The sequence below is a fragment of the Microtus oregoni genome, unplaced genomic scaffold, assembly GCF_018167655.1.
Source record: "Microtus oregoni isolate MIOR12 unplaced genomic scaffold, Mior012 000069F_ref0000032, whole genome shotgun sequence".
NCBI classification, from domain to species: domain Eukaryota; kingdom Metazoa; phylum Chordata; class Mammalia; order Rodentia; family Cricetidae; genus Microtus; species Microtus oregoni.
Window position 1 is genome coordinate 4,870,418 of NW_024543976.1, and position 117,250 is coordinate 4,987,667.

The 117,250-nt window shown below is 39.5% G+C and overlaps 7 protein-coding genes across 8 annotated transcripts; 1 reads left to right on the top strand and 6 right to left on the bottom strand.

Annotated features, from left to right (window-relative positions):
- Positions 1-2,627: 2,627 nt before the first annotated feature.
- On the top strand, positions 2,628-3,857 carry LOC121440597 (interferon-inducible GTPase 1-like). The gene has a single exon (XM_041641358.1). It carries the CDS (start codon positions 2,628-2,630, stop codon positions 3,855-3,857), a length of 1,230 nt encoding a protein of 409 aa, XP_041497292.1.
- Positions 3,858-11,705: 7,848 nt separating this feature from the next.
- Positions 11,706-13,055, bottom strand: LOC121440598 (interferon-inducible GTPase 1-like). Its single transcript, XM_041641359.1, has one exon. It carries the CDS (start codon positions 13,053-13,055, stop codon positions 11,706-11,708), a length of 1,350 nt encoding a protein of 449 aa, XP_041497293.1.
- Positions 13,056-32,996: 19,941 nt separating this feature from the next.
- LOC121440654 (interferon-inducible GTPase 1-like) lies at positions 32,997-38,564 on the bottom strand. The gene is made up of 2 exons (XM_041641446.1): positions 38,453-38,564; positions 32,997-34,590 (listed from the first exon to the last, which is right to left on the bottom strand). Exon 2 carries the CDS (start codon positions 34,564-34,566, stop codon positions 33,295-33,297), a length of 1,272 nt encoding a protein of 423 aa, XP_041497380.1. The 5' UTR covers positions 34,567-34,590; positions 38,453-38,564; the 3' UTR covers positions 32,997-33,294.
- A 20,495-nt stretch (positions 38,565-59,059) lies between these two features.
- On the bottom strand, positions 59,060-63,642 carry LOC121440671 (interferon-inducible GTPase 1-like). Of its 2 annotated transcripts, none has more exons than XM_041641469.1 (2): positions 63,595-63,642; positions 59,060-60,428 (listed from the first exon to the last, which is right to left on the bottom strand). In XM_041641469.1, exon 2 carries the CDS (start codon positions 60,404-60,406, stop codon positions 59,165-59,167), a length of 1,242 nt encoding a protein of 413 aa, XP_041497403.1. In that variant the 5' UTR covers positions 60,407-60,428; positions 63,595-63,642; the 3' UTR covers positions 59,060-59,164. The 2 variants fall into 2 exon arrangements, with proteins under 2 accessions (XP_041497403.1, XP_041497402.1); XM_041641468.1 differs by lacking the exon at positions 63,595-63,642 and adding an exon at positions 61,508-61,584.
- A 13,116-nt stretch (positions 63,643-76,758) lies between these two features.
- Positions 76,759-83,604, bottom strand: LOC121440683 (interferon-inducible GTPase 1-like). Its single transcript, XM_041641485.1, has 2 exons — positions 83,527-83,604; positions 76,759-78,021 (listed from the first exon to the last, which is right to left on the bottom strand). Exon 2 carries the CDS (start codon positions 77,998-78,000, stop codon positions 76,759-76,761), a length of 1,242 nt encoding a protein of 413 aa, XP_041497419.1. The 5' UTR covers positions 78,001-78,021; positions 83,527-83,604.
- A 4,997-nt stretch (positions 83,605-88,601) lies between these two features.
- Positions 88,602-89,894, bottom strand: LOC121440599 (interferon-inducible GTPase 1-like). The gene has a single exon (XM_041641360.1). It carries the CDS (start codon positions 89,892-89,894, stop codon positions 88,602-88,604), a length of 1,293 nt encoding a protein of 430 aa, XP_041497294.1.
- A 12,504-nt stretch (positions 89,895-102,398) lies between these two features.
- LOC121440600 (interferon-inducible GTPase 1-like) lies at positions 102,399-103,640 on the bottom strand. The gene has a single exon (XM_041641361.1). The coding sequence runs from the start codon at positions 103,638-103,640 to the stop codon at positions 102,399-102,401; it is 1,242 nt and encodes a 413-aa protein (XP_041497295.1).
- Positions 103,641-117,250: the final 13,610 nt, after the last annotated feature.

Sequence of the window (117,250 nt, forward strand, 5' to 3'; positions counted from 1 at the left end):
CTGAGCAGTTGAGGGCTGTTTATCAGGTAAAACTACAGTATAGAATCTGACTGGAGAGCTGGGTCTGAGCTTGACTGCACTGGCTCTCAACTTAACAGGTAAGATTTACACTTGTAAAAAAGACAGAAAGAAGAAAAAACTGCTTGCAATAGAAGATTAATGGCAGAACTGACAATAGTAGAGAACAGCTTAATATATTTTAAATGAGTATTGGATTAAATATAAATTATTTTTGCAAAAAACTTAAAAGTATATACCAGTTTAAAACATGAGACATTGTTTTTGTAGTCTGAAATGAGATGTAATGAACAATTATAACAAATGTAAAAAAATATATCTGGGAGATCCAACCCCCAGAGAGGAACTGGGGTGGGAGAGCCTCTCAAGTCTCAGCACCAATGTAATGGATTTTTAAAGATTGCTGCCAATCCCCAAGCAGCTTGCTTGCTGGATCTGTCTCATGCCCAACTGCTATCAACATGGCTCCCCACTTCTCCCTTTCCCCCATCTTTGTCTCTCTCCTTCCCCTCTTCTCCCCTTTTCCCTTCCTCTCCATAACCCACCTAATATATGTCCAACTTCACTCTGTATGGTGTGCCTATCTGTCTGTCTCTTGCCCACCCGTGGCCCACAGGGCTAGCCACCGGGGACCAGCCACCTTTGGAGACCTTCTGCATAGTCTCACACCCCAGCCCTGTCTGGGACCAGCTGCTCTTGGGACCTGCTGCCCCCTGCCTGCCGGGGATTCCACAAAAAGCTACTTGGGGATCCTCAGCAATCTTTAAATATCCATTATACATATGAGATCTGAACCGGTTAAATAATCAACAATTAAATTCGAGTCAATAGACCTGACAGTAAGTGTATTTACCTGCCAAGCCTTAATATACTTGATACTTTTTTTTGAGACAAGGTCTCAAGTAGCCCAGGTTAGCCCCTAACTCACTACCAAAGATGACCCTCTTAACCTTCTCCCTGAGTTCCAGAATTACAAGGATCCACAAGCACCTGCTTTTGATGAGGTGCTGGAGAATGAACCCAAGGCCTTACTCATGCTAGCAAAGTTCTCTACCAATTGACCTACATCTCCAGTACACTGTTAGACTGCTTTCATAAACTAAAAGGTTTAGAAGAAATAGTGAATCTAAATAATGGCTTGAGGATACGGAAATATTGTTTTGGATTATATAATTATATCACAGAGTTTAAAGGTAAAGAAGTTTTGTATTATTGTAAGTTTATATTCTTCATGGAGATGAGTTCCTTGTCAAGAAAAGACAAAAGGAAGTAAATCTAGACAAAATAAAAATTATTTCAGCAAAACACAGTAGCTGAACTTACTGAAATGTTTTGAAAACAAAGTAACACAGACAAAAAAACTGATCTGTGTGATCAGTAGAGAGATTTGGCATTGATTAAACACTGATATAAATTGTCATTTCTTATTATTTATTTTTCAGTGTTTAAAACTAGATGTATTTAAATTTCTATTCATTTGAAAGCACACACTTGTGCACAGATGGACAAGATCTGACATCTCAGATTTTACATAAAATGTTCCAGTTCTAGTTAGATGCGACACAGTTACTCATGATTTTGTACTTGATAAATTGATGATGCTGGCAAAAACATGTGCAGATTTTATATTATTTTTCTTTATTTAAGTAATATTTTTCTATAATGAAGGGTTTAATTGAGAGTTAGTACAAATTTGATTGAGTTTCCTATCTATTTATGATATAAACACTGTGACCAAAAGAATTTCTAAAAGAAAATGGTTTTTTGGACTTACACACTCAGCACAGTCCATCACTGGGGGAAGTCTGGGCAGAAGCTCTGCAGGAGTAGAGGCAGGCTCAATAGGAGATTATGTGGCATTTCATTTGTAGTTTAATAAATAAAGTTTACCCAAAGATCAGAGAGTGTAACAGCCTCAATGTTCAGCCTTACAGACCAGGCAGTGGTAACACACACCTTAAATCCCAGTCCCCACACTAGCTGCCATAGAAACCAGGTGGTACATGCCTTTAATTGCAGTGGTATATGCCTTTAATCCCAACCCGAGAGAGGATTAGAAAATGGGAGGATATCTCTCCGACACAGTCTCATTCTGAGATTCCTGGAGGCAGGATCGCCATTTCAAACTGAGGTAGAGGTAAGAGCCAGTGCATGGCTGCTTTGCTCTTCTGGCCTTCATGTTGAAACCCAAGTTCTCTCTCTGAGGTTTTATTAATCGTGCTTCAAGAAGAATATTGTTTACTGTCTTGCTCCCCATAGTTTGATAATGCTTTCTTAACGTACCCAGGACCACCAGCCCAGCAGTGGTACAATCAGCAGTGGGCTGGAAGCTCCCACATCATCAATATTCAACCAAGAAAATACCACATAAAGGTGCTCCCAGGCCAGTCTGATGGAGGCACTTCCTCAAATGAGATTTTCTCCTCCAAAAGGACTACAGCTTATATCCTGTTGGCTGAAAATAATCAGCATAATATATATGGGAACTAGTCAACATCAGAACATAACTTAAACCACACATTGAAAACTCAGTGCTAAGCATAAATGTTTCTTGAATCTCTTGCAACTTACTCTCCCTTCTTTCTTTCAGGGCCTTTTTATCAACAATCATGGGTCAGTATTTCTCTGATACATCTAAGAATGAAGACCGTGGAGATTTGGAATCCAGCTTTACTATATGTTTTAAGACGACTAACACAGAAAGCAAAAACATTACTCAGGAAACCATTGATTCAATTGAGTTACACCTGACAAAAGGAAACATTCAGGGGGCAAACTCTGTAATCAGGGATGCATTAAAAAATATTGATAATGCCCCAATAAACATTGCTGTCACTGGAGAGTTTGGAGCAGGGAAGTCCAGCTTGATCAATGCCCTGATGGGGGTGGGACCTGAAGATGAAGGTGCAGCTCAAGTTGGGGTGGTAGCAACAACTATGATGAGAACTCCATACAAACACCCCAAAATTCAAACTTTGACTTTATGGGACCTGCCTGGCATTGGGACTGTGAACTTTCCACCAAAAGATTATCTGGAGAAAATGAAATTCCAAGAGTATGATTTCTTCATTATTGTTTCTGCCACACGTTTTACAAAACTTGAACTAGACCTTGCCAAAGCAATCAAATTTATGAAAAAGAATTATTACTTTGTGAGAACCAAGGTGGACCTGGATTTAGACAATGAGAAGAAACGCAATTCACATACCTTTGACAGAGAAAAGACCCTGCAGCAGATCAGAAGCATGTGTGTGAACACCTTCAGTCAGAATAACATGGATGCTCCACAGATTTTCTTGATTTCTAACAGCAATTTATCTGACTATGATTTTCCAGTCCTGATGGACACCCTGGTAAAGGATCTTCCTGCTCAAAAGCGCCACAATTTTATGCTTTCCTTGGCTAATATTACAGAACCAGCCATTGACAGAAAGCACAACTCTATGCAGCAGGCTATCTGGTGGGAAGCCTGCAAGGATGGACTTTTCGCTACTGTTCCTGTAGTGGGAATCCTCATGGATGATGTGGAGAAGCTGAAGGAGAAGTTAAACCACTATCGAGTCCTCTTTGGAGTGGATGATGAATCCCTGCAAGTCATGGCTAAGGATTCCCAAGTGCCTGTTGAACAACTGAAAAAAATGATTAAATCCCCTTATTTGTTGGAAACTGAGAAAGAAACAACATTAGGAGAAATGTTTTTGAAATATTTGGAGAAATTTGCCTCAGCTACTGGTGGGCCCTTGGCTACAGGTCTCTACTTTAGGAAAACCTTTTACTTGCAATTTCTGTTCCTTGACACAGTGACTGAAGACGCCAAAATTCTCCTTAGACAAATTTAGGAAAGTAGTTTAAACTCACCTCATCCACAGCTACTGACCATGACAAGAGCAAATGATTACTATCAAGAAGTCATTAGATGAATTCCCCCCTCTGACATATTTTTTTTTTTACTCTATCGAAACGAGTATCACCATGGAAACACCTAAAGATATGGACCCTGCTTCTGACTATGTCATATGACATAGTAAGCACACACAAAAGATATGAATAAGTGCTTTGTGGCTAATTCCTCCTAATAAGCTAATCAGACATTCTAATGGCATCTCGGGAAGCTGGAGGCACTTGCCATGCATGCATGAGGACCAGAGCTCAATTGCTAGAACCTATATAGAAGTTCATATATGTTCATATGACAACCCCAGTCCCTCTTCACCTCTCTACCCTCCTTTCTGTCTTCAACTCCACCTTTTGAGGAAAATTGTTTTATCTGGACAAAGATGTGTTACATTTGTTTATGTTGCAGAATATGACCTTAACTGTGTAAAAATCATGGTACATTTGCCATTCCAATGTGGGGCCTGTATTTTCAAGTAAGGCCTAAAAAAAGCTGAGAAAAAAGAAATAAGAAAAAGAAAGAAGCCACTTTAAAAAAAAAAAAAACAGCTAAAGTGAGGCCCAGCATTCAATGCTAATAACTCTCTGTGTCATAATTTGGGAGCTGATTGGTGGCCCAAAAAATCAGATACATTCACCTGTACACTTGAATACACACACACAAACATGCACACATTCATGAATAGACATGTACAACACCCAAAATATTCCAGCACACACAAAAGATATGAATAAGTGCTTTGTAGCTAATTCCTCCTAATCAGATAATCAGACATTCTAATGGCATCTCAGGAAGCTGGAGGCACTTGCCATGCATGTATGAGGACCAGAGCTCAATTGCTAGAACAGATATAGAAGTTCAGTGTGTGTGGCAGCCGCCTTGTACTTCCACACTCAGAATGCAGAAACAGTGCAGTCATGGAGCAGGTTGGCTTGCTAGGCTGTGTAGATCTACAAGCTCTTGATTCAATTGAGAGAAACTGCATTGATGAAAAGGGTAGAAAGTAATGGAGCAGGAGACCCAACATAAGCCTGACATGTCCGCACACATGTAAACATGTACACAGGGATACATTTTAAATATAAAATAAAATAAGATTCAGGAAGGAAATAAAATCTCAAGTCTTAAAGTATGGAAACATAAAAGTTTCATGAAGCTCTCCTCAAGGTTAACAAGTAGTCTGTACATTGTCATAGTTTGTAATTCTGTTGATGGGATTAAACACTAGCTCTTGATACACAGTCAGTGAAGGAAGCTGTTTGAGGAGATTCCTGAGAGCTTGTGAGAAAACTCCAGGACAAAGACAAAAAGACAAAACCACCTGGCTAAAGCAATCGTAAAATTTACATATTTACATATAAGTTTTTTGTAATTCTGTTCTTCCATAGCATGGATTTTTTTTTTTTTTTGTGGAATGCGCTGCCGTGCCCCTCTGAGGTGGAATAAACAGGAGTGGGTTTTACTGTAGATTACCTGTCATCTTACCACTAGTATTCAGGATGATGTTTCCAAACAGAAGTTGTCCTCCTGACTCTATACTCCCTAAACCCAGGTGAGCTTGCCTTTGTGATTGATCATAGCTTGAACTCAAGTGATCTTTGCTCACACGATCATGCTTAATCCACAAAATGCACTCAGAATATAAATTGTCTGATTCCCTGAATAAAGTTGGTTATTGCATGAGACTTTAGACCACCTCATTTTTAGGTTCCACTCTCCCAATTTCACGCCGCCAAATACAGCAGAAACACTAACTAAGTCACCCTTAGGGAGGAAAGTATTTAATTGGCTGGCAGGTTACAGTCATCATCAAAAGAAGCCAAGGAACTGAAGGAGAGACTGGGAGGGAACACTGCTTACTGACTTACTCTCCATGGCTTGTTCACCCTATTTTCTCACACATCCCAGGACCACATTCCTAGGGATGGCACTCACCACAGTGGGCTATATCCTCCTACATTATTTATCAATCAAGTAAATCCCCCAGAGATATTCCCACAAGCCAATCTGATTAAAGGAATTCCTCAATTGAGAATCCCTCTTGCAAGTGAGGCAATGGGGTTCATTCCTCTAAGACCAGGACTTTGGTAATTCTTATTTCTTATTTAAATAAATTCTTATTTACCTATGATTGTTCACGTCGAAGTCTCCCTGGTCAAAGCCACCATCATATCTGGTAGATTAATACAGGTTCCCATATATCTGCCACATTTCTTTTCTTCCCATTGTCAATCATTCTTCTAGCAATGAAGGCCTCAGTACAGCTGGGGAGGAACCTGCACTAGACAGGCTTTGCCCTTCATTTGGGATTGTTTGCATTTGCTTGTAACAAAGAACATGGACAATACATTTTAGGAGAAACGAAAAACTAAATTCTTAAAAAAACTTTTCTGGGTGTGGGGTTAGTATGAATTTTATGTGCAATACAACTGAGCTTTTGAAGACTCAGTGTAAGGAAGGGCTGTTTTGAAAAGGTTCAGGTCCACTGTGACACAGAGTATAAAACACAGCATCATTTTAGGCTGTTTGAAGGCAGTTCTGTTTGGAGCGGCAGTGAAATGATGGCCCTCAGGGTCTGTGGTACCTAGGACATAAGCCTACATTCCCTCTTAAGGCTCAGGAGAAAACAGATCACATATCCACGGTCTGTGACTCAGACATATGGCTCAGTAGCTCATTTCCATGGGAATAGATGTGGCAATAACTCTGTCCCTATGGAACAGAGCACAGCACGGCCGTGGCTCTAACAGGAAACAGATGCTCCAGAGACTCACACTCGATAGAACAGGACTCTATTCCAACATGAGTCATACTTGTCCAAAGGACAGCATTTCATACCCACAGTGATGAGCCCTGCTGCAGTAGTGACTCTTGGATAAAGGGACATGGCAGTCACTAGACTCTTTAAAGCCAGTGGATAAAATAAGAAAATGGCAGGGCATAGCTGGGCCTTGGGTCTTGAGGTCATGCGGAAGTGATCAAGGTTTAGACAACAATATTTCTGCAGAAGAGCAGGGCAGGTGTTCTTCTCATTGGGATTGTTCTTTGATCAAATCCTCAGTCACATAAGATTTCCTCAGCAGCTTGAGTAGCACTCACCAATACTGTGAATGTTAGCCACAAAACAGGAAGTTTTCTGGTTGGTGCCAACATATTTCTATGTCCTATGACCAAAGTATATGGTGTCTTTATCAATAGATTCTTGCCATCAGATTCTGGTGGGAATTGAAGAATGAAAGCAGTATCCTGTATTGTTTTGAGGTCTTGGGACCTTCCTGATCAACAACGGAGGGACAGGTATCACACAGCTGACACTGAGTTCTGTTTGACACCTTCAATAGCTCTTCTTGTTGCGAACTTCATTCTAGAAATAATCAAGTTCTTGACTCTATCTGGAATGAAGTATAATCCAGAAATTGAGGGCACATCTGTGAGAGATTTTATGCTGGGGTTAAAATGGGTGAATTCCCTTCTAGTCTGGACCTTTGAGGTAGGAAGGCAAGACATTTTAATCTATCCATGCTTCCTGCTGACAGCATATATAAGGACATAGAAGGAGGCAGCTTTTGCTGTTTCCCTGGTTGCCCTCACCTTGCCAGCCCATTCATTCCCTCACTGGCATTGGAGTCTGTTTTGTTGGAATTCCGGAGTATTCAGAAGACAAGCTGAGACCTCAGCCTTGTGGGACTGATGAACTTCTAGATTCTTGGGTTTCCTTTCACATCTAGTCATTGTTGGATTAGCTGGACTGCAGCCTGTATGCCATTCCAATATCCCCCTTTTAGATATAAAGAGGGATTAATTCTAAGTTCTGTGACTCTATAGAACCCTAACTAATACAATAAGCTCTATCTTCTTGGACAAGCATCACCCCCTCATTGCGGCAAACAGTAACTCCAGTTAAACTCCTTAAGCACACATAAAAGGTAGAATCCAGTACAGTGTTGTCAGACATGCTCAGTTAGTGATTCCTTCTCTCTCTCCCTCCTCCTCTGCACTGCCCTCTGACCTCTTCCCTATTATTTACCTTTCCCTCTTCATACCCCTTGTGTTCTACTAATCTCCTCTGTATTATTCAGAATTCTATAGAAGAAGAGAATTGTAGAAGTCAGCTCAATTCTGGAAATAACCATGCTAGCTAAAGGATAAAACAATTATATTTTTGTTTATTATAAGGGGAAAACTCACAAAACAGGAATGGGAAGTCCAAGCTTAGCTGTGCCACGGGGGAACCACACACAGAGAGATCACCTGGTCCCTGTCCATTTTTTCTCTGGTTCTCTGAAAGCCATACCCTAACTTGGCTCCACCTCTTAAAGATGATTGGTTAGCAAAGTTTCCCCCATCAGAGAATCAAAGGAATGACTAGATGTCTAATTCATGCATAATATATAGAATAATATATGAAGATAGCTTACATTGTAATAGCATCAACACATGATCACAGCTGAGAGGCTGAGAAATTGCTAGTTGTTCCACACTTGGGTCATGCCTCAAGCAGTTAGGGTCGTCCCACATTGACTGTCTCTCACAAGGCAGGACAACAACCCCATAGTTGCTCAAGGTACAGGCTGGGTAGCTCCACAATCCCAATCTGGAGCTGAAATTCTGAAAGTTTCCTGATGATGAGGCCAGGGTGGAAGCCTGGAAACACTTGTTCTGGTATCAGTAAGGGAGCCAGCAGCAGAGACAGGGTAAATCAACCAGCAGCAATAAGGAAGGCCAAGCCAGTACAAGGCAAGTGATTGCCCCCTGCCTTTCCCTTTGCATCTGGGTGGGTCTTCTACCATCAACTAAGGCAATTAGGACACTTTTTCAGGTGAGGGTTTGTGCCACGTTGACTTTAGAATAAACCACAATACCCTCCATTAATATCTTTCTTTCCTTTGTGCAGTGACTCCTTTCCAGTTTCCTGGAGTCTACGGTTATTCCAAGTGAATGCCTCAAATCTAAAATTCCAAAACTAGGATCTATATATGACTTAAAAAAAATTAGGTACTTGCTTTTCTAAGTGTGGGTTACTTCGCTCAACATGCAATAAAGATACATCCATTTGCTTGAGAATTTCACAATTGCATTGTTGTTGTTTACCACTGAATAATATTCATTAACTGATGGGCTTCAAAACTCTTTCTATTACTTGACTATGGTAAATATGGTCAGAATGAACATGAATGAGTACATATACCTAAGATAGGATACAGAGTTCTTCTTGTTGACAAAACATAACCAGTACGATCTTGTGGAACTGGTCAGCATCAGAAGATAACCGAGTCTGCAGCACAGAGAATACAGCACTAAGCACACAGACACCTCTGTTCTCTTGGAACTCACTCTCCATTCTTCCTTTCAGTGCCCTGATTTACTAACAGTCATGAGGCCATTCTTCTCTGATGCATCTAAGGATGAAGACCATGAAGATTTCGACTCCAGCTTCACTGCATATTTTAAGAAATTTAAGGCAGAGAATAAAATTATTTCTCAGGAAACCATCGGGTGTATTGAGTTTTAGCTGACAAAAGGAGACATTTGGGGTGCTAAATCTGTAATGAGTGATGCATTAAGAAAATATTGATAATATTTTTTTTTTGCCTCTTCTCTGGTGCTCCCTGAGCCACGTGAATGGAAGTATGTGGGGGTTTGAAAGTAATTTGTCCCCATAAGCTCATAGGGAGTGGCACTATCAGGAGCTGTGGCCTTGTTGGAGAAAGTGTGTCACTGGAGTGGGGTCAAGCTTTGAGATATCTTATGCTCAAGCTACACACAGACAGCTTCTTGTTGTCTGTAGAACGAGATGTAGAACTCTCAACTCCTTCTCCAGCACCATGTCCGCCTGCACACCTTTATGTCCCACCATGGTGATAATGGACTAAACCTCTGAAACTATAAGCCACCCCAATTAAATGTTTTCCTTTATAAGAGTTGCCAGGGTCATGGTGTCTCTTCACGGCAAGAGAAACCCTAAGACCGGGGGATATGGTAGAGATGTTCCACTTAGGGCTGGACACCCCACTGTTCCCTTCTCTCAGAGCCTCTGCATTCTATTCAGGGCTTTTGGTTGTGCTCAGTGTGGGGTGGTGTGAATATTCATATCTCATATTAGTTGAGAGAACACGGACCCTTAAATGTTTCAAGTTTTATGTTTGTTTTTAATCCAGTCAGTGCTTCTTCATTCTTTTACCTTTGATGTCATTTACATTGAAGATAACCATTGAGAGAGGTTTGCTAAATTTTGTAATCTTGGTTATTCTGGTTGATTAGATGTCCTCTCCCACATCCCATTGTTTGCAGGTTCACTGTGCTGGACAAGATGCAGTCTTTCTGATTCCTCCCCTGTTCATTATTCTCTCATGGATTGCTTTCTTTCCTGTGATGTCATGACTGAAAAGGATGAGACTGTCCTTTTCTTCTTCTGCATATCATATTCATTTAGGTATGTTCTGGAGTACTAGATTAGTAGTCATAATTGTCAGAATTTGTGCTTGTCTTAAAATGTTCTTATTTTTCTGTCAATTTTAAAAGATAGCTTTGTGTATATAGTGATATTAACTGCAATGATTTACATTTAGGGCTTTAGATTCACCACCCCACACTTCCCTGTCACTTAGGGTTGCTGGTTAGAGATTGGATGTTAATTTGATGTGTTTCTCTTTTGAGTTGATGCTTCTCTTTACAGCTTTTAATGCAGTTGATTTGCATTTATTTCTACTTTCTTCTGTTTGTGTGGCTTCATTACAAAAATTTCCCCCTGGGGCTGGAGAGATGGCTCAGTGGTTAAGAGCATTGCCTGCTCTTCCAAAGGTCCTGAGTTCAATTCCCAGCAACCACATGGTGGCTCACAACCATCTGTAAAGAGGTCTGGTGCCCTCTTCTGGCCTTCAGGCATACAGACAGAATATTGTATATATAATAAATAAATAAATAAATAAATAAATAAATAAATAAATATTAAAAGAATCCCCCCTTTTGGAACAGACCAAGCCATGCCCCTACAATGTGAACCACACTGGGTGAGAATGAGACCATTATCACCATTCTGAGCCAAATTTGAGGTTTTTATTGTGATGTACCTGAGACCTGGCAAGAGACTGCCTCTCTGGGCCGGTTAAAGAGAGCAACGCTGAGTTCATTTCTTAGGGCTCTCTTAAGGGTAAAATCAGGAGTACTTGCAAAGCAGGTTTATAGAAATCAATGGGGTCTTAAGGAAGTACAGAAAAATCTTATAAAAACAAACAAGAGCAACAACAAAACCCAGCCTTCACATGTTTTTGCCACATTATTAGGGAGGGTTAGGGTAATCAGGAAGGGAAACGAATGTTCTGAGTGTTCCCCAGTACAAGTTGATGTCGTAGGGATTCAAATTAATTATGACTTACTATTAACATATTAAAATGTGTGACAATTGGTTTATTACATATGATTATGTTGAACATTGAAGAACCTATTTCATTTACATTATTTGCCAGAACAATAACAATATGTAATCTACATCCTATCATTTTTTGTTAGATGAGCAGATATGGCAATTAAATTATATAAGTTCAGAATTTCAGAATAGTCAGACAATTGTCTTACTTAAATCTAAAAGCTTTCACAATGTGAGATGCATAGTTTATTGATAAAATGCTTGCCTAGCATCTACAAGGCCTGGGTTGGAGCCTTAGCCTTAAAAGTAATTGAATAAACAGGCTATTGCAGAATTAACTCATGTTAATATGTTTAAAAATTACATATTTGTGTTATTATATAGTAAGATTAAAATAATCTGAATATTAAAAAAATTATTTGGATATTACACCTCATTCCATGTCCAAAGTCTAAGATAAGACAAAGCAAAACATACAAGCACAAATCCTGTCAAGGACACGAGGAAAGAGTAACACCTATCCATGGTCAGTAGCTGTGGGTGATGTGAGTTTGAACTAATTTTTGAGTATGTCTCTCTAAGGACAACTTTGGCATCTTCAGCCACTGTGTCAAGGAACAGAAGTTGTAAGTAAAAGGTTTTCCTAAAGTAGAGACCTGTAGCCAAGAGCCCACCATTGGCTGAGGCAAATCTCTCCAAATATTTCAAAAGTTTTCCTTCTAATGTTTCTCTTTTCTTAGTTTCCAACAAATAAGGAGATTTAATGACTTTTTTCAGTTTTTCAACAGGCACTTGGGAATCCTTTGCCATGAGTTTCAAGGTTCCATCATCAACTCCAAAGAGCTTTCGATAGTGGTTTAAAATCACCTTCAACTTCTCCATATCACTGTCCTTGAGGATGCCCTTTACAGAAAGACTTGTCCAAGCTTCATTCTTTATGGTTTCTAGCCAGATAAACCGGTGCATCGACTCACGCTTTCTTTCAATGACTGCCTCAGCCTTACTCAGTGAAGAATACATAAAGTTTGGAAGTGTGGGAGTAGAAAGTTTGTTTTTTAGCATGTCCTTCAGGATTGGGAAATCATAGTCAGATGAATTTTTGTTAGAGATCAAGAAGATCGGTGGTACATGCAGGTTGTTTTTCTTAAAGGTATCGACACAATGGCGTTGTATCTGCTGCAGTAAGTTTTCTCTGCCAAAGGCATGTTTGCATCCTTTCTCAGTTTCTAAATCTATATCCACCTTGGTTCTCACGAAGTAGAAATCCTTCTTCATCATGCTGACTGCTTTGGCGAGGTCTATATCATTTTTCTTAAAGCGTGTGGCAGAAACAATGATGAAGAAATCATACTCGTTGCATTTCATTTTCTCCAGATAATCTTTGGGTGGGAATTTTGTGGTTCCAACCCCAGGCAGGTCCCAAATAACCACATTGGGAATATTGGGGTGCTTGTATGGAGTTCTCCTCATGGTTGTCTCCACCACACCAATTGGAGCTGAATTTTCCTCTTCATGTCCAATCCCCCTAAAGGCATTGATGAAACTGGACTTCCCAGTTCCAGACTCTCCTATTACAGCAATATTGAGTGAGGTACTGCTACTTTCTCTTAATGAATCAGTAATTACATTATTTGTCTTCTGAATGTTTCTTTGTGCCAGGTGTAACTCAATTGAAGTGATGGTTTTCTGAGAAATGATTCTGTTTTCTTCCTTAATCATCTTAAAGTATTTGCACACGTCTTCATCCTTAGATGCGTCAGAGAGCAGCTGACTCATGACAGTAAGCAAATAAAGGCCCTGAAAGGAAGAAGGGAGAGTAAGTTGGGATAGGCTGATGCCAGATGGATGACTTTGTGCTTTGCCCTCTTCAAGCACTGTGTCCTCCAGACAGATGCCTATCACCTTCTGATATGGACTAGTTCTTATGTATTTCTACTTGCTCTCCGTTGAGTCTTTTATGATGGAAAATTTAAAACTCTATGAAAGTAAGAATATTCATATAATCATCTGTGTTAAGGCATTTCATTTGTATTTTTTTTATTTTTATTTTTTTTGGTTTTTCGAGACAGGGTTTCTCTGTGGTTTTGGAGCCTGTCCTGGAACTAGCTCTTGTAGACCAGGCTGGTCTCGAACTCACGGAGATCCGCCTGCCTCTGCCTCCCAAGTGCTGGGATTAAAGGCGTGCGCCACCACCGCCCGGCTATTCATTTGTATTTTAATAAATAAAGCTTGCCTGAAGATCAGAGAGTAAATAGCCTTAGTGGTCAGGTTACAGGCCAGGCAGTGGTAACACACACCTTAAATCCCAGTAGCCACAGGAGTTGCTATAGAAACAAGGCGGTACATGCCTTTAATCCCAGTGGTGCACACCTTTAATCTTAGCCCTGAAGAGGATTATAAAATGGACGAGACAGCTATCAGGCTCAGTCTCATTCTGAGATTCCTGGAGGCAGGACCACCATTTCAGACTGAGGTAGAGGTAAAAGCCAGTGGCTGACTGTTCTACTCTTATAGATATGATTTTGTTTTTGAAAGGAAAAAAGGGGAAGTGCTGTGGGATAATGGTCTGGTACCCTGTAAAGATTTGCCACTTGTATTGATTTAAAAAACATTGATTGGCCAGTAGCCAGGAAGGAAGTTTAGGCAAGGCAACCAGACTAGGAGGATTCTGGGAAGAGGGAGGGGTCAGTGTGCAGTTACCAGTCAGACAGGGAAGAAGCAAGATGAGAATGTTGCTCTGAGTAATGTGCCAAGCCAGGTGGCTAAACATAGGTAAGAATTAAGGGTTAATTTAATTTATAATAAACCTGAGCTAATAGGACAACCAGTTTATAATTAATATAAGCTGCTGTGTGTTTTTTGGGGACTGAACAGCTGAGGGACCAAACAGGACAGAAACATCTCTCTACACATCTGCACATGCCCATTTACTAGCTTCAACTACTTTAGAAATGAGAGTAACTATGTTGCATCTAATTTGACTAGAGTCTTCCAGGCCAGTCCAAGGTGTTCTTTCATCCTTCAATATGTGCCTTCAAAATGTGGGGAATTTTAACTAACATAAGTATAATCTTTCAAACTGAGAAGCAAATAGTAATCATCATCAATGTTTAGTCAATGTCAAATTGTATCAACAGTCACATAAACCTTCAGTTTATACTTTTACTTTCATCCATTTATTTGATTTAGTTGAAGTAAATATTAATTTTTTTTCTTTTTTTTGTAAATATTAATTTTCATTGATTTTCTCTCTTTGTGTCTTTTCACCTCTGTGAGTAATGAAAACTTTCAATAATAATACAAACCTTCTTCATTATTAAAGTCCATGTTAAAAAACATTTACTCAATGTAATATTTCAGTGTGCTCAAACTATTATTTAGCTCTGTTTTATTTTCATACTTTACTTCATAAAAATCATCTACCTGTGCACTGGAGAGTAGCTCAGTTGTTGGAATGTTCCTAGCATGAAAAAGGCCCTGGGTTTGATCCCCAATATTGCATAAGCCTGGCTGGATGTGGACACATATAGCTATAGACTTACAAACTTACCTACATGTTGGTTCATATCCAGTCAATTTTTCATGCTGAGGTCTTTGATCCCTTTGAATAGATTTTTATGGAAGATGAGAAAAATGGGTTTGGTGCATGGTGGTGGTGGTAGTGGTGGGAGCAACCCAGTAAGCAGCTCCTCTAACGGCCTCTGCTTCAGTTCCTGCTTCTAGGTTCCTTTCTCCAGGCTTCTGCCTCAGATTTGACTTCTCTCAATGGACTGTGACCTAGATATGTTAGCCAAATAAACCTTTTCCTCCCCAAGTTGCTTTTAGCCAGTGTTGTAGTACGTCAGAAAAAAAAAAAAAACAAACTTAAATAGAAAATAGCGGTGAACACTTTCAACAAAGTAGCAGAATACTAAATCAACACAAAAATCAGTAGCTATTCTATATGCCAGTAACAAGCTTCCAAAGAAATAAATTAGAGAGGAGGAGAAATCCCACCAAAGTAACTAAAATATAAATACCAGGGCATAAGCATAATTTACAATAAAAACTTGGAACATTGAAGAAAAGAATTGAAGAAGACATTAGAATATGGAAAGTCCTGTGCTCATAAAGTGGGAGAATTAGTATGGTGGAAACTGCTGTATCACTAAAACTGATCTTTGGATACATGGCAATGCATAACAATTACAGTTCCATTCTTCACGGGGTAGAAAAACCAACCCTAAAGTCCACACAGATGGACAGAAGCCCCACAGCAATCACGAATCAAGAGTGATTGTGGATGCATCATAACACCTGTGGACAGCCCAGAATACAGCCACACTGACAAGTAGCAGCCTGATATTGGTAAAGCAAGCAATCAAGCAACCCACCCACCCACAGAAATTCAGGTCAGGAAACTGGATAGAGAAATCAGAAACAAACCCAACCATGGAATGTTTGATAGAGGCATCAAAAATATACACAAGAGAAAAGGTAGTATTTTCAGCAAATGATCTGGGAATGCTAGATATTCGCATGTAAAAGTGTGTGAGCATTTCTCTTTTTACTTTGTTGGGAAACCACTATTATAATTGTTCATTGTAAAGGAACTAACATTTACATTCCTGTACTCCCATCAATCAACAATATTTAGGTGTTCCTTCCCCTCTCACCTCCCTCCTCTCCAACATTTGTGTTATTTTACCCTTATTGATTAATAGCTATTTTTCTTGGGGGTGAAACAGAATTTCAATGGAGTTTGTGTTTTAAGAGTTATCTGTATTGATTTATGATTTGAGGGGGAATAGCGTGTGTGTTGCTGGGGGGCTATGTGTGCAGAAGTTAGAAGAAATTTCTTCTCTGCCACCACTTGGTGCCTATTCCTCTGAAACAGGGCTTCACTGAATCTGGGGCTTACTTCTCTCCTAGTGAGGAAGTAGTCAAGCCAGAGAAATCCTCTTGTCTCGGGATCCTCTCAGTGCTGATCTGCCCAGCTCTTTCCATGCTTGCTGGGATGTCATCATAATTATGTCATCATACTTATGGAGCAAGCTCTCTTAGCCACTGCACCATCTCTCCAGTTCCTCACTGTTGTTTTTATTTGCATTTTCTTGGATTAAAGATTTTGAAGATTATTATCATGCATTCATTGGGCATTTTGTTCTTCTTTTGAGGATTGTCTGTTTTGTTCATCCTCTCATTATGGATGGGATTTGACATATTTGTATTGAAAACAGTATGTCCTGTATACATTCTAGGAACTTATCCCTCATTGGATGAATCCAATTCCAAGAGGTCACCCTTGAATACATACAAACAACATTAAAAGGACCCAGTCAGTTGTCTATGTATATATACTTATGTCTGTATATACAACAACAATAATAAAAGAAGTCATGAATTGGGGAGGACACAGGGTGAAAGGGAAAAAGGGAGAAATAGAATTGATATAAATGCTCATCTATAAATTACTCATGTATGAAATTCGAAATAGATTTATATGTGAAAGAAGTTTCTTTGATGAGGAGTGAGAGCTACATTTATCCGTGGTTATGAAGACAAGAATTTCCAATACAATCAAAGCTACAATGATTTAGAAAGATGCAGTAACAGGTGCTTCTCTAGTGTCTATGACCTCTCCAATTATGGATAATTGTCTAGGTTTAAAGTAGGCATACATTTCTTTCTATAGAATGGGACTTAGTTCAATTAGACGCTATTAAATACCCACAATATGAAGTGTTACCATTGCCCCATAAGAGACATCTTTCTGGGCTGGTCATTGTGGTTCATGGCTTTAGAGCTGTGTGGGAATGGTTTTTCTGGGAAATGCTGTTTGAAGCTTGTCTTTACAGATCAAACTTTCACCCAACCTTTAACCAAGTTAATAATGTGCTTTGAAATCATTTAGACTATGCACTCATTCTTTTTACATACTGAGTCAGAAACAGCTGCCCTTTAAGAAAAACAATGTAATCAATGGCCCTGATGGACCATGTTCCTTGTTTTTCCTTTGTTACCATTCACATCCCTAATTCAGGACAATGGATGTATACATAAGGTGCAGTGGCTGGACCTAAGCACATTTGCTGAAAACAGTGAGGTCCTGAAAAGTGTTCCCCTTCAAGTAAAATGTTGAAAGCGACATATGGGTACAGACCGATAGCATCTGATTGTGAGATTGTGTGCTCTTATGAGTTAATAGGGCCAAAGAACAATCTCTCCCCTTGCGAGGCTCTGTAAAAGATTGATTGTCCCTCGTTCTCCCTTGGTACCATATTTGCTGTGCTGATGAACAAAGTTGATAGCCCTTGTTCAAGGGACCAGGTCAGAGGAGAACGCAGATCTCTCCTGACAAACCAGCTCTCCCTTGGCCACCAAAGGTCAGTTTTCATCATGCCGCAGTGGAGTTAGGCCTGTTGTTTGCTTTTCTCCTTTGGCAGCTTGCACAGAGGCTGCTACTGGGAGAGCTAGTTTCATTGAGGAGGCTTCCAGACCAATTCCAGGTGGATTCCTCCAAGTCCTGTGTCCAAGGTGCATTCAGTAATAGGGCCTTATTTTCAAGTTCTGGGAGGCCTCCAAGGGCAATGGAAATGGCCTTTGTTGTGTTGGTGGATTGCTGGACCCTCTGATTTATAAGTCAAAGAAAGGTTTCCCATGCCTAAGACTGGGATTTTCATTACATGGTCTTTAGTTCTTGTGGGAGAGCCTTATCACTCATTGCTGCAAGATTCCATTAAAACATATGCATTTTTATTTGTATGTATATATCATATATGTATTCTAAAGTAGGTTTATAAAATAATATATTTCCCCATGGCTTTCAACAGCCTTAGTGTTTTTTCTCTTTCAGTCTTTCCTCTCTTCCATATCATCTTGCCCGCAGCTACAGCTCCTCCTACTTCCCCTTTTCCATCTTCATAGCATAAGGGAATTCTGCTTTCCTCTTCTACAGAGTTTCTTTTCTCTCCTTCCCCATGGCCCTTGCCTTCTTTCATTGCTTCTGTAATTATCTCTGATTATATCCTCAAATCTACAGGTTCTCAGTTAGAATCCACAAATAAGAGAATAAATAAATGGTGTCTCCTCAGTAGGGCATAAAGTCCTTTGACTGTATGTCAAGGAGTGGTACAGAGGCCCGTGCCTGGTTTCCACACAGAGAAGGGGTCACTCTGGGTACTGAACCCCAATTGACACATCTACAATGTAACCATTACACCCAGGGCTCAGGAAAATCACAGAAGTAGAGGTGGAAAGATTGTAAGAGTCAGAACATCAGGACATCAGCTGCAAATATTCTCCTTTAGACATGGAAAGGATGCTGTAGCCAGGAAACCTTGAGTATATGACTGCCTAACCATAGCTGCATAGTGACATCAGTTGACATATCAATGTGGATGGGAGAAACTTCTCAAAATCTCATCTCTAGAAGAATAGCTACAAGTAAAACCAATGGCTATTGAAAAGGGGAGAATCAATTTTCTCTAGCAATAAACCCACTAATAGATTGTCCAATCCAAAGTGGCCAGTCCTAACCACATGGACACATGAGCAGCACTAAATGAATTCAGTAAGGTGTGTGTGTGTCTGCACATGCATGTGTGTTAATAACAGAAGAAGATATTGTGAATTTGAGAGGAAGTATTGGATGATGTAGGGTGATTTGGAAGGGAAAGAATGAGAGGTAGAAACCACATAAGAACAAGACTCATGTATAAAATTCTGAAAAAATTAAATAAAAACCCCACCTATCTAGAGGTCGATGTAGCACCTGTTGCAAGCATGAGTACTAACAGGAAAATATAGAACACTGGAATTGTTGAGTGTGCACAGCGAGTTTAGGGTATGTGTGTAAAGTATAGAATGGAGCACAGCGAGCTTAGGGTATGTGTGTAAAGTATAGAATGGAGCACAGCGAGCTTAGGGTATGTGTGTAAAGTATAGAATGGAGCACAGCGAGCTTAGGGTATGTGTGTAAAGTATAGAATGGAGCACAGCGAGCTTAGGGTATGTGTGTAAAGTATAGAATGGAGCACAGCGAGTTTAGGGTATGTGTGTAAAGTGTAGACTGGAGCACAGTGCGCTTAGGGTATGAGGACAAGGAGATAATCTGCTGAAGAAGGAAGAGACAGTCTTTGTTAGAAACCAACAATCAAAAATGTGACTCAGAAAATTTTCTATGAGTGTAACTGAAGGCTCAAAAAGCAAAAAGTGAAAAAAAACAAATACAGTAAGAAATGTAACTTGAATCTACATTATAAAAGGGAACAGGAATAAGCCCAAAGTAGCAGGAATAAAGAAACTAGCAAAAATAAATAAATAAATAAAATAAAAGAAACTAACAAAAAAACCACAATTGAAATCCCAGTAACTGCTGAACCTTAAAAGAATACAAATAATTACCCAAATTAGAGGCTTTGGGATAAAGGCTGGAGGAATTTAGCTTAGCAGAGAAGCCTGCTTGCTGTGCAAGCATAAGGACTTGGGTTAAAATCCCAAGCATCCAGTGTAAGAAAATGAAGTCAGTCATGGCCAAGTGCACCTGTGACCGCAGGGAGGAGAAGCCAAGTCTCAAAAACCAACCAACCAACCAACCAACCAACCAAACAAGCAACCAAGCAACCAATAACAAGGAAATAGGAAGTAACAGTACAAGCATGTTAGAAAGTTAGAATCAAAAGGGAAAGACAGAACTACTTTCCAGCTCATCCACATTAAATATAGAACCAAATAAAGGGAAGAGAAAACCAAACAATAGAAACAGATGGTGATAAAATTATAGATGAATGTTAATCATCATCATAGTTGGCCAATTATAATAGTGCTAATGAATTGAATGTGTCAGACAAAGATAAACTCATGTGAGCAAGTCAACATGTATGTGGGTGTTCATGAGCATAGAGATATATAATAAGGTGAATAAAATAAAAATAAAAAAATAAACCAAAAAAATCTGTTGCTGTAGCTCACCAGCCTTTACTTAAACCCCAAATATGCACCCTGCACCACGCAGTGACAGACCATACCAAGTATGTGTGAGCAAGCAAGCACGTGCGCGCGCGCGCACACACACACACACACACATACAGACACAGACAGACACACAGACACATACACAGACAGACAGACAAACAGACACATATTCAGGCACAGGCACACACATGCATATATAGACAGACACACACAAAGACAAACATATAGATACAGACACACACTCATACACAGATTAACAGACAGACACACAAAGGCACACATACATAGACTAACTGATGGACACACACATACAGATATACAGGCAGACACAGACACACACAGACACACAGATGCACACATACACAGAGAGATACACACACACACACTTTCCACTGAATATGCACACAGGGAATGTGTCACAGCAAGCATTACAACAGGACACCTGCCTAAATGACAGCTGTCACCACACCTTGACAGATAATGTCCCTCACAGACGGAGAGAAGATCTTAACACTCCTGCTTTACAATAAGGAAAACCACAAAGAACAAGATTCTTCAGGCATAGATTTCCACAGCCAGGTTCAGCAGAAGCAGTGTGCAGAGAGACCTCTTCTCCACAGGCCGGAGACCTCAGGGTATGAGGAATTAAATGTTGACTCTTTTCTAGGATGTAAGATGACAGTGAGATACAATGAACCTCCTGCACACTGTAGATATTTTCCATTACCTGAAACATCCATTTACAACCATTTTAAAGAAAGTAATAACAAGCCAAAACAGCTGCATACATTTACTGAAACAACATCCAGATCATTACCTTAAGGTCCCTCAACTTGTATGATTAGCAAAGAGTATCCACAAGGCAGTTCTGCCAATTTCCCACCAAAACACCCCAGCTTCCAAACTGGGGATCTCCACTCTCAGGGCATGTTCCAAAATGTCTTATTACCTGTCAGCTCTTTAGAGAAGAGAGATGGTGAGGGTTACAAGTTAGATCTGAATGCCCCTTTCCACTTACCAGAGAACCCTGAGTCCAGTGTATGCCCTCACTGTAGTTCAGCTGCAGGAACCACTGTCCACTGTGCTGCAGTCTCTTCCCATGAACCAACCCCCCCTTCCTCTGTGGAAAGCAGCAGGTTTCTGACAGTTTGGCAGGACTCACACTCTCTCCAGGGTCCTGCCCCTCCCTCTCAATGTGTGCTGGCCAATTACAGAGCAGCACAGGTCAGTAGCTTTCAGACCTGCTGCATTTCCAAGAAAAGGAAAATGAAACTAAAGTGACCAGCTGTGTTTCATTCTATTAAACCTTTGTTTCTTGGCAGACAAGTCTGGACAGTCCTAAAACAGTACAGGTGTGAAATGTGGGGCTTGGAAATGGAGGGAGAGCACGGAGAAGCAGCTGACTAACCAGGCTGGAACACAACCCTTGAAAGATAACTTTTGGGATCCCTGACTCCACAAATACAGCCTGAACTGAAGTCACACAGCACACTTGTCTGGTGTTGTGTGCAGATGCCAAGTTAAGGATCACCCATGACATAACCTATTTCCTCACAATTGTGGATTCATGTTCCTTAAGTCTTGTCATTCTCAACTCTCCTGTCAGTGCACACATTTGATCTGGTTTGGGCGTGACAGGTTTTACACATGTTGTCACAACCATTGTGAGCTTATACATCCAGCTGCCTTGTTGTGTCCAGAAGACACAGTTTCACTGTAGCTGTCTACCCTACTGACTCTGGCTCTTATAGTCTTTTTATCTCCCCTTCAACAACCATTCCTGTGCCTTTGGAACTAGAATTATAAATATTCCATTCAGGGCTGGATATTGTTCAGTGTCTTATTCTCTGAATGTTAGCCAGTTGTGGATCTCTGTATAGATTATCATCTACTACAAATATGAACAACCATAATAAAGGTTGGGAGATGCCTTAATCTATGGATATAATGACGATTCAAGAAGAGTTGACTTAATATTATACCCATTTAACAGGATAACAATAGTAATGTTTACCTAGAGTCAATAATATGTCTAGCCTTAAGTTCTTGCCGAGGTGTGGGTTTCATTTAGTAGAGAAACTATTAAATCTAATTTTGGGGGGTGTTCATGGTGACCTTCAGGGGGTCTTGGTTACAAAAATCATCGAGTCAGTATCATAATTTTCAGTATTATTGGTTAATAACATCTTTTCTCAACACCTTATATGCAGTTACAAATATCAGGCCAATACCTGTAAGAGTACAATGACACTGCTGTTATCAAATACCAATTCCAGTCTCTGAGCAGCTGTTAAACCCTTAGGCTGACTCCTTTCTTAAGTGAAGAGGGGTTTCAGTCATTTATTATTTTGAGTCTTTCTTTCCCTAAGGGAAAAGCTTAGGTCTTAGTTTTTAGGTTCAATATTTTAATGGAAATGAGTTCTGGGTCTCAAGGATTAAAACAGTCAGATATTCAGTCTGCATCTCAGCTCCAAAGCAAACAAGATTCAAGGTGCAGAAAATTGTAGTCATTGTGGTTGTCATGTCAGCAGGGTCTCTGTGTCTTTGTGTGTCCCAAGTGTCTGGAAGCAGCTCAGCATCTGCCGCTCAGTCCAGCATGGCACCCTGCAGTGTAGAGTGTTGGCAGCAGGTCCTGGGATCAGAGACTCCTCTCTGTGGGGACAGGGAAGACTGAACCAAGGATTCCTTTCCATCTCCTTTCTTGAACTCATCAATGGGGGCGTTTAAGGCTACAATATCATCATGTCTGCCAGTCCTTCACTGTATATGCAGTCATCTCATCCAGCTTAATTTTAATTCTGTGAACAAAAGCACAAACCCATTCAACCCCAAATTTATATAGGTTGGGTCTTTTTATAATTCATTTCATGGGCTTTTTTCATTTTGCCTCAATAAAGGTCACCTTGGTGTCATCATGCCAGATCTGTCTGCAACTTTATCCTCTTACGTTGTTTTCAAGGAGCTATATCACGCTCCACAATTCCTTTCCATTATTAACCATATATGCAGTTCTTCCAGTGGAAGAGCAATGTGTAAAATTTTTGAATAATATTCTTTAAGGTGTCTTTAGCTATAACATTAGTTGTAAGAATTGCAGCAATGATCATCTGGGAAGGATTATTACTCTGGCCTTTGAATTGAGCCAACACAATTGTCCAAGAATCACTATCTTAAAATTATTAATTAATCTATTGCTTAGTATAAGAAACATTGATCATAGTCAATTCTCTGCTAAAATAGCTCCTAGATTTCGTCCTGCTCTTTTGTATTAGACAAGCTACCGCTTTAAATTAAGAGCTTAATATATCAACTGGCAAAAATGGGAAGGTGCAGCCATAAAAAAAAATTCTGTTTTTTTCATAAAACTGCTGTAGAATACGTTTTGTACTTAGTACACACACTTGCTATAGCTAAGTTATAATTAATATATTGTACTTGCTGATATTGTATACTCTACCTGTTGATCTATACTCCACCTGCTTGAGTACTTGTTTGGCAGCTTCTATAAGTTCTCTACTGGAAATTGGCTCATTTCTCTTTTTAAGAATTTTATTTTGTAGCTCAATATCTCCCATAAGAATATTATAACTAAGGCTTTAATCATTGTATATCTCATTAAAAGTTTGTAGACTATCTTTCTCTTAAGTTGCAAGTCTGCCTAGCTGATAGGAAAATGGAAAAAGAAAGTATATTTAACTAATGATGTTGGCTTAATTAGAATCAACATGTAGAAGAATGAAAACAGATCCATATTTATTTCTTTGCACAAAACTTAAATCTAAATGAATCAAAGACCTCAACATAAAACCAACCACACTGAACCTCACACACGAAGGAAAAATTAGAAGTTCATTTGAATGCATTGGTACATCTCAAACACAGCCTCAGTGGCACAAACACTGAGAGAAACAATTAATGAGACCTCTTGAATTGAGAAGCTTCTGTATAGCAAAGAAGATAGCCAACAAGACACAATATCAGCCTATAGAATGGGAAAATATACTTACTTATCACTAATCCACTGCAAAAAACTTATGAAGAACTCAGGAAATTAGTCATCAAAAGAACAAATAAGGGCTGGAGAGATGGCTCAGAGGTTAAGAGCACTGACTGCTCTTCCAGAGGTCCTGAGTTCAGTTCCCAGCAACCACATGGTGGCTCACAACCATCTGTACTGACATCTGGCGCCCTCCTCTGGCGTGCAGGCATACATCGAGGCAGAATGTTGTATACATAATAAATAAATAAATCTTTTTTAAAAAAAGAACAAATAATCCAATAAAAAATATATGTTACAGACCTAAACTGAAAACTCTCAACAGATGAACTTTAAATGACTGAAATACACCTAAAAAATGCTCAAACATAACATCCTTAACCATTAGAGAAATGTAATTCAAAACTCTGAGATTCCATATTATTACTGGAAGAATGATCAAGATCAAAAACACTGCTAACAACTTATGCTTAAGAGAATGTGGGGTAAAGAAAAAACTCCTCCACTGCTGGTGGAAGTGCAAACTGGCACAGCCGCTTTGAATCCTAGTGTGGCAATAAGCAACCGTCTACCTCAAAACTCAGCAAGACCCCTTTTGGGCCTATATACAAAAGATGTTCAACCATACCATAAGGACATGTGCTCAACTATGTTCACAGCAGAATTACTTTGTCATAGACAGGATCTGAAAACAACCCAAAATACACCTCTTATACACATATAATAAATGAGAGACATTATCTTTTACAATAGCCATAAATACCATAAAATATCTTGAAGTAACTCTAACCACACACATGGAAAAACCTGCATAAGAATTTTAAATCTTTGAAGAAAGAAATTTAAGCCATCAGAAAATGGAAAGATCTCTTATTCTTATTCTCTTGGGAAAGGAGAACCAACATAGTAAAATGACAATCTTACTGAAATCAACCTACAAATTCAATACAAATGCCCATTAAAATTATAGCAAAATCCTTCATAGACTTTGAAAGAACAATCCTCAACCTTATAAGAAAAAATAAAAATTCAGGATAGCCTAAACAATCTTAAAATCCTGTACAATGAAAGAACTTTTGAATGCATCACAATCTCTGACTTTAAAACTTCACTGCAGAACCACAGTACTGAAATCAATCCACCTTGCATACAAATTCACATGCCTACAAACAGAAGATTTTTGACAAAGAAGCAAAATTGTGAAATCGAATAGAAGCATATTTAACCTGCTTGCTTATTCTGAATTGTCCTGAAGCTGTAGTTTTCTGAGGTTACTTTATTTCAAACCTGCCTTTCAGCTCCCTGCTGAATCTGCTTCACAGCAGGGGATCGCAGCCTTCTGTCCCAAGCTCTGGTGGGCATAGCTGCGCTGATTTTTAACTTTCTTTTTTATTTTAACTTGTAAGCATAAAATTAAGAGAATTCCTGAATATTCTCCTTTGTTCTACTGGCTGACTTTGGGATGACTGTGTGGGCTTAAATTTGTTCTCTAACCTATTCCTGCTTGCCTTTTACCTGCAGGTGGGTTAGATTTAGCTGGCTACTGCGCACACGTGATACGTTAATCTCAGGGGTAACCTAGGTGATTCTTGGGCCAAATATCCTTTTTCCTTCACTTTTCCTACCCGTTTAGCAAGCAATAAAAGTTGTATCTCCACGTCTATCATGTTTACAGATTCTAAATATCTCTGCCATTGTTTCTGCTACACTCTAACTCTCTTTAGCTACCAACATATATAACTAAATCCTTTTTCCTTCTCTCTCTCTCTCTCTCTCCCTCCCTCCCTCCCTCCCTCCCTCCCTCCCCCTCCCTCCCTCTCTCTCTCTCTCTCTCTCTCTCTCTCTCACACACACACACACACACACACACAAAAAACAACAACAACTTATTTACGCATTTTTACTCCCGATTTAAGTTTTGCCCCATTTCTCTACACTTCCTTAAAATTTATTCTCTATTTCTGAGCACTCAATACTTACATATCCACCCGTGTTGAAATTTTTTTCTCGTGGATTCCTCACGTCTGTACTTCCTCACTTCTTTCGTGTTTTGGGGGGTTCACAGATCAGCCTCAAGTCTGGGCACTATTATGTCAGGGTCTGGTGCTAGCCTGGACCATAATTATTTCTCTTGACCAGACCCCAACATAAACTATCTCTCTTGACAGGCGTGGAGGTGCGGGAATAAAGACACATCTCACACAGCTTTATCAGGAGGGAGATTCTCAGTGGTCCCTCATGAAGTGCTGAGTTCACATCCTGAAGAATATCATATATCATATATTTTTTCAAAACCCTTTTGGTCATGGTATTTATAAAAGCATTAGAAAAGAAATTAGAACAAATTTCTGCCAGCTCCCAGTTAAACTCTTAATTATGGATAAATTAAAACTTAGGTAACGTAAGGAAAAATAATATAAAAATCTGCATGAGACCTTTAGCTAACATCAACAACTATAAAAATCACGAAAAACTGTGTCGCATCTAACTTGAGTGCAGCAATGTATATCAAATCCAAGATGTCTCCTCTGTATGTGCACACTTTCTTCAGTGTGTCCTCCAGATGAATAGAAATTGAACATATCCATAGCTTTACACATTTAGAAATAAATAATAATGAATCACATTTGACATCAGTGTTTAATCAATGCCAAATCTCTAATGATCACATAAGTCTAATTTTCTGTTTTGTTTATGTTTTCAAAAGACGTCAGTAAGTGTAGCTATTGTATTTGGTGGAAGTAAATTTTAATTTTCCTAGATTTACTTTCCTTTTGTACTGTCCATGAGGAATACAAACTTGCAATTGATGTGAGAACTCCTTCAGCCAATAGCCTTTAAAATTCCAGCTCACTTGGGCGTGGTAACTTATACTACAAATGCAGCTGTAGAACTTGCATGCTCTCTCTGAGCTGCTGGATTCAGTTCCTGTCCCGAGTTTGTGCAGAGGACCATGATGTGTGAGTCTTCCCCTAAATTAAGAACCTTTTATTATACTCAATTCTGAGCTAGTGTGGGACTTCTTTATATAGTCTCTCTACATCTGACGCCCACATGAATCCCAACTCCACACCTACTGGGACTGGTCCAGAAGGTCTCCCACCCCCTGCTCACCTGGCTTGATTTCACCTACTAAGCAGTTTTTTTTTTTTTTTTTTTTTTTTTTTGCCAAAACCCCACCATAGCGGGGATACTCCTTTTGTGGGTCTACATGCAGTGTTGACTGACACAGCTTTTAGTTTGTGTTCCTAGCTCACAAGCTCTGGGTTCCTTGATAATCTGGCCACCCAAAAACTCTTGCCTAGTACAAAATTGCTTTAACTGCTCTTACTTTGTTAAGCAAAGCAGATTTGTCAGTATTTAAGCAGACACCAGTATGCAGAACCAGGTGGGACTGTTCATGCTCCACTAGTCTATCACATGGTTGCAACCACGACACCTGTTGGCCAATAAGGATTATTACACTTACAACAAATTACTGAAGACCCATGGCAAAGTACATTCTTTAACATAAACAAATCAGTATTGCAGACAATACCACCATCCAGGAATTTAATAACCTTTTAACTTATACTATGAAAGGTATTCTCAAGGCTTATATGTTTTTTCTGATACATCCATTTATTGGATATTGGTACTTAGCTTTCTTTAAGAAAATGGTTTGATAACAGAGCCAAGAATGAGGCACTTTTAGAAATGATATAGTCTTTACATACAATAATGAATGAACAGCTAGCTGACAGGATTAATACCATCAAAAATATAATATATAATAAGACATTTTGGATCAGCATACTTTAAAAGCATATTATTAATAAACACAGATATGAAGTACCCCAAACAATCATAAATACATACAAGGCCTTTGAAACTGAGGCTCTTTTATTTTAATTTTTTTGTTAATTTTACATAGCAACCACAGTTTCCCCTCCCTCCTCTCCTCCCAACTCCCACCCTAGCTCTCCCTGCACCCCCTCTCATCTCATCCACTCCTCAGAGAGGGTAAGGTCATCCATGGGAAAACAACAAGGCCTTGCACTTCAAGATGAGGCAAGATCAAGGCTCTCCCCCATTGCATCACGGCTGAGTAAGGCATCCCACCATGGGGAATGGGCTCTAAAAAGCCAACTCATGCACCAGGTATAGATTGAGGAGGGCTGATCACATGGACAGCCTCACTCCCATATGTCAGCACCCATTGTAAGGACAAGACAACCAGTCCTCCTTAACTCAGCTTTGTTTCTTCTGGCCCCTGAGAAGACATCAGCTGTGTTGTATGATCTTTCCTTGGGGAGACAAACAAATACCTATTCATCCCTTATAGGCACCCATAACAAACCAAAGAAACATTGTCTTTCAAGTCGAGTTAGGAACATTGATCACTCACAGGCAGCTGGGCCACTGCAAAGCCCACCTTAGAGTGGCAATGGTTCACCAGAGTCACAGCCCTGGAGGCCCCAGCATCATTTGCAGGTATCTTCGCTGGCCTGAAATCCCCACTCCTGGAGAACAATTTTTGCTTTTACAACCTGTAGGAGAGCTTCATGACTCTTTTAAGGTTTGCACTATCTAAGATATTATTTTTATTTACTTTCTGCGTCTTATTTTTTTTACATTTACAATGTGTCTCTCTGTTTAGTGTGCATGTTCACACATGTGTGGGCATGTCAGGCTTATGTTGGGCCTGATCCTCAATTTCTACTTTAACTCATCAAGGAAGGGTCTCTCGATTGAACATGGAGATTGCAGATGTACACACTCTAGGTAGGCAGTTTGCTCTATGATTCCATTCTCTCTCTGTTTTCTGAGCATGGGAGTTCAAGGTGGCTGGACACCCACTCAGCATTTATGTGGGTTTTGGAAATTGAGCTCTGGTCCTCATACATGCATGGCAAGTACTTTATGCACTTGACCATAGATTCCCTCAACTTCCTGAGTTTTTATTAGAATGATTAGGAGCAAAGAGTAATAATACAACTATTTAATCTTTTGTGTGTGCACCTGTGCATGTTTGGGTGTTGTATGCGTGCATGTGTGCATTCATGAGTGTGTGTATGTGTGTGTGTGTGTGTGTGTGTGTGTGTATGTGTGCATGTATGCTTTCAGCTGTGCGTGTGGAGTTAAAGATCAGGAAGAAAGGTAGAGAGCTGAGGTTGGGGATTGTCATGTTCTGACATAATAACACATATGAACCTTACCCTTAGGTTTTCCCATGTTGATAGTGGATGGGCTAGTGTTACAAGGGTGGAGGGCAGGCATGGAAGGACTGGAAAATGAGTAGGATTTGGGTACATGCTGTGAAATTTGAAAAAAATTCAATTAAAATATATGCTAAAAAACAAACAAAAAAGCAGAATGTGGAACTGTAAACAGTTATGGAGTCCAGTCATCTTACAGATGCACCCTCCATTTCTGGACTCTAGACTATTCCAGGTATAGTCAAGTTGACAACCAAGAATCAGCATCACACTTATCAAACAAACGCTCAGTGCCAGTTTGTGGTACCTGCCCCTGAGTTGTTGATTAGGAAGGTCCCAGGGACCTCAAAATAAAGCAGTCGGCTATTGGTATTATTTTTCATTCCTTATCAGACCCTGATGGTAAGATTCTGTTGCTGAAGACACCACATATTTTGGGCACAGGACATAGAGAAATATTGGTACTGAGCCGAAAGCTTCATGCTTTGTGACCAATGTTCACAATATTGGAGGGTACTATGCAGCCTGCTGAGGGAGAACAGTAATTAACAGTCTTGTGTGACTGGGGATTTGGTCAAAGACCAGTCTCCATGGGAAGAACGCTTGCCTTTCTTTTCTGCAAAAATCTTGACATCTAAACCTTGTCCACTATGACTCAAGACTCCAAGACTCAAGGTCCAGCTAAGGCCAGGCATTTCCAGCTTATTTTCTTCCCCTTTTAAAATGGCTTTAAAGAACCTAGTGATGGACCTGTCCCTTTATCCCAGGGACCAGAGTCACTACTGCAGCATGCCTTACCACTGTGGGTCTGAAATACTGTCTTATTGGCAACTACAACTCATTTTGGAATAGAGTTCTGTTCTACCAAGTGTGAGTCTCTGGAGCATCTCTTTTCTGTTAGATCCATGCCAGTGCTAGTCTCTGTTCCCCAGAGACAGAGATACTGCCACATCCCTTCTTAAATTAGCTACTGAGCCCTATATCTGAGTCACAGACCTGTGCGTGTTATGCATTCCGTGGTTTTTTTTTTGTGTGGGTTTATGTGTATTTGTTTTCTCTACTCCCCAGAGGCTTAAGAGTGAATATGAGACTAAGTCCTAGGTGCTACAGACCCTGGGGCCATAGCCATCACTTCACTGCAGCTCCAAACAGGCTCAAGTGATGCTGGTATTTCTTGTGGGTCACATTATACCTGAACCCTTTCCAAATAGCCCTGACTTACACTGAGTCTTCAAAAGCTCAATTATATTGCACATAAAGTTGATACTCACCCCACTCCCGGAAATACTATATAAGAATTTATTTCCCCTTTTTTTCTGAAATGGACTGTCCATGTTTTTTGTTACCAGCAGCAAACAAACAAACAAACAAACAAACCTCAAATGAAGGGCAAAGCCTTTCTAGTTGCAGGTTCCTCCCCAGCTGTACTGAGGTGTTCATTCCTAGAGGAATGATTGACAATGGGAAGAGAAGAATGTGGCAGATAGAAGGGGACCTGTATTAATCTAGCTGATATAATGGTGGCTTTGGCCAGGGAGGCTTTGTCTTGTGTACTTAGAGTTTCTCAAAGCTCTCAGCAATCTCCTCACACAGCTTCCTTCATGGATGGTGTTCTGACAGTTAGTGTTTCTTCTCATCATCAGAGAAAGAAACTAAGACAATGTACAGATTACTTCTTAGGGCCTGAGACACCAAACCTGTTGATCTATATTTTACCTGTCTGGCAGTTTCTATAAGCTTTCTATTGGAAATTGGCTCATTGCTTTAAGAAGTTTACCTAGTGGCTCAAGGTCTCCCATAAGAATATTATAACTAGGGCTTTAGCCATTAAATATCTAATTAAAAGTTTGTAAGCTGTGCTTCTCTTAAGGTGTAAGTCTGTCTAACTGATAGAAGAATGGAAAAAGAAAGCATTTTAACTCATGATGCTGGCCTCATTAGACATCAACATGTAGAAGACTGAAAGTAGATTCACATCCATCTCCAGCTCAGTCGGTTGAGCATGAGACTCTTAATCTCAGGGTCGTGGGTTTGAGCTCCACGTTGGGCGCAATCTATCCCATCCAGAGGGATACGAACTGGGGTTCCTGATAAACCTGGAGGAGAGGAATGGAAGGGCAAGAGATAGGAGAAACGGCGGCAAGACAGGTTTTCTGATCAAGTCGTGTTTTATCCTTTCTCAGAAGCTGTTGTACAGCAAAAAAAATAAAAAATGGGCAAGTGGGAGGGGAAGGTGTCAGAACCACTGGAATTCAGGTCCAGAGACATCCCTAGCTGATAAGGAAATCCTGAGTGTCTGTGATTGTTGACTAACAAAGGAAATGCTAATTGTTTCTAAAAGCCTGGGGCCAGCAGGTCTCATTAGGAGATAAGATACCAGGTTGATTTCCTAGGCCCAGAATTTACCCTGCAGAGGGGAATTACTTACTTGTGAACTTAAGATGACTGTAAACAAAATACAGACCTCAAAATACAGTCTTTGCTTCTGGTAGGGAGGGGCTTGCTTCTGACTCAACTGAATGTGTCAGGCTTTGGTGACTCACCATGGGAGGCCTTAGCATTTCTGAGGAGTGAATTGGGGTGTGCTTATGGGAGGCAGGGGAAGAGGGGATAGGAAGACTGTGGTTGGTATGTAAAATGAATAAAAATATTAAAAAATAAAATGTGTCTCTCTGTGTGGTATGCGTGTTCACGTGTGTGTGTGTGTGTGTGTGTGTGTGTGTGTGTGTGTGTGTGTGAGTATGTCAGGCTTATGTTAGGTCCTATCCTCAATTGCTCTCCAGTCTTTGTCACCAAGACAAGGTCCCTCAATTGAACCCAGAACTTGTAGTCATCTCACACTCTTGACAGCCAGCTTGCTCCATGGTTCCGCCTTCTCTGCCTTCTGAGTTTGGAGTCCAAGGTGCTTACTACACCCACTCAACTTTTATATGGGTTCTGGAAATTGAGCTCTGCTCATTATATGTGCACGACATGGCACTGTGTGTGTCTCTGTGTGAGTGTGTGCATGTGTGTTTTATTTATTTATTTTTTTTGTTCTGATTTTTATTATTTTTTTTAATTTATTTATTTATTAAGGATTTCTGCCTCCTCCCCGCAACCGCTTCCCATTTCCCTCCCCCTCCTCCGATCAAGTCCCCCTCCCTCATCTGCTTGAAGAGCAATCAGGGTTCCCTGACCTGTGGGAAGCCCAAGGACTGCCCACCTCTATCCAGGTCTCGTAAGGTGAGCATCCAAACTGCATGTGTGTTTTAAAGTGTACATGTGGAGCTGTGTAACATGAAGTCCTGCTTGTTGGTTCCTATCCTGCCCACTTCCCACAGCCGGAAAGCCCCAAAGAAAGTCACACAGAGGTCTCCATAAGTTATAAACTGATTGGCCCATTAGCTTAGGCTTCGTATTAGCTCTTATAACTGATGTTAACCCATTATTTTTATCTATGTTAGCCACATGGCTCAGTACCTTTTTCAGTGGGACAGGTCACATCTTGCTTCATCGGTGTCTGGACAGGACTCAGAAAGAACTTCCTTCTTCCCAGAATACTCCTGTTCTCATTGCCCTGCCTCTACTTCCTGTCTGGTTGTCTTGCCTATACTCTCTGCCTGGCTATTGGCCTATCAGCATTTATTTAAAACATGATTGACAGGATACAGACAATTCTCCCACACCAGAGTTTAAAGACAGAGAGGAAGGTAGAGAGTTGAAGCTGGGGATTGCCAGGTTCTGACATATTAACACACATGGCCCTTATCCTTAGGTTTCTCATGGTAATAGTGGATTGGTTAGTGGAAAGAAAAGATATAAGAGGGGGAATTTATCTAGTGATTCCATTGTATTCACCATTGATCTTGTGATCTTGTCATGGTCAGTCACTGTGGTTGAGCAGAGCTTGAACTAGTTTTTTAAAATATGTCTCTCTAAGGAGAACTTTGGCATCTTCAGTCACTGTGTCAAGGAAATAAAGTTGTAAGTAAAAGGTTTTACCAAAGTAATGCCCTGTAGCAAGAGGCCCACCATTAGCTGAGGCAAATTTCTCCACATATTTCAAAATCATTTCTCCCAATGTTTCTTCTTTCTTAGTTTCCAACAAATAAGGAGATTTAATTTTTTTTTTCAGTTGTTCAACAGGCACTTGAGAATTGTTAGCCATGGCTTCCAGGGATTCATCATCCAGTCCAAAGAGGACTCGGTAGTGGTTTAACTTCACTTTCAACTCTTCGACTTCATCCATGAGGGTGTCCACTGTAGGAACAGTAGCCAAAATTCCAGCCTGGCAGGCTTCCAACAAGATAAACTGCTGCATAAATTTGTGCTTTTTGTCAACGACAGCCTCAGTATTATTAGGCAAGGAAAGTATAAAGTTGTGGTGCTTTTGAGCAGGAAGATATTTTATCATTGTGTCCATCAGGACTGGAAAATTATAGTCTGATAAATTGTGGTTAGAAATCAAGAAAATTGGTGGAGCATCCATGTTATTCTGAATGAAGGTGTTCACACAGTATCTTCTGACCAGCTGCAGGGTCTTTACTCTGTCAAAGGTACATGGTTTGGATTCCTTTTCATTTTGTAAGTCAGCATCCACTTTGGTTCTTACAAAGTAGCAATTCTTTCTCTTCAATCTGATTGCTTGGGCAAGGTCTAGTTCAAGTAGTTTAAAGCGTGTGGCGGAAAGAATCACGAAGAAGTCGTACTCTTGGAATTTTACTTTCTCCAGATAATATTTTGGTGGAATGTTCATAGTTCCAATACCAGGCAGCTCCCAAAAAGTCAACGTTTCAATTTTGGGGTGCTTGTATGGAGTTCTCATCATAGCTTTCTCTGCTATCCCAACTTGAGTTGCATCTTCCTCTTCAGGTCCAACTCCCCTCAGGGCATTGATGAAGCTGGACTTCCCTACTCCAGAATCTCCTGTCACAGCAACGTTTATTGGGGCATAATAAATATATTCTAATTGAGCACTGATTCTATAATGTGCCTGCTGAACATCTCCTTTTCTCAGAGACCTTTTTATAGAACGGATGATTTCTGGAGGAATGATTTTGTTTTCTATTTCAATATTATTAAAATATTCAGTGAAACTGGATTCCAAATCTCCACGGTCTTCATTCTCTGATGTAGAAGAGAATGACTGACCCATGATCGTGATTAAAGAAATAAGTCACTGAAAGAAGGAAGGGAGAGTAAGTTACAAAAGATCAAAGATGCCTGTAGTGGCATTTTAATTGTACTTCAATAAATAAATACTTCCTGAAGATTTAAGAGTAAAACAGTCCCACTGGTTAGCCTTACAGACCTGGAAGTGGTAACACACACCTTTAATCTTAGCAGCCACACTAGTTGCCATAGAAACCAGGCGATGCATGCCTTTAATAATAATGGTACAAGCCTTTAATCCCAGCCCTAGAAAGGATTATAAAACAGGAGAAAACAGCTCTCAACACACAGTCTCATTCTGCGGTTCCAGGAAGCAGGATCGCCATTTCAGATTGAGATCAAGGTAAGAGCCAGTGGCTGACTGCTTTGCTTTTCAGATCTTTAGGTTGAACCCCAATTTCTGACCCTGAGCTTTTATTAATCTTGGTTCAGATGCCTTCATTCTTAGCACTGTTTTGCTTCACTGTGCTGCCAACTTAGTTACATTCTGTTATTGACTAGTTCCTGGATAGTTTGTGCTTTTTTTTTTTTTTTTTTTTGATCAAGTAGATACAAGCTATAGTCCTATTGGAGAAGAAAACCTCATTTGAGGGATTTTTCCCATCAGATTTGACTTGGGGCACTTTGTTGATTCAATATTGATGTGGGAAGTGCCAGTTCACTGTGGGTGGTATCATCTTTGGACTGGTAGTCCTGGGTAAATTAAGAAAACATTATCAAACTATGGAGAGCAAGTCAACAAACAACATTCTCCTATTGTTCCTGCCTCTGCTCCTCCAGAGTTTCTGCCCTGATTTCCCTGAGTGATGGACTGGGATCAGAATGTGTGAGCCCTCCCCAATCATATGCTTTTCAAAATGTTTTTGGTCCTGGTGCTTATAAAAGCAATAAAAGGAATCTAGATTAAATTTCTACTAGCTCCCAATTAAACCCTTAATTACAAAAATTTGATAACTGAAGTAAAGCAAGGCAAAATCGTATAAAAATCCATATGAGTCCTTTAGCCAGCGTCAACAAGTATAAAAGCACGAACAATTGTACTGTATCTAACCTGACTGCAGTATTGTATAACAAATCCAAAATATCTTATTCATTTGCGCACACTTCCTACAGTGTGTGCCTTCAAATGAATGGAAACTTAACAGACATCTGGTTTTGCACCCTGAGAAATAAATAATAATGAGTGATATTTGATATTATTGCTTAATCAATGCTATATCTCTAATGATCACATAAATCTTTCTGTTTTCTTGATTTTTTCCAGAAGATTTCATTAAGTCCAACTATTGTATTTGGTTGAAATAATTCTTAATTTTTCTAGATTTATTTTCCTTCTGTCTTTTTTTTTTAATTACTCGGAGCTCAACTCCATGAGGAATATAAACTTGTAATAATGTAAGATATCTTAATATTATTAAAGTCCAAGTTAGCATCTATTTCTTCAGTCCACTGTTTCAGGGTCCTCAAGTCATCTTTCTGATTCACTGCTTTCTTTTAAACCTTGCATGTTCTGAAAGCACTCCACCTGTGCCCTTCAGATATAGGCCAATTGCTTTCCTAGAATGAACAGGGCTTTGGGTTCAATCCCCAGCATCTCTTCAAATGCGGGTTCTTGTGGATCTCTGTCATTCTGGAGCATAGGAAGTAGAGGTAAGAGTATCAGTACTTCAAGGTCATCCCTGGTAAACTGTGAGTTAAGGGCTAGCCTGGGCTACTTGAGACCCTGACTCAATAAAATAAATATTATGTTATGAAAGATGACTCGGGGTAAATATCAGGACTAAAGAACTAAGTTTGATTGCTGGGTAATTTTTTTTTTAGTTCAGATATCATATTTCTGTCCTGTATTATCCACAAACCTGTCTACAAGACCTCCCATGGCAGCACAATGGATGTTACTATCAGTTAAGAAAGCAGCAAATCTCCACTGTCACCCTGGAGCCTTTTCCTGTCTCACCCACATCAAATTGGTTTGCAGACTTAAGCTGTATTTCCAATTCCACTCACACTGATCATTCCTCCTACGTTATCTTCTTCAAGACCTCCTCAATCTCAGCTTTGATAATGTCATTGACATTACTGTATTCCCTGTGGTTGTTCTTGCAACAGCATGGATGATCAGCCAGAGTTGTCCCATTGACACTGAAGTCATATCAGGTCATGTCAATTCTGAGATGTACCATTAGGATACTACTTTCCCTCAGGGAAAGTTAATTTGATAAAGAGCGCACATGCTACAAACAACATAAATTGAACTTTATTATTACACTTCTGGGGTTTTTTCATGTCTGAATAACAGCCACCCTGGTATCTTGGGCTATTTTTTCATCTCAGAACTTTGTACTGAATGACTGTTTCCTTTCCTTGTTGGTCTCCCCTTCAGAACCACAGGTCTATTAACTTAGTCACCCTCATCTAGGTTGTGCATCAATTAGGCATGCTTTAGCATTGCCATCCCCATTGAGATATAAAATCGCACCTGCCTCTATCACCCACCATCCTTTACCTTTCCAGCTCTACACAGCACTTCCTGGCAGATGATGTGCATTCGTCTGGGTTCACTTGCTCTCAGCCTCTCACAGTATAATGAGCCTCAGGTATCAGAATGTGCTTTTGTCTTGCTCACTTTTCTATGACCAACACACAGCAATGGTGATTTATCATTAGGCAATGAATGAGGGCTATGAGGGAAACACTAGATGTTTATTGTAAACATTTGTGCCTATTCTGTAGTTTTCCCTGGCCAGTAGGTTATTGAAGACCTAGTACGTTCATAGAGAGTGGGTACCGGAATCTCTGGGAGAGCTCAAAGACAGTCTATCACAAGAGAGGGCTGTCCTTAGAATCCTACTGTGTATAAGCACAGGCACATACAGACTCACTGCACAGGACACCCCATCCATCTACAGGACAGATGGGGGATAGCTGTGCAGGAAAGCAGAGCTGTAGAACTTTGTTCAGTCTGACTGCAGGCACAGGACAGGAAGAGGTGGGTAAAGAGAATGTCCTGAAAGGGATGCCAAATCTGATTAAATAAACAGCGTTGCCTGATTTCCTGTTGACGGGGACAGTCACCCACAGGGCACAGACAGCATGTGGCCTGAAGTGCACAAGCTGTTCTCATCTTCAGTTTTCCCCTCTCATTTTGTCAGCTCTAGCTCCTGGATCTGTGATGCAGACTCCCGTGTGACAGTTGTCTGCAAGGACTTTCCACTGAATATGAACACAGGGAACGAGAAGGCTGTGATACAGCGAACATTTCAAAGGGAAGCCTACCTAAATGTCATCTGTCACCATGCCCTGACATCCTCAACTTCTCATAGATGGAGGGAAGATCCTTAGCACTCCTGCTTGACAATAAAGGAAACCACAGTGAACAAGATTTGCCAGGCACAGATCTCCGCAGCCAGCTATGGCAGAAGCGGCAGAAGCAGCAGAAGCAGCGAACAGAGAGACCTCTTCTCCACAGGCCAGAGGCCTCAGGGGGTAAGGAATGAAGTATTATACCCTGAACTAGGAAGGAAGATGAGAATGACAAACAGCAATCTCGGGCCCACTGCAGATATTCCATCAGCTGCAGCAGCCAGTTACAGCCATGTTAGAGAAATAAGAAACAAGCCAAAACAATTTGAAACGTTTTACCAAAATCAATACCCAAATAATTTCCTTTGTGTCTTCCTCAACTTGAAGCATTGGCTAAGCCCATCCATGATGCAGTCCTGTCTGCCTTGCACCGGAGCACCCCAGCTTCCAAGCAGAGGATCCCCACTCTCAGAATATGTTCGTAAATGTCTGATTACCTATCTTCTCTTTAGAGAAGAGAGATGGTGTGGGTTACAAGTTAGATCTGAATGCCCCTTTCCACTTACCAGAGAATCCTGAGTCCAGTGTATGCGCTCAGTGTAGTTCAGCTGCAGGAACCACTGTCCACTGTGCTGCAGTCTCTTCCCATGAACCAACCCCCCCTTCCTCTGTGAAAAGCAGCAGGTTTCTGACAGTTTGGCAGGACTCACACTCTCTCCAGGGTCCTGCCCCTCCCTCTCAATGTGTGCTGGCCAATTACAGAGCAGCATGGGTCAGTAGCTTTCAGACCTGCTCCATTTCCAAGAAAAGGAAAATGAAACTAAAGTGACCAGCTGTGTTTCATTCTATTAAACCTTTGTTTCTTGGCAGACAAGTCTGGACAGTCCTAAAACAGTACAGGTGTGAAATGTGGGGCTTGGAAATGGAGGGAGAGCACGGAGAAGCAGCTGACTAACCAGGCTGGAACACAACCCTTGAAAGATAACTTTTGGGATCCCTGACTCCACAAATACAGCCTGAACTGAAGTCACACAGCACACTTGTCTGGTGTTGTGTGCAGATGCCAAGTTAAGGATCACCCACGACACAACCTATTTCCTCACAATTGTGGATTCATGTTCCTTAATTCTTGTCATTCTCAACTCTCCTGTCAGTGCACACATTTGATCTGGTTTGGGCGTGACAGGTTTTACACATGTTGTCACAACCATTGTGAGCTTATACATCCAGCTGCCTTGTTGTGTCCAGAAGACACAGTTTCACTGTAGCTAGAATTATATATATTCCATTCAGGACTGGATATTGTTCAGTGTCTTATTCTCTGCATTTTGGCCAGTTGTGGGTCTCTGTATAGATTATGATCTACTGCAAATATAAAAAACTATAAGAAAGGTTGGGAATTGCCTCAATCTATGGGTATAATGATAAATCAAGAGGAGCTGGCTTAATAACATATCCATTTAACAGCATAACAATAGAAATTTTTACCTTGAATCTATAATATATCTAGCCTTAAGTTCTTGCCCAGGTATGGGTTTCATTTAGTGGAGAAGCTATTAAATCTAATCAGGAAGCAATTAGTTACATGGATGAGTTTCTTGCCACTAATACACTGGAGAGCATGTCTCATCTGTCCAGTCATTATAGTTCATAGAGTTCAGAGACTGGTATGATTAATGATTACGTTTATTCTTTGTAGTATAATATGACTACAATTTGACTACATAGATGACTTTTAATTTGCATTTTTAATTATACTTCTATTTTAAATGAGTTACACAAACATAATGCCTCAAACAAGAATAGAAAGAAATATGCAGTATAAGAAATTACCTTAAATTTGTAGCAATAAATGGAAATACATATCAATGTAAAGTATTCATTTCCATATCATATCCTATTCATATTCCATATCATATCTTTCTTTAGAAAGAGATTGACTGTGACCATTAGCTGTTTATAAGCAACCCCTTTTAAATGAAAACAAACATTAATAGACAGTATTTAGGAATTTTGGTATAGATTTCCGTACTACTTCCTGCTGATTGTTGGTCTTGAGAAAGTTTAGAATTATGGTTAAATCTTGGCTGCAGTAGTCAGTGAGGTTGCATAATCTCAGCCAGTTGCCTTGAAGCTGTTTCAGGGGGTCTTTTTCTATCAAACCATATTAACATAAAAGTAATCCACATCTTCTTATCTTCCTTAGAAACAAAAGAAGAATCTCTTTTTCAAAGCAACATATCCTTAGACCTGAATTTTGAAGTTAAATACTTATATGTGGGTTTAGCTTAGCAGATCCCACAATTAAATATCTTTCTTCAGTTAGCTCATTAACAGTTGAAAAATTCAAAAAACCACAATAATTACATAATCTAGACTCTGTGTATTTTCCATCATTACGTGGCCCATTATAAATTTTTTACTCTCTTTGTCTTTTAAGTACCTCAGTTTACTACCCTTAAATTTCTTTTTTTAATCTGTGACTCTGTCTGTCTCATATTCTCTTCCTTCCAAGCTCATGCACATTTATCAAACACAGTGTGATCACTCACAGGCAGCTGGGTCACTGCAAAGCCCACCTTAGAGTGGCAATGATTCACCAGAGTCACAGCCTTGGAGGCCCCAGCATCATTTGCAGGTATCTTTGCTGGCCTGACATCCCCACTCCTGGAGAACAATTTTTGCTTTTACAACCTTTAGGAGAGCTTCATGACTCTTTTAAGGTTTGCACTATCTAAGATATTATTTTTATTTACTTCCTGCCTCTTATTTTATTTTATATTTAAAATGTGTCTCTCTGTTTAGTGTGCATGTTCACACATGTGTGGGCATGTCAGGCTTATGTTGGGCCTGATCCTCAATTTCTACTTTAATTCATCAAGGAAGGGTCTCTCGATTGAACATGGAGATTGCAGATGTACACACTCTACGTAGGCAGCTAGCTCTATGATTCCACTATCTCTGTTTTCTGAGCATGGGAGTTCAAGGTGGCTGGACACCCACTCAGCATTTATGTGGGTTCTGGAAATTGAGCTCTGGTCCTCATACTTGCATGGCAAGTACTTTATGCACTTGATCATAGATTCCCCCAACTTCCTGAGTTTTTATTAGAATGATTAGGAGGAAAGAGCAATAATACAACTATCTAATCATTTGTGTCTGCGCTTGTGCATGTTTGTGTGTTGTATGTGTGCATGTGTCCATTTGTGTGTGTGTGTGTGTGTGTGTGTGTATGTTTGTGTGTAAACGTGTGCATGTATTCCAGTGTGCATGTAGAGTTGAAGATCAGGAAGGAAGGTAGAGAGCTGAAGTTGGGGATTGTCATGTTCTGACATAATAACACACATGAACCCTACCCTTAGGTTTTCCCATGTTGATAGTGGATTGGCTAGTGTTACAAGGGTGGAGGGCAGGCATGGAAGGACTGGAAAATGAGTAGGATTTGGGTACATGCTGTGAAATTCTCAAAAAATAAATCAATTAAAATATATGCTAAAAAACAAACAAAAAAGCAGAATGTGGAACTGTAAACAGATATGGAGTCCAGTCAGTCCCACAGGGTGAAAGGTCCATCTCTCGGCCTTTACCCCACTATTCAAATAAACAGGGACTTATTTTCCTAAAATAAATAACAATGATAAATAAATCTTTTTAAAAAAAGAGTTTATTTTTATTTTTATTCTATTTATATTAACTGATTTGGTTATGAGTTTTTCTATGGTTAGAAAATTTTTAAATTTTCTTTTAATCTCTTGCTCTTCTCTCTTCCCCTCCATGACTTCTCCACTCTCTCCTTTGTTCTTTCATTTAATTAACTTTGTTTCTCAAATTTTTCTCTTTCCTTGCCCCTTTCCTTTGTCACAAGGGGAAGAGAAAGAATAAAAGCTTCTTGCTCTGTTTAAGGTAGAGACACTTCCTGCTTTTTGCAGCTGGCATTGTTCCAACAGAAGCCCTTTATTTTGTTCCAAAAAACAGCGCCAGGCACCTAAGCTGAGGGAGCAAGCAGCATTTCTCTCTGACCTGAGAACTGTATCCAAGTAGGAGCAAGTCTCCAGTTTTTCCCTCTCTGTGTCTTCAGTCCCCAGTAAGTCCAGATGCTTCAGCCTTTGTTTCTATTTCCAGAACCAGGAAAGGGGCACTGGACAAAAGAAGGTGTTTGGAAATCAGTCATGAAAAGGGGGTTGAAGGAAACAATTCCAGAAAATTGTCCCAGGCCAGTGGGGCTCAGCCCCAAGTTAAGATGATCTGGCTTTTTGCATAAACAGGATGTAGAAACCAAAAGCGTTGAAAATTGTGGCATGGACGGCCGGCCGCACTAGTATAAAGCTGTCCACTAGATGGAGCAAGTTCGAAACAGCTTCAACTAACACTGGGGAAGCTTGGGAAATTGCGGTTCTGTGGGTACCAAATAGCAGAAAATAAAAAATAAAAAAAACTTTGTCGAATGCGTTTTCAGCATCTAATGAAATGATCATATGGTTTTCTTCTTTCAGTTTATTTATATGGTGGATTACATTGATAGATTTGCGTATGTTGAACCAGCCCTGCATCTCTGGGATGAAGCCTACTTCATCATAATGTATAATTTTTCTTATGTGTTCTTGGATTCGGTTTGCCAGTATTTTATTGAGAATTTTTGCGTCGATGTTCATGAGTGAGATAGGTCTGTAATTCTCTTTTTTGTGATACCTGCTCTTGAATATCATGAATTTGAGGGAAGCCAGCCTGGGATACACAGCAAGTTCAGACCAGTTTGGGATTTTAAATGAGACCCTGCCTCAGGAAAGAGAGAGAGAGATACAGAGACAGAGATAGGGAGACAGATGACAGACAGGCAGAGACAGAGAGGCAGGCATTATCTGTCACAATCTCTTTGTATATTAATGGATTTCAACTCTTTGTTTTGGAGTAAAACTTCCTTTTCTCTTCCTTTTTCTGTGTCTTGGCTGTCCATATTGTGTGTTTATGTTAACAAATTATTTGTGTTTTTCAATCAATTAAAATCGTTTTGAAGTAAACAAAGAAAAAAGGAAAGTAAAAAAAAATAAAAAAAATAGCCGGCGGTGGTGGCACACATCTTTAATCCCGGCACTTGGGAGGCAGAGGCAGGCGGATCTCTATGAGTCTGACGTCTACCTGATCTACAGAGTGAGTTTCAGGACAGGCTCCAAAGCTACAGAGAAACCCTGTCTCGAAAAAACCCAAAACCCCAAGCAGAAAGAAAGAAAGAAAGAAAGAAAGAAAGGAACAAAGAAACAAAACACAACTAGGCCAAAACGATATTAGTGTTCTCCATAGAAGCATACTAATCAAAACTTCCAGAACACCATTCAAAGCGGTCATTCACACGAAGACATAGGAAAGGCAATCAGAATACCTTGCAGAAAAAGTAAGTTAATAGAAATATCAAATTTTTCTTTGAAAGAAAGTTGATAAAATGAAAAAGACATACTATTGATTTGGAGAAAAATTGCAAATGAAGAATCAGACCTTATGCACAACATATAAAGATTTCCTAAAACTCAATAGTAAGAAAACAAGCAACTTGATTTTCTAATCTAATAGACACATTAGCAAAAAGAAACACTGATGTCAAATAATCACTTGACTATACAGTCACCATTGGGGGAGTTCTAATGAAAACTTCACATACCCACTAGGTGGGGAAGGATTTCAAATGCAATTTAAGACGCTTAGCAAGTATAACCTTGTCTCATGCTGCTGGGAATGCTCCCATTGAGAAACAATTTGCTGGTTTTCAACAATATAAATTCCACTTTATCCAGCATTCCTGATGTTGAGGACCAGCCTCAATGAAAACACTTCTTACCAGGGTAGGGGAGTGGGAAAATAGAGAAAGGAACCATAAGACAGTATTGGGAGTGAGTTTCAGGGATTATTCAGATCCTGAAATCACCTGCATTTATTTTGCCACAGTTTTTATACTTAAGGTAAACTGGGGGAGAAGGTAACAAAGGCTTCGTTAACATAACAGCCTGAGACTTCCCATCATTAGCATTCTGTTGCCTAGGTAGCAGGAAGACACAAGTCAAGGTTGACTCACAGACACTGGTCATGCAGGCAGAAAACACCCCTTCCCCAGGTGATCTCATAAGTTACAGTGGAAGGAGCAGAAGTACATTGGCAATCCTGACCACCTGTAGGGATGGCGCTGAGCTATCTTAACATAAAATAGAGGCTAGGCAGCCACCCCCTGACTGATAATGATTAATGCTTATTATTCCCCAAATGCTCTGACCCTCAGATAATGTGGGAAAGGGACCTGCATTTCTTGGCCCCAACAGGTAGATACTTACTAAAGAAAAATAAAAAAATAAAATGAGATGACTCAATCTGTAAAGATACTTGCAGCCAAACCTAGACAAACCTAGTTCAACCTCGGAGAACCACATGGTAAGGAGAGAATTAACTAATTTTGGCAGGTTGTCCTCTCACCTCCACCTATGTGCATAATATGCATTCATATAAATAAATAAATATGTAAAAAAATTCATGGAAAAATGAAATGTTGCATTCATATAAAACATAATCCAAAGGGCTGGTTCAGTGGGCAAGAGCATCATGGTTTAAGGAACTAAATAGCATACCCTGAACTAGGAAGCAAGATGAGGGTGAGATACACCAACCTCATTCACACTACAGAGATATTCCATCACTTGAAACAGATATTTCCAAATTCATGTTAGAGAGAGAAATAAGAAATAAGCCAAAATAATTTAAAACATTTAACCAAAATCAATATCCAGGTCATTTCCCTAAGGAGTACCTCAACTTGAAGAACTGGCTAAGCCCATCCAAGATGCGGTCCTGTCCACCTCCCACCAAAGCATCCCAGTTTCCAAGCAGAGGATCCCTTCTCTCAGAGTATGCTCCTAAATGTCTTGTTCCCTGTCATCTCTTTAGAGAAGAGAGATGGTGAGGGTTAGAAGTTAGATCTGAGTGCCCCTGTCCACTTACCAGAGAACCCTGAGTCCAGTGTATGCGCTCACTGTAGTTCAGCTGCAGGAACCACTGTCCACTGTGCTGCAGTTTCTTGACATGAAACCCACCCCTGCTTTATCTGCAAGACATACAGACTCTTCTAGGTTCTGCCCCTCCCCTTTCAGTGTGTTTTGGACAATCACGGAGGACCACGGATCTATCTGCTTTTTAGGAATCACCTGCATTTCCAAGAAGAGGAAATGAAGTAAACAAAAAGTTGTTTTTCATTCTATTAACTCTTCCTTACTTGGCAGAAAAGGCCGGACACTCCTAAAATAATGTGGAACGAGGCTTGGAAAAGAACAGAAACACGGAGAAGTGTCTTACTGACTATGCTGGAAAACAGCCCTTGAAAGATAAATTTCCTGATCCCTGACTCCACAAATGCAGCCTGAACTAAAGTCACACAGCTCATTGTCTGAATTCTTGTGCACATGCCGGTTTCAGTCTCAACCAAGGCACAACCCATGTGACCCCCTCTCACTGTAACCTTATTCCTTCACTGTTGTAATAAGAGCGGCGGGGCTGCGTCCCCAGCACCCTGGCCACCTGGCTAGCTTATGCCCCGAAATAACAACACACAAATTGTATTCAGTTAAACACTGCTTGGCCCTATAGCTCTAGCCCTTACTGGCTAATTCTGATATCCGGATCAACCCATATCTAATAATCTGTGAGCACTGGTCTTACCGGGAAGATTCTAGCCTACGTCCATCCTGGGTCGGAGCTTCATTGTGTGTGTCTGCCCAGGAGCGGGGAGCATGGCGTCTCTCCTGAGGCCGTCTGCTCCCGAGAGGAGAGCTGTCGAGTTTGAGCTCACTTCCTCTTCCTCCCAGCATTCTGTTCTGTTTACTCCTCCCACCTATGTTTTAACCTATGAGGGCCAGCCAAGCAGTTTCTTTATTTTTTTAACCAATGACCTTCCTCCATCACTTCACAATTGTAGATTCACGGTCCTTAATTCTTGTCATTCTCAGCTTCCCTGTAAAGGCAGAGATTTGGTCATGTCTGGGCTTGACAGGTCTTACACATGCTGTCTCAACCATGGCCAGTTCACACGTGGAGCTACCCTGCAGTTTCCAGAAGATCCCGTTTTCTTGTAGACATCCACAACTCTGGCTCCCACACTCTTTTTTATCCTTTCCTCCACAACTATTCCTGTATCTTTGGAAATAAAACTAAGTATATTCCATCTAGTTCTGGACATTTATCAATGTCTTATTCTAAGCATGTTGTTATATCAGTTGTGGATATCTGCATTGATTATAATCTACTGGAAATAAGAACTTTCATGATAAGGGTTAATCAATGCCTTAACCTATGGAAAATCATTGGGAGCTGGTTTAATATTATGTTCTATAGCAGAATAATAGTAGTAGGTTCTCACTAAGATGTATGACCAGCATAGCCTTAGGTTATTGTCTAGATATGGTACCAAATACGGGTTTTGTCTTGTGGAGAAATATTGATCCCATCAGGAAGTACTTGGTTACTACCACCGCATTCTTGTACTACTAGTATATTGGTGGTTATTTCTTATCTGATCAGTCATTATTATTGCTCAAAGAGTTCATACCTGGATATGATTAATGTTTCATTTTCTTCTCTGTTACTCTCTCTAGAACCTTCCAGCACTGTGAAAGATAACTGGTAGGGGTGGAGCTTCTGGGTCAGTATCACCTTGGTTTCTCCATGTCCTATAACTCAGCAATGTGGTGTTTTCACTAACAGGATCTTACCATAGAGTTCTGGAAGGTGACCAAGAGCACTGACAATGGCTTGTAATGATTAGGATCATCACTGGCCAACAAGTTGAAAAAAAGCTAAGTAATTTTTGGGTCTGGGCTTTTTATTTATTACCCTGTGGTGTCTAGCAGGGACATTGCTACCCCATTAGAGGGTTTCTCCATTGTCTTTTTCATATGTGTATACATATATTCAGGAAGCCTTTACATTAGTAGGTTACATGTGACATTTTGAAAATCCTTTAGTGTTATTTAGCCCTCCAACTTTTACTCCACTCCCCTATTCTCAACTCCCAGCTCAATTTAACCCTTCTTTACCCATACTTCTCTTTTAAATCCCATCTTCCCTCTCCTGCATTTTTCCCTCCATGACACCATAGTAATTTTGAAACTCTGTGGGTATTCCAAATGAAACACACATCTGAAGAAGCTAAGAGCTACCCATGAGAGGGATTAAATGATGTTTGTATCTCTGGGCCTCTGATGCCTCACCCAGAATGGTTGTTTCCAGCACCATCCATTTCCCCAGGAATTTCATAGTTTCTATATTGTCAACAGATGAAAAGTCTTTCAATCTGTAAAGTTGCACGTATTCAGCATGCATCCATCAGTTGATGGACATCTAGACTGGTTCCATTTCTTGGTTCCTGTGAATAGAGTGTAGATGATGGATAAGCAAGTAGGTCAACAGAAGGAGATGAAGTCATTTGGGAATATTGGCAGGAGTAGCACAGCTGGATCATGTAGGGACGCTATTTTCTCTTTGTGTGGAGCTTCCACACATGGTACCCCAGAAACCTCCAGTTTGCCCTCCCACCAGCGGGGACTGAGTGTTCTCCTCCCCCACCCTCCACAATGGCATTAGTTGCCATTTGCACTTCTGTTTCTAGTCTCTCTGACTGGGCTGAGGTGAAATCTCAATGTAGTTTTTGGCTTGTATTTTCCTGACATAAAAAAAATGTTGAAAATTACAAAAAAAAATTTTCTCAGACATTTGCACTTCATCTTAGAGAACTCTGTTTAGCTTATGCTCCATTTTTAGGTTGGGTTCCTCCTTTTCTTGAAGTTCAATATTTCTCTACAGATTCTAGATACTTACCCCCTGTCTACTACATAGCTGATAAAGTTTTTTTTCAGTATTGTAAACTGCCTCTTCATTCAAATGATGGTGTCTTTTAAAAGTATTTTGTGTCAGTGTCTTCCTTTGTATACAGTGTAGATCTAGTGTCCCCATAGGTCTATGTAATCCAGACTGATCTTGATCTCCTGGTGATTTTCTCACCTTAGCGTCCTGACTGCTGAGATTTCAGCTGTGAAACCCTTGTTTCTTTGGCTCAGAACCTCCTTTTGATTTTGTGAGCCAGTCTACAGCTTATGGACATTGGGTGTACATTAAACAGCCCCTGTGCATGGAGATTGAGAGGGTGTAAAGTGCCCAGACAAAGCAATTTCTATTTCTCTGAGTCCTTTGAGAAATGATACACAGTTCGCCTATGGCAACTGCTTTCAGGAGCTCCAGTTCATCCTAAGCAATTCTGCTGGATGAATCCTGTTGATCTGTAGCATCTGCTCACACGTGCCAGAGATCAGTCAACAGGGATGAAGTCACCTGCTATGGTCAATTTCATCGTCTGAGCTATTGGAGCTCCTTTCCAGGGTTGTAATTTAGGTTGGTTTTGTTGATGTTGTTTTCCCTCAGGTTGGGTCAGGCCCTGGAGCACTGTCTGCTCACAGTTCTGAGAGAAAAGTGAGAGTTGTGTTAGTAATGCAGGACTCCCAGTGGACTCTTAGCCAAAATAACAAGGAGAGCTGCATTTCCAGTCATTGCCAGGAATGCGAAACTGAAACTGCTTCTCTATGCTGCCTGCTAGTCATAAATGCTGCACATTCAGAGTGTGGGAAGGGGTGCATGTAACAGAGGGGAAGCTTTGGTTGAGCCTTCCTGCTCCACGCAGATCCCTCATTGTTCTTCTCCCATCGTTCCCTTTCTCACCAACACACCAGTCTTTCATATTCACCACCATGTTTGCTATTTTTCAACATGCTATTATTCAGCCACACTGTTCTTGAATTGCAATGGAACAGTGGATGAGCATAAATTTTTGTTTGCTTCATCTCTAGCTCCCCAGTGCTGGGAAATAACAAACAGGTGATATTTGGTGATTCAGTGTTTTCTGAACTCTACCAACTGAACTACATCCACAATCTTTCTTATTAATTCATTTACTTGAGTCTGTGCCTCACTATGTCACCTTGGCTGTCCTGGAACTCAGTACATAGACCAGACTGACCTATAACTCACAGAGATCTGCCTGGTTTTGGTCTCTGAGGGGTGGGCTACAGGCAGATGCTATCACTGTAGGGCCATTACCTCTTAAAGTTAAATATTGAAGAATGGAGGGATGGTTCAGTGATAAAGCACTTGCTGTGCATGCATGAGGACCTCTCTTAGGTTTGCCACACCCACTAAAGCCAAGCATGGTGAGGTGGGATCACTGTGCAGTCTTCTACCTATCAATGGTTATTAGGATCAATGAGAGACCTTGTATTGAAAAATAAGGTGGAGAGTGATAGAGGAAGACACCATACCTTGACCACCTCCCTGAATCCTCCACATGCTCATATATGGTTGAGTGCATACATATGGATACACACACTCACACGAACATACACCACTCACACAAATGTCAAATTTGAATTTTTAAAAATGGTAAGAAGTTTTTTCAAAATATATTAAAAAGTAAAAAGTCATTTCTAGTCAATGACATGAGCAGAAAATGATTCCCATTTTCTGAGACTAACTTAAGCCTCACCAAACTGATGGAAAATAATGATGTATATACTCTTTATACAAATCTCATTTTATTGTTTGCTACAGACATCAGCTACTTGAGATCATCTTAAGGATGACGTCAGTGTTTCATATTTATCAGTAACAGCTGGAACAGAACCAGTGGCATCCTCTGTAGGACTGTAGTGTACTCAAAAGAGGACTAATTACCTTACTTAGGCTTAGGAATTACATTTCAGTAAAGTATACTTGTTTGGTTGCCTCATTAACTTTTGATGGATTTAAATGTCATCAGTTGATTATAAAAATAGGCATCTGATCTCAGGACACACAAAAGGTTTACTAACTGTTTGACAGTGTAATTCTAATCATTCATACAGAGAAATGCAATGACCATTGAGGTCTCCCAGCTAGCATCCCTTGGGATTGAAAGGCCTTAAAGAGTTTCAGAAGAGACACACTGCGCTGCACCTCACTGGCCAGCAGGAGGCAATGCTGATTCACCTGATTCTAGTCCTAAGTGATTGAGGTGTAAAGCAAAAAAAAAAAAAAAAAAAAACAAAACTATGGATCTCTAGGATCAAGACTTATTTATAAAAGGAAAAATGGGAACAATACACTGATGAATACAGAATGAAGTGCTGCTTGCCTTTTTGTCACTTGTACAAAGCAGCTGCTTACAGAATGGGAAAAGATGTTTACTAACTACACATGAGCTTTGTCTGGGTAGGTTCCAATTTGCAAGTCATTGCCTTAGAGGCCCAGGGCCTCACGTGATTTTTTTGATTTTTTTTGGGCTGTCCTGTTGAAGACATGGCTGTGCCAGGCTCCTGGCCTGACTGGGACAAAGGGTGGAAACTAAGAGCTATATATGAGAGGGATAAAATGATGCTTGTCTCTCTGGAACTCACTCAAAATGATTGTTTCCAGCTCCACCCATTTTCCCGTGAATTTCATAGTTTTTATTTTTTTTAGCATATAAGTAATATTCGATTCTGTAAAGCTGCACTTTTTCCTCATCCATCCATCAGTTGATGGGTACCTAGGTTGTTTCCATTTCTTGGGTATTGTGAATAGAGCATGGCTGATCAATTATCAAGTAGTTTAACAGTAGGAGATGAAGTCATTTGGGAATATTGCCATGAGTAGTCCACCTGGATTATGTAATAAATCTTGTTCCCTTCTTGTGTAGCTTCCACACATTACAGTAGTCACTTCCCCAGTGTGCCCCCCACTATTGGGGACTGAGTATTCTATTTTCTCACCTCCACAACACATTATGTTGTCATTTGTATTTTTGTATGATATGTTACTTTGGAGGAGAGATTTTGCTTTTGTATTCACAGAAAAAGAGAGGTTGTGGATTCATTCTAGGTTAAGAAAATAAGGTTTGATTGAGAAAGGTCTCCTGAAAATTCTTCAGTGGGAAAGGATGGCCAAGATGATCCAGTGTTTCTGAGTACCTCTGTTATAGTTTCCTCTGAGTTCTACATCCAGAATAGCTTCAAGATGGCTGGCTGAGATGATCAAGCCTCACAGAATACTCTAGTCAGGACTTGACCATAATTCTAAATTTTCTTTGTGTTCCCATAAGTTTATCAGTGCCCCCAATCAGCAGGAAGTAGCCAAGAAAACTAAGCCCACATTCCCAAAATATGGATTATGGATCTTTGTCCTTGTTTAGAGTGTTGGTTACAAGCTTTTATGGATAATGGTCAGAAGAAAAGCTAAACAACGGAGATGTAAAGGTTTGTCACTTGTTTTGGTTTAATAAAATGCTGATTGGGTAGTAGCTAGGCAGGGTGTATAGGCCAGCAACCAGACTAATAGAATTTTGGGAAGAAGAAAAGCAGAGTCTGTCACCAGCCAGATGCAGAGAAAGCAAGAGGAGAATGCCTCACTGATACAAGTTACCAAGCCACGTGACTAACATAAACAAGAATTCTGAGTTAATTTAAGTTGTAATAGCTAGTTAATAATAATCCTAAACCAATAGGCCAAGCAGTTTATACTTGTTATAAACTTCTGAGTATTTCTTTGGTACTGAATGACCGTGGGACTGGGCAGGAAGAAAACTCAGTTTATGATAAATTGTGTAGGACAAGCCAGCCTACTGTGGTGTGTGCCATCTCTAGGAAAGTGGTCCTGGGTTGTGTGAGAAAGTGGAGTGAGCAAGCCATGGAGAACAAGTCAGTAAGCAGTGCTCCTTCACAATCTACTTCAGTTCCTACCTTGTCCTCCCTTGATGATGAACTATAACCCACCAGGAAAATCAGGACATTCTGAGGGTTAAACAAGGTCTTCTGAGCAAAGCTTAGCTGAGTTCAAGTTTTATACAGTGAGGAGGGCAAGGTCATGTGAGATCAAGACTACATACAGTCATGATGACAACTTGTATTTAAAAATATCATTCTAAATAATAAGGGAAAAGATCATGCGTAATTGAAAAAGCAAAATCCACTGCTATTTATCCCACCTGAGAGGGGGCACAGAAGCATATTCCAAGAACAAATCCATGCTAATGAGTAACAGAGGTTAGAAGACTCTTGTATGTAAATATGTAAATGTGATGGGTGCTTTGTCTTGTTTACTTGGAGTTTCTCACAAGCTCTCAGAAATCTCCTCACACAGCTTCATTCAGGGATGGTGTCTGACAGTGAGTGTTTAATCTCATCAACAGAGAAACAAACTAAGGGAATGTATAAATTATCTTTTATGGCCACCAAATTCCATACTGTGACAATGTCTACTTATGCCAAAACATCTCTCTTATTACATGGCTTTTCCTGGGAAGAAAGAAAGAAATGTCTATTCATACTAGAAAGGGCACTGGTGACAAGCTAAAGAAGAGATTCCAGCCATGTCTGGTTTAATGAGTCAGTGAGTTTATTAGGTTTAATTAGAAATTTTATTGCTCTCTCTCATCTTCCTCAGGTGGGCAAACACATGAGGAGAGCTTTGTATCCTGGGACTTCACTCGGTTTTACTTAACTCCTCTTCTGACAATGTACTGGGCAGTCTAAGACCTTCACCTGCATGTATTATGCATGCAAATCTCGATAGTGACACTTCTATCATCCTAGGACATTACCCACTTCTACTCTGGGTGCATGTACACCTACTATAGACAATGGGTAGGATCTCTGTCTCAAGAACCCACTAGGATCTACCTCTGTGTCCAGTTTCTATTTAGATATGTCTGGGTACAGGGTTGAGAGGGCCAATCAAATGGGCATCATCACTTCCATATATCAGCATTCATTGTAAGAACAAGGCAATGAGTTCTCCTTAACTCAGCTTTGGTTCTTCTGGTCTCTCTTCAAGGCATCAGTTGTGTTCTGTGTTTTTCCTGGGTAGACACAAAAAAAATCTATTCATCCCATCTAGGTACCCACGACAGACCAAAGGGACATCTTTCTAGTCTAGTTTGTGAATGAGCGAGTTTATTAGAGTGAGAGTGACTTACAGGAAGATTGCCCAATCAGAGGAGGCTGCATCACTGAAAAGCCCACTCGAGAAGGGCAATGATCCACCACAATTGCTTCCTTGGGGCCCCCTGAATGATTTTCAGGAACTACAGCTGCTCTGAAATCTCCACTACCACAGAATTCTTTCTGCTTATATATCCTCTAGGGGAAGGAACTTCATGAATCTTTTACATCTCTGTATGTTGTTGTTTTTACTTTTTAACTCTTTGGGCGGGGGGGTGGGGCTACCCCTCAGCTCCCAAACAAATGCACACAGAGACTTACTAATTTTAAATGCCTGGCCTTAGCTTGACTTGTTTCTTGCCAGCTTTCCTTAAATTTTCCCATATACCTTTTGCCTGTGGGCTTTTATCATTCTCCATTTCTTTATCTCTTTTCTTTCCTCCTTCTTTCAATTCTGGCTGTGTGGTTGAGTGGCTGACCTCCTTTTTTTCTTGATCTTTTCTCCCAGATTTCTCCTCCTACTTATACTCTCTGCCTGCTCCTCATATCCTTACTCCTTCCTTGCTATTTGTCATTCAGCTCTTTATTAGACCAATCACGTGTTTGGACAGGCAAAGGCACACCGCTTCACAGAATTAAACAAATTCAACATAAAAGAATGCAACACATCTTTGCATCATTAATTTAATTGTTCCACAGATCCACAGCATAAAAATGTAACACTTCTTAAAGTAACATTCTACAACATTTCTCCCTTTGTCTAAATAAAAATGAAAGGTTTTAACATTAACAAAGCAAAACTACACACAACAAAACAGTCACCAAGTAAGAATTACATTTACAATATTTAGCCCATTTCTGTTTAGCATATTCAGAGAAAATAATTCATTACCTATCTTATCTTAATGAAATTAAAGTTTTACATCCAATTTACTTTCTATAATAACTTAGGAAAATAGCAACTCTAGCAATCTAGTCTTTAACTCCATCAAAGACCCTCAGAAGAACATAATATTATTAACAGCAGAGACTACTTGCTGCCTGGACAGTCACTCCAAGTTCATTTGCAACACTGGGGCATCTACTTTCAGCCTACAGGTGAAGAGTATCTCACAGACTTTTCAGTTTAGCAGGATATGTGAAGGACTGTTCTGCCTTGTTTCAGCTGTCATTTTCCTGTGAGTCCTGTGTGTCCAGTCTTCAAGGTACACAGTCAAGCAGTCGAAGAACAACCAGTTTCTTTCCCAAATGCCTAATCTTGTCACAATGAAAACAAACTTCTATGAAGTTTCTTTGATGCCCATCATCCTCTTATGATGTTCATGTATGCTGCCAGAGGCAGATGTGTCTCATTGTCATGAAAAGCCCTAAGTTAATAAAACATTTTAAATACTATATTCTATAGGTTTTTGAACTGTTTGCAGAGCATTTATCTATCTAAAATATACCTAATAACCTAGAAATCAATGTGACTATAACTTTGATTATTATAGACTATTAACCTCATTTCTTATTTATATATTTCATCCTTAAATGAACTACGTAGGTGCAATATTCCCGAGTAGAAACATATACAGTGTTACAAAATTTATTTATAAGCTTTAAATTTGTATCAATATACCAAAATTGATGCCAATGCAAAATATCTGAGTTTAATAGTTGTGTTTTTATCCTATATTTCTATATTCGCCTAAATGATAATAATCATCCATACCCCATCAAATATCCAAAAGCCCCCCCACATCCATCTTGGGAATATTGGCATTGTGTTCTCAAAACTATATCCTGTTGTTGTATGTGGGCATAGACATTTTTATGGGTCTCTGAGGAAAATTGGGATAATGGCCAAGTCCTGGGAAGATCAGCTATAACCTTTATAGATATTTATCAACTGTCAAGATTCAGGAGGTCTCATTGTTCAAAGCTGATCCTTATTATTCCCGAAGGAATCCAAAGTTTCTTGTCTCCTGTGGGAATAAAACCCCAAAGCATATTTGATTTCCATTTGACAAATATGTTTTTGACTTAATTTTTAAAGTAAAGATTGTCCTAAAGTATATAGGCTGGTTCATTTTTTCAGTCGTGTTCATAATCCCATATCTCCTAACAGTTGTCTTTGCCCATCAGCATTCAAAAACTTCAACACAATGCTATACTTGTATATTTCCAATCTAATGTGGCTTTTTTTCTTTTACTCCATTGTCTCTTTAAAGACTTCATTATTTTTAATCTATTTCTTCCTATGGCTATCTACAACAATTTTTTTTCTTTCTTAAACACACTGGAACATGTTTACAGTTTTTTTCTATCTGAACCTCTTTTACTATTTATCATTTAGCATTTTTTGAACTCATGAGCCTTTAAACTGCTAAGTGATGTGGATCCTTTCCCAGTTTTGGTGGCTGATTCTGTCTGCTTCTTGGGTTGCGAAAGCTAAGGCTAAAGCTTATGGCCTGGTTGGAGGTTCCTGATGAGGAAATTCACACCCCAAACTCTGGAATGCCAGTACCCTGTACTAGGACAAGTGTCACTTACTTAGATTTTTGTTTCTACTTTGAGGACAGAGGCTGCTTGTTCATTTTCCAGATGACCAGACTCAAAATAATCACACAGAAACTGTATTAATTACAACACTGCTTGGCCAATGACTTAGACATATTCCTGGCTAATTCTTATATCCTAATTAACCCATTTCTATTAATCTATGTATCATCACAAGGTTGTAGTCTACTGGTAGGCATCTTTCTTCTTCAAAGTTACATGGCATCTCTTTGATTCTGCCTACTTTCTTCTCTATTTCTGCTTGGAATTCTGTCTTATTCTGTTCTGATTTTCTGTAGGTCAAAGCAGTATTACTCATTAACCAATGGCAAAAGAACACATTCACAGCATACAGAGGGGAATCGCACATCACCTCTCCTTTTCTGTCTAAATAAAAAGGAAGGTTTCAACTTTAACATAGCAAAATTTAACATAAAAAACAGGTATCAAGTGAGAATTATAGTTACAATATTTATGTCTATTTTATTTTTTATCATAACTAAGTAAAACTATGATTATACCTATCTATTCTTCAACTACATCAAAGACCCCAGAAGCTTATAATATTACTTAAGTTAACAAAAAGTCCATTTTAAGCAACTTCCAAAATTCTTGAATTGACAGAGACATCTCATGGCCTGGACATTCACCCAAAGTTCTGTAACATTGGGGCATCCATATTCATCCTACATGCCTATAGTTTCTGCTAGACTTTTCCATGAAACAGAAAATTTCAAAGACTATTTCGCCTCTATTTATTGACAGTTTGTCATTCACTTTCTTTTATTTCCTGCAGAATGTCTGGCAGACTCTTTTTTTTTTTTTGGTATGTATCTTAGTTTATTTATTTATTTTTTTATATATATACAGCTTTAATGGCGAAATAGACTTACAGAACCACCGTTCCTGCGGAGACCAGGAAAGCAGAAGGGACGGCTGGGAGCACGCTTGCCAAATTTATAGGCAAACATTAGCCCGAGGCGAACATGCCCCCCAAGGGGCGGGACTTATCCCTACATCTCCCCTTTTTGTCTAAATAAGACAGAACCAAACCAAATACAACTATATACAATAACAACAAATAATAAATATAACAAACAATATTGAGAACAAAAGCTTTGCTAAACATTCTATCTCAAGGAGTCCAAATAATGTAGAGAGTAACTACAATTATATAATCTTCGACTCCGTCAAAGATCTGAGAAGGGAATAAAAACTACTCAACAAACGAGATATATCCAAAATGTGCAACAATTGACAGAGACAACTGACTACCTGGGCAATCACCCAAAGTCTCGTTTGCAATGTTGAATCAACCAATTTTGGCTAAGGCCTAACATAACTGACATACCATTATTAAAGGCAAGGAACTTTTCAAAACTATCTTACCCTGTCTTGGCAGGATATGACAGTCCTGTTTTATCCATTGCAGACTCTTTTATGAAGCAGGAACCCTGAAGGACTGTCTCACTTTTTGGCAAGTTTAGCAGTTATTTTTGTGGGTTCTGCATGTCCATTTCATATAGCATAACATCTAGCAGTCTAGGCAAGAAAAGTTACATTGAAGGCAAATTTCATAATGAGTTTCTTCAATGCCCATTGGGTTCTCTGAAGTAATTGGTGCTGCCAGAAGCAAACATGTCTTACTGTTGAGAAGAGTTTAAGTTCTTAAAACATTTTAAATGTCATATTCTGCATATCTTAGAAAGATTTCAAAAATACCTATAAGTCTGTACATCTAGACAACCCAACTAAAATGACTACAAGTTTGACTATTACAAATGACTTTTAATTTCTTTTTCTTAAGTATACATTATATTTTAAAATAAAATTTACAAATACAATACCTAAACAAGTGCAGAAATATACATATAACAAAATTGACCTAAAAATTTGTATCAATAAATAAAGATCTAAACAAATGCAAAGTATTCATCTTTATAGGATATCCCCCTTTAAATGCAAACAAACATTTATAAAGGATATTTGGGAATTTGGATATAGTTCTCTTCAGATTGCTTCTTACTTTCTGTTGTGGGAGGTAATCTTGGGGTCTGTTGGGACCTTTCAGAGGTTCTTGGTTCATTAAATCACAATACTTTGGAAGGAATCCACAGGTTCTCACCCTCTGTGGAAGAAAAGCAAAACCTCTTTTCCAAAGGAACATATCCTTAGACCAAATTTTGAAGTCAAGATACCTTTAAAATATATATATATATATATATATATATATATATATATATATATATATAAAATATACATGCTGGTTTTGCATTGCAGCCCCCAGAATCAAATATCTCTCTGTACTTAGCTCATTCACAGTCAAAAATTTAAATAAAATTTATACATAAATTAAAATTAATTCAATGTTATTCAAAATTCAATTAAAATACAATATTATACATAATATTGACATCTTTATGAGACTTATTTTTTACCCTATTACTTTTTCTTCAAGTTTAATATTTATTTTGTTATCTTTACATATTTAATATAAGACTGCCTGTACTCTTATATATTATAACTGTCTATACACTTTTTCCTCTCTCTCTCTCAAGCCTATGCACATTTGTGCAACACTACGACCCACTTAGAGGTCTTTTTTTAAAATCTGAATTTGTCTTTATTGAGTATGTATCTGTAATTATTTTTTTGACCAGAAGCACTTTAAAAAAATGCTAAACAGGCATGATTAGGACCAACTCTGTGGCCCTGCCTGTTGACTCGACCCATTTTAACATGGCAGAGGAATGTTCACTGCATATATATCACCGTTAAGCAATTTGTAACATGCTGCTCACATACCCTATTTAAGTGCTCCATCTCCTGAAAGAGCCAGAGTTGTTTGTGCTACTAGTATGAACAAGTAATCCCTCTCCTAAAGAAGCTGAACAGCCTTCACTGCCAATGCTAAGTCAGGAAGACCTCTCCTAAAGGAGCCGCTGTGCCCCCCGCTTGCCACCAGCAAACAGAGCCCACTGGAAAGAAAATGTGACTACCAAGAAGCTGTGCTCAACTCTGTTCTGTTTGGAATTTCTTATTAAACTCTCTCAAGTTTTGTGTGGATGTAGTTGCCCACATTGAGCACATCTTACAATTTATATTTCACAACAGTAGTTTGTAAGACTTTAGATTTTTTACTTCTCGAGTTTCATTTTATTTCATATTCAAAATGTGTCTCTCGTATGGTATGCGTGTTCACATGTGTCTAGGCAGTTCTGCCTTATGTTAGGCTTTATCTTCAAATGCTTTCTGTCATTTTCCAAGGCAGAGTCTGACAGCTGAACCAGAGCTTGCAGATTTACTTGCTCTAGCTAGCCAGCTTGCTCCATGGTTCCGCTGTTTCTGCATTCTTCGTTTGGAGTACAAGGTGGCTGTCCCACCCATTCAACATTTATACAGGTTGTGTAAATTGATCTCTGCTCCTTCTATCTGCTTGGCACGGCAAGTGCTTTATGCACTGTGTGTGTGTGCATGTATGCATGCATGCATTCATATATGTGTGTATGTGTGTGTGCCTGTGCATGTGTATTCAAGTATGCATGTGGAGCTGAAAGACAAGGGGGAAGGTAGAGTGCTGAAGTTGGGGTTGTCAGGTTCTGACATATTAACACACATGACTCTTACCCTTAGTTTGTCCCATAGTGATAGAGGACTGGCTAGTGTTAAAAAAAAAAAGCTATCATAGAGGGAATTTATCCAGTGACTTCCTGGCATTAACCATTTGATTTTGTCATTGTTAGTAGCTGTGAATGAGTTGAATTTGAACTATATTTTTGAATATGTCTCTCTAAGGAGAACTTTGGCATCTTCAGTCACTGTGTCAAGGAAAAGAAATTCTAAGTAAAAGGTTTTTCTAAAGTAAAGACCTGAAGCAAGGGGCCCACCACGAATTGAGGCAAATATCTCCAAATATTTTAACAACATTTCTCCTAATGTTTCTTCTTTCTTAGTTTCTAACAAAAAAGGTGATTTAATGATTTTTTTCAATTGTTCGACAGGCACTTGAGAGTCCTTAGCAATGACTTCCAGGGATACATCATCCACTCCAAAGAGGACTCGGTAGTGGTTTAACTTCACCTTTAGTTTCTCTACCTCATTTGTGAGGATGCCCACTACAGGAATAGCAGCCAAAAGTCCAGCCTTGAAGGCTTCCAACCAGATATGCTGCTGCATAGACTTGTGCTTTCTGTCAATGACTGCCTCGGTAATATTAGGCAAGGAAAGCATAAAATTGTGGCGCTTTTGATTAGAAAGATCCTTTATCAGAGTGTCCATCAGAACTGGAAAATCATAGTCAGATAAATGTTTGTTAGAAATCAAGAAAATCTGTGGTGCATTCATGTTATTCTGAGTAAAGGTGTTCACACAGTAGTTTCTGATCTGCTGCAGGGTCTTTTCTCTGTCAAAGGTGCGTGGTTTGGATTCCTTTTCATTTTGTAAATCTATGTCGACCTTGGTTCTTACAAAGTAGTAATTCTTTTTCATGAATCTGATTGCTTTGGCAAGGTCTAGTTCAAGTTTTGTAAAACGTGTGGCAGAAACAATAATGAAGAAATCATACTCTTGGAATTTCACTTTCTCCAGATAATCTTTTGGTGGAAAGTTCATAGTTCCAATGCCAGGCAGGTCCCAAAAAGTCAAAGTTTGAATTTTGGGGTGTTTGTATGGAGTTCTCATCATGGTTGTTTCGGTTACCCCTTCTTTAGCTGCACCTTGGTCTTCAGGTCCAACCCTCCTCAGGGCATTGATGAAGCTGGACTTCCCTCCTCCAGACTCTCCTGTCACAGCAATGTTTATTGGGATGTTATCAATATTTTTTAAAGCATCATTGATTACAGAGTTTGCCCCTTGAATGTTTCCCTTTTTCAGATGAAATTCTATTAAATGGATGGTCTCTTGAGAAAGGATTTTGTTTTCTGTCTTAATCTTCTTAAAATATTTAGTGAAGCTGGACTCCAAATCTCTGTTGTCCTCATTCTTAGATGTATCAGAGAATAACTGACCCATGTTTATGATTAAAAAGCAGTCACTGAAAGAAGAAAAGGAGAGAAAGTTGCAAAAGATCAAAGATGCTTTTGTCCTTAGCACTATGTTTCTTCTCCATGCTGAAGCCTTAGTTATGTTCTGATATTGACTAGTTCCCATACATTTTGCACTGATTATTTTTTATCAACAAGATAAAAGCTTAAGTCCTATTGGAGTAGAAAATCTCATCTGAAAAATTTCTCCCATCAGAATGTGCTTGGGGCATGCCCATGAAACGTTTTCTTGATTTAGGATTGATGTGGGAGATCCCAGCCTAATCTGAATGGTACCATCCTTGGGCTGGTGGTCCTTGGTAATGTAAGAAAGCAGTGTCTGACTATGGGGAGCCAGTCAGTAAACAGCATTCTCTCGTCGTTCTTGCTTCTATTCCTGTAGAGTTTCTACTGTGACTTCCCTCAGCAATGGACTGTGATCAGAATGGGTAAGCCATCCCAAATAATTTCTTTTTTCAAAATACTTTTGGTCATGGTGTGTATAAAAGCAATAGGAAGGAAATTAAAACATATTTCTTCTAGTTTTCAATTAAACCCTTTATTATGGAAAAATTAAAACGTAAGTAAAGTAAGGGAAAATTATATAAAATACAGCATGGGTCCTTTAGCCAGCCTCAGGAACAACAAATACAAATGCAACTGTATTGCATCAAACCTGACTGCAATTTTGTATATCAAATCCAAGATGTTTTCTCCATCTGTGCACACTTCTTTCAGTGTGTGCCTTCAGATGAATAGAAATTAAATCAACACACATCTAGTTTTTCACACTGAAAAATAAGCAATAATAATTGACATCGGTGTTTAATCATTGTGAAGACTGAAATGATCACATGAATCTAATTTGTCTGTTTGATTGATTTTTCAAAATATGTCAGTAAGCCCAACTACTGTATTTGGTTGAGATAATTTTTAATTTTTCTAGATTTACCTTCCTTCTGTCTTATCCGTGACTTGGAATTCACCTATATGAAGAATATAAACTTGGAATAATATAAAACTTCTTCCTGTTACTGTTAAAATCCTTTTCTTCAATACAATATTTCCAAGTCACCAACTCATCACTTACCTAACTGTGCACTGGAGATGTAGATCAGCTGGTAGTGAGCTTTCCCTGCATGACTAAGGCCTTGGGTTCAACCCCAGCACCTCATCAAATGCAGGCGCTTCTGGATCCCTGTAGTTCTGCTACACATGGAGTAGATGTAAAAGGTTCAGTACGTTCAGGCGATCCTTGATACACAGTGAGTTAGAGCCTAGCCTGGGCTACTTGAGACCCTGTCTCAAGAAAATGAATATCAAGTTCATCATGATGGCTCAGCAGGTAAATACACTTGCTGACAGATTCAAGGACATGAGTTTGATTGTTGGGTATTTAGGTAGCTCAGATCTCATATTTCTGCCCCTTGATTCTCCACAAGCCTGCCTTAAAGTCCTCAATAGCAGCACAAGGATCTCACCGTTAGTTAAGGAGACAACAATCCCCATTGTCACCCTGGAGCCTCCTCTGTCTGTCTCACCTCTACCAAATCAGTTCATAGACTTAATCTCTATTTCCAAATCCAAGCACAGTTGACAACTCTGCCTGCACTATCTTCTTCAAGACCTCCTCAGGACCAGCTTTGAGCATGTCATGGGCATTGCTATATTTCCTGTGATGGTTCTTGCAACAACATGGATGGTCAAACAGCCAGAGTTATGACACTGAAGTCATATCACGTCATGTCAATCCTGAAATGTACCATAAGAATCCCAATTTCTGGGACATCTGGTGTCTGAATTCCAGACACCCTGGTATCTCAAGTCTGTTTTCTCATTCCAGGACTTTGTACTTTGTCACTGCTTCCTTTCCTTATTTTATTGCTCTTCCCCAGTAGCCACATGGCTAGTAACTTAATGACCTTTCTCTAGGTTCTGCTTTGAATAGGCAGGCTTTAGCATTGACGTTGTCATTGAGATATAAAAGTGTACCTGCCTGCGTCTTTCACCACCCTCTCACTATGTTTCTGTCTCTCTACAGCACTTGCTGCCCATTAATGTCTATTCATCTGGGATCATTTGCTGTCATCCTCCCACTGTACAGTGCACCTGAGATAGCAGAGTGACTGCAGGCACAGGGCAGGAAGAGGTGAGTAAAGAGAATGCCCTAAAAGGGCAGCTAAACCTGATTACATAAACTCCATAGCCGGATTTACTGTTGAAGGGGACAGTCACCCACAGGACACAGACAGAATGTCCCTGAAGCACACAAGCTGTTCTCATCTTTTAGGTTTTCCCCTCTCATTCTCTCTGTTCTTGAATTTGTGTTCAGATACCAATGTGTCAGCCGGGCGGTGGTGGTGCACACCTTTAATCCCAGCACTCGGGAGGCAGAGGGAGGCGGATCTCTGGGAGTTCGAGGTCAGCCTGGTCTACAAAAGCTAGTTCCAGGACAGGCACCAAAGCTACAGAGAAACCCTGTCTCGAAAAAAAAAAAAAAACAAAAACAACATATACCAATGTGTCAGTTGTCTGCAAGGTCTTTCCACTGAGTATGATTTGAGGGAACGAGAAGGCTGTGACAGAGCAATCATTACAGCAGGATGCCCCACCTAAATGACAGCTGTCACCACATCCTGACATGTTCCTCAAAGATGGAGAGAAGATCCTTAGCACCCCTGCTTTACAATAAAGAAGACCAGAGTTGACAAGATTCTTCAGGCCCAGATTTCCACAGCCAGCTACATCAAAAGCAGTGTGCAGAGAGACCTCTTCTCCATAGACCAGGGGCCTTGGAATGTAAGGAATTTAATAGTTGACCCTGAACTGGGAAACAAGATGAATGTTACAGACAACAACCTCATGCACAAGGTAGAGATATTCTATCACCTGAAGCAGCTATATACAGCCATGTAGACAAGCCAAAACAATTGAAAATGTTTTTTTTTTATCGAAATCAATATCCAGATCATTTCCTTTAGGTTTACCTCAACCTGAGGAATTGGCTAAGACCATCCATGAGGCAGTCCTGTCCACCTTCTACCAAAGCACCCCAGCTTTAAACTGAGGATCCCCTCTTTCTGGGCATCTTCCTCAATATCTTGTTATCTCTCAGCTCTTTAGAGAAGAGAGAAGGTGAGGGTTAGAAGTTAGATCTGAATGCCCCTGTCCACTTACCAGAGAATCCCGAGTCCAGTGTGTGTGCGCTCACAGTAATTCAGCTGCAGGAACCACCCTCTATAGTAATCCAGTCTTGTCACAAGAAACCCACTCCTCCTTCCTCTGCAGGATTTAAGGACCTTCTAGGTTCTGCCCCTCCTCTCTCAGTGTGTTTTGGCCATTCACAGAGGAGCAAGGGTCAGTTGCTTTTAGGAATCACCAGCATTTCCAAGAAGGAGAAAGTGAAGTAAAACAAACAGTTGTTTTTCATTCTATCAAGACTTTGTTACTTGGCTGAAAAGGCCGGACATTCCTAAAAGGACAATGTGGAACAGTGGTTAAAAAAAGAACATAAACACCAAGAAGCAGATTGTTGACTATGTAGGAAAGCAGCTCTTGAAAGATAAATTTCCTGGTTCCTAACTCCACAAATGCAGCCTGAATTAGAGTCACACAACACAACACATTGTCTGAGTTCCTTTGCAGATGCCAATTTTAGTCTCACCCAAGACACAACCCATGTGACCCCCTCTGACTGTAACCTTATTCCTTCACAATTGTAGATTCATGTTCCTCAATTCTTGTCATTCTCAGCTTCCCTGTAAAGGCAGAGATTTGGTCATGCCTGGGCTTGACAGGTCTTGCACATGCTGTCTCAACCACGGCCAGTTCATATGTGAGCTGCCCTGCTGTGTCCAGAAGATACTGTATAGTTGGAGTTATCCATGACTCTGGCCCTGACACTCTTTTTATTCTTTTCTTCCACAGCCATTGGAAATACAGATATTACATTTTGTTCTGGACATTTGTCAGTGTCTTATTCTAAGAATCTTGGCCAGTTGTGAGTATCTGTATTGATTATAACCTACTGCAAATATGAGCTTCCATGATAAGGGTTAAGCAATGCCTTAATCTATGGGTATCATGAAAAATTGTCAGGAGGTGTTTTAATGTTATGTCCTTTAGCAGAATAATAGTAGCAGGTTCTCACCAGGGTGTAGACCAGCACAGCCTAAAGTTATTGTTCAGATATGGTGCTAAGCACTGGTATCACCTTGTGGAGCAATACTAAATCCAACCAGGAAGTAGTTGGTTACTACCATGATGTTCTTGTCACTATTCTACTTGTAGCTGTATCTTATCTGTCAAGTCAGTATTGTAGCTCACAGAGTTCATACCTGAATATGATTTATGTTTCATTTTCTCCTCTGCTACTGTGTCTAGAACATTCCAGCACTATGAAAGATAACTAATAGGGGTGGAATTTCTGTGTCAGCATCAGCTTGATTTCTCCATATTCTGTAACTCAGGAATGTGGTATATTCACTAACAGGATTTTACCATCATGTTCTGGAAAGTAACCAAAGCACTGGCAGTGGCCTTTAAGGATCAGGTTTATCACTGGCAAACAAGTCTATAAAAACTAAGTAATTCCTGGGTCTGGACTTTTACTTTTACCTTGTGGTGTCTAGCAGGGACATTGTTGCCCCAGAAGAAGGTATCCCCATCATCTTTTTTATCTTTTTTTTTGGTTTTTCGTAAGAAGCCTCTGCATTGTTAGGTTACATGTGACATTTTGAAATTTTTTAGTGTTATTTATCCCTCCTACTTTCACTTCTCTCCCCTATTCTCACCTCCTATTTTAATTTATTTTAACTTTTCTTTGTTCACAATTCTCTTTTAAATACCATCTTCTTTGTCTCATAATTACCACTCTATGGCACCATAGTAATTTCAAAGCCTGTGCTGGTATTTCCAATGGAATATGCATATCTGAAGGGTGAAAGCTAAAATCTATCTACACATGAGAGGGGCCTCTGTCACCTCACTCCAAATAATTTTTTCCAGCTCCATCAATTTCTCCATGAATTTCATAGTTTCTATTTTGTTAACAGATGAGTAATGTTCCATTCTGTAAATATGCACATTTTCCTTATCCATCCATCAGTTGATGGGCATCTAGGTTGTTCCCATTTCTTGGGTATTGTGAGTAGAGCATGAGTGATGGATAAGCAATAGCTCAACATTAGGAGATGAAGTCATTTGGGAATATCACCACGTGTAGTATAGCCTGATCATGTAGTAAATCTATGTTCCCTTTTTGTGTAGCTTCCACACATTACATTAGTCACTTCCCAGTGTGTCCTCCCACCAGGGGGACTGAGTGTTCTACTGAGTATTTGTTAACATTTGTATTTTGTTTCTAGGCACTCTGACTAGGGTGTGGTCAAATCTTAAAGTTGTTTTGAACTATGTTTTCCTGATAGATAACAATGTTGAAAAATTAAAAAAAATATTTCTTAGGCATTCTCAGGTCATCTTTTCAGAACTCCTTATTTATCTTATGCTCCATTTTTAGATTGGGTTGATTGTTTTCTTGATATTTAATCTTTTTAAACCAGATTTTAGATTCTAAACCCCTGCTCATTACATAACTAGTGAAGATTTTTCCCATTCTGTAAGCTGTCTCTTCACTCAAGTGATAATGTCTTAAAAATATTTTGAGACAGCATCTTCCTTTGTATACCACGTAGGTCTAGTATCCATGTAGGACTATGTAGTAAAGACTGATCTTGAGCTCCTGGTGATTTTCCTACAATAGCCTCCTGACTGCTGATTTACAGCAGGGAATCTCCATGTTTGCCTGGCTCAGAACCTCTTTCTTGATTTTATGAGCCAGTCAATAGCTTATAAAGATCGGGCATACATTAAATAGCACCTGTGGATGGATATCGGGAACGTGTAAAGTGCCCAGACCAAGCAATTTCAATGTTTTTGAGTTCCCATGAGAAATAACACACAGATCACTTATTACACTTTGGAGTTGGACAGTGGCTCTCCTCTAAATCCAAGTGTGCTGTTACAAGAAAAAGTCAGAGTTTGTGTTTCATATCAGGAAGCACCTGGTGTGTGTCAAAAGGAAGAGAAAAATCTAGGGACTAACGGTATCAAGACTCTGCTCTCAAAATTTTATTTCTCTTTCTACCATTTTCATCTCTATGGTACCTTTCTTTGAGTATGTGTCTATTGAAATTCAGACTTTCTGTTTTGCTATAAATAATATTTAAGTTTTTCACAGTTTATAATACATTTATCTACAGTAATCTTTGAAGTCTCCATGAAGGAGATGGGGCCCCACAACAATGATTCTACCTGGTTCATATGATGTTATTCAGTTGATAGCAAAATTTATACATCAGTTTGGATTGCAAACTGCTGAGAACAATTTCAAAGTTGCTCGCTGAGATGATCCAGACTCAGAGACTGCTCTAGCCAGGATTTGAGACAAGCCCTGTGCTTTCCCATTACACATAGACAGAACAAAACCAATACTGCTACCTCTTTCAGGACTTGATAATTAATTAAAATTTTTTCTTTTAGTATCCCCTAAAGGTACCATAGCCTCCTCAAAGCAGGAAGCAAATTTAATAATATGATGCCCAAATTCAACTAAAAGTCCTTAAATGTTTTACATTGTATTCAACTTTTGTATATTGTATACAAATTTTGTATATGTATACAAATTTGAGATTAATTTTATTAGGATAAACTGTCCATATCTTCTGTTTTTCAAGGTGTTGTAACTTTATAACTCATTTAACAATGTAACAGAGAATTTTATTCTTGAAAGTTATTATTGCCAACTGTTTAGGACAATAAGGAAATGGAGGTTATACTAGGTTGTCCTCTAGTATAACAAAACTTAGGTACGTTTTCAAGGTCAAACAAAGATAAACTTTAGATAATCAGTACATCTTCAAACACCTCAGAAATCTACAGAATATGGCATTTAAGATGTTTTAATACCATAGCATCTTTTTATGGCAATGACACATGTCTGCTCTTGGCAGCACCAATCTCCTCCAGAGAAGATGATCCACATGGAGATCACTTTCCTTGTGACAAAAATAAGTCACTGGGCAAGAAAATACCCCTGCCTTGACTGCTAGAGTATGCTGTCCTAATTAGACAAGCAGGACACAAAAGAAAGTGACTGTCAAACATTGCCAAAACAAGGAGGAAAAGCCCTTCAGAGTTTCCTGCTTCATTGAAAAGTCTGTTGAATATGCTAGACCTGTAGGCTACCCAAGTGTTGCACAGGAACTTGGATTACTGTCCAGGCAGCCAGTTGTTTCTGTCATTACTCACATTTTTTAGAAGTCACTTGCTTGCACTTCCTGCTTACTCAGGTAACATTTTTTTCTTGGATCTCTGAAGGAGCTGAAGACTAGATAGTTATAGTTTTCCTTGTTTAGCTATCACAGATTGCAAATTAAGATAGAAAGTAAATTAGTTGCTCTAGGTGCCAGGAGACCCAGCGTTGGGGTGAGTTTCTGACCCTGCGGCGCCAGCCTGGGAAGGGGAGTTCAGAGCTTCCTTGGCCCCCTATCCTTCTTGAGCTCTCGGCAGGGCCCCCACTCCCTGCATACCTCCTCTTTCTTCCTAGCCCACCCAGCTTCCATCCAGAACCCTCCCCAATTTGCCCCACCGCCCTCTTTCTGCACATAACATCACCCAGCCCAGCCTGTCTGGGCACTGGGTCCGAATCCTCAGGGCACCCAAGCAGGCGGGAGTTCCTTTGTTTCTTTGGCCTGCCTGCACCAAGCAGGGTAGGCGCTTTGTTTGCCACCTGCCCATCAGCACGGAGGCCTGATCTCTCGGTGCCAGGAGACCCAGCCTTGAGGAGACCCAGCATTGGGGAGAGACAACGTTGGGGAGATCCAGCATTGGGTAGGCAAGGAGACCTGATCCGGTAAAGAAGATCCATAAGGGAGCATTTGGAAGAAGAGATGGGTAGACGCCAAGGCAAGAATTCGCCCAACAAGCTGAAAAGCAACATGAAGCCACCAGAAACCAGCGACCTCACAACGGGAGGACATGAACACCTTAATCAAGAAGAAGTAGAAAAGGTTGACTTCATGAAAGTGATTGACGCCCTTAAACAGCATGTAAAAAATGCCCTTATAGAAATTGATGAGAAATATAACAGAAAGTTTGAAGAACTGAATAAATCAGTGAATGATACCCTAGAAAACCAAGGAAAAACAATCAAACAGATAATGGAAACGGTGCAAGACGTGAAAACTGAAATGGAGGCAAAGAAGAAAACACAAACAGAGGGCCGGCTGGACATGGAAAATTTAAGTAAACAAACGGAGTCTACAGAAACAAGCATAACCAACAGAATACAAGAGATAGAAGAAAGAATCTCAGATTCTGAAGATACCATAGAGAAAATAAACACTCTGATCAAAGAAAACAGCAAGTCCAACAAACTCTCATCACAAAATATTCAGGAAATATGGGACACAATAAAAAGACCAAACCTAAGAATAATAGGAGTAGAAGAAGGAGAAGAAGTGCAGCTCAATGGTCCAGAAAATATATTTAATAAAATTATAGAAGAAAACTTTCCCAACCTAAAGAAAGATATACCTATGAAGGTTCAAGAAGCATACAGAACACCGAATAGGCTGGATCAAAAAAGAACATCCCCTCGCCATATAATTATCAAAACACAAAGCATACAGAATAAGGAAAGAATATTAAGAGCTGCAAAGGAAAAAGGCCAAATTACTTATAAAGGTAAACCTATCAGACTTACACCTGACTTCTCCATGGAAACCATGAAAGCCAGAAGGTCCTGGATAGATGTACTTCAGAAACTAAGAGACCATGGATGCAAGCCCAGATTACTATACCCAGCCAAGCTTTCGTTCACTATAAATGGAGAAAATAAAATTTTCCAGGATAAAAACAAATTTAAACAATATGCAGCCACAAATCCAGCCTTACAGAAAGTAATAGAAGGAAAATCACTAACCAAGGAGTCCAACAATGACCACAATAACTCAGACATCTAGAGACCCTTCACCAACACAAATCAAAGAAGGGAAACACACAAACTCTACGACTAAAAAAATGACCGGAGTTAACATCCACTGGTCATTAATATCACTTAATGTCAATGGACTCAACTCACCTATTAAAAGGCACAGGCTAAGAGATTGGATACGAAAACAGGATCCAACATTCTGCTGTTTACAAGAAACCCACCTCAACCACAAAGACAGGCACCTACTCAGAGTAAAGGGCTGGGAAAAGGCTTATCAAGCAAATGGACCTAAGAAACAAGCAGGTGTGGCCATACTAATCTCTAACAAAGTTGACTTCAAACTTAAATCAATCAGAAGAGATGGATGGGGGAATTTTATACTCATAACAGGAACAGATCAACAGGATGAAGTCTCAATTCTGAACATCTATGCCCCTAATTTAAAAGCACCCACGTACATAAAAGAAACATTGCTAAAACTCAAGGCAGCCATCAAACCGCACACACTAATAGTAGGAGACTTCAACACTCCTCTCTCACCAATGGACAGGTCAAACAGACAGAAACCTAACAGAGAAATAAGAGAATTAATGGAGGTAATGAATCAAATGGACTTAACAGACATCTATAGAACATTCCACCCAAATAGGAAAGAATACACCTTCTTCTCTGCAGCTCATGGAACCTTCTCAAAAATCGACCACATAGTCGGTAACAAAGCAAACATCCACAGTTACAAAAAAATATTAGTAACCACCTGTGTCTTATCAGATCACCATGGATTAAAGTTAGAATTCAACAACAATGCTACCCCCAAAAAGCCTACAAACTCATGGAAACTGAACAGTCAACTACTGAACCATACCTGGATTAAGGAAGAAATTAAGAAAGAAATTAAAGTCTTCCTGGAATTCAATGAAAATAAAGAAACAACATACTTAAACTTATGGGACACTATGAAAGCAGTCCTAAGAGGAAAGTTCATAGCACTAAGTGCCCACTTAAAGAAAACAGAGAAAGCTCACACTGGAGACTTAACAGCCCAACTGAAAGCTCTAGAAAAAAAAGAAGCAGACTCACCTAGGAGGAGTAGAAGACTGGAAATAATCAAACTGAGGGCTGAAATCAACAAAATAGAAGCACAGAAAACAATCCAAAGAATCAATGAAACAAAAAGCTGGTTTCTGGAGAAAATCAACAAGATTGACAAACCCCTATCCAAACTAATCAAACGGCAGAGAGAGAATTTGCAAATTAATAAGATCAGAAATGAAAAGGGGGACATAACCACAGACACAGAGGAAATTCAGAGAATCATTAGATCTTACTACATAAGCCTATATGCCACAAAACTGGAAAATGTAAAGGAAATGGACACTTTTTTAGATAAATACCATATACCAAAGTTAAACCAGGACCAGGTGAACAATCTAAATAGACCTGTTAGTCGCGAAGAATTAGAAGAGGTTATCAAAAACCTCCCTACCAAAAAAAGCCCAGGACCAGATGGTTTCAATGCGGAATTCTACCAGAACTTCCAAGAAGAGCTAATACCTATACTCCTTAATGTATTTCACAATATAGAAACAGAAGAGTAATTGCCAAATTCCTTTTATGAAGCTACAGTTACTCTGATACCAAAACCGCACAAAGACTCAACCAAGAAAGAAAATTATAGACCAATCTCACTCATGAACATCGATGCAAAAATCCTCAACAAAATACTGGCAAACCGAATCCAAGAACACATTAGGAAAATTATCCATTATGATCAAGTAGGCTTCATCCCAGGGATGCAGGGCTGGTTCAACATACGAAAATCTATCAATGTAATCCAGCATATAAATAAACTGAAAGAAAAAAACCATATGATCATTTCATTAGATGCTGAAAAAGCATTTGACTAAATTCAACACCCCTTTATGATAAAAGTATTGGAGAGATTAGGGATACAAGTGTCATACCTAAATATAATAAAAGCTATATACAGCAAGCAGACAGCTAACATTAAATTAAATGGAGAGAAACTTAAAGCCATCCCACTAAACTCAGGAACACGACAAGGCTGTCCACTCTCGCCATACCTCTTCAATATAGTACTTGAAGTTCTAGCAATAGCAATAAGACAACATAAGGGGATCAAAGTGATTCGAATTGGAAAGGAAGAAGTTAAACTTTCGTTATTTGCAGATGATATGATAGTGTACATAAGCGACCCCAAAAACTCCACCAAAGAACTTTTACAGCTGATAAACACCTTTAGTAATGTGGCAGGATACAAGATAAACTCCAAAAAATCAGTCGCCCTCTTATACACAAAGGATATGGAAGCAGAGAGGGAAATCAGAGAAGCTTCACCTTTCACAATAGCCACAAACAGCATAAAATATCTTGGGGTAACTCTAACCAAGGAAGTGAAAGATCTATTTGACAAGAACTTTAAGGCATTGAAGAAAGAAATTGAGGAGTATACCAGAAAATGGAAGGACCTTCCTTGCTCTTGGATTGGGAGGATCAACATAGTAAAAATGGCAATTCTACCAAAGGCAATTTATAGATTCAATGCAATCCCCATCAGGGTCCCATCAAAATTCTTCACAGATCTTGAGAGGACAATAATCAACTTTATATGGAAAAACAAAAAACCCAGGATAGCCAAAACAATCCTATACAATAAAGGATTGTCTGGAGGCATTACCATCCCTGACTTCAAACTCTATTACAGAGCTACAGTGATGAAAACAGTGTGGTACTGGCATAAAAACAGAGAAGTTGACCAATGGAATCGTATAGAAGACCCGAATTTTAACCCACAAACCTATGAACACCTCATTTTTGATAAAGGAGCCAAAAGTATACAATGGAAGAAAGAAAGCATTTTTAACAAATGGTGCTGGCATAACTGGATGTCAACCTGTAGAAGAATGAAAATAGACCCATATCTATCACCATGCACAAAACTCAAGTCCAAATGGATTAAAGACCTCACTATCAGTCAGAACACAGTGAACCTGATAGAAGAGAAAGTGGGAAGTACCCTACAGGAGATGGGCACAGGAGATCGCTTCCTATGTGTAACCCCAACAGCACAGACTTTAAGGGCAACCTTGAATAAATGGGACCTACTAAAACTGAGAAGCTTCTGTAAAGCAAAGGACACTGTCACCAAGGCAAATAGGCAACCTACTGACTGGGAGAAGATCTTCACCAACCCCGCAACAGACAAAGGTCTGATCTCCAAAATATATAGAGAACTCAGGAAACTAGACTTTAAAATGCTAATTAACCCAATTAAAAAATGGGGCACTGAACTGAACAGAGAATTCTCAGCAGAGGAAGTTCAAATGGCCAAAAGACACTTAAGGTCATGCTCAACCTCCTTAGCAATCAGGGAAATGCAAATCAAAACAACTTTGAGATATCATCTTACACCTGTCAGAATGGCTAAAATAAAAAACTCCAATGATAGCCTTTGCTGGAGAGGCTGTGGAGGAAGGGGAACACTCATCCATTGCTGGTGGGAATGCAATCTTGTGCAACCACTTTGGAAATCGGTGTTTCGGTTTCTCAGGAAATTCGGGATCAACTTACCCCTGGACCCAGCAATACCACTCCTGGGAATATACCCAAGAGATGCCCTATCACATGACAAGAGCATTTGTTCAACTATGTTCATAGCAGTATTATTTGTAATAGCCAGAACCTGGAAACAACCTAGATGCCCTTCAATGGAAGAATGGATGAAGAAAGTGTGGAATATCTACACATTAGAGTACTATGCTGCGTTAAAAAACAATGACTTCTCGAATTTTGCATGCAAATGGATGGAAATAGAAGACACTATCCTGAGTGAGGTATCCCAGAGCCAAAAAGATGAACATGGGATGTACTCACTCATAATTGGTTTCTAGCCATAAACAAGGGTCACGGAGTCTACACTTGGTGATCCCAAAGAAGCTAAGTAAGAAGGTGAACCAAAGGAAAAGCATATAGTTGTCCTCTTGGCTATGGGAAGTAGACAAAATTGTCGGGGAGAAAATTGAGATCTTGGGGGTGGGGTGGGATGGGGGTAAGGGGAAATGGGGAGAGAGGGGGGAGAGGGGGAGAATGGGGGGGAGCTTGGGAAAGGGGGAGGATTGGGATGAAGGAAGGTTGGATGGGGGAGCACGGAAGCACGGTTCTTAGTTAAGAGAGCCACCTTAGGGTTGGCAAGAGACTTGAACCTAGAGTGGCTCCCAGATACCCAAGCCGAGGTCCCCAGTTAGTTCCTTGGGCAGCTGAGGATGGGGAACCTGAAATGACCCTATCCTAGAGCAATACTGACGAATATCTTGCATATCATCATAGAACCTTCATCTGGTGATGGATGGAGACAGAGACAGAGACCCACACTGGAGCACTGGACTGAGCTCCCAAGGTCCCGATGAGGAGCAGAAGGAGGGAGAACATGAGCAAAGAAGTCGGGACCACGAGGGGAGCACCCACCCACTGAGACAGTGGAGCTGATCTATTGGGAGCTCACCAAGGCCAGCTGGACTGTGACTGAAAAAGCATGGGATAAAACTGGACTCTCTGAGCATGGCGAACAATGAGGGCTGATGAGAACCCAAGGACAATGGCACGGGGTTTTGAACCTACGTAATGTGCTGGTTTTGTGGGAGCCTAGCCAGTTTGGATGTTCACCTTCCTAGAAATGCACGGAGGGGGGAGGACCTAGGACTTACCACAGGGCAGGGAAATCTGACTGCTCTTTGGGCTGGAGAGGGAGGGGGAGAGGAGTGGGGGGAGGGGGAGAAGGGTGGGAGGAGGGGGAGGGAAATGGGAGGCTGGGAGGAGGAGGAAATTTGTTTTTTTTTCTCTTTTCTCAATAAAAAAAAAGTTAAAAAAAAAGAAAAAAAAAGAAAGTAAATTAGTTAAAGACTTTGGACTCACCAAGATATAATAGATATGGAATATATTCTATGAATTTGTCAAATTCAAATGGACTAGATATTGTTGATATATATATATAGTCTGTATATCTATTTTTATATAGTTATTGTACTTATTGTATATAGTTTTTTGTATTAGCTATAGCATTATTTTTTTTTATTTTAGACACAAAGGGGAAATGTAGTGTTAGTTCATTTGTATTTTAATAAATGAAGCTTGTCTACAGATCAGAAAAGTAAAACAGCCACTCTGGCCAGCCTTACACACGAAACAACAATGATACACATATTTAATCCCAGCAGCCATACTAACTTGCTGTTGGAGGAGGGGCTGCTTGTTTGTCCCGGCTGCCCAGATAGCTTAGACCCAAAATAATCACACAAAATCTGTATTAAGTAGATTCACTGCTTGGCCCATTAGCTCTTATTGTCTAACTCTTACATCTTAATTGAACCCATTTCTATTTATCTGTGTATCGCCACTTGGCTCTGGCTTACTGGCTAAAGTTGTAGCACGTCTGTCTCTGCTGACACCAAGGCATCTCTCTGACCCTGCCGTTCTTTCTCCCAGCATTCAGTTCCATCTTCCCCACCTACCTCTGCCCTGCTATAGGTCCAAAGCAGTTTCTTTATTCAATTATGGTAATTTAGTATACAGAGGGAAATCCCACACCAACTTTCCATAGAAACCAGGTGGTAGTAATACACATCTTTATTCCCAGAACTAAAGAGGATTATAAGATGTCAGGAGACAGCCCTCAGTCTCAGTCTCATTTTGAGATTCCTGGAGGCAGGATCACCATTTTGGACTGAAGTCGAGGCAAGAGCCAGTCACTGGCTGTTTTGCTTTTCTGACTTGTAGGTTGAACCCCAAATTCTGTTTCTGAGTTTTTAATAATCGTGCTTCACTGTCACATCCCTTCTCCTGAAATGAGCTACTGAGCAATATGTCTGAGTCACAGACCTGTGTGTGTGTGTGTGTGTGTGTGTGTGTGTGTGTGTAGCAGAAGTGTGCTTGAATTCTGACCTTTGGTCAGGGTGGAGAGGATATAACTCTATGGGCCATCTTAATGTCTCAAACACCAAGTAACTACACTCTAGGTCAAAGTGTGTAGCCACAGTTGTTGTCAACAACATCGAGTAACCTCAAAATCTCTGATCTTCAGACAAGGTGGAATAGGCTCACATTTTTGGTTCTCCACAATTTTCAAGCCCCATGCTGATACACCAAAATGTTGTTTGATTTTAGACTTTGGCCCTTTGTGGGGCTCATCACACATCTTCAAAATAACTACACACAGAGACTTATTATTATAAATGCCTGGCCTAGGCATGGCTTGTTCTTTTCTTAACTTAAATTATCCCATATACCTTTTGCCCCTTGGCATTTTCTTTCCCCTTTTTCTGTATATCTTTTCTTTCCTTCTTATTCCATTTCTGGCTATGTGGCAGTTTGGCTGTGTGGCTGGCCACTACTTTTCTTGCTCCAAGTTCTTTCGTGCATTCCAATCCCTGTTTATCTCATTTTATTTCTTCTCTCTGCATGCTAGCATCTCCTATACTTTCTACTACCTTGCTATTGGCCCTTCAGCTCTTTATTAGACCAGTCAGGTGTTTTAGACGGGCAAAGTAACACAACTTCAGAGAATCAAACAAACACAACAAAGAAGCATGCAATACAACTTTGCATCATTAAAACAAATGTTCCATAGCATAAACAAATGTAACAAATCTTAAAATAATATTTCTCAACAGTACTTTCTAAGACTTTATTTTTACTCCCTGAGTCTTATTTTATTTCATATTTAAAATGTGTCTCTCTATATGGTATGTATGGATGTTCACATGTGTGTGGCAATGTCAGGCTTATGTTAGGCCTTATCTTCAATTGCTTTCTGTCGTTTTCCAAGGCAGGGTCTGTCAATTGAACCCTGAGCTTGCAGATTTACATGATCTAGCTTGCTCAATGGTTTCACTCTTTCTGACTTCTAAGTTTGGAGTACAAGGTGGCTGTCACACTCACTCAACATTTATACAGGTTGTGTAAATTGATCTCTGTTCCTTCTATCTGCATGGCATGGCAAGTGTTTTATGCACTGTGTGGGGGCATGTATGTATGTATATATATATATGTGTGTGTGTGTGTGTGTGTGTGTGTGTGTGTGTGTGCTGTGGGTGCATATTCAAGTGTGCATGTGGAGTTGAGAGACCAAGAGGAAGGTACAGAGTTCAAGCTGGGGATTGTCAGGTTCAAACAAATTAATGCACATGACTCTTACCCTTAGTTTGTCCCATAGTAGCAGAGGATTGGCTACTGTAAAAAAAGATATCATAGAGGGAATTTATCCAGTAACTTCCTGGCATTAACCATTTGATCTTGTCATGGTCAGTAGCTGTGGATAAGTTGAATTTAAACTATATTTTTGAATATGTCTCTCTAAGGAGAACTTTGGCATCTTCAGCCACTGTGTCAAGGAAAAGAAATTGTAAGTAAAAGGTTTTTCTAAAGTAAAGACCTGAAGCAAGGAGCCCACCATTAGCTGAGGCAAATTTCTCCAAATATTTTAAAAACAATTCTCCTAATGTTTCTTCTTTCTTAGTTTCTAACAAATAAGGTGATTTAATGATTTTTCTTAATTGTTCAACAGGCACTTGAGAATCCTTAGCCATGAATTCCACAGATTCATCATCCACTCCAAAGAGGACTCGATAGTGGTTTAACTTCTCCTTCAGCTTCTCTACATCATCCCTGATTATGCCCACTACAGGAACAGTAGCTAAAATTCCAGCCTTGAAGGCTTCCAACCAAATATACTGCTGCATAGACTTGTGCTTTCTGCCAATGGCTGCCTCTGTAATATTAGGTAAGGAAAGCATAAAATTGTGGCGCTTTTGATTAGGAAGATCCTTAATCAGAGTGTCCATCAGGACTGGAAAATCATAGTCAGATAAATGTCTGTTAGAAATCAGGAAAATCTGTGGTACACCCATGTTATTCTGAGTGAAGGTATTCTCACAGTAGCTTCTGATCTGCTGCAGGGTCTTTTCTCCGTCAAAGGTGCGTGGTTTGGATTTCTTTTCATTTTGTAAATCATTGTCCACCTTGGTTCGTACAAAGTAGTAATTCTTTTTCATGAATCTGATTGCTTTGGCAAGGTCTAGTTCAAGTTTTGTAAAACGTGTGGCAGAAACAATAATGAAGAAATCATACTCTTGGAATTTCACTTTCTCCAGATAATCTTTTGGTGGAAAGCTCATAGTTCCAATGCCAGGCAGGTCCCATAAAGTCAAAGTTTGAATTTTGTGGTGTTGGTATGAAGTTCTCATCATAGTTGTCTCAATTACCCCTTCTTCAGCTGCATCTTGGTCTTCAGGTCCCATCCCTCTCAGGGCATTGATGAAGCTGGACTTCCCTCCTCCAGACTCTCCTGTCACAGCAACGCTTATTGGGGCCTTATCAATATTTTTTAAAGCATCATTGATTACAGAGTTTGCCCCTTGAATGTTTCCCCTTTTCAGATGAAATTCTATTAAATGGATAGTCTCCTGAGAAATGATTTTGTTTTCTGTCTTAATCTCCATAAAATATTTAGTGGAACTTGACACCAAATCTCCATTGTCTTCATTGTTAGATGTATCAGAGAATAACTGACCCATGATTCTGATAAAAAATAATCACTGAAAAAAAAAGCAAGAGAGAGTTAGTTGCAAAAGATCAAAGATGACATTTTCCTTAGCACTGTGTTTCTTCTCTGTGCTGCAGCCTTAGCTATGTTCTGATATTGTCTAGTTCCCTTTACATTTTCTGCTGATTTTTTGTTTTTGTCAACAAGACACCTACTATATTCCTATTGGAGGAGAAAATCTCATTTGAGAAATTTCTTCCGTCGGAATGAACTTGGGGCATGTCTATGGAACATTTTCTTGACTGAGGATTTATGTGGGATGTCACAATTCAATCTTGGTGGTACCACCCTTGGGGTGGTGGTCCTGGGTAATTTAAGAAAACATTTTTGAACTACTGGGAGCAAGCTAGTAAACAACATTCTCCCATTGTTCCTGTTTCTATTCCTGTAGAGTTTCTGTGGTGACATCCTACAGCAATGGACTGTGATCAGAATGGGTAAACCCAAATGTAGGAAGCTTAGACTCAAAATTAATTAGTTAATAGAAACTGTATTAATTAAATCACTGTTTCACCCATTAGCTTTTTATTGGCTAACTCTTATATATTAATTTAACCCATTTTTATTAATCTGTGTATTGTCACGTTATAGTGGCTTACTGGTACAGTTTCCACACATCCGTTTCTGGTGGTGGCTCTATGGCTTCTGTCTGATGCTTCCTTCTTTCTCCCTGAACATAATTTAGTTTTCCCTGCCTACCTAAGTTCTACCCTATCACAAGGCCTAAGTAGTTTCTTTATTCATTAAGCAATAAAAGCAACACATGAAAAGTCCTAAGTTATTAAAACATTTAAAATCCCATATTCTGAAAGTCTCTAAGGATTTGAAGAATGTCTATCTATCTGAAATATGTCTCTATATATCTTGAAAACTATCTAACGTGACTACAAGCTTTACCTATATTTATTAATTATGCATTACCTTTTTAAATAAACTGCACAATCACAATACATTAATCAAGAACAGAAATATATATATATATATATATATATATACACATACATATACAGTATAACAAAATTGACCTTAAATTTGTATCAATAAACCAAAATCCGTACCAATGCAAATCTCTATTGCATATCCCCTTTAAATGTATAAAAAATTTATAAGCAATATTTGCGAGTATGGGCATAGTTTCTCCAAAATGCTTTCTGCTATTTATTGGGTAAAGTATTTTCTTTGTGGGGGTGTTTATGGCAACCTTTCAGGGAGTCTTGTTTCATCAAACCATATTGGTCTGGAAGCAATCCACAGTTTCTCATCTTCTGTGAAAACAAAATAAGAACCCCTTTTCCAAAGCAACATATCCTTAGATCCATATTTTGAAATCAAGATACCTTTAAGATATATATATATATATATATATATATATATGAATATATATATATATTTAGCTTAGCAGCCCATACAATGAAATGTCTCTCTGTATTCAGCTTCTTCACAGTCAAAAAAATTCAAAGATAATACAATAATATACATAATCCAAACTTTCTGTGTAGTTTCCATTTTTATGTGGCTTATTTTTTATTTACTCCCTTTAATCTATGACTGTCTATACTCTGCCTCTTTAAGGACTTTACCTTTTACTTCTTCTTTTTTTTATTTTATTATTATTTTTTTATTGAGAAAAGGAAAAAAAAATTCCCCCTCCTCCCAGCCTCCCATTTCCCTCCCCCTCCTCCCACCCTTCTCCCCCTCCCCCCACTCCTCTCCCCCTCCCTCTCCAGTCCAAAGAGCAGTTAGGGTTCCCTGCCCTGTGGAAAGTCCAAGGTCCTCCCCCCTCCGTCCATGTCTAGGAAGGTGAACATCCAAACCGGCTAGGCTCCCACAAAGCCAGAACATGAAGTAGGATCAAAACCCCGTGCCATTGTCCTTGGCTTCTCATCAGCCCTCATTGTTCACCATGTTCAGAGAGTCCGGTTTTATCCCATGCTTTTTCAGTCATAGTCCAGCTGGCCTTGGTGAGCTCCCAATAGATCAGCCCCACTGTCTCAGTGGGTGGGTGCACCCCTCGTGGTCCTGACTTCTTTGCTCATCTTCTCCCTCCTTCCGCTCCTCATTGGGACCTTGGGAGCTCAGTCCAGTGCTCCAGTGTGGGTCTTTGTCTCTATCTCCATCCATCAAGTCCAAATGGATTAAAGACCTCAATATCAGCCCGAACACACTGAACCTGATAGAAGAGAAAGTGGGAAGTACCCTACAACAGATGGGCACAGGAGATCACTTCCTAGGTATAACCCCAGCAGCACAGACATTAAGGGCAACATTGAATAAATGTGACCTACTTAAGCTGAGAAGCTTCTGTAAAGCAAAGGACACTGTCACTAAGACAAAAAGGCAACCTACTGACTGGGAGAAGATCTTCACCAACTCCGCAACAGACAAAGGTCTGATCTCCAAAATATATAGAGAACTCAAGAAACTAGACTTTAAAATGCTAATTAACCCAATTAATAAATGGGGCACTGAGCTGAACAGAGAATTCTCAACAGAAGAAGTTCAAATGGCCAAAAGACACTTAAGGTCATGTTCAACCTCCTTAGCAATCAGGGAAATGCAAATCAAAACAACTTTGAGATACCATCTTACACCTGTCAGAATGGCTAAAATCAAAAACACCAATGATAGCCTTTTACTTCTTTTTATAACTCTCTATAATTCTTTTTTCTTTCCCAAGCCTAAGTACATTTATCCAACACTATGATTCATCTGGATTGTCTTTACTGAATATCTGTAATTTTTTACTGTCCAGGAGCACTTCTTAAAATGCTAAGCGCTTTTTAAAAACTTAAATGTGCCATTGATAGGGGAAACAAGGCAGTGCCTGCTTGCCCCACCAAGTCCAGCATTGTTGAGCTGCTTGCTGCCTAGAAATCCATGCACACTGCCTCACTTCCAGGTACACAGCTGGTACAAGTTGCCATCAAGCAAGCTGCAGCATGTTGCTCACAAACCCCATTCAAATATTCGGTCTCCTGAAAGAGTCAGAGGTTGCACTGGTATCATGTCCCAGAAAGCCAGCATTTTAAAACAGCATGGCTTTTCTGCTATGGCCAAGTCAGGAAAACCTCCCTAAAGGAGCTGCAATATGCAGTCAGCTGAAAAAAAAAAGGCGGCTATTTTTTTTTTTTTTTTTTGTCTAGAGTTTGTTCCCTCTCAGGTTTTACATTGATTTAGTCTACCACATTGGCATGCTAATTGTAGGAAGGATGGCACTTGTTTGGTTCCCAGCTGTTTGTCTAGCTTAGACCTGAAATAATCACCAGAAACTGTATTAATTAAATCACTGCTTGGCCCATTAGCTCCAGCTTCTTATTGGCTAACTCTTACATATTAATTTAACCTATTTCTATTAGTCTGTGTATTGCCACATGACAGTGGCTTACTGGCAAAGTTTCAGCACGTCTGTCTCTGGTGGTGGCTCCATGGCTTCTCTCTGACTCTTTTCCCAGCATGCCATTTAGTTTTCCCCTCCTATCTAAGCTCTGCCATATCAAGAGGCCAAGGCAGTTTCTTTACTCATTAACCTATAAAAGCAACACATGTGCAGAAGAACCTCCCATACTACCAAAAGCTCATTTCTATTTTCAAAATCCATATATTCTTGATGTTTATAAAAGCAGTAGAAAGGAAACAAGAATAAATTTTGTCCAGGTCTCAATTAAATCCTTAATTACAGAAAATTATATAAAAAATAGTATGAATCCTTACGCCAGCATCAGGAACAATAGAACCAGAACAATTGTCTTGCATCTAATCTGACTGCAGTGTTGTCTATCAAGTCCAAGATATTTTCTTCATTTGTGCACACTTCTTTCAATGTGTGCCTTCAGATGAATGGAAATTTAATCAACACACATCTAATTTTTATAAATATAATGAATGATAATTTACATGAGTGTTTAATCAATATGATGTCTCTCAAATGTTCAAATAACTCTAATTTGTCTGTTTTATTGATGTTTTCAAAAGATGTCAGTAAGCCTAACTACTGTATTTGGTTGAAATATTTTTTAATTTTCTTAGATTTACTTTCCTCTTATCTTTTTCACGACGTGGAGCTACTCTCCATTAGGAATATAACCTTGCAATGACATAAAACTTCTTATTCTTATTGTTATAACCATTTTCTTCAATACCATATTACAGAGTCATCAAGCCATTACATTGCATCTTCCACCACCCTCTCACTGTTTCTTTCCAAATACTTGCTGCCACATAAGGTGTATTCATCTGGGATCATTTGCTGTCATCCTCTCATAGTACAATGCACCTCAGATAGCAGAGTGAGCTTTTGTCTTGCTCACTTCTTCCTCACCAACATACAGTAGATGGCACTTTATCATCACAATGAATGAGACTGTGATAAAAACATTTGAACTTTATTGTGAACAATTGTGCCTGTTCTGTAATTCTAATTGGTCATTGGGTTATTGAAGACCTAGTACATTTATAAAGTGTGGGTACCAAAAGTCTGGTGAAAGCAAAAGACAGTCTAATACAAAACAGAGACATCCTTAGAATCATGCTGTGTATGAGCATAAGCACATACAGACTCATTGTAAGGCAGCCTCTGCCCTATCTACAAGAATAATGCAGACAACCTTACGGGAAACCAGGGCTGCAGAACTTGGTTCAAACTGACTTTATATATATATTCCAGGAAAGGCTGAGTAAAGAAAATGTCCCCAAGGGGAAGCTAAGACAATTTAAATAAACACCTTTGCCTGATTTGCTGTTGAGGGTGACAGTCACCCACAGGGCACAGACAGAATGTCCCTAAAGCACCCAAACACTCTTCTATCTTTCCAGTTTTCCCCTCTCATTCTATCAGTTCTAGCTTCTGGATCTGTGATGCAGACTTCAGTGTGATTGTTGTCTGCAAGGTCTTTCCACTGAATATGAACACAGGAAATGAGAAGCAAGCATTGCAAAAGGAAGCCTGCCTAAATGGCAGCTGTTTCCACACCCTGACACAACTCATGTTCCACATGGTTGGAGAGAAGATCCTTAGCACTCCTGCTTTACAATAAGGAAAAGCACACCAAAGAAGATGCTTCAGGTACAGATTTCCACAGACAGGTCCAGCAGAAGCAGTGAGCAGAAAGATCTCCTCTCTGCAGGCCAGAGTCTTCTGGATGTAAGGGATTAAATCATTGACCCTGAACTAGGTAGCAAAATGAGACTAAGATACCTCAGGCATATTGCAGAGACATTTCATCACCTGAAACATTCAATTACAACAATGTTAGAGAGAGAGGAATGAGAAACATCAAAACCTATGTACAGATCATTTCCTTTAGGCCTACCTCAACTTGAAGTATTTGCTAAGACCATCCATTGTGTAGTCCTGTCCTCCCACCAAAGCACCATAGCTTTCAAGCAGAGGATCCTCACTCTCAGGGCATGTTCCTAAATGTCTTGTTCCCTATCTGTTCTTTAGAGAAGAGAGGTGATGGGGGTTAGAAGTTAGATCTGAATGCCCCTGTCCACTTACCAGAGAATCTTGTGTCCAGTGTATGTGGTCACTCTAGTTCAGTTGCAGGAGCCACCATCCAGTGTGCTCCAGGTTCTTTACACAAACCCACCCCTGCTCCCTATACAGGACTTATATCATCTTCTAGGTTCTGCCTTTCCCCTCTCAGAGTGATTTGGCCAATCATGAAAGAGCGTGGATCTAGTATCTTTTGAGAATCACCTTCATTTACAAGAAAAGGAAAGTGAAGTAGCTTCAACAGCTGTTCTCACTCTATCAACATTCATTTCTTGGCAGAAAAGCCTGGACAGTCCTAAAATAACATTGTGGAACAGTGCTTGGAAAAAGACTGTGTAAACAGAGAAGCAGCTTATTAGCTGGGCTGGACAGAAACCCTTGAAATATAGTATTTTTTGTATTGAGATTTCTTCTTGATGGGTTTTTCCTGTGACTATTATGAAATGACCTTCCTTGTCTCTTTTGATTGATTTTAGCTTGAAGTCTATTTTGTTAGATATTAGAGTTAATGTTTTCTTTAACTGATGAGTCTATTTCCTCTTTTATATCTTCAGCGCTTGAGTGTCTCTCTTCCATCTCTTGTTTTCTGCTTTTCATGCTTGCGTTTGTGCTTCCTGATTGTTTTCTCATAATTTCTCTTTCTATAATTCCCTAGGCTTGTGTTTTCTTTATTGTCGCTATTTCAATTTTTAAGTGTTGAATAGTTACCCCCCTTCTTGGGCAGCTACATGTTGTCTACCTCCTTTGGCAGCTACATGACATCTTTTTGACTTTGCCTATTCTCTCTATATATCTATGTTCAGATTTCCCACCTGACTATGCTCTGCTAAGCTTTTGTCCAAAACAGCTTAATTCATCAACCAATAAAAGCAACACATATAGAGAGGAACATCACACATCATATTCTGTAGGTCTTTTAAGTGTTTGAATATTACCTATCATTGTGGGATACCTCTCTGTGCATCTAGCAAACCTAACATGACTGTAAATTTGACAAACATTGGTGACTCTACCTCATTTCCCTATTATATATTCCCTTTTTTTCTATTCCAAATTAGATTAACAAGTCTAATCTTTATTGCTCTGCCCCAACCCTTTAACAATTTATAACCAACCCATTACAGATGATAATTATCTGTATAACCCTGAGAAAAAACAAAAACTATACACCTTTCCTGATGGTAGAGGGAGTGTTGTATTCTTAGAATTACTTCCAACTGTCTGGGGAGGGTGACAATATTGCTATGGGATTCTGTAAAAGACAAAAACAATCGTTACTCAGGAGAATTAGCTGTAACATTTATAGCTAGTCTCTGAGTAATGGGTGAAACTAATCTGACATTCTGGCTAGAGTGTATAAGAAGATGGAACATCTCAGCTAGCCACCTTGGAATTGTCCTGAGCAGTTTGTAGTCCAAAACCAATCTTTGGGTGGTGTTTATTGGCTAAATGGCATTATTATGAACCAAGTAGAATCGTTGGTGTGGAGCCCCATCATCCTTTTGGAGACTTCAGAGATCACTGTAAGGAAATTTTTTTTGTTCACTGTGGAAAATTTAAACAGTATTAATAACAAAATGGAAAGTTTAAAGTTTAGGATTGTATTATATTTAAAGAAAGGTTTTAAAGAGTCAAAAATAAGTATGAGGGGAAAGAGATTTGTGGCAACAGTTGTCTTTAGGTTTTGAGTTTCTTCTGTCCCAAATCAGGTGGTTCTTCTGATATGAGATAGAGACTCTAGAATTTTCTTTGAACAGCATGCTTGGGCTTAGGGAAGAAGAGAGCCACACTCCAACCCCAAGGCCACGTTTGCTTTTTAATTGAATCAAGACTACACATTTTTGAGAAGTAAAGAGATTTTAATTTTTAGGTACTGAGAATTTACCCTGTAGAGAATATTTGTACAATTAGGCCAGATATTTCTTTTCTTGGCAATTTTTTTCCAGAGAGTTTCCCTTCTTCTTTGGATGTATAGATGTTCAAGGTCTTTTGACTTCTTGAAGATGGGTATTTCCATCTTCAAGGTATATTCCTGTAAAGACAATAACAGAACTCTCTCCTGATCCTTATTTGGTGCATTTTCCTTTGACATGTAGAATTGTCATATCCATTAATGAAGTATCACTTCTCCTTCTTAAGAGGTTTCTCCTGTTAGAATTAAATCTTTATTAATTTTGATGGTACCCGTAACTTTTCCTCTCCTGTGGAAACAATAGTGGAACCCCTTCCCCAACTAACACATATCCTAGTTTCAATTCTGAGATCAACACATCTCTTAAGTATACAGGTTGATTCAGTTTAGTAGTTTTTTCTATTTCCATTGTCTCTCCTCAGTTTTTGTTCCTTTCTTATTAATATTTATGACTTATAAAGCTGTTCAGTGTTAGCATGTGCTAGTATATTGTGGAAATACATTGGGGATATGTAGAGCTTAATGGGAAAGCACCTGTGGTTTCTGATGTAGATACTTTAAGCCAAGGAGGGAATCATAATTAATTATGATATATTGTTCAGGTCTGTCACATCTTACACACAGTGAGATGCTACAGTAGAAAGTTTAGGCCCATTCCACAGTAGATACAGACACTTACAGAGATTGACCTCTATATCAATCTTCAATGGAGAATTCTGACTTGGACAGGGGACTAACTGCTTTCTCAACTTTATGTGCCTGTGCTGGAGAGACGGCTCATATCATATCAGGCCACCACAAATGAGCTGTTGTAAGGAGCTGCAGGCCTGCTTTTCGTCCCGCCAAGCTCCGGCATGGTTAGCTTACACCCGAAATAACAACACACAAATTGTATTCATTTAAACACTGCTTGGCCCATTAGTTCTAGCCTCTTAATGGCTAATTCTCACAATCTTGCCCAACCCATATTTAGTAATCTGTGTAGCACCAGTTTTACTGGGAAAGATTCAGCATGTCTGACCTGGCAGCTTGCTTCATCGTGTCTGCTCTTGAGAGCAGAGGCATGGCATCTCTGACCTCACTTCCCTTCTTCCCAGCATTCTATTCTGTCTACTCCACCCACCTAAGGGCTGGCCTATCAAATGGGTCAAGGCAGTTTCTTTATTAACCAATGACCTTCTTCCATCATTTTCTGTTGGAAGAGCTGCGGGTCGCATTCCTGCCACCCAGCTCCCGGCCGCCTGGCTAGCTTATGCCCCAAAATAATGACACACAAACTGTATTCATATAAACACTGCTTGGCCCATTTCTATTAATGTGTGTAGCACCACGAGGTGCGCTTACCAGGAAGATTCTAGCCTATGTCCATCCTGGGTCAGAGCTTCATCGCGTCTGCCCTGGAGAGCAGCAGCCTGGCATCTCTCTGAGGCATCTTACCTCACTTCCTCTTCCTCCCAGCATTCTGTTCTGTTTACTCCACCCACCTATGTTCTAACCTATCAGAGCCAAGCAGTTTCTTTATTAATTAACCAGTGACCTTCCTCCATCAAATATTAACAATTGAAACAACAGGAAACATACAAACTCATGAAATTTAACTCTCTGAATGAAAAATGGATGAAGACAAAAGTTAAGAAAGAATTAAAGACTTTTTGGAATTGAATAAATGAATTCACAACATACCCAAACTTATGCAACAATGATTGTGTTTCTAAGAGATAACTTCACAGCACTACGTGTCTTCATGAAACAACAAAAATTAACAGCAAACAAGCCAGCAAAGTGAAACAACGTGTAGAGATCTCTTGCTAATAACTTAAAAAATCCAAAAATTCTATCTGGAAGCTTCTACAACTAATAAACACATTCAGTGAAGTGTCTGGATAAAAAACAATTAAAAAAATCAGTAGCCTTCCTACCCAAATGGAAAATGGACTGAGAAAGAAATCAGGAAAATAAAACCTTTCATAATAGCCAAAAATATTATAAAATATTTTGTGGTAATTTTAACCAAACAAGTAAAAACTTGAATGATGAAAAGCATTAGGACACTGACTAAAGAATCTGAAGAAGTTATCAGAAGATGAAAATACTCCCATGCTCATGATTGTGTAGTACGATTACAATACAAACAGGCCACCCTACAAAAGCAATCAATGGATTTTTATGTAAACTTCATGAAAATTCCAACATAATTCTTCTGTGTCTCTTCCAGACATTTAACTCAGTTACTGATTATCACATTTTATTTTGAGGAAAACAAAGTGTTAGGCCAGGGAACAGGATCTGAGATTATCATCAAACAAAAGTAACACTGCCAAAAACCAACATGAGTATATCATGGGTATACCAGGAATGTCAAATGCCAACAGCAGACCCTCTTTGTAATCAGCAATTTATTAAGTATTATTTTATGACATCATATACAAATCAAAGTAGTTCTTCACCATCATTGTCAAGATAAGAAATGACAGACAGAGGGAACTCAGGGTTCTCGCTGGTTCTGGCATAGAATAATAGATATTCTTTACTGTCTCTAGAAGGATTCTGATGAGGAGTTTTAGGAATTGATAGGTTATTAAGAAACTTGTGGTCATTGGCTATAGTTTCTTTTGACTTTGGCCTTAAGGTCTTTCTGTTGATAGAATCTATAAGCCATGGCTAGTCACTCTTTTAACTCAGACTTAATGAGGGTAGAAGTAACTTTTAGGTGAATGTGCATGAGTGTATGCATGTGTGTGTGTGTGTGTGTGTGTGTGTGTGTGTGTGTGTGTGCGTGTGTGTGTTGTGAGACACAATGAGATCAACAGAGCAAGGTGCATGAAAAGTAAGAAATGTTTGTGCACAGGTTTCAGAGAGGTTAATGTTGCAACAGAAAATCATTGTAAGGAAGTACAGAAGTGACACAGAGCTCATCCTCCCTCCCCCCTTTCCCCCCCTCTTTTTCTGTGTATGTGTGTGTGTTCAAGTTTGTGTGTGTAGTTGAAAAACTTGAAAGAAGGTGTAGGTGAACATAGAGACTTGAAGACAGATTGGGTGTTGCCAGGTTCTGACATATTAACGCACATGACCCTTATCCTTATGTTTTGCCATGTGGTAGTGGATTGGCTAGAAAAGATGTCGGAGGGGGTAATTTATTCTAATGCCTCCCTGGTATATTAATATGTCATTTGATATTGTCATGATCAGTAGCTGTAGGTGAGTTGAATTTGAGATATTCTTTTGAATATGCCTCTCTAAGGAGAACTTTGGCATCTTCAGTCACTGCGTCAAGGAAAAGAAATTGAAAGTAAAAGATTTTCCTAAAGTAAAGACCTGTAGCAAGGAGCCCACCACTACCTGAGAGAAAACTTTCCAAACAATTGAAAAGATATTCTCCTAATGTTTCATTTTCCTTATTTGTCAACAAAGAATGAGATTTAAGTTTTTCTTTTAGTTTTTCGACAGGCACTTGGCAATCCTTAGCAATTAATTCCAGGGATTTGTTATCCACTCCAAAAAGGGTTTGGTAGTGGTTTAAATTCACCTCTAGCTTCTCTAGCTCACTGTTGTTGATGCTCTTCAGTACAGGAAAAGCAGCCAAAACACCTTCCTTGAGGGCTTCCAACCAGAGAAGCTGCTTTGAAGTCTTGTACTTCATTTGAATGGCTGCCTCTGTAATATTGGGCAAAGAAAGCATAAAATTGTGGCGCTTTTGAGCAGGAAGATCCTTTATGAGGATGTCCACCAGGCTTGGAAAATCATAGTCAGATAAATTGTGGTTAGAGATTAAGAAAATCTGTGGTTCATCAATTTTATTCTCACGAAAGGTACCCAGATAGGAGTTTCGGATTCGCTGCAGGATTTTTTCTCGGTCAAAAGTACGTGGTTTGCATTTCTTTTCATTATCTATATCAAAGTCCACCTTGGTTCTCACAAAGTAGTAATTCTTTTTCATTAATGTGATTACTTTGGCAAGATCTATTTCATGTTTTGTAAAACGTGTGGCAGAAGCAATAATGAAGAAGTCATACTTTTGGAATTCTACTTTCTTCAGATAATCTTTGGGTGGAAATTTCAGAGTTCCAACACCAGGAAGATCCCATATATTCAAATTTTTAATTTTTGGGTGTTTGTATGAAGTTATCTTCATAGTTGTCTCTACCACCCCAACTTCAGCTGCATCTGCCTCATCATGTGCCACCTCCCTCAGGGCATTGATGAAGCTGGACTTCCCTGCTCCAGACTCTCCGGTCACAGCAATGTTTATGGGGACATTATCAATGTTTTTTAATACATCTCTGATTATAGAGTTTGCCCCCTGAATGTTTCCATTTTTCAGATGTAGCTCAATTGAACGGATAGTTTCTGGAGAAATGATTTTGCTTTCTGCCTTGATCTTCTTAAAATAGTCGGTGAAGCTGGAAACCAAATCTCCATTGTCTTCCTTCTTAGATGCATCAGAGTTTACCTGACCCATGACTTGGTTGGAAAAGGGCCCTGAAAGGAGGAAGGGAGAGTAAGTTACAATAATCTGAAGACACCTTCATGCTTGGCACTGTGTTCTCTATGCTGTAGCCTTAGTTATATTCTGATAGTGACTAATTCCATATTATGTTGAGGTGCCCATTTTTTGACAAGATACAAACTGGAGTCCTTGTGTTGGAGAAAACCTCATTTGAAGAATTTCCCTCATCAGATTGGACTGGGGACAGCAGGTCTATTGGACATTTTCTTGATTGACACTGATATTTAAGGTCCCAGTCTCAACGGGTGGTACCATCCCTGGGCAGGTATTCTTGAGTTGTAAGATAAAGCAAATGATCCAGATGTGGGGTCAAGCCAGTAAACAGCGTTCTCCCATTGTTCCTGCCTCTGCTCCTGCTTGAGTTTCTGCTCAGATGTCCCTCAGTGATAGGCTGTGATCAGAGTATATAAGTCAAAAACAAATAAACAAAAACACAACCTCTTTTCTCTCCAAATGCTTTTCATTATTGTGTTCATCACAGCATTAAAATGCAAACCAGGGGCTGGAGAGATGGCTCAGTGGTTAAGAGCATTGCCTGCTCTTCCAAAGGTCCTGAGTTCAATTCCCAGCAACCACATGGTGGCTTACAACCATCTGTAATGAGGTCTGGTGCCATCTTCTGGCCTGCAGGCATATACACAGACAGAATATTGTATACATAATAAATAAATAAATATTTAAAAAAACCCGCAAACCAGAACAGACATCTACTAGCTCTTAACTGAACCCTTAATTATGAAAAAATAAAATTTAAGTAAAGTAGGGGAAAATAATATAAAAGTCTACATAATTCCTTTAGCCAGTATTAATGATTATCAAAACACAAACAACTGTGTTTCATCTACCCTGACTGGAGTATTCTGTATGAAACACAAGATGTCTTCTCCAACTGTGCACACTTTCTTCAGTGTGTGCTTTCACATGACTGACAACTTAATCAACCTATGGCTGGTTTCTCAAACTGAAAAACAACTAAAAATGAAGAATAATTGACACCAGTGTTTAATCTCTAACAATCACATAAATCTTTGTTTTATTTTTATGGCCAAAAGATGTCAAAAATCCAGCTATTGTATTTGGTTGAAATAATTTTTAATTTGCCTAGATTTACTTTTCTTCTGTCTTTTTCATGATTTGGGGATCATTTTGCAATAATATAAACCTTTTTAACCATTAAAGTCCACGTTAACATCAATTTTCTCAATACAATATTTCAGAGTCCTCAGGTCATCATTTAGAATCACTGTTTTCTTTTAAACCCTTTCATGTTATGAAAGCAATCTGACTGTAGAATGGAGATTTCCACTTGCCCTCAATTAAACTCTTAGTTATGGAAACATTAAAACTTAAGTACAGGAAAATAATATAAAATATTTATGTGTCTTTTAGTCATTGTTAAAAAACTGTCAGAACACTAACAATTGTGTTTCTTCTAACATGACTTGAGTATTCTATATAAAATCCAGGATTTTTCTCCATCTGTGCACACTTCCCTCAGTGCATGCCTCAAATTTTTGGAACTACAAACATCTAGTTTCTCAAATTAAAAACTAAGTAGTAATGAATGTTAATTGACACCAGTGTTTAATTTATGATAAATGTCTTTAAAGATCTCATAAATATTTCTCTGTTTTATTTTTGTTTTTAAAAAATGTCAGTAAGTCAAGCTATTGTACTTGGTTGAAATAATTCTTAATTTGCCTAGATTTACATTCCTTCTGTCTTTTTCATTTCTTGGAACTCACTTCATGAGGAATATAAACTTGAAATAATATAGAATTTCTTTATCCTTAAAGTCCATGATAAAATCCATTCCTTCCATACACTGTTTCAGTGTCCTCAAGTTATCATTTAGAGTCACTGTTCTCTTCTAAACCTTTTATTTTATGGAAAGCCCCAGAGATGTAGGCCAGTTGATGGAGAGCTTTCCCAGCCAGATAAGGCCTTGGTTTCAATCCCAGCACCTCATCAAATGTAGGCGCATGTGTATCCCTGTAATTTATTTACTCAGGGAGTTGAGGTAAGAGGGTCAGCACTTCCAGGTCATCCTAGGTACATAGTGAGTTAGACGCTACGCTGTGCTACTTGAGTCCATGTATTGAAAGAATAAATATCAAATCCAGAAAGATGGCTCAGCTACCAGGCCTAAGGACTTGTGTTACAAGGGAAGGAGCCACTTGTTTGTCCCAGCCACCTGGCTAGCTTAGCCCTAAAATAACCACACAGAAATTGTATTAATTAAATCACTGCTTGGCTCCTTAGCTCTAGCCTCTTATTAGCTGACTCTCACGTCTTGATTTAATCCATTTTTATTAATCTATGTATCGCCACATGACAGTGGCTTACCAGCAAAGATTCAGTGTGTCTGACTCTGGTGGTGACTCCTTAGTGTCTCTTCCCTACTGTGCCTCTCTTCCTCCCAGCATTCAGTTCTTTCTTCCTTGCCTACCTAAATTCTACCCTACCAACTAGGCCAAGGCAGTTTCTTTATTCATTAACCAATGAAAGCAAACACAAACAGAAGGACCTCCTACACCAGACCTGAACTGGATTACTGGGCATTTAAATTAATCATATCAACTCAGTTCAACAGCAGAGTTTTTCTATTGGCACTGAAATCATGTCATGTTGAGTAAATTCTAAAAGGGACTATAAGCATCCCCATTTCCCTCAGGGAAAGTTCATTAAGGTATACAGCATACATGCTACATACAACATACCTTTGAAATTTGTTGTTACCCTTCTGGGGCCACTACTGTCTGAATCCCAGCCACCCTGTTATCTGTGGCTGTCTTCTACTCTCGGGACTTTGTACTTAGTGACTGCTACCTCGCCATGTTGCTCTTCCCCAGTTATTAACTGGAGAATAACATGGCTATTAACTGTATTACCTTTCTCTAGGTTCTGCTTCAATTAGGCAGAATTGTGATTTATATTCACATTGGGATGTAAACATATACCTGCCGCCATCATCGGCCATCCTCTCATTATGCTTCTGCCTCTCCACAGCACTTGCTACATGTCATGTCTAGGTTTATTTGCTGTTACTCTCTCACAATACAATAAACCTCGGGCAGCAGAATGTGCTTTTATTCCCCTCCTCACTTCTTCATCACCAACACACAGGTGTATGGTTAATCATCAGGAAATGAATGAGGAATATGAGGAAAACATTTGATGTTTCTTGTGGACATTTGTGTCTGCTTGGTAGTTCTAAGTGGCCAGTGGGATATTCAAGTATTTAGTACATTAATAAACAGTGAGATCTAGGAGTCTGGGGAGACCACAAAAATGCTCTAATATAAAACAGAGATCTCTGTAGACTCATACTGTGCCCTTGGCCCTGCATAAGCACGTACAAACTTGCACAGGCAATCCCTGTCTAATTTTAAGGACAAATTGGGGCTGCTGAGCAAGAAACCAGAGCTGTAGAACTTTGTTCAAACTGATTGCAAATGCAAGCCAGGAAAGGGTGGTAAAGAGAATGTCCTCAAAGGGAAACCAGAGAAGCTAAACATAGTTAATTAAACACAAAGAACAAGATTGCTATGACACCGCAAACATTACAAAAGGAAACCCGCCTAAATGTCACCTCACCCTGACACAGCTACAGCAGAAACAGCATGCAGAGAGACCTCTTCTCTACAGGCCAGAGGCCTTGGGATGTAAGCAATTAAATAGTTGACCCTTAATTAGGAAGCAAAATGAGACGGAGATACAACAACCTCAGGCACATTGCAGAGATAGTCCATCACTTGAAACATCTAACTCTAGCCATGTTAGAGAGAAGAATAAGGAACATCCAAACCTATTTCAAGATCATTTCCTTTAGGTCCACCTCCACTTGAAGTATAGAACCTGTCTGTATGTTTCAGTCTCTAAGACTGTTCACTGTTCCTGTCTATCTCCCACCAAAGCATCCCAGCTGTCAATCAGAGGATCCGCACTCTCAGAATATGTTCCTAAATGTCATGTTCCCTATTAGTTCTTTAGAGAATAGAGATGATGAGGGTTAGAAGTTAGATCTGAATGCTTCTATCCCCTTACCAGAAAATCCTGAGTCAAGTGCATGTGCTCACTCTAGTTCAGCTGCAGGAACCACCATCCAGTGTGCTCCAGGTTCTTCATATAAAACCCACCCTACCTTCCTATGCAGCACTTATATCAGCTTCTAGGTCTTGCCCTCCCTCTCAGAGTGATTTGGGGGAAACATAAAAGAGCATGGATCCAGTTGCTTTTCAGAATCACTTGCATTTACAGGAAGAGGAAAGTGAAGTAGCTTCAGCAGCTGTCCTCACTCCATCAACATTCACTTCTTGGCAGAAAAACCTGACAGTTCTAAAATAACAACGAGGAACAGTGCTTGGAATGAGACAGTGAAAACAGAGAAGCAGCTTACTAGTTAGGCTGGACAGCGACCCTTGAAATATAGGATTCGTTATCCCCGACTCCACAAATGCAACCTGAGCTAAAGTCCCACACACATTGTTTGAGGTCCTGTGCAGATGCCAATTTTAGTCCCATCCAAGCCACAACCCACTTGTCAGAGTGGTATCAGAGGGCTGACTACAACCTTATTTTTTCACAAGTTTGGATTCACATTCCATAATTCTTGTCATAATCAACTCCCCTCTCAATCGAGGGATTAAGTCTGGCTTGGGCTTGGCAGGTCTTACACATACTGTCACAATCATGGCCATTTTGTTTATGGAGCTTCCCCGTAGTGCCCAAAGGACATTGTTTCCTTGAAGTCATCCACCAATTGTGGCTCTTACAGTCTTTTCACCCTTTCTTCGACAACCATTCCTGTACCACTGGAAGTAGAAATAAGTATATTCCATTTATGTCTGGCATTTACCAGTATCTTATTCTATGCATGCTGGGCCAACTGTGGGTATCTGTATTGTTTATCATCTACTGCAAATGAGAGCTTCCATGATAAGGGTTAAGCAATACCTTAACCTGTGAGTGTTATGGAAAATCATTAGGAGCTGGTTTAATGTTATGTCCTTTAGTAGAATAACATTAGTAGGTTATCACCAGGGTGTAGACCAGTATAGCCTTAGGTTGTTGTCCAGATATGGTTCAAAGTACGGTTATTATCCTGTGGAGTAATATGAAATTCAACCAAAGAGGAATTGGTTACTACCACAACATTATTGTCACTGTTTTATTGGTGGTTGTATCTTATATGGCTAGTCAGTATTGTAGCTCACAGATTTTACACCTGGATATGATTGTGTTTTATTTTCTCCTCTGCTAGTGTGGCTAAACCACGATGTAAAATAACCAGTAGGCATAGGGCTTCTGGGTCAGCATCAGCTTGATTTCTCCATATCTATAACTGACAAACATGGTGTTTTCATGAACAGGCTCTTACCATCAACTTCTGTAAGGTAACCAAGAGTACTGACCATGGCCTCTAAGGATCGGGGTCACCACTGGCCAAAAAGTCCAAAAAACTCTAAGTAATTCCTGGGTCTGGGCTTTTTATTTGTTACCCTGTGGTGTGTATCAGGGACATTGTTGCCCCATTAGAGGGTTTCTCCATTGTCTTTTTCATATGTGTGTACATATATTTAGGAAGTCCCTACATTAGTTGTTTACATACTACATTTTGAAAATCCTTTAGTGTTATTTATCCCTCCCACTTTCACTCCCCTCCCATATTCTCACCTCCCAGTTCAATTTAACACTTCTTTGTCCATAATTCTCATTTAAATCCTATCTCCCCTCTCTTATAAGTACAGCTCCGTGGCACCATAGTAATTTCAAAACCTCTGTGGGTATTCCCAATGGAATATACATATCTGAAGGGTGGAAGCTAAGATCTACACATGAGAGGCATTAAATGATGCTGTCTCTGTGGGCCTCTGTTACCTCACTCAGAATGTTTTTTTCCATCTCCCTCCATTTCTCCACGAATTTCATAGTTTCTATTTTGTTAGCAGGTGAGTAATGTTCCATTATGTAAAGCTGCACATTTTCCTCATCCATCCATCAGTTGATGGGCATCTAGGTTGTTCCCATTTCTTGGGTATTGTGAGTAGAGTATGTGTGATGGATAAGCAATAGCTCAACATTAGGAGATGAAGTCATTTGGGAATATCACCATGTGTAGTCCAGCTGGATCATGTAGTAAATCTATGTTCCCTTTTTGTGTAGCTTCCACACATTACCTTCGTCACTTCCCAGTGTGTCCTCCCACTAGAGGGGACTGAGTGTTCTACTTCCCACCTCCACAACAGCATTTGTCGCCATTTGTGCTTTTGTTTCTAGGCACTCTGACTGGGGTGAGGTCAAATCTCAAAGTTGTTTTAACATGTGTTTCCCTGTTGGACACGAATGTTGAAAACTAAAAATATATTTCTTAGCATTTGCAAATCATCTTCTGAGAACATTCTGTTTAGTTTATGCTCCACATTATGTAGGTTTGCTTATTTTTGATCTTTAATATTCATTTACAGATTATAGTTTCTAATCCCTTGTCCAGTACAAAGCTGGATAAAGTTTTTTTCATTCTGTAAGATGCCTAATCATTCAAGTGATGGTGTCTTTTAAAAGTATTTTGACACAGTATCTTCCTTTGTATACCATGTGGATCTGGAGTCCCTGAAGGATTATGTAGTCCAGACTGACTTTGAAGTCCTGGTGATTCTTCTGCCTCAGCCTCCTGACTGCTGTAATCAGAGCTGTGGATCCTATGTGTGTGTGTGTGTGTGTGTGTGTGTGTGTGTGTGCGTGTGTGTGTGTGCACGTGTGTGTGTGTGTGCGCACTCCTGTGCACATCTATCTCAGAACCTCCTTCTTGATTTTTTGAGCAAGTCTGCATCTTATGGCCATTGTGTGTACATTAAACAGCCCTTGTGGATAGAGCTTGAGAGGGTGTAAAGTTCCCAGACCAACCAATTTCAATTTCTTTGAATTCCCTTGAGAAATAATATACTGTTCACCTAAAGCATCTTCTTTTAGGAACTTTTAGGAACAGTTCATCCTAAGCAATTCATCTAGGTGAAACACTGAGTAGCATCTGGTCATGGTGACAACCGACACCAATAATTTGAGCCACTAGAGTTTATTTCCAATGTTGTCATTTACGTGTGTTTTGTTGTTATTTTTTTTTTCCTTCAGGCTGGATCAGGCCCTGGAGGCCTGTTTGCTCACAGTGTTTAGTGAAAACTGAGAACTGTTTTGACAGGGGAAGGAATGCAGGACTCCCAATGAACACTTAGTTAAAAATAGCAAGGAGAGTTGCATTTCTAGTCATTGCTAGGAATGTGGAATGGAAACTACTGTTTGCTATTCATAAACGGTGCCCACAAGGAACGTGGGAAGAAGTGGAAGCCACAGAGGGGAAGATTGAGTGAGCCTCCCTGCTCCATGTACATTCCTCACTGTCTCTTCTGTCTTTCCCTTTCTCACCTGTGTGCCCATCCTTCCTCCTCACCACAGGCCATTCACTACCATGATTTGTGTTTTTCAACATGCTCTTATACATTGCATCTTTAAAAGAATTGCATAAGCACAATATCCCCCAAAATAGTAGAAACATATATACAGTGTTACAAAATTAACTTTAAATTTGTATCAATATACTAGAATTCATGGACAATGCAAAATACCTGAGATTAATAGTTGTCTTTTTTTTCTAGATTCCTATATTTCCCTAAGTGATAGGAAACATCCATAACCCACCAAATAACCAAAAACCTCCCACATCCCTCTTGGAAATATGGGCATTGTGTTCTCCAAATTGCATCCTGTTGTGTGTGGGCATAGACATATTTAGGGGTCCCTGTGGAAAATTGGGATAATGGTCAAGTCCTGGGAAGATCAGCTATAACCTTTATAGATATTTATCAACTGTCAAGATTCAAGAGGTCTCATTGTTCAAAACTGATCCATATTATTCCTGAAGGAATCCAAAGCTTCTTGTTTCCTGTGGGAATAAAGCTCCAAAGCGTTTTTGATTTCCATTTGACAAATATGTTTTTGACTTAATTTTTAAAGTTAAGATAGTCCTAAAGTATATAGGTTGGTTCAATTTTTCAGTCCGTATCTCCTAACAGTTGTCTTTTGCCCATCAGCATTCAAAAATTTCAATACAATACTATACAGATTCCTTGTATATTTCCCATTTAATGTGGCTTTTTTCTCTTACTTTCATTGTCTCTTTAAGACTTCATTATTATTTTTTTAATATTTGTTTATTTATTATGTATACAATATTCTGTGTGTATGCCTGCAAGCCCGAAAAGGGCACCAGACCTCATTACAGATGGTTGTGAGCCACCATGTGGTTGCTGGGAATTGAACTCAGGAAGAGTTCTGAAAGAGCAGTCAGTGCTCTTAACCTCTGAGCCATCTCTCCAGCCCAAGACTTCATTATTTTTAATGATGGGCAAAAGACAACTGTTAGGAGATATGGACTGAAAAATTGAACCAACCTATATACTTTAGGACTATCTTAACTTTAAAAATTAAGTCAAAAACATATTTGTCAAATGGAAATATTTTTAAGTCTTCCTGTGGCTATCCCAAATTTTTTTTCTTAAGTGTATGTACATTGTAAAACACACTGGAACCTGTTTACAGTTTTTTTTTCTCTCTGAATCTTTTTTACTATATATCATTTACCATTTTTTGACCTCATGTACCTTTAAACTGCTAAGTGATGTGGATCCTTTCCCAGCTTTGGTGGCTGATTCTGTCTGCTTCTTGGGTTGCGAAAGCCAAGGCTAAAGCTTATGGTCTGTTTGGAGGTTCCTAATGAGAAACTATATTCATACCCCAACTCTGGAATGCCAGAGACAAGTGTTATTTACTTAGATTTTTGTTTTTACTTTGTAGGCAGAGGCTGCTCATTTGTTTCCCGGATGCCCAAACTCAAAATAATCACACAGAAACTGTATTAATTACAACACTGCTTGGCCAATGACTTACACATATTCCTGGCTATTTCTTATATCCTAAATTAACCCATTTCTATTAATCTATGTACCACCACAAGGTTGTGGTCTACTGGTGGGCATCTTTCTCCTTCAGCAGCTACATGGCATCTCTTTGACTCTACATATTTTCTTCTCTGTCTCTACTTGGAATTCTGTCTTCTCTGTTCTGTTTTTCTGTAGGTCAAAGCAGTATTACTCATTAACCAATGGCAAAAGAACACATTCACAGCATGCAGAGGGGAATCCCACATCACCTCTCCTTTTCTGCCTAAATAAAAAGGAAGGTTTTAACTTTAACATAGCAAAATTAAACATAAAAAAGGTATCAAGCAAGAATTACAGTTACAATATTTTTATATATTTTATTTTTTTTTTATTTTTTTTTGGGAGTGGCCATTTATCAAGAAGCCAGTTATCTCCGCATTTAATTACATTGGTGGACGTTCATGAGAGGAAGCAGCATCGGGAGGGAACACATGAGGGCTATTACACTGTAACTGTCTCCAGGATTTTCTTTTTTTTTATTTTTTAAATTTATTTATTTATTAAGGATTTCTGCCTCGTCCCCACAACCGCTTCCCATTTCCCTCCCCCTCCCCCGATCAAGTCCCCCCCCCCCCCTCATCTGCTCGAAGAGCAATCAGGGTTCCCTGACCTGTGGGAAGCCCAAGGACTGCCCACCTCTATCCAGGTCTCGTAAGGTGAGCATTCAAACTGCCTAGGCTCCCACAAAGCCAGTACATGCAGTAGGATCAAAAACCCACTGCAATTGTTCTTGAATTCTCAGTATTCCTCATTGTCCGCTATGTTCAGCTAGTCCGGATTTATCCCATGCTTTTTCAGACCTAGGCCAGCTGGCCTTGGTGAGATCCCAATAGAACATCCCCATTGTCTTAGTGTGTGGGTGCCCCCTATCATAACTAAGTGAAAAAATAATTATAATTATCTATTCTTCAACTACATCAAAGACACCCAAAGTTTTTATTATTACCTAAGTTAACAGAAAGTGCATTTTCAAAAACTTCCAAAACTCTAGAATTGACAAAGACATCTCATGGCCTGGATAGTCACCCAAAGTTCTTCTGTAACACTGGGGCGTGCATCTTCATCCTACATGTCCAGAGTGTCTGGTAGACTTTTCCGTGAAGCAGAAAATATCAAAGACTGTTTTGCCTCTATTGACAGTTTGTCATTCACTTTCTTCTGTATCTGGCAGAATGTCTGGCAGACTCTTTTATGAAGCAGGAACCCTGAAGGACTGTTTTACCTTTATGCTAGTTTAGCAGTTATTTTTGTGGGTCCGGCATGTCCAGTTCATACAGCATACCATCTATGAGTCCAGGCAAAAGAATTTCTTGCCCAAATGGCTACCCTTTTTACATTGAAGGCAAATTTTATATTGAGCTTCTCTCTGAAGTAATTGGTGCTGCCAGAAGCAAACATGTCTTACTGTTGAGAAGAGTTTAAGTTCTTAAAAAATTTATATGTCATATTCTGCATATCTTAGAAAGATTTCAAATATACCTATCCATCTGAAATATAAGTCTCTACATCTAGACAGCCCAAATAAAATGACTATAAGTTTGACTACTACAAATGATTATTAATCTGTTTTTCTTAAGTATACATTATATTTTTTAAATAAAATTCACAAACACAATACCTTAAACAAGAGCAGAAATAAACATATAACAAAATTGAGCTAAAAGTTTGTATCAATAAACAAAGATCTAAAGAAATTCAAAGTATTCATTTCTATAGCATATCGCCCTTTAAATGCAAACAAACATTTATAGAGAATATTTGGGAATTTGGATGTAGTTCTCTTCAAACTGTATCTTAATTTCTGTTGGGCGAGGTAATTTTGGGGTCTGTTGAAACTTTTCATAGGGTCTTGGTTCATTAAACCACATTACTTTGGAAGGAATCCACAGGTTCTCATCTTCTGTGGAAAGAAAAGCAAAACTGCTTTTCCAAACAACATATCCTTAGACCCAAATTTTGAAGTCAAGATACCTTTAAAATTTATATGTTGGTTTAACCTAACAGCCCCCAGAATCAAATATCTCTCTTTACTTAGCTCATTCATAGTCAAAAATTTAAATATAACACAGTATTATACATAATTCAGACTTTTGGTGTATATTCCATCTTCACGTGGCTCATTTTTTTTACTCTTACTTTTTCTTCAAGTTTAATATTTATTTTATTATCTTTACTCCTTTAATATAAGACTACCTGTATTCCTGTATATTATAACTGTTTATATACTTTTTCCTCTCTCTCTCTCTCTCTCTCAGCCTATGTACTTTTATGCAACACTGTGACCCATTTAGAGATCTTTTTTTAAAAAAAAATCTGAATTTGTCTTTATTGAGTGTGTATCTCTATTTTTTTTGACCAGAGCACATTTTTTTTAAAAAAAATGCTAAGTAGGCTACTAGAACCAACTCTGTGGCCCTGCTTGTTGACGTCACCCATTCCAACATGGCAGAGGAATGTTCACTGCATATATATCACCGTTAAGCAATTTGTAACATGCTGCTCACATACCCCATTTAAGTGCTTCATCTCCTTAAAGAGCCAGAATTGTTTGTGCAACTAGCCCGAACCAATAATCCCTCTCCTAAAGAAGCTGAGCAGCCTTCGCTGCCAATGCTGAGTCAGGAAGTCCACTCATAAAGGAGCTTCTGTGCCCCCACTTGCCACCAGCAAACAGAGCCCATTGGAAAAAAAATGTAACTACCAAGACGCTGCACTAAACTCTGTTCTTTTGTGTTTGAAATTTTTTTATTAAACTCTTTCAAATTTTATGTGGATGTAGTTGCCCACATTGGGCACATCTTACAATTTATATCTCACAACAGTAGTTTGTAAGACTTTAGATTTTTTTACTTCCCGAGTTTCATTTTATTTCATATTAAAATGTGTCTCTCTGTACGGTATGCATATTCACATGTGTCTACGCTTGTCTGCTTTATGTTAGGCCTTATCTTCAAATGCTTTCTGTCATTTTCCAAGGCAGAGTCTGACAGCTGAACCAGAGCTTGCAGATTTCCTTGCTCTAGCTAGCCAGCTTGCTTCATGGTTCCACTGTTTCTGCATTCTGAGTTTGGAGTACAAGGTGGCTGTCACACCCACTCAACATTTATACAGGTTGTGTAAATTGATCTCTGCTCATTCTATCTGCATGGCATGGCAAGTGCTTTGTGCACTGTGTGTGTGCATGTATGCATGCATGCATTCATATATACGTGTGCTTGTGCATTTGTATTCAAGTGTGCATGTGGAGCTGAAAGACAAGGGGGAAGGTAGAGTGCTGAAGTTGGGGTTGTCAGGTTCTGACATATTAACACACGTGACTCTTACCCTTAGTTTGTCCCATAGTAGCAGAGGATTGGCTACTGTAAAAAAAGATATCATAGAGGGAATTTATCCGGTAACTTCCTGGCATTAATCGTTTGATCTTGTCATGGTCAGTAGCTGTGGATGAGTTGAATTTGAACTATATTTTTGAATATGTCTCTCTAAGGAGAACTTTGGCATCTTCAGCCACTGTGTCAAGGAAAAGAAATTGTAAGTAAAAGGTTTTTCTAAAGTAAAGACCTGAAGCAAGGAGCCCACCATTAGCTGAGGCAAATTTCTCCAAATATTTTAAAAACAATTCTCCTAATGTTTCTTCTTTCTTAGTTTCTAACAAATAAGGTGATTTAATGATTTTTCTTAATTGTTCAACAGGCACTTGAGAATCCTTAGCCATGAATTCCACAGATTCATCATCCACTCCAAAGAGGACTCGATAGTGGTTTAACTTCTCCTTCAGCTTCTCTACATCATCCCTGATTATGCCCACTACAGGAACAGTAGCTAAAATTCCAGCCTTGAAGGCTTCCAACCAAATATACTGCTGCATAGACTTGTGCTTTCTGTCAATGGCTGCCTCTGTAATATTAGGCAAGGAAAGCATAAGATTGTGGCGCTTTTGATTAGGAAGATCCTTAATCAAAGTGTCCATCAAGACTGGAAAATCATAGATAAATAAATGTCTGTTCGAAATCAAGAAAATCTGTGGAATATCCATGTTATTCTGAGTGAAGGTATTCTCAGAGTAGCTTCTCATCTGCTGCAGGGCCTTTGCTTTGTTAAAGCTACGTGGTTTGAATTTCTCCTCATTTTCTAAATCATTGTCCACCTTGGTTCGTACAAAGTAGTAATTTTTTTTCATGAATTTGATTGCTTTAGCAAGGTCTAGTTCATGTTTTGTAAGACGTGTGGCAGAAACAATAATGAAGAAATCATACTCTTGGAATTTCACTTTCTCCAGATAATCTTTTGGTGGAAAGTTCATAGTTCCAATGCCAGGCAGGTCCCATAAAACCAACGTTTCAATTTTGGGGTGTTGGTATGAAGTTCTCATCATAGTTGTCTCAATTACCCCCACTTCAGCTGCATCTTGGTCTTCAGGTCCCATCCCTCTCAGGGCATTGATGAAGCTGGACTTCCCTGCTCCAGACTCTCCAGTCACAGCAATGTTTATTGGGGCATTATCAATATTTTTTAAAGCATTATTTATTACAGAATTTGCCCCTTGAATGTTTCCTTTTTTCAGATGAAGTTCTATTAAACGAATGGTCTCCTGAGAAATGATTTTGTTTTCTGCCTTAATCTTCAGAAAATATTTAGTGGCGCTGGACACCAAATCTCCATTGTCTTCATTGTTCGATGTGTCAGAGAATAACTGACCCATGATTCTGATAAAAAAATTAATCACTGAAATAAAGGAAGAGAGAATAAGTGGCAAAAGATCAAAGACGACTTTGTCCTTAGCACAGTATTTCTTCACTGTGCTGCAGCCTTACTTAGGTTCTGATATTGACTCTTTCCCGTACATTTTCTGCTGATTTTTTGTTCTTGTCAAAAAGATACCAGCTGTAGTCTGATTGGAGGAGAAAATCTCATTTGAGGCATCTCCTCTGCTGGAATGATCTTGGGGTATGCCTATAAAACATTTTTTTTTGATTGAGAATTGATATGAGAAATCCCAGCTTAATCTGGTTGGTATCCTTGGGATGGTGGTCCTTGGTAATATTAGGAAGCCAGTCAGTAAACAACATTCTCTCATTGTTCTTGCTTTTATTCCTGTAAAGTTTCTACCCTGAATTCCCTCAGCAATGGAGTGTGAGCAGAATGGGTAAATCCCCCCCAAAAAATAATTTATTTTCTCAAAATCCTTTTGGTCATAGTGTGTATAAAAGCACTAGGAAGGAAATCAAAACAAATTTTTTCTAGTTTTCAATTAATTTCCTTAATTATGGAGAAATTAAAACTTAAGTAAAGTAAGGGAAAATTATATAAAAAACAGCGTGAGTGCTTTAGCCAGCAACAAAAACAACAAACACAAATGCAATTGTACTGCATCTAACCTGACTGCAGTGTTGTAGATCACATCCAAGATATTTTCTCCATCTGTGCACACTTCTTTCAGTGTGTGCCTTCAGATGAATAGAAATTAAATCAACACACATCTAGTTTTTCACACTGAAAAATAAATAATAATGAATTATAATTGACATCAGTATTTAATCAATGTGAAATCTCAAATGATCACGTAAATCTAATTTGTCTGCTTTATTGATTTTTCAAAATATGTTAGTAGGCCCAGCTACTGTATTTGGTTGAAATAATTTTTAATTTTTCTAGATTTACCTTCCTTCTGTTTTATCCATGACTTGCAATTCATCTCTATGAAGAATATAAACTTGTAATAATAATAAATTTCTTACTCTTACTGTTAAAATCCTTTTCTTCAATACAATATTTCCGAGTCACCAAGTCATCACTTACCTAACTGTGTGCTGGAGATGTAGATCAGCTGGCAGTGAGCTTTCCCAGCATGACTAAGGCCTTGGGTTCAACCCCAGCATCTCATCAAATGCAGGCGCTTCTGGATCCCTGTAGTTCTGCTACACATGGAGTAGATGTAAAAGGTTCAGTACGTTCAGGCGATCCTTGATACACAGTGAGTTAGAGCCTAGCCTGGGCTACTTGAGACCCTGTCTCAAGAAAATGAATATCAAGTTCATCATGATGGCTCAGCAGGTAAATACACTTGCTGACAGATTCAAGGACATGAGTTTGATTGTTGGGTATTTAGGTAGCTCAGATCTCATATTTCTGCCCCTTGATTCTCCACAAGCCTGCCTTAAAGTCCTCAATAGCAGCACAAGGATCTCACCGTTAGTTAAGGAGACAACAATCCCCATTGTCACCCTGGAGCCTCCTCTGTCTGTCTCACCTCTACCAAATCAGTCCAAAGACTTAATCTCTATTTCCAAATCCAAGCACAATTGACAACTCTGCCTGCACTATCTTCTTCAAGACCTCCTCAGGACCAGCTTTGAGCATGTCATGGGCATTGCTATATTTCCTGTGATGGTTCTTGCAACAACATGGATGGTCAAACAGCCAGAGTTATGACACTGAAGTCATATCACGTCACGTCAATCCTGAAATGTACCATAAGAATCCCAATTTCACTCAGGCCACACATTAGGTATAGAGTGCACAAGCTACATACAACATATCTTTGAATATAATTATTGCACATCTGGGACATCTGGTATCTGAATTTCAGACACCCTGATATCTCAAGTCTTTTTTCTCATTCCAGGACTTTGTACTTTGTCACTGCTTCCTTTCCTTATTGCTCTTCCCCAGTAGCCACATGGCTAGTAACTTAATGACCTTTCTCTAGGTTCTTTTTTGAATAGGCAGGCTTTAGTATTGACGTTGTCATTGAGATATAAAAGTGTACCTGCCTGCATCTTTCACCACCCTCTCACAATGTTTCTGTCTCTCCACAGCACTTGCTGCCATTAATGTCTATTCATCTGGGATCATTTGCTGTCATCCTCCCACTGTACAGTGCACCTGAGATAGCAGAGTGACTGCAGGCACAGGGCAGGAAGAGGTGAGTAAAGAGAATGTCCTAAAAGGGCAGCTAAACCTGATTACATAAACTCCATAGCCAGATTTACTGTTGAAGGGGACAGTCACCCACAGGACACAGACAGAATGTCCCTGAAGCACACAAGCTGTTCTCATCTTTCAGGTTTTCCCCTCTCATTCTCTCTGTTCTTGAATTTGTGGTTCAGATACCAATGTGTCAGTTGTCTGCATGGTCTTTCTACTGAGTATGATCTGAGGGAACGAGAAGGCTGTGACAGAGCAATCATTACAGCAGGACGCCCGCCTAAATGACAGCTGTCACCACATCCTGACATGTTCCTCACAGATGGAGAGAAGATCCTTAGCACCCCTGCTTTACAATAAAGAAGACCAGAGTTGACAAGATTCTTCAGGCCCAGATTTCCACAGCCAGCTACATCAAAAGCAGTGTGCAGAGAGACCTCTTCTCCATAGACCAGGGGCCTTGGAATGTAAGGAATTTAATAGTTGACCCTGAACTGGGAAACAAGATGAATGTAACATACAACAACCTCATGCACAAGGTAGAGATATTCTATTACCAGAAGCAGCTATTTACAGCCATGTCAGACAAGCCAAAACAATTGAAAATGTTTTTTTTAATCAAAATCAATATCCAGATCATTTCCTTTAGGTTTACCTCAACCTGAAGAATTGGCTAAGACCATCCATGAGGCAGTCCTGTCCACCTTCTACCCAAGCACCCCAGCTTTAAACTGAGGATCCCCACTATCAGGGCATGTTCCTCAATGGCTTATTACCTCTCAGCTCTTTAGAGAAGAGAGAAGGTGTGGGTTAGAAGTTAGATCTGAATGCCCCTGTCCACTTACCAGAGAATCCCGAGTCCAGTGTGTGCACTCACTGTAATTCAGCTGCAGGAACCACCCTCTACAGTAGTCCAGTCTTGTCACAAGAAACCCACTCCTCCTTCCTCTGCAGGACTTATAGACCTTCTAGGTTCTGCCCCTCCCCTCTCAGTGTGTTTCGGCCAGTCACAGAGGAGCAAGGATCAGTTGCTTTTAGGAATCACCAGCATTTCCAGGAAAAGGAAAGTGAAGTAAAACTAACAGTTCTTTTTTATTTTATCAGCTCATCCTTAACTGGCAGAAAAGGCCAGGTGTTCCTAAATTAACAATGTGGAACGGGGCTTGCAAAAGATCAGAAACACAGAGAAGCAGAGTATTGACTATGTAGGAAAGCAGCTCTTGAAAGATAAATTTCCTGGTTCCTGACTCCACCAATGCAGCCTGAACTAAAGTCACACAGCACATTCTCTGAAGTCCTGTGCAGATTCCAATTATCAGATTACCCAAGACACAACCCATTTGACTCCCTCTGACTACAACTTTGTTTCTTCAAAATTGTGGATTCATGTTCATTAATTCTTGTCGTTCTCAACGCCCCTCTCAGTGCAGGATTTGAGTCTGGCACAATGCAGGGACAGGTCTTACACATGCTGCATTAATAATCACTGTGAGTCCATATGGGTAGTGTCCAGACGACACATGACCTTGTGGTCATCCACAACTTTTGCTCTTTCACTCTTTTAGCCTTTCTTTGACAACTGTTCCTCTGTCTTTGGAAGCAGAAATATGTATATTTCATTTAGTTCTGGACATTTGTCAATGTCTTATTCTATACACGCTGACAAGCTGTACAGATCTGTATTGATTAATAAATTTACTGAAAATATGAGATTCCATAATAAGGGTTAAGCAATGCCTTAACCAATGGGCATTATGGAAAATAATTAGGAGCTAGTTTAATGTTATGTCACATAGCAGAATAACAGTAGTAGGTTCTCATCAGGGTATATGACCAGAATAGCCTTAGGTTATTGTCCAGATATATTGGCACTAAGTATGGGTGTCATCCTGTGTAGTAATATTAAATCCAAGCAGGAAGTAGTTGGTTACTACCAAGATATTTTTGTCTCTATTCCATTCTGTAAGTTGCCTCATCACTCAAGTGATTGTGTCTTTTAAAAATAATTTGAGGCCGGGCGGTGGTGGCGCACGCCTTTAATCCCAGCACTCGGGAGGCAGAGGCAGGCGGATCTCTGGGAGCTACAGACCTACAAGAGCTAGTTCCGGGACAGGCACCAAAAGCTACAGAGAAACCCTGTCTCAAAAAACCAAAAAAAAAAAAAAATCTGAGACAGCGTCTTCCTTTGTATACTGTGTAGGTCTAGTACCCTGTAGGAATATGCAGTCTAGTCTGAACTTGAGCTCCTGGTGATCCTCCTGCCTCAGCCTTCTGACTGCTAAGATTACAGTTGCAAAGCTTCCTGCTTGCCTGCCTCAGAAACTCCTTCTTGATTTTGTGAGCCGTTATACAGCTAACAGACATTGTGTGTACATTGAACAGTCCCTGTGGATGGAGATTTAGAGGGTGTAACGTGCCAAGACCAAGGAATTTCAATTTCTTTGAGTTTCCATGATAACTAATTTACAGATAACCTATTGCAGCAGTCACCTTCATTTAAGCAACATTGCTGGATAAACATTGAGTAATAGCTGGTCACTAGCCAACACCAATGAAAACACCTGCTATGGCCAATTTCATTATCTGAGCCCCTGAAGCTCATTTACAGGGTTGTAATTCAGGTGCGTTTTGTTGTTGTTATTGATGTTTTTCCTTAGGCTGGGTCAGGCCCTAGGGCCCTGTCTGCTCACAGTTCTCAAGATAAGTGACAGCCGTTCTGACAGGGGAAGGAATGCAGGACTCCCTGTGAACTCTCAGCCACAATAGCAAAGAGAACTGCATTTCCAGTCATTGCCGGGAATGGGAAACTGAAACTGCTTCTCTGTGCTGCTTGCAAGTCATAAACAGTGCACACACGGAATGTGGGAAGACGGGGAAGCCATAGAGGGGGGTTTGGGTGAGCCTCCCTGCTCCACTTAGATCCCTCACCATCTCTCCTGTCTTTCCCTTTCTCACCCACACACCCATCCTTCCTCACCACAGTACATTCACCACCCTGTTTTGTATTTTTCAAAACGTTTTTATGCAGCCAGACTGGTCTTGTGTTGCAGTGGAACAGCTAATGAGCTTGAATTTCTGTTTAGTTCATCTCTAGCTCCCCAGTACTGGCATCAGAGGTGCGATTTGTTGAGGGGGACAGAACCAGGTCTCTCTAAACTCTACCGACTGAACTACATTCCCAGTCTTACTCGTTGTTTCTTTTCAAAAATTCTAAAAATCAATACAAATATTTATTCATTTCATTGAGACAAGGTTTCTCTATTCACCCTGGCCATCCTGAAACTCAGTATGTAGACCAGACTGACCTCTAACTCATAGAGATCTGCCTGGTCTTGGTCTCTGAGGGGTAGATTACAAGCATATGCTATTTCTATAGGATCATTAATCTCTAAAAATGAAATATTGAGGATTGAAGCGATGCCTCAGGTGTCATGCACTTGCTGTGCGTGGAGGACCTCAGGATTTCTACGTCCACTAAAGCCAGTGTGCTGAGGCAGGATCACTGTGCAGTCTTCTACCTGTCAATGGTGACTAGGGTCAATGAGAGACCCTGTCTTAAAAAATAAGGTGGAGAGTGATAGAGGAAGACACCATACATTGACCGCTTCCCCACAGCCTCCACATGTACATGTATGATTGAGGGCACACAGGTGCACACACACACACACACACACACACACACACACACACACACGAAAATACAGGACACACACAAAAGTCAAATTTGAATTTCTAAAAATAGTAAAAAGTTTTTGTAAAACATACTAAAAAGTAAAAAAGTAATTTCTAGTCAAGGACATGAAGAGAAAATGATTTCCACCCTCTAAGTCTGATTTAAGCCTCGCCTAACTGATAACAATGCATATACTCCTTAGAGCAAACTCATTTTATTGTTTGCTACAGATCAGTTACTGAAATCCACTTATTTGCAGGATGGATTCATCGTTGCATGTTTATCAGTAAGATCTGGAAACACAACCAGTGGCAACCACTGTAGGACTATATTGTACTAAAAAGAGAACTAACTGCCTTACTTAGGCTTAGCATACTGGTTTAGTTGCCTCTCTAGGCTTTTTGATGGGTTTAAATGTCATCAGTTGCTTATAAAAGGGCATCTGACCTCAGGACACACAAAAGTTCCATTAGCTGTTTGACAGTGCAGTTCTAATCATGCATACAGAGAAATGCAATGACCACAGTGGTCTCTCAGCTAGCATCCCTTGGGTTAGATTGAAAGGCCATGAAGAGTTTCAGAAGAGACACAATGATCTGCACCTCACTGGCCAGTAGGGGGCAATGCTGACTCACCTGATTCTAGGCATAAGTGATTGTAGTCCATGACTTATAAAGATGTAGAATGTTAGTGTGTGTTAGCATACTGTGGAAATACCCTGAGGAGATGCAATGCTTAAACCTATGGTTTCTGATGTAGATTCTTTAAACCAAGGAGGAATAATAATTAATTATAATTATATTGTCCAGGCCTATCATATATTACACATGGTGAGACATGGCACGAATAATAAAAACTCAGAAATAGATATTGGGGTTCAACCTGAAGATCACAAAACAAAACAGCCAGTCACTAGAGAGGACCTTTTTACATGAATCCTCAAACTCCACACACCCCTGAGTTCTTGTCTCTTCCCTTTTATATTCCTCTCTCTGCCCAGACATATAGCTTCTGTTTCCACTTCCCTAGTTCTGGGATTAAAGGTGTTTGATTCCCAAACACTGGTATTAAAGGTATGAGTCACAATTATCTGGATCTATTTTTGGATCGATCTTGTGTAGCCCAGGGTAGACTTGAAATCACAGTGATCTGTCTGCCTCTGTCTTCCAAGTCCTGGGATTAAAGGTGTGTGCCACCACTCCCTGAACTGTATGGCTGCTTTTTTCCTCTGATCTTCAGGCAAGCTTTATTTATTAAGCCACAAATAAAATACCATGATAGTAAGATGCTACAACAGAAAGTTTAGTGCCATTCCATAGTAGGAATAGATACTTCCAGAGATTGACCTCTCTATATGCCATAAACAGATGCACCTGTCTCTCAGTTCTATGGAGAAAACTGACTTGGACATGGGAGTGATTGCTTTCTCAACATTATATGCCTGTGCTGCAGAGACAGCTAAGTGGTTAAGAGCTTGTACTTTTCTGAAAGAGGACTCGAGAGTGTTACTGACACCATGTCAGGAAGCTCACAGCTGCTCTAATTCTAGCTCCAGGGATTTCTGATGCCTCTGACTGTCTCTGCATTTACATGCGCATACTTCAATCCCCACCATACATAGACATGATTGAAAATAAAGTAAATCTTTCTTTAAAAAGACTATACTGTTGAATGTACCCCCCACAGGTATATGCTTTTCTATTTCCCCGAGTGTTTCTTAAGTAGTCTTTAAAGCACCACTCAGTGACTCAAAGTGGAAAAGGTAGACACTCCTCTGAGGAATTGCCAATTCTTCTTAGGAACACTGTCATTTTGTATTACAACTGAACAGATGATAGTATTTTTATGAATAAGCTGTCACACTCTGCCATTTCTCTGCATTCATATGGAGAATGAGTATCTCTTAACTATGCTACTAGTATTTCTTATGCTTTTCAAAGTTTTTCTCACTATATTTCCCTTCTCCATCTCTGTTTCCCTTAAGTTCAGGTTCAGGGTAAACTGACATAGTGGTTGCTGACAGTCTGAGGGTGTCTTGGCTTGTAAGACACAAACCTTTGAATTACATCCCTATCCAGATCACTTGTCTTTTTGATGGAATCCTCCAAACACGGATGTCTATATAAGATTATTAAAATGAACTACAGGCTGTGGTCCAGCTAGTCCAACAATAGCTGTCTATCAATGGAAGGTCCAAGAATCCAGTTTAATGTCTCATCTGGTCTTCTGAATACACTGGAATCCTGAAGAAGTAGGCTTTAATGCCAGAGAAGGGATAGACTTACCACTGAGAGCAACAGGTGAACATAAAAAATTTCTTCCCTTCATCTCCTTTATATAGACTAGCAGCAGAAGGTGTGGTCCAGATGAAACATCTATCTTCCCACTTAAAAAGGTCTAGATTAAAAGTTGGACTTCACACTTCAAATGATTTAATTAATAATAATATCCCTCAATAATGTACCCAGCCACTTGAGTTTTAGTTAATTCCTGAATTTCTGAGATAGTCAACTTTTCAACCACGAGTATCCACCACTGATTTTTATCCTCCTACAAATATAGTCATTTTAAGGAAGGGAAACAGAAAGTCAGTGTGACCCCAGGTTAGCATATCCTATATTTCTGATGTGGTAAATAAATGAAGACTCTTGAACATTCTTAATGGTATTTCTGACAACTCACCCCACAAACCTCACACCCCAGACCAGTTAGAACCTGATTCAAAAGTCAGAGAGCATAAATGTCTGCAATACCACTGTCTTTCAGGAAAAAATCTAATGCTAACATTTCTGGGTCTGAACAGGAAGAGAACGTCCAGCAGCAGTCACTCTGGTCCACTGCGACTGTGAAAATCATATGTTGAAAACGTGATCAACCAGAATATCAGAGAAACACTGTGCGAATATTGTTCTCCAGAGAAGGAGAAAGGAGAGGAAACTGAGCCTGGAAACTCCATTTATAGCCCAATGCTTCACCCAGGCTTCATTGGTCTTGGACTTGGAGGTTCAACAGCCTCGGTATCTACAGAAACAGAAGAGTTGGAAGTAAGACTTCAATCAATAAAGCAGCCTGATATTCCCTCAAACTTATCTTGATAACCAAAGACTATCAAAACCATAGCAAAGTCTACCATTGTCCAAATGCTTCTGGATTGGAGGTAGGCTAAGGTGGAACTCCAAGGCTCCAAAAATAGACAATGTTAGCATATCAACTTAGAAATGTTTTACAAATTAGATGAAATCTGTGTTGTTGTGGGGGTGTTAGTCACAGCTGACCATCCAGACATGGCTTTAAACAAATTAAATGTCTTTATTAGCTGGCTGGAGACTACACTGGGTATTTGGAATCCCAATGCAGTCCCAAGTCTTTCTCACAATTTTAAAGCACAAACCCGCATCCTGGGTTGACATACTTAGTTAACAATTAGCCAGAAGTGGAATCTCAGAAGCAGAGAAGCAAGTTTAGTACATTTAAGGACTTTCCTAGCATTGTGGATTTTGGTAAATCAGACATTTGTTTTGATATTGGTATGAAATTTATTGTGTTGCCTTTGTGCTAAGTTTTTTGGCGTGACTGGTACTTCCATCATGGTGTCAGATGTGTTAAGGTTACAGTGTTAAAATACATATGAAGATAGAGGACTTTAAAGACTTGATGAATCAAATATAAGTTAGAGAAATGTTGGCTGTAGTTATTAAAAAGTTCAGTAGAAATCTAGCTGTGAGCTCTGATGCTCAAATGAGAAATGGATTTTCCACATATTAGTTGAAAAGTATGCAGGCATCTACAAAGAAGAAGGTTTTAGGCATTCAATTTTCGGTCAAATTTTGTAAGCAAGTTTGAGATAGTTCTTGAGATTTTTTTGTGTGTGGTGTGTATGCCTGTGTATACGTGTGTGTTGTATGTAGATGGTATATTGTGTGTGGTGTATGTGCAAGTGTGTGTATGCAAGTATGGGTGTGTTTCTTCATGCATAGAAATCAAGGGAAGATGGCAGTTATCCTAGTATTTTATGCTATTCCTTATTTATTTGCAAATGTCTCTTGGTGTAGGAGGGTCTTCTTTCTATGTGTTGTTTTCATTGATTGAATAAAGAAGCTGCCTTGGCCTTTTGATAGGGTAGCCCTTAGGTGGGGCAGAGTAGACAGAACAGGATGCTGGGAAGAAGGCAGGCTGAGAGAGCCACCAAGGAGCCAGCCGCCAGGTGAGGCATACTAAATCTCTCCCGGAAAGCCACAGTCACGGGGTGATACACAGATTTAATAGAAATGGGCTAATTAAGATGTGAGAGTTAGCCAATGAGAGGCCAGAAATAATGGGCCAGGCAGTGTTTAAATGAATACAATTTCTGGGTAATTATTTCCAATTAAGGAGAAGACACAGTCTGCTTCTCTTCACTACAGTCTCTCATTGAATTTGGAGCTATGATAGTGGCCAGAAAGCCTTGGCATATCCCCTGTCTTTATCCCTACCCCAGAGTGGTCACACCTGGCTTCTACCTTGTTGCAGTTAATCTTTGCACTCAAGTCCTCATTATTTTGTGGCAAGCACTCCAACCTACTGAGCTATTTCTCCAGCCTAGTTTTTGAGATTTCTGAGGGACATAAAAGTGTTATCACCTCAACCATATGAGAAAGATGACTACAATGACAAACATTGGAAGTACGCTAAGGTGTAATTATGATAGGAAAGTCACCAAGAAGGCTCAGTAGATTAAGACTCTTGCCTCTATGCCTGATCTCCTGAGCCATATCCCAGAAGCCACATGGTAGAAGAAGAGAATCCACTTGTTATGCATTCTTTTTATCAGCAGCCTATGCAAGTTTTGAGTGTGCATTGTAAACCTGAGGACTATTTCATAAACATAAAACTATGAGATCATAAGGTAGAAATAGAAAGTAGTATATTCTCATTTAATAAAAAATGTGCAAGGAAGCTGGGCGGTGGTGGCACATGCCTTTAATCCAAGCACTGGGGAGGCAGAGGCAGGCGCATCTCTGTGAGTTCGAGACCAGCCTGGTCTACAAGAGCTAGTTCCAGGACAGGAACCAAAAGCTACGGAGAAACCCTGCCTTGAAAAATCCCCCCCGCCAAAAAAAGAAAAAAAATCTGCAAGGAAAGAAGATTCCTCCCTACCAAAGAACAGGCATGAAAACAGAAAATTGGTAGACTAAGTATAACCATATTAACACATATATAAAATATAATTAGTTTAAGAGGTCCAATTAAAATATCAATTTTTAGCCAGGCAGTGGTGCCGCACAATAAAGGCAGAGGCAGTCAGATCTCTGTGAGTTCGAGGCCAGTCTGGTCTACAAGAGCTAGTTCTAGGACATGCTTCAAAGCTACAGAGAAACACTGTCTTGAAACTAACAAACAAAATCAACTTTTTGAAATGTATTAAAGAAAAACAGTCAAGACTGTTTTATGCCCAATCTTCAATAAAACCACTTTAAATGCAAGTGTAGATCAGGTTAAATTAAATATAGAGCAAATATACCAAACAAATAGAGCAAATAAAAAAGTAAATAGATGCCCTGCAGGTAAAGACTATAGAGGATCATGATTAAAACGTGTGAAAACCACAACCAATTCCATCATGCTGAGGAATTAATAAGTGCATTTGTTAGCATTTATCATAAATGCAGAGTTAAAATAATGCAAGCTCATTTCTCAGCAGTTCTGGATTGAGAAGTCTGACCCAAGTGTCTCTAAAGTCTAGTGTGGGGTGGATTCTCTTGCTCTTTGGAATTCTCTTCCAGGAGAATTCGTCTGATTGCTTTGCCACCTTTCAGAGATCATCAAGGTTTTGGGTGTGATTCCTTCCATCATCTTAAATTGTGTGTGCTGGAATTGGCAACCATTGTTTAGTTTTCAGGACCCACTCAGACCCCTTCTGTTTCCCTCTTCTACAAGTTGGAGCACGCTATGGTTGAGGTTCAAGTATGCCCAAAGCAAAGTCCATTGCTCACCAGCATGGTGCTGTTGGCACATAGTAGAACCTCAGTAGTGGGACTTCCTAAGAAGGTTTGGGATCATGAGGAGTACGCTGTTGAGGGGACACTGGACCTATTTCTCTTTCTTGCTTTTGCTTCTAACCCATGAGCTGAGTGTGTGTATGTTTGTTTGTGTGTATGTGTTTTCCTTCCATCTGTTCTCCGCTTTGATGTACTATTGCAGATTAATAGCAATGGGGCTATTTAATCGCAGACCACAGACAATGAAGCTGTAAGTCAAGAGACAATCTTTTTCTTTGCGTGATGATTATCTCTTATATTTGTTAAACTAACACTAATTTTGCTAACATGAGGCCTCTTGGTTTATAGTATGATAATCCAGAAACATCTGCCTATTTCAAGGAAATAAACAAATTTAATTCCATGGTCACCTTAAAGGTTCCTTTTCATTAGACTGGATTTGTTTACTAGTTTCACAGATAAGAAAATGCAGGCATATTTCTTTTGGTGTGCCTGCCACAATAAGATAATATGGTAAAATATCTAGTTCATACCTGACAGTAAATTGGAAACTTGATTAAATCAGCAGTTCTCTGCGTGGTATCCAATTTCAAAATGACTCCAGAGGAAGTAGACTACCTAAACAGCTTTTTGTATAATAGAAAATTCATTAGTAAAACTCCATGCCCAGAAATATTTGCTGCTTTGAGATCTGTTTTAGTTTTTATATTCTCTTGGTTTAATTTTGGTAAATCATATGTAACAAGAAGTTTCTCCATTTTTCTTCTAGATTTTCCCTTTTTTGGAATCTATGTTTTCAAAACACTCCTCAATAACTCAGCTTTCTCTCAGTGTCTGTTATCATGTTAATCTTTTCATGTCTAATTTTATTAATTTTCATCTTCTATTTCTTTTGGTTAGTTTGGCCAAAGGTTAGTCAATTTTGTTTATCACCCAGAAAAATCAAATCTTTGTCTTCTTGGTGTCCCCAACGTCTGGTGAATATATGTTTATAATTGTTAAATATTCTTGACAAATTATTACTTTCTTTTTTTCACATTGTCTACCAATGATTTTATTTTTTTATTTTAGATATGGAAAATAATAAATAAATTTAAAATAAAAAAATTATTACTTTCTTAATGTAGAGTAGCTTTCATCATCTCTTCTGATTAATTTTGGTTGGAAGTTAATTTTATCAGGTAGTGGAATAATAGCTACACCAAGTTATTTTCAGTTTCTGTTTACTTTACTTGATAGACACCATACCCACCATATTTTGATTATGAACCTATGGGTATCTTTATCAGTAAGGAGTTTCTTGATAACAATAGAAAGTTTTTAAATTAACTTTAATTCGGTGGCAAACTCAAGGCTTCCCTTTCAAGTAACATTACATATTTACCAGTTACGCAAAGTAAAATGTAGACCAGTTTCTAATAATCTGCCTGCCACAAAAGGATAGTATCTAAGAAGCTTGTTTCTAGTTCGGATCTCTCCAGCTATCAGTATGGGGAGGGGGGCTCTTAGTAGCTAGGTTTTTTTGTGTGTCCTGGCTTGTGACAGGTATACATTTCATTGTCTGAGGGTCTGAGGGGATTGCAAGTGTATGCAATGACATTCACAGTTGGAAAACCCAGGTTTAGGTGGCTTTTGTACCAACAACTTACAAGTTTTGCCTAAGTATGTTTACTTCTGTGAGTTTGTGAGCAGGTGAGAAGCCTTCAGGTGTTTGCATGATCTTCCAGGTCTTTG

Coding starts and splice junctions, on each gene's coding strand:
- LOC121440597 (XM_041641358.1), top strand. CDS start 2,628: ATGGGTCAGTATTTCTCTGATACATCTAAGAATGAAGACCGTGGAGAT.
- LOC121440598 (XM_041641359.1), bottom strand. CDS start 13,055: ATGAGTCAGCTGCTCTCTGACGCATCTAAGGATGAAGACGTGTGCAAA.
- LOC121440654 (XM_041641446.1), bottom strand. CDS start 34,566: ATGGGTCAGTCATTCTCTTCTACATCAGAGAATGAAGACCGTGGAGAT.
- LOC121440671 (XM_041641469.1), bottom strand. CDS start 60,406: ATGGGTCAGTTATTCTCTGATACATCTAAGAATGAGGACAACAGAGAT.
- LOC121440683 (XM_041641485.1), bottom strand. CDS start 78,000: ATGGGTCAGTTATTCTCTGATACATCTAACAATGAAGACAATGGAGAT.
- LOC121440599 (XM_041641360.1), bottom strand. CDS start 89,894: ATGGGTCAGGTAAACTCTGATGCATCTAAGAAGGAAGACAATGGAGAT.
- LOC121440600 (XM_041641361.1), bottom strand. CDS start 103,640: ATGGGTCAGTTATTCTCTGACACATCGAACAATGAAGACAATGGAGAT.